Here is a 141,387-nt window from a genome sequence, read left to right on the forward strand (position 1 = left end):
ATGAAGATTTTTGTTGAGGGTCTTCTCTGCCCGGATGCCTTGTTTATTCCTTGGATGATTTGTCCAATTGGCTAGAGTTATTTGACTTGCCGAGTACTTTGTCTTGCTTTCGTCTTAGCCTTGTAAACAACTCTGCGCGCTATTTTGACAAACTTTCTTGATTTGTCGAGTACTTTTCTATCTCATATAAACAATTTGTTATACATATAGATCTTTGTGCTGACAACCTTTCCTGATCTGTCGAGTGCTTGTCTGGGCTTCTTTTGTGCCATGTAAACAACTCGTCATACGTAAGTCTTTGCGTTCTTGGGTATCTCCAGTGTTTTCCTGATCTGTCGAGTGCTTGTCTGGCCTTCTTTTGTGCCATGTAAACAACTTGTTATACGTAAGTCTTTGCGTTCTTGGGTATCTCCAGTGTAGCCCCCGAGCCTCGTGCTATTTGGAACAAGTAGCTGGAGGGTCTTGTCTTAAAATTTCTCTGGTCTAAGCCCATGCTTAGTTCCAGTCGTATTGCTTTTATTTCGGGTTTTAGCTTGTTAGCTACCCTCATTGGCAGGCTCAAGCGTCTTTTCAGCTATTTTGCTCTTGGCCAGGATGCTCAGGCGTATTTTCAACCATTTTGCATTTTATTTTGGGTGTTAGCTTGTTGGCTACCCTCATCGACAGGCTCAAGCGTCTTTTCAGCTATTTTGCTCTCGGCCAGGATGCTCAGGCGTATTTTCAGCCATTTTGTGTTTTATTTCAGGTGTTAGCTTGTTGGCTACCCTCATCGGCGGGCTCAAGCGTCTTTTCAGCTATTTTGCTCTCGGCCGGGATGCTCAGGCGTATTTTTAGCCATTTTGCGTTTTATTTCGGGTGTTAGCTTGTTAGCTACCCTCATCGGCGGGCTCAAGTGTCTTTTCAACTATTTTGCTCTCGGCCGGGATGCTCAGTCATCTTTTCAGCCATTTTGCATTTTATTTCGGGTGTTAGCTTGTTAGCTACCCTCATCGGCGGGCTCAAGCGTCTTTTCAGCTATTTTGCTCTCGGCCGGGATGCTCAGGCGTCTTTTCAGCCATTTTGCTTTTTATTTCGGGTTTTAGCTTATTAGCTACCCTCATCGGCGGGCTCAAGTGTTTTTTCAGCTATTTTGCTCTCGGCCGGGATGCTTAGGCGTCTTTTCAGCCATTTTGCTTTTTATTTCGGGTTTTAGCTTATTAGCTACCCTCATCGGCGGGCTCAAGCGTCTTTTTAGCTATTTTGCTCTCGGCCGGGATGCTCAGGCGTATTTTCAGCCATTTTGCATTTAAGAAATAACTCAGAGAGAGCCATGAGACATATGTTTGTCGAGAGATAATCATCTTTATTGATCATGATTATTGATGTGTTACAATGATACATAGCGGTATCTTTGTTGATCATGAATGTTGATCTCTTGTGTCTTGTATACATATTTTCCCTTGAGTTGTTTTTATGCGTAGAATCTTCGTAGCTGACTGATGTGCCATGTATTGTTGACTTCTTTTCCATCTTCAGTTATGAGTTTGTATGTGCCTGGTCCGATGACTTGTGTGATGATAAAAGGACCTTCCCATGGACTGAGTAGTTTGTGGCGTCCGTCGGTTTTTTGTATTCTTCTTAGTGCTAAGTCTCCGACTTGTAACGATCGAGACTGGGTATTCTTGTTGTAGTGGCGCCTTAGTCCTTGGAGGTATTTTGCTGATTACAGGGTAGCTATTACTCTGACTTCTTCTGTGCTGTCGAGTTCTAATCTTTGGGTGTGTTCTGCTTCTCCTTTGTCGTATTGCTCTATCCTTAGTGACGTCCACATCAGGTCTACGGGTAGTACGACTTCTGATTCGTATACCAGGAAGAAAGGTGAGTATCTGGTGGCTCTGCTTATTTGAGTCCGTAGCCCCCATACAACCTTGGGTAATTCTTCGATCCATTTTGATCCATAGTTTACTAGTTCTTCATACAGTCTTGGTTTTAATCCGGCTAGTATGAGTCCATTAGCCCTTTCTACCTGTCCGTTGGCTTCTGGATGTGCGACTGATGCGTAATCTATACTGAAGCCACAATCCTGTGCCCAACTTTTGAATTCTGTAGCTGTGAAGGGAGAACCCAAATCTGTGATGATTCGATTGGGCATGCCGAAGCGGTGCATAATGTCTTGGATGAACTCGACTGCTTTGGCTGCGCTGTATTTTGCGAGTGGTTTGTATTCGATCCACTTGGTGAACTTGTCGATTGCTACAAAGATATACTCGAAACCTGTAACACCCCTGGTGTTAGTCTTGCCTGATTGCATTTGCATTTCATGATCATGAGCATCATTCATCCATTCATGAGCATATATCACTTGAAACATGTGAAACATGATTATGAAACAAGAGTATCATTTCAAGTGTTTTTCATCATTTCAGTACCTTTAGTGCTTGATTATTGTATGACCAATGGGTGGTATAGCTAAATATATTGTTAAACATCTTAGCTATGCTTAGAAAGTCATTAGGAACAATGTTCATGTTGATCATTTTGCCCAATTAAGATTTCAAATCATGGTTTGACTTGTTTTGACCCTAGGACTTTTTGGTTTGACTGTTCAAAAAGTACCACTTAGAATGTTTGCATGTCTGAGCAACCTAAAACAAAGTTGTAGAAAATTATATGAGGAACAAAAAGTATTTTGTGATCAAGTCATGAAAATGTGCACAACATGCTCAAAATGGTCCCACAAGTCAGAATTTGGGTTGATTTCAACACTTAGAAATTTCTAAGTATAAACTTCAGTTTTCAGTTTCTTGAACACGACTTTGGCATGATTTTTCTCTCTATCCTTTGCGAATTAGACAGTGATCTCTACATGAGTTTTGTAGCTGGGATGTAGGTGTACAACTTTCGTTTTGATTTCTTTCGCTATCGATCAACGGATTAGGAAATAGAGCATCATCATTTGGCGCTGTCAGTCAGCCCTTTCGTTCTCTGAATCGCTGCTACAGTGCCCGACCGGTTCAGAGGAACACCGTCGCGTGGATGCCGCGCATCGCCGGTCTTCTGCTCGCGCAGGCCACGTGCCGCGGCCGTTCTGGCACCGCTGGCCTCGCCTTAAGCCCTCGCGCGCCTGCCCGACCAGTTCACCCGCTCATTTTTCATTTCCTTCACCGCAGCGCTCTCTCGCAGCAGCGCGCCGGCTCCTCCATCGACGCCGAGCAAGCGCCGTCGCCCAGCGCGCTCACCGCCGCGAAATTGCCACCTCAAGTTAGCGCTCAGCTCCGTCTTCACCTCCCCTAGCTATTCCATCTCACCGTCGAGCCGGAGAACCCAAGGTAGTGGCCCAATTGAGTTTTCGCCGCCACCACAACTCGCCGGAGTTGGAGCTCACCGTGGCTAGCACGGCACAGCTCCTCTCTTCCTTCCCTAGCTCCCGCCTTGTCTTCTCCGTTGCGCACTGTTACTCGGGTGATGATGTCACCGTCCCCGCCGGCCCCGTCTGGCCGGAACGCGGCCGCGCACCGCCGTGCGCCATGGCCGAGCCGCCGAGCTCCGTGGCTGGGGTGCTTAGGGGTCAGTAGGGAGCGAGGTTAGAGTACCAATAGATGCGGTTCATCACGTAGGGCACGCCGGTGCCGTCGGTTTCATCGGGGAGATCACCGTCGGCGAGCTCGACCATCGCCGCGCCGACGTGTGCCGTCTCCCCTGTTCTGTGGCAATGACACGGGGGTCCCGCGCGTCAGTCGCCGAGCCGAAGAGGGAGCCAGGCTTGGGCTGTGCTGTGTCGTGGGCCGTCGGATCCCTTCGGGCCGGCCCAGTAACGTTTAAGTGATTTGATTTCATTTATTCTTTATTATTTGAAATCTGAAATGGTTTGAAAAATGTTTGGATGATCAAACTTGCTCCAAATTTGTTGAAACAAATTTTTCTAGGTTCCTTATCATCAGATCTACTTGGGAAAATTATTGCATGTCATTTTTGGGATACTTTTCTATAGGCTTTTATTTAATCATGTATATTGCTGATAAATTGAAAAATGTGTAGAAAAATCTATAGGCTTTAGAAAAATATGATCTCCAAGTTTGTTAATCTTCTTATGTCATGTACTTCCTAGGAAAAATATGTTTCATGCATGTGCTGTGGAAAACTTAGGAGGTGTAGTTCAAGTGCCTTTAATGGCTGATTTTTGTTATTTTTGCTAAAGAGCAAACTTTGTATAAAACATGCATGTGATAATTTTTGGACAGTCATTATATGCTATGAAGAACCTAGGAAAAATATTAATTCTGTTGTTTGACACTTTTCATAGTACAAAGTAATTTCATGCTCATTTTTATGCTATAGCTTGTCATTTTCGTGTAGGATAGTTTACTTATCCAAATGCCATGAAATTTTTATGGTAGTCTGTTTAGGGTAGTATTATGCTACTGTAATTTTCTCAGATTTTTAGGAGTATCAGAAATATATGTTGCTATTCAAACCTATTATTAATTAGGGTTTAAGCAAGTGTTGCTTTAAGTGTGATTAAGAAATTAGTAAAGCTTTGGTGTATCTTTGAAGCATTTCATAAGATATGTTAACTTAACATATTAGTAGTAGAAGAGAATGCAGTAGATGACATGTGCTTGTAGTATAGTTTCTTGGATGATGTTGACTACCTTGCATTTAAACATATCCATTGCATTCATCTCCTTAGATGCACCGTTTGCATAATCACTTACGCGCATTGCATCATACAGGATCGCAAACCGAGAACCCAGTCGTCATACCCGAGGAGCCCGAGGAGCAGCTCGAGGTGCAGCAGCAGGAAGTGCCAGAAGCCGACGGGGGGGACGTTGAGGAACTTCCGGAGTGCCCCGATCACCGCCCGAGCTCCTTCGAGAGAGGCAAGCCCCGGAGCATTTTTCTCCCGGTTTGCAATGATTTAATTAAATACTTTACTTTAAATTGATGCATTACATTCAGGAGTTGTTTGCAACCGTTGCTGCATTATACCTTGTTTACCTTTGTTATACTATATCCTCGTTACCCTGGTATCCGCAGTCGAGTCAATGCTTAGCTGGCTTAGACCGGTAGAAGTCGGGTGATTTCCTGTCACCTGCGAGCTATAGGTGGTTACCTGGATCTGCTTGGATGACTATGAAGTCATGGTATAACTAAGTGTTAAATGAAGTTGAGACTGGACGGAGACTTGTAGAGTTTTGAACTGTAGTGTTTTCCGTCTGTGTCGATTAAGGACCGACCGTTGTTGGGCCTCGAGTCATGTTGAACGCATGCCTTACATTTAGCTGGTCGGATAAAGTACCTTCCGACCGCGAAGTTGGGAGATTTTTCGGGCCGAGTAGATTGCCCGCAACGCACTGTGCCGGAGCAGGTGTGGTAGGACACGGGGGCGGGATGATAAGGCCAAAGTGCAGTCGGTCGGCCCCCGGGTACATGTGGTTCCTGGCAAACTCGAGATTCCTGGAAAGTTGACTCGGTGATCAATATCTCACTTTAGCAGGTGAGTGAGGTTTGTGTAAGGAACAAATCACCAGCTGGTTAGGAATCGATTCGAATCGCCATCGCTCCTGGATAGTGAGCACTTGACTTGAGTTACTTCATCGTAGTAAATGTTATGGAACACTTGGACAGTTACAATGAATATGACAGTATGGAATTTGTTTAATGATCATTGGTTATCATTATCTGCTTAATCACATGTATACTCTAGTATAGGTGCAAATCTAGTCGACAGGTTAATAATAATTAACTTGGCAATAATGCTTCTCGAAAAGTTCTTGAAAGGCTAAAAATGCTTCTTTTTGCAAATGAGTCAGCTACCCTACTATAAAGCCCTTCATAATCCTTGGTGTCATTTATTTTCGGTTATGTCGGGTAAGTCTGGCTGAGTACCTTCTCGTACTCAGGGTTTTATTCCCACTTGTTGCAGATGGGCAGATGTATTACGGCTACTGTATCAACTGCCTGTATCCTACGATGGGTGATGCTTAGGACCATGGGCATGGTCATTCCTTACGTCTCATCTGATGCTTTTGTTGGAGATGATCATTCGCTGGCACTATATTTAAACTCCGCGTGAGTGTGTGTGTGGTTTGAACAAATGACTTCCGCTACTTTTATTCAAACTGGTTTGTAATAACTATGTTGAAACTCTGATGTATCTGAGATTGCGAACTTTTATGTAATATGTGATGGTGACCGCTAAACTTATTACGATCTTGGCTGGAATGGAAGTTGGTTTGAAATCCTTCGTGATTTCACGGACTACCGGGTTATACGGGCTTAAGTTTGCTAAATCGTCTGCTCTGGCGGACGATTTTCTTACTTAATTTCGTATAATTGGTCGGTTCTGTTACAGCTGGCATCAGAGCATGGTTTAGCGTGTTACTGTTCACAAGTGTATTTAAAACAAAAAGGCATTTGGAAAATGTGATTTTAAAACTATAAAGTGTGCCAGTGATCATATCCTTTATGCCCAGTTAAGGACTTTAGGTGGCTTAATTAAGTACTGACTGGGGTTCTTGCATCATATTTCTCTTTCGTCGCTCATACGGCGTGCTATTGTATGAGTGCCACTTGTTTGAGTGGTAATGAATGGATCATTTGCCTCTACGCCTCGGTAAGTGTGAGTTGTGAGAGCATGATCGGATACACCGCCGATCTAGGGTGAATGCTTATATGATGCTGGAGTAATTACATGTTCTACGCATGTTTTACAAAGGTATCCCATGTATGGGTCTTCCGTCTATGGAGGCGATGCCGTCAATAGGACGATGGTTCGGGTAGTTACTACCGTTGTACACGTATCTGGGGATTCGTGTAGAGCGTGTAGATAAAACTTTACTGCTTTTATGCATTCATTGGGAATTGGGCTGAAATAAATCTTCTGCAGGTACATAACAACGCTATCGTGTAGAACGTATTAGCTACGTATTGAGAGATCGTTTGTATGCCACCGAATTCGTCGTTAGAAATTATTTATTTCCTAAGTTTGTGAGAACGTACGGCACGTACATACATCATGTTACTTGTGCATTTCATGCATGTCATGCATTCCTCCCCTTATAAATTGATTATCTCATTTTGATAAAAGATGTATCACCAAAAATATGTTTCCCCGAAGTAATAAAAGAACTTTTGCTACAGATGGCCCGCACGAAGCAGACCGCCCGTAAGTCCACCGGAGGAAGAGCACCTCGACGTCCGTTGGCCCTGAGGGAGCACCGCACCACGGACACCTTCTTGAGCGAGTTTGGCATGCCGACCTTGCTTTGGAGAGTGCTCCATGATGTGGGGTACCCAGAGGGTCAAGAGCCGGTGTACTCTTGGAATGAAAGCCAGTTAGCAGAGGATGGACTCGCAGTGGTGGAGATCACGGTTCCTGCTCTCGGTGATGCTCCAGATTGGGATGGTTGGCATTTGGAGTTTGAGGGCCGCACTCCAGCTGAGGGTGCAGAGGGAGCAGCCTTCCGTGTCATCAGGGACATTATGAGTAGATTTCCCAGTGAGCTTGTAGCAGCTCTAGCTGGTACTTTTCCTAGGGATGATCCTCGTGATGCCATTTGGGTTCAGCCTCAGGGAAGTGCATTGGTCAGAGGTCCAGCTGAGGGACAGGCTAGCGACAACTAGGCAATGAGTGCTATGTTCGCCGCCATCAGAGCGTATGAGGGTCTCGAGAGTACCTACTGGACTTTGACTGGCTTGCGTAGTGAGGATAAGCTCAAAGGGAAGAAGCAGAAGAAGAGACAGGCACGAGCTATAGCTAGCTTGCAGGAGCAGTTGGCTGATATGAACTTACAGCGAGATCAGGCGGTTGAGAGAGGTGATAGAGCTATGCAGCAAGTGCATACGTTGACTCAAGCCAACAACAATGCAGACCGCATGATTGGACAGTTGGTTCAGGAAAGGAATGAAGCCTGGAACGCAAGAAACCTTCTGTTGCAGAGAGTCGATGAGCTAGAGGAATACAACGGCAACCTGCACGAGGAGTTTCACGCGCTCTACAATGGGGTTGGCCCATATGCTCCACCGAACACCGCTGGCATGGACATCGACGACGACAACCAGAACGAGCCTGTAGTTTCACCTGGAGGCGATGGTGACGTCTCCGATCCCGACGATGGCCCCGAGGAGTAGGCTAGTTGCTTCGCGCTAGTATCTAGGTCTTGTCGCGATGACCTTTCTTTTGTTGGCATGTAATCTATCGTATGTTGCTTCGAACGTATGAGACTTGGCATGTGGTTGGAACTTAATTTTCAAATGCGATATCTGAACGCATAAAAAGTCCAGTGTATGCATGCTGGCAATGTGATTGTATGGACGCGATGTTTGCCGTTGGAGTAGTTTGGTTAAGTGCTGTTGTTTTAATTGGGATGCGATTGTTGTGCCTCTGTTTTATTGTATGAATTTATTCTCTCCAGTAAATTCAGTACGGCATAATTTTTCCTTCACTCGCAATTATTACAGCTTCACTCAATCGTTACTTGTTGCTGAAATATGCAGATGACAAACACTCGCCGAACCACGTATGAAGCCGCTGAGCCTGGTGCTAACGGTGCGGGGACTGGTGGTGGTGGTGGAAACCATGGCAACAACAATGAACCTCCCCATGAACCACATTTGCCACCTCCTCCCCCATTTACCCCCGAGATGTTTCTCGCACAGCTGTTTGGGAGTCAGCGCAACACGGAACAATCCCAGAAGAACATGGAAGATTTCCTTCGGACCATCGCCAACAACGTGCAACGTGGTAACAATCAATGTGGTGGAATGGGAGTGAACCAATATAGCAGCTTCAAAGATTTCATGGACACCAGGCCGCCAGTATTCAAGGAAGCAACAGAGCCACTCGATGCTGAGGAATGGATCAACATGATGGAAGATAAATTCCGTGTGTTGAGGATGACTGAGGTTCTGAAAACGGAGTATGCTGCACTTCAATTGCAAGGACCGGCGGGAATGTGGTGGAAGCACCATCGCACCACCTTCCCTCCAAATGCTCAGATTTCTTAGAGAGAGTTTGCTGAGGCCTTCCGTGGAGTCTATATTCCACCCGGGCTGACCGAGATGAAGTTGGGAGAGTTTCTGGCATTGAACCAGGGCACCAAGACCATGACGCAATACCTGCATGCCTTCAACAACTTGTGTCGCTATGCTCCCGACATGGTTGACACAGATGCTAAAAGGATAGCCAGTTTTAAGAGGGGTCTCAATCCAAAAATGATGAAGCATGTCGGTACCAACAACCGCGTCAGATTCAATGACTTCATCAGCGACTGTCTGAAGCAGGAGAAGAATAACAACGCTAGCACCGCAGCCAAGACACGCAAGAGAGCCTTTGAAGGTGGTCCATCTCAAGCTAGAGCACCTATAGGAGGTCGTCCTCCATATCACCCATCGGCACCTGGCGCTAGATTCAGGCCACCTCAGCCAAGAAGTTAGAATTTCCGTGGACCTCAGAAGCCATACAAGATGGCAGTACAGCCCAACAAAGCAGCCGCAACTGTGGTACAAGGCAGTTCCAAGGGAGCTATGGGATCTGCCGGGACAGTAAGAGGACCCTGCTATAACTGTGATCAACCCGGTCATTTCTCGAAGTTTTGTCCGTACCCGCCCAAGAAGAAGCAGCAGACTTATAATGCTAGAGTGCATAGTACAACAGTGGATGAAATTCCAGAGGGAGAGCCCGTCACTGCTGGTAAGTTTCCTGTCAACGAAAACCCTGCAGTTGTTCTATTTGATTCTGGATTATCGCATTCTTTTATGAGTCAAGCATTTGCACAGAAACATGAACAACTATGCACATAATTGGGTTATGGTTACCGTATAAGTTCAGCAGGGGCTGATGTTTTGACCAACCGGATGGTTCGAGGGGCAACCCTTGAATTAGGTATCCGGAAGTTCCGAGTGAACCTGATAGTTATGCCTGGGTTAGTCTTGGATGTCATTATAGGGATGAATTGGATGAAGGATTGGGGAGCAGTCATAGATACTAGAAGTCGAGTACTTACCCTTAAGGATCCACTAGGTGAGGGTACTTTCCAAGTACCATTGCCTCGGAGAACAGACCTTATAAGTGTTACATGTGCTATGGCAGTCATTCCTATTCATCAGATTCTGGTAGTGTGTGAATTTCCGGATGTATTCCTAGATGAGCTACCTGGTCTTTCGCCTGATAGGGAGATTGAGTTTGGAATTGAGTTAGTCCCCGAAACAGCTCCGATTTCAAGGAGACCCTATCGGATGCCTCCAGATGAGTTAGCTGAGCTAAAGAAGCAATTAGAAGATTTGTCAAAAAAGGGGTTTATTCGGCCAAGCAAGTCTGAATGGGGATGTCCCGCCTTATTTGTGAAAAAGAAGAAAGAGGGCACGTTGAGAATGTGCGTAGATTATAGGCCACTCAATGCTGTAACCATCAAGAATAAATATCCCTTGCCACATATTGATGTTCTGTTTGACCAATTATCCAAGGCCAAGGTGTTCTCAAAAATAGATTTGAGATCCGGTTATCATCAGATCAAGATTAGGCCACAGGATATACCAAAAACTGCATTTTCCACCAGATACGGGTTGTATGAGTATCTTGTCATGTCTTTTGGCTTGACAAATGCTCCTGCATATTTTATGTTCTTGATGAATATAGTTTTCATGCCAGAATTGGATAAGTTTGTGGTAGTGTTCATCGATGACATTCTGGTGTACTCCGAGAACGAGAAAGATCATGAAGAGCATCTGAGAACTGTCTTAACCAGACTTAGAGATCATCAATTGTATGCTAAGTTTAGCAAATGCGAATTCTGGTTGAAGGAAGTTCCTTTCCTGGGTCACATTCTGTCAGAGAATGGAGTTTCAGTCGATCCAAGTAAGGTGCAAGAAGTTATGAATTGGAAAGCACCGACCACAGTTCCTGAGATTAGAAGTTTCTTAGGACTAGCGGGTTATTACCGTCGCTTTATACCAGATTTCTTGAAGATCGCCAAACCGATGACGAGTCTCCTACAGAAGGATCACAAGTTTGTGTGGACAGAGGAGTGTGAAGCAGCTTTCCACACTTTGCGGAAACTGTTGACCACTGCTCCGGTTCTAGCACAACCAGATCTTGAGAAACCATTTGATGTATTTTGCGACGCATCAAAAACTGGGTTAGGCTGTGTACTTATGCAAGAAAGGAGAGTCATAGCTTATGCATCACGTCAATTGAGAAAGCACGAGGTCAACTATCCAACACATGATCTTGAACTTGCTGTAGTTGTGCACGCCCTAAAAATTTGGAGACATTATCTACTTGGTAATGTGTGCAATATTTTCACGGATCACAAGAGTCTTAAGTATATCTTTACCCAACCAGAGCTAAACATGAGACAGCGTAGATGGTTGGAATTGATCAAGGATTACAACTTGAATGTGCAATATCATCCTGGTAAAGCCAATATAGTGGCAGATGCTTTGAGCAGAAAGTCACATTACTTGAATGTGCAGCCATTACTTGAAGATGGGTTCGATCTAATGCATCCTGCTGTGTTACATAGTATTCAGATCAGTTGTTCTTTGGAGAGTAAGATAATAGAAGGCCAGAAAACCGACAAGGGGATATTCCACATCAAGGAGAAAATAAAGGAAAAGCCGTCTCAACACTTTAAAGTGGATGAACAGGGCGTATTGTGGTTTGACGACCGTCTTGTGGTTCCCAAGGATCGAGAGCTTAGGAATAAACTCATGGATGAAGCTCACCTTTCTAAGCTATCTATCCATCCCGGAAGTAGTAAGATGTATCAAGAATTAAGATCTCGATATTGGTGGACCAAAATGAAGAAAGAAATTACAGCATATGTTGCCAGATGTGACACATGTTGTCGAGTGAAAGCCATTCACATGAAACCTGCCGGTATGTTGCAACCCTTATCAGTCCCTAGTTGGAAGTGGGACGATATCAGTATGGATTTTATCACGGGTTTGCCCACTACTCAAAAAGGACATGATTCGATTTGGGTAATTGTGGACCGTCTTACCAAGACCGCTCATTTCTTGCCGGTCAAAACAGATTATCGACCACCTCAATATGCCGAGAAGTATATCACAGAAATTGTGAGGTTGCATGGTATACCAAAGACCATAGTATCTGATAGAGGCTCACAGTTCACGGCTCATTTTTGGGAACATTTACACAAAGGCTTAGGAACTAGTTTGATTCGCAGTACCGCTTATCATCCTCAGACAGATGGTCAGACTGAACGAGTGAATGCTGTTTTGGAGGATATGTTAAGAGCCTATGTATTGTCTTCTAAAGGATCATGGGAATCATGGTTACCGTTAGCTGAGTTTTCTTATAATAATAGTTATCAAGAAAGCATCAAGATGGCCCCATTCGAAGCTTTATATGGCAGAAAATGTAGAACACCATTGAATTGGGTCGAACCTGGAGATAGAAGGTATTATGGCATTGACTTTGTAGAAGAAGCCGAGAAGAAAGTTCATATTATTCAGCAGAATATGAAAGCGGCCCAATCACGTCAGAAAAGCTATGCAGACAAAAGGAGGAGACCCCTTGCGTTTGAAGTTGGTGACTATGTTTATCTGAAAGTCACGCCAATGAAGAAGAAAAGGTTTGGAATCCGAAGGAAGCTTGCCTCGAGATTCGTAGGACCATACAAGATCCTAGAACAAAGAGGTCCAGTAGCCTACAAGTTAGAGTTACCTGAAACAATGAGTACCGTTTTCCCAGTTTTCCATGTATCACATCTCAAGAAATGTTTGCGTGTTCCAGAGGAAAGAATAGAACCTCGAGGTATTCAACTCAAATCAGATTTGGTGTATCGTGAGCAACCAGTCCGAGTGTTAGACACTAAGGAACATGCTACTCGGAATAGTGTGGTGAAAACATACAAGATACAGTGGGATCATCATAATGAGGGAGATGCAACTTGGGAAACAGGAGAGTATCTACAAAAAGCTTATGAAGAATTTTATAACAAATGGTTCGTAACCCAAATCTCGGGACGAGATTTTTATAAGGGGGGAGGGCTATAACACCCCTGGTGTTAGTCTTGCCTGATTGCATTTGCATTTCATGATCATGAGCATCATTCATCCATTCATGAGCATATATCACTTGAAACATGTGAAACATGATTATGAAACAAGAGTATCATTTCAAGTGTTTTTCATCATTTCAGTACCTTTAGTGCTTGATTATTGTATGACCAATGGGTGGTATAGCTAAATATATTGTTAAACATCTTAGCTATGCTTAGAAAGTCATTAGGAACAATGTTCATGTTGATCATTTTGCCCAATTAAGATTTCAAATCATGGTTTGACTTGTTTTGACCCTAGGACTTTTTGGTTTGACTGTTCAAAAAGTACCACTTAGAATATTTGCATGTCTGAGCAACCTAAAACAAAGTTGTAGCAAATTATATGAGGAACAAAAAGTATTTTGTGATCAAGTCATGAAAATGTGCACAACATGCTCAAAATGGTCCCACAAGTCAGAATTTGGGTTGATTTCAACACTTAGAAATTTCTAAGTATAAACCTCAGTTTTCAATTTCTTGAACACGACTTTGGCATGATTTTTCTCTCTATCCTTTGCGAATTAGACAGTGATCTCTACATGAGTTTTGTAGCTGGGATGTAGGTGTACAACTTTCGTTTTGATTTCTTTCGCTATCGATCAACGGATTAGGAAATAGAGCATCATCATTTGGCACTATCAGTCAGCCCTTTCGTTCTCTGAATCGCTGCTACAGTGCCCGACCGGTTCAGAGGAACACCGCCGCATGGATGCCGCGCGTCGCCGGTCTTCTGCTCGCGCAGGCCACGCGCCGCGGCCGTTCTGGCACCGCTGGCCTCGCCTTAAGCCCTCGCGCGCCTGCCCGACCAGTTCACCTGCTCGTTTTTCATTTCCTTCGCCGCAGCGCTCTCTCGCAGCAACGCACCGGCTCCTCCATCGACGCCGAGCAAGCGCCGTCGCCCAGCGCGCTCACCGCCGCAAAATCGCCACCTCAAGTTAGCGCTCAGCTCCGTCTTCACCTCCCCTAGCTATTCCATCTCACCGTCGAGCCGGAGAACCCAAGGTAGTGGCCCAATTGAGTTTTCGCCGCCACCACAACTCACCGGAGTTGGAGCTCACCGTGGCTAGCACGGCACAACTCCTCTCTTCCTTCCCTAGCTCCCGCCTTGTCTTCTCCGTTGCGCACTGTTACTCGGGTGATGATGTCACCGTCCCCGCCGGCCCCGTCTGGCCAGAACGCGGCCACGCACCGCCGTGCGCCATGGCTGAGCCGCCGAGCTCCGTGGCTAGGGTGTTTAGGGGTCAGTAGGGAGCGAGGTTAGAGTACCAATAGACGCGGTTCATCACGTAGGGCACGCCGGTGCCGTCGGTTTCATCGGGGAGATCACCGTCGGCGAGCTCGACCATCGCCGCGCCGACGTGTGCCGTCTCCCCTGTTCTGTGGCAATGACACGGGGGTCCCGCGCATCAGTCACTGAGCCGAAGAGGGAGCCAGGCTTGGGCTGCGCTGTGTCGTGGGCCGTCGGATCCCTTCGGGCCGGCCCAGTAACGTTTAAGTGATTTGGTTTCATTTATTCTTTATTATTTGAAATCTGAAATGGTTTGAAAAATGTTTGGATGATCAAACTTGCTCCAAATTTGTTGAAACAAATTTTTCTAGGTTCCTTATCATCAGATCTACTTGGGAAAATTATTGCATGTCATTTTTGGGATACTTTTCTATAGGCTTTTATTTAATCATGTATATTGCTGATAAATTGAAAAATGTGTAGAAAAATCTATAGGCTTCAGAAAAATATGATCTCCAAGTTTGTTAATCTTCTTATGTCATGTACTTCCTAGGAAAAATATGTTTCATGCATGTGCTGTGGAAAACTTAGGAGGTGTAGTTCAAGTGCCTTTAATGGTTGATTTTTGTTATTTTTGCTAAAGAGCAAACTTTGTATAAAACATGCATGTGATAATTTTTGGACAGTCATTATATGCTATGAAGAACCTAGGAAAAATATTAATTCTGTTGTTTGACACTTTTCATAGTACAAAGTAATTTCATGCTCATTTTTATGCTATAGCTTGTCATTTTCGTGTAGGATAGTTTACTTATCCAAATGCCATGAAATTTTTATGGTAGTCTGTTTAGGGTAGTATTATGCTACTGTAATTTTCTCAGATTTTTAGGAGCACCAGAAATATATGTTGCTATTCAAACCTATTATTAATTAGGGTTTAAGCAAGTGTTGCTTTAAGTGTGATTAAGAAATTAGTAAAGCTTTGGTGTATCTTTGAAGCATTTCATAAGATATGTTAACTTAACATATTAGTAGTAGAAAAGAATGCAGTAGATGACATGTGCTTGTAGTATAGTTTCTTGGATGATGTTGACTACCTTGCATTTAAACATATCCATTGCATTCATCTCCTTAGATGCACCGTTTGCATAATCACTTACGCGCATTGCATCATATAGGATCGCAAACCGAGAACCCAGTCGTCATACCCGAGGAGCCCGAGGAGCAGCTCGAGGTGCAGCAGCAGGAAGTGCCAGAAGCCGACGAGGGGGACGTTGAGGAACTTCCGGAGTGCCCCGATCACCGCCCGAGCTCCTTCGAGAGAGGCAAGCCCCGGAGCATTTTTCTCCCGGTTTGCAATGATTTAATTAAATACTTTACTTTAAATTGATGCATTACGTTTAGGAGTTGTTTGCAACCGTTGCTGCATTATACCTTGTTTACCTTTGTTATACTATATCCTCGTTACCCTGGTATCCGCAGTCAAGTCAATGCTTAGCTGGCTTAGACCGGTAGAAGTCGGGTGATTTTCTGTCACCTGCGAGCTATAGGTGGTTACCTGGATCTGCTTGGATGACTATGAAGTCATGGTATTACTAAGTGTTAAATGAAGTTGAGATCGGACGGAGACTTGTAGAGTTTTGAACTGTAGTGTTTTCCGTCTGTGTCGATTAAGGACCGACCGTTGTTGGGCCTCGAGTCATGTTGAACGCATGCCTTACATTTAGCTGGCCGGATAAAGTACCTTCCGACCGCGAAGCTGGGAGATTTTTCGGGCCGAGTCGATTGCCCGCAACGCACTGTGCCAGAGCAGGTGTGGTAGGACACGGGGGCGGGATGATAAGGCCAAAGTGCAGTCGGTCGGCCCCCGGGTACATGTGGTTCCTGGCAAACTCGAGATTCCTGGAAAGTTGACTCGGTGATCAATATCTCACTTTAGCGGGTGAGTGAGGTTTGTATAAGGAACAAATCACCAGCTGGTTAGGAATCAATTCGAATCGCCATCGCTCCTGGATAGTGAGCACTTGACTTGAGTTACTTCATCATAGTAAATGTTATGGAACACTTGGACAGTTACAATGAATATGACAGTATGGAATTTGTTTAATGATCATTGGTTATCATTATCTGCTTAATCACATGTATACTCTAGTATAGGTGCAAATCTAGTCGGCAGGTTAATAATAATTAACTTGGCAATAATGCTTCTCGAAAAGTTCTTGAAAGGCTAAAAATGCTTCTTTTTGCAAATGAGTCAGCTACCCTACTATAAAGCCCTTCATAATCCTTGGTGTCATTTATTTTCGGTTATGTCGGGTAAGTCTGGCTGAGTACCTTCTTGTACTCAGGGTTTTATTCCCACTTGTTGCAGATGGGCAGATGTATTACGGCTACTGTATCAACTGCCTGTATCTTGCGATGGGTGATGCTTAGGACCATGGGCATGGTCATTCCTTACGTCTCATCTGATGCTTTTGTTGGAGATGATCATTCGCTGGCACTATATTTAAACTCCGCGTGAGTGTGTGTGCGGTTTGAACAAATGACTTCCGCTACTTTTATTCGAACTGGTTTGTAATAACTATGTTGAAACTCTGATGTATCTGAGATTACGAACTTTTATGTAATATGTGATGGTGACCGCTAAACTTATTACGATCTTGGCTGGAATGGAAGTTGGTTTGAAATCCTTCGGGATTTCACGGACTACCGGGTTATACGGGCTTAAGTTTGCTAAATCGTCTGCTCTGGCGGATGATTTTCTTACTTAATTTCGTATAATTGGTCGGTTCTGTTACAAAACCGCCCTTTGCTTTCTTGAGAGGTCCTACTTAATCTAGCCCCCAGCAGGAGAAAGGCCAAGCGGGTGGAATGCAGATGAGGTTGTGGGCTGGCACATGAGCTTGTCTTGCGAACATCTAACAACTTTTGCATCTTCTGACGAGTTCTTCTACGTCTTTCAAAGCGGTTGACCAGTAGAAACCAGTGTGGAATGCTTTGTCGACTAGTGTTCTTGAAGCGGCGTGATTTCCACAGTAGCCTGAGTGTATTTCGTCTAGGATTTGTTTGCCTTCTTCAAATGAGACCTATTTTAGGAGTACTCTTGATGATGCGGCTCTTCTATATAGCTTATCTCCTACTAGGACATAATTCTTGCGTCTGCGGACGACTTGTGTGGCTTGCTATTTTTCCACTGGCAACTTATTCTCTTTGATGTAATCAATAAAAACCTGTGTCCATGAAGTGTTGATCACCAGAATCTGGTTGCCTTTGGCTGTGAGTTCTGTGGTTGTCTCACCGGGTTGTTTGATAGAAGGAGCTGATAACTCCTCTATGAATACGCCGGGTGGGACCTTTGCTCTACCGAGTCCAAGCTTGGCAAGAACGTCTGCTGCAATGTTGGAATCCCACATGACATGTAGAATTTCTAGTCCTTGGAAGTGTTTTTTGAGTTTTCAGATTTTAGCACAGTAAGCACCCATGTTTTCTTTGGTGCAATCCCAATATTTGTCGACTTGGTTGATGACTACTGCTGAATCGCCGTATATGAATAGTCGCTTGATTCCAAGGGTAATAGCCACTCTTAGCCCGTGTATCAGAGCTTCATATTCTGCTTCATTGTTGGTGGCTTGCCATAATATCTGAAGGACATACTTTAGTTGTCTTTCGTCTGGAGAAATTAGGAGGACGCCTGCACCGGCTCCGCCTAGCTTGAGTGATCCATCAAAGTACATCTTCCAATGATCAAGGATGGCGCTTGATATGTGTTGTTGAATTTCTGTCCATTCGACAACAAAATCAATAAGGGCTTGAGATTTAATTGCTTTCTGCGGGGTGAAATCGATGTTGAGAGCACCGAGTTCAACCGCCCACTTGGATATGCGTCCTGTTGCGTCTTTGTTGTGTAAGATGTCTCCTAGTGGGAAATCTGTCCCCACGGTAATCTTATGGCTTTCAAAATAGTGACGAAGCTTGCGTGAAGTGATCAGTAGGGCGTAGAGTAGTTTTTGCATATGCGGGTACTAGATTTTTAATTCTGACAGTACTTCGCTGATGTAGTATACTGGGCGTTGTACTTTATACACGCGCCCTTCTTCTTCCCTTTCCACTACTATTGCCGTGCTGACTACAGTAGTAGTTGCTGCAATGTATAGCATCATGTCTTTGTCTTTCTTTGGAGGTGTGACGACTGGTGAGGTATGCCTTAAGTTTCTTGAAAGCTTCATTGGCTTCTTCCGTCCACTCGAACTTGTCTGTCTTCTTTAGTAGTTTAAAGAAAGGCAACCCTTTTTTGCCGAGTCTTGATATGAAACGGTTGAGTGCCGCCATGCAGCTGTTAGTTTTTGTACGTCTTTGATGTTTCGAGGAGGGCCCATCTCTGTTATTGCTCGAATTTGCTTGGCGCTTGCTTCGATTCCGCGATGACTGACTAAGAATCCGAGTAGTTGTCCTAAGGGAACTCCGAATACACACTTGTTTGGGTTCAATTTCCACCTCCACCTCTTCAGATTCTCGAAGGTTTGTTTTAAGTCTTCAATCAGTGTATCCGGGTTCTTTGTTTTTACAACCACGTCATCTACGTATGCTTCTACGTTTTCACCGATCTGATCACCAAGGCATGTTTGGATGGCTCTTTGGTAAGTGGCTCCAGCATTCTTAAGTCCAAATGACATGGTCCTGTAGCAGTAGGTGCCGAACGAAGTGATGAAAGATGTCTTGCTTTGGTCCTGTTCTTTTAATGCGATATGGTGATATCCGGAATAGCAATCAAGAAAAGATAATAGGGCAGATCCCGCTGTTGAATCAACAATCTGATCAATGCGTGGTAGCCCGAACGGATCTTTTGGGCAGCGTTTGTTGAGATCTGTGTAGTCAACACACATGTGCCACTCGTCCGTGTTCTTTTTCTGTACCAGAACTGGATTTGCTAGCCAATCTGGATGGAGAATTTCCCTGATGAATCCAGCTGCCATTAGTTTTGTAATTTCCTTTTTAATTGCTGCCTTCTTGTCGGGAGAGAATCGTCGTAGTCGTTGCTTCACAGGCTTGGAGCCTTCATTGATGTCAATTCCGTGCTTAGCCAACTCTCTTGGGACCCCTGGCATGTCGGCCGGCTTCCAAGCGAAGATGTCCTTGTTGTCCCAAAGAAAGTTGGTGAGCATGAGTTCCTATTTTACCGATAGGTGGGCACTGATGGTTGCTGTTTTTGTGGGATCACCGGTGCCTGGGTCGATTTGCTTGACGTTGGCTTCTTTTGGTGGTGCTAGGATGCTTGGTCTTTTAGCCGGTATCTCTAGTTCTTCTTGGCTTATTTCTGCGGCAATAGTGACTATTTCTTTTCTTCCATCGTTTGCCTGTGCCTTTGTTGCAATTTGGATTGCCTGTACATCACAGTCAAATGCGCGCTTTAAATCGCTCCGAAGAGAAAGAACACCATTAGGCCCTGGCATCTTAAGCAACAGGTACGGATAATGCGGTATTGCCATGAATTTTGCTAGTGCCGGGCGCCCAAGGATTGCATGATATGATGAATCGAAATCTGTGACTTTAAATTTGATGAACTCTGTGCGGTAGTTCGAGGGAGTCCCAAAGGTAACCGGTAGAGTGATTTGTCCAAGTGGCACTGCTGCCTTGCCGGGTACTATGCCATAAAAAGGCGTGCTTGTTGGTGTGATCATCCCGGCGAGTTGTAGTCCCATCTTCCTTAGAGTTTCTGAAAAAATGATGTTGAGTCCGGCTCCTCCGTCGATTAGCACTTTCGTAACAGTCATGCCAGCAATGGTTGGATCTAGAACCAATGGGTAATGGCCTGTGTTTCCTACGCTGGTCCACTGGTCTTCTCTTGAGAATTGGATTGGGTACTCTAACCAGTTAAGATATCTTGGTGTAGCAGGTTCTACGGCCATGATTGTTCGTAACGCTAGTTTTTCTTGATGTTTGCTTCTGGAGTCCGGAATCCTGGCAAAGATTACTGCTACTGTCCCTCTAGATTTTTGGAATCTCTTATCCTCACGGTTGTCTCCTTCTTTTTTCTGATTATCTTTATTGTTTCCCTTGCTATCTTTTCTATTGTATCTTTCATTGAAGGTGTAGCAATTTCCGATGGTGTGCTTTTCGTTGGGGTGCAAGGGGCAACGCATGTTCTCGATGTCGTCATATCTTCTGGGCTTGGTAAATTTCTTTGATTTGTCAGCCATCACTACTGTGTTGTCTGGACCTCGCTTTCTCTCCTGATGTCTGTTGTTTCGAGGATTTTGCCTGTCCGGGTTGTCTCTGTTGTTCCTATCCAGGAATCTTTCTCTTGTTTTTTCTTCTGCAGTAATCATCTTTTCTACTGTTCTTCTGAATTCTTCATTATTCCTTGGGTTTTCTTTGCAGAAGTCTTGAAATTGCCACCTTGCCACGATTCCGTGAGAGAAAGCTTCGATTACTTCTCGTTGTGTGATGTCATGTACTTGAGCTCGTAGTTCGCCAAACCATCGATAGTAATTTCTGAGACTTTCACCTCCTTTCTGTTTGAGTCCTTTTAATTCTGCGTGGGTGATTGAATGTGTAATAATTCCCACAAAATTTTCACAGAAAGCTCTTTGCAAATCTTCCTAATTTCTGATTGATCCAAGATTTAATTTGTCAAACCATTGAAGCGACATGGTCTCTAGGGCCATGGGAAAGAACAAGGTTTTGATGTCATCGTCTCCTCCGGCTAATTCAATCGATTGTGAGTAAATCCTGAGCCATTGCTTTGGTTCGGTCTTGCCGTTGTACTTGGAGTGGTTGGACGGTTTGAACTTGTGAGGTAGTCGAATCGAAGCAAGTCTGTTTGCAAAACAAGGAAATCTATCGTGTGTTCTGGCTTCTGTATATTCTGATTCTACGCCCTCTTCTTGCCAACTGTCGTCTTAGTGAGAGTAGTTTTGTGTGGCTGTCCGAGTAGGTGCTCTGCTTCTGGCCTTTCTTGGTTGCTCGACTCGGTTATTTTGACTGTGATTTCTTCGGCTCTCTCTGTTGTGACTTCCACTTGGTCCTAGTCTTTCGAAAGCAGACTTCCTTTGATTTTGATCTTCCTATTCATGAGATGTTGCCTTTCCGTCGTTTGTTCTAAAGACTGTTGATCGGAGGAAATCTCAGAGCTGTTCTTGTTTCTCATTGGGATGTGAGGTCACCCTGAGTTCTTCTAGTGCTTCTCGGATCTTATCATAGGGTGTATTCACTGCTCGTCCTTCGATCTCTCGTTCTGATTTTCTTCTATTATACTCGGCTAGTTCTGATTCATATTTGATCCAAGTGTCTTTTCACTGTTTCACACGGCGTTGTCGTCCTTGTTTCAATTTGTTCTTTCTTTCTCTCGCTTGCCTCTGACTCTTAGTCTCACCATCGTGCCCTTGGATAAATGGTGATATGTTGGACTCGGATTCATCTGAAGACCTTACGTCGGGTGCTTCTGGGGGGATCAATGGTGATCGAGGACGGTGAATCATGAGTACTTCTCTAGCGTGAGTTGTTCTGTCATCGTCGTTGATTTCCGTACTGCCAGAGCTGTTGATAACTTCAGTAGAGGTCTCAAAGTCATAGATGGAATCTCCTTCTTGGTAGGGTAGAATTGCTGTTGTCATATCGTCAACTAGTTGGGTGTCGTCATCCTCAGGAACGGTTCCTAGCCAGTGTATGATGCAGTCTTGAGATGTTATGGTTAAAACAAGACCTTCCTGAGCTCCCTTCAGCGGCATTCTAAGCTTGGGATGAGTGGATCCTTCGTGCCATGTCTGATAAGATGTTGTCATGTTGTGGAGTCCGAACGGAAAAGGACCCGACTTCTTTGAAGTATTCTAGGTATACTCCGAGTAGTATTCTTGTCAGGTTGACGTCACGTTCCGGAGTTTTATCAGAAAAGAACTCGGCTTCTCGAAAGAACTCGGATAAGACTTTGTTTCGGAAGCGGAACTTGAGTTTGAATCGGATGCGTGAATTTGTGAAAACTGAGTCGGATTGGACATTACGAGCTGTGCGAATCTTCCGGCAAGCTGATCTGTCGTTATCGTCGAAATAGGATGGTCTTGATGATGATCTGAATCTTCAAGGAGACGGCCTTGGAGCTTGCCATCGTTGCCTGCCTCGCAGATCCATGAACCGAAGATGAAGGTCGATCCCTTCGAGAAGATCATGTTGTTGAGGTCCATCAAGCTCTCGGATGCAAAGTCGCCGAAAGCCCCTACCTGGCGCGCCAGCTGTCGATGTTTGACCACCGATAGCCTGCCATGGGGTACCCGGAGCAGTATGTTCAGGCTTCAGCGTATGCAGAACTCGATGGTTAACGCAAGAGACAGTCGATTTATCCTGGTTCAGGCCCTCGATCGTAGACCGAGTAATAGCCCTACGTCCAGTCGGCATTAGCTTTTGCGTTGGATTGATTATGAAGTGTTGTGTTATACAATTGTTCTGTTGAACTCTCGATCTAAGGAGCCCTGCCCTCCTTTATATAGTCAGGAGGTCAGAGTCCTAGTCGGTTTTACAATGAGAATTCCTAGTAGGATTACAGAGTAACACTGCTACTAAGATTACAGGGGAAGAATCCTAATTAGACTAGGTCTTCTCCCTTCCTTGCGGGGTATCCCGTGGGTCCCGCACCGACAGCTGGGCTTATACGATCGTAGATTATAAGTTGGAATATTATTTTTCTCTCACACCAAACCAGCCAAACCACCCAGCAGTAAATAATCCACGATCGTTTACGACAAAATAAACAAGCTGCATGTCTAGGTGTGTATAAAACATTGTATATCTAGAAAAGTTAGAACAACTTACAATTTTAAATGAAAGGAGTAACTGAGGTACCTAGAAAAAATTATGCACCTAAAAATATTAGAATAACTTAGTAATTTAAACCAAAGGAAGTAACTAACAAGGACATTTATAATCATTTTATACTTATCTTAATCTATTTTAAAAAGTGTTAATAAAATGTCATTTTTATAGACAAAGGTTACTATAGTACCACTCCTTCCATCCATAATTATAAGAGACTTTGGCTTTTTTAGATATAAGTGTATAACAAAAACTATATATCTAGAAAATATAAAACGGTTTATAGTTTAGAATAGAGGGAGTATATGTATGCATGGATAGTTAGCACTGTAGTGTATTGACAGCTTAATTAACGATGACAGCCAATTGGCAGTTTCGATTGCCAGCTGTGGAATCAACAAGAATTAGACGAGCGATGAACCTGAGGGGGATTAAAATAGTCGAAAAAAGAAAAAGAAATGCGCCACACAAATACTTTAAAACGCACGTGGGGCCCACAAAAAGGATGCTATAAATTCTTGCGTGCGCCGCCGAGCACAGACCGTTGTACTGTGAAGTGAAGGGAAGCGAAGCGGCGCAGAGCGGAGGGCCGCCGAGACGACAGGCGGCGGCCGTTCCAATCCTTCCCCGTCATCCCCCGCTACGTTTCGCAGCGATCCTTCCCCGTCTTCCCCGCTGCGTTTCGCAGCGTACGTTCTCGTGGCGAAGAGCACGAGGTACTACAGCCAAAGAGCGAGCAGAGCAAGGTATCATTTGCTTCGTTTATTTCCACCCGCTGTCAGGATAAGTTGTTCTTCTACCACTTGTTTAAAAAAAAAAACTCGGCCTACGGTGAGCAGACAGCCCCCGCAACTTTGTGCTTAAGGAAGAAGACCTTCTCACGCAGGCCGAGAAAACCCCCGAACACCGTGTCCCGCCCTTACACAGGGGCCCGTTACCCTGTGAGTGGGCCGGTCCGTTTCCTGTGCTTTGGGAAACTCGAGACAGGCGAGAGGATTTTTTTAATAGGTACCGGAAATTCTGCCCTCATCAGGCCTTGAACTCCGGTCGGCAGGTTGAGGCCTCAAGCCTCACCGCCTGACCAGTCGAGCCGAAGCTCGTCTCCCACTTGTTTATGCTACTGCAAACTCACTTCCGGTTTCTCCTTCTTTTGTTTGTTTGCTTTTTTAAATAAATTATCATTGGTTTCATCCCCGGCAAGCTGGCTACTAAATTATAAGTTGCTTTAATTTTTTTTTTATTTATCTATTTTATTATGTATAAAAAAAATTAAAGCAACTTATAATTTAGGGGAGGAGTAGCAGTAGCAAACAACGCTTAGCTTCTCGCAAGCTAATCAGCTTGTTCGGTTGACTGGTTCGTATCGTTGCTGGTTCGTAAAGAAGTACTGCTGGCTGGTTTTTATGAGAGAAAAAAACTATTCCGGCTAAAAATTTACGATCGTTTAAGACGAGTCATAGCCAAGCGAACCGGTTGAATAGCTGTTGCACCCAGAATTTTTTTAAGATTTGTTTCGGATACTTCAGGGGACCTCGGATTGGAATCTCAGCGTTGTCTGTTGCGGTTGCATGCAGATAACTACCGGCGCTGGGGCGGCGGCATTCTCTCTCTTTCCCCACAAAACCGGGCAATGTCGGCGGCGCAGTCCCTGGCTCTCAAGCTCCGCGCGGCTCCAGCGCCGGGCCCGGGCAGACCCCGTGGCTGCCGGACGACGGTGAGGGCAGCTGCAGCGGCGCATGTAGGGGCGCTGCAGCACCGCCGCTGCGTGTCGCTGGCGCAGGGCGGTTCGTTCCTCCGCGGCGCGCCGCTCCCCGCCGCCCAGCAGCGCCCGCGGCCATTGCCGTGGGCTGAGCGCGCCGCGCGGCGGCACGACGGCGGCGGGGTGGTGGCGTCGGCGTCGGCCGCGGCGGGGGTCAGGTCGATGTCCAGGATACCGCAGGGCAACACTGGGCTCTACGACCCGTCCATGGACCGCGACTCCTGCGGCGTCGGCTTCATCGCCGAGCTCTCCGCCGAGCCCAGCCGCAAAACCGTGAGTGCTTTCGCGACTATTGCGCGCGCTGCTTGGAGTTCATTCTTCGTTGCTGAAGCTTTCAGTAGCTCAGTCCTTTGTGCCTGTGTCCGTGTCTGAGTTTGTTTAGCCTGGTCTGTGTCTGAACTGTAGATTGTTGACGCCATCGAGATGCTCGAGCGAATGTCCCACCGTGGCGCCTGTGGCTGCGAGAAGAACACCGGCGATGGTGCAGGCATCCTTGTTGCGCTGCCGGATGCCTTTTTCAGAGAGGCAAGCTTAGTTGAAGTTGTTAACGAGAGAGAGAAGACCTTTCTGTGGCCGAGGTAGTCACTTTGTGTTTGGTTTTGTGTTGTGGCAGGTCACCAAGGACGCCGGCTTTGAGCTTCCACCGCCAGGTGAGTACAGCATAGGGATGTGCTTCATGCCCCACGATGATGAGCGGCGTGAGAAGAGCAAACTTGTGTTCCATGAGGTTAGTCTAGTGAAAGAGCAGAAAGTGGAAAAACAAAGGCAAAATCTGGTCGTGACAATAGCCCATGTTCATTTTTGTCTCGTATATTTGGACTGCAGGTAGCCAAGTCATTGGGACATGTAGTGCTTGGGTGGCGTCGGGTTCCAACAGACAACTCGGACTTGGGCAAAGCAGCGCTTGAAACTGAACCAGTGATCGAACAAGTGTTTGTGTCTAAAAGCATGCACTCCAAGGCTGACTTTGAGCAGCAGGTCATTTTGATGAGCTATAAAATTTGAAATTCTGTAGATTTCAAATGCATTAGACATTGTCTGTTGATGTCCTTCTGCAAATTGCATCTGCAGTTGTACATCCTACGTGGGCTCTCAATCAAGTCCATCCACGAAGCTTTAGGTCTTGAGCACGGAGGACCAAATGATTTCTATATGTGCTCTCTATCTTCAAGGTTCCACTTTATTACCCTATTCATTTTTTTTAAAGAAAATATAATGTGTGAAATCTGAAACAATCAAGGAACAGAAGGGTAGCATATGGATACTGATTTCTTTGTGATTTGAGCTCCTCTCAAGTCACTTTATTTCACGTCTTCCACTTTTTCGAAGAAACTATTTGTGAAATCCATTTTTCTTCTTCTTCAGGACTGTTGTTTATAAGGGTCAGCTGAAGCCAACTCAACTTAAAGGGTACTTCTTTGCAGACTTAGGTGATCAAAGGTTCACAAGTTACATGGCTCTGGTAAATATATAGCCTGATTAACCTTATTCAATATAAGGAAATTCATAAACACAGTCAGGAGATGGGAACTGCTGGTAGCAATGTGGGTTAAGGGCAAGAAATGCTTCCAAACATGCACAAAAATGCAATTTCCCTTTCGCTATCTTTTGCACATGCTGTTTCAATACTGGTCCATCGAGCCATTCAGATCAGAATCTGTGTATGTGTCCTTTAACTTAGGTAGTGTAAGGAAATTCTGTTATGTCAGTATGTGTGGGGTAGTGTAGGGAAATTGTGTTATGTAGCTTATGGCTTCTCGAACTGTTTAGGAACTAACATTGCTTTCTATGGTGTTGATGACCCATTTGAGATCATACTCCATATTACATATTATATAGATGAACAAAGATGAGGAGGGTATGATTTATGAGTCATGCATGCAAACAGGTTCACTCAAGATTCTCCACGAACACCTTCCCCAGCTGGGATCGTGCACAGCCAATGCGTGTTTTGGGACATAATGGCGAAATAAATACCCTTAGGGGGAACAAGAACTGGTACCCCCCCCCCACCCCCCCAACACACACACACAATTTGCAAAGTTTTGTAAGCAATAATCTCCATATGACTGGCAGTCGGGAATGAATTTCATTGCAATGTGCCATATTTCTATGTTTAATAGGATGACAGCACGCGAAGGTCTTCTCGAGTGCAAGGGACTCGGCCTATCAAGGGATGACATGTCAAAACTTCTGCCTATAGTGGATCCTACCTCTTCAGATTCAGGTTCCATTTTCTATGTACACATGCAAGAAAAAGGAAGTAGTAAAAAATGCTAGTATACTAGATCCGTGTTCCTGGAACAAACTGTGTATGCTTCGTACTGTATATGCCCTTTTACATGGCAAGTTAAATTATATTTGTCTTTTCAAAGGCACTGATTTAATGAGGAATGGTCCTTATTCAGGTGCATTTGATAACGTTCTTGAGCTCCTCATCCGGTCTGGAAGGAGCTTGCCAGAGGCTGTGATGATGATGATCCCTGAGGCGTGGCACAATGATGTTAACATGGACCCCGAGAGAAAAGCTTTGTATGAGTACTTTTCGGCCCTTATGGAGCCTTGGGATGGACCGGCTCTAGTATCATGTAAAAAAATATGAAACCATTTGACTCCTTAATATTTTCTGTATAAGTTCTGATGGATTAACTTCATTTGTTGACTCGATTCTCACAGTTAGTGATGGCCGTTATCTTGGGGCTACTCTGGATCGTAATGGCTTGAGGCCTGGCCGTTTTTATGTGACATACAGTGGCCGCGTGATCATGGCTAGCGAAGTTGGTGTGGTTGATGTCCCTAATGATGATGTGATGAGAAAGGGCAGGGTAAAACCTGGTATGATTCTTTTAGTTGATTTTGAGAAGCACTGTATCGTGGATGATGATGAATTGAAGAAACAATACTCCAGAGCTCACCCATATGGGGAGTGGCTTGAGAGACAAAAGATACAACTTGCAGATATTATAGAATCTGTACCTGAAACCGAGAGAATTGCTCCTAGGATTGACATGCTTCCAGTAAGTCCATATGGCTTTTGCTTGTTTTGTAGGGCTAGAAGTTGTTGCTGAAAAACTTAGATGAACTAATTTATGGTTCGTTCTACACTTTGGTGCAGCAAAAGAATGAGAACAAGGAAGCCTTTTGTATTCATGGAATTTTGGCTCCGCTGAAAGCCTTTGGGTAAGCAACGTCTCAACCTTAGTATTTTATATACTTCTTTTCTTTTACATATAACCCAGTTGATGGACTTCAGGTACACGGTAGAAACACTCGAAATGCTGCTTCTACCAATGGCCAAAAATGGTGTAGAAGCTCTAGGATCCATGGGAAACGATACCCCCCTTGCTGTTATGTCAAACAGAGAGAAGCTGCCTTTTGATTATTTCAAGCAGATGTTTGCTCAGGTTACAAACCCACCAATCGACCCAATTAGAGAAAAAATCGTCACATCCATGGAGTGTATGATTGGTCCAGAAGGCGACTTATCTGAAACAACAGAACATCAGTGCCATCGCCTGAAACTTCAAGGTCCTTTACTGCATATAGATGAAATGGAGGCTATTAAAAAGATGAACTTTCGCGGTTGGCGCAGCAAGGTGCTTGACATAACTTATCCTAAAGAGTATGGAAGGGAAGGTTTAGAACAAACTTTGGATAAACTCTGTGCTCAAGCTCGTGAAGCTATTCATGAGGGATACACTATTCTAGTTCTCTCTGATAGAGGTTAGTGCAGTTCATAATTCAGAAGTACTGTCCAGGCCACTCAACAGGCATGAATTAAATTGTCCATCAAAGCTAGATTTATCTTTATGGGCAATGGGCATCAATATTACTATGATTGGCATATTGTCCATGCATGGCAAAAGAAACTGCTGAGAGATCTATTTATTTTGTATTACTGCAGCATAGAGCACCATGGGTAATTAAATTTCCTTTTGGAGAAAAGGTTAAGAATGAATTAACTTTCTCTGTTATTTTTCATCATAGCATGTGAAGAGATAACATTTTGAATTACTCCCTTATTCTAAGTTCATCTAAATCCTACTTGCTCATTTTTTGGATTAAGGGCCAGCAGTCCAGCACTGCCCCATTCCAGTGGAAAACTAGTTTTGCCTATTATCATTCTGCTTTCATCTTTTCCCAGCGCTTGATACTCACAACACACTTGATTCATATGATTTTGTGCTATGCATTTCAATGCTTGATTCTGTAAAATTACTTGTCCTATACTCTCTAGCATTTGGAGGTTTAAAATGTCAGGTTTGAACTGTTTTTTTTTCATACAGGTTTCTCTCCGGATCGTGTTCCTGTCAGTTCTCTATTGGCAGTTGGAGCTGTTCATCAGCATCTTGTCTTGAATCTTGAGAGGACATGCATAGGGTTGCTTGTTGATTCAGCTGAACCTCGTGAAGTGCACCATTTCTGCACCCTTCTTGGATTCGGTGCAGATGCTATATGCCCTTATTTGGCTATTGAAGCCATTTGGCGGTTACAAATTGATGAGAAAATACCTCCTAAAGATGATGGACAGCTGTATCCAAAGGAACTTATTGACAAGTATTTCTATGCTTCTAACAATGGAATAATGAAGGTTCTTGCAAAGATGGGGATATCCACCCTGGCATCGTACAAAGGTGCTCAGATATTTGAGGCCCTCGGTCTTGCTTCAGAAGTGGTCAGTAAGTGTTTTGAAGGTACTCCTAGTAGAGTTGAGGGTTCAACATTTGGAATGCTTGCACAAGATGCACTTGATCTCCATGAGTTGGCATTCCCGTCAAGAACTTTACCTCCTGGAAGTGCAGAAGCAAACTCTCTTCCCAACCCGGGAGATCATCACTGGAGGAAAAATGGAGAAGTACACCTTAATGATCCTTTTTCTATTGCAAAATTACAAGAAGCAGCTAGACTCGACAGCAGGGAAGCATACAAAGAATATTCTAGACACACTCAGGAGCTGAATAAGTCCTGTACTCTGCGTGGTATGCTGAAGTTTAGAGAAATTCCTGTCAAGATTTCCTTGGATGAGGTTGAACCTGCAAGTGAGATAGTCAAGCGATTTTGTACTGGAGCAATGAGTTATGGGTCCATTTCCTTGGAAGCTCATACAACGATGGCTAGGGCTCAGAATATAATGGGAACAAAATCTAATACAGGTATTTTCCACCATAGATGATATGACCACCCTAACCATTCTTATGAATGCCATATATTTTTAGGGAAGGTTGATGTTCTTAAATGCCAAGTGAACTAAAAAACTTAGGGATAAGGCAGCCCCTGGGCATTTTGCTAAGATATATACATTCTCATGCAAGTCCAGAAAATCCCCGAACCCCTGCCCCACCCATACACAGTGGCACCATGGCCCATGTGAGAACGACAATGTCATTGGACCAGACCTTGTGTTGGAATATAAGTGAATTGCCCACCTCTCCCTATTAGCTTAAGCTTTTGGGTTCAGTTGGTTGGTGCATGCAACTTAATATGGTATCAGAGCCAGAGGTCTCGAGTTCGAATCCTGGTTAGCGCAATTAAAATAAAATAATTGCTGCTCGCTCCTATTCCATGTCTGAGGCTTGAGGGAGCCTCCACGTGAGGGGGAGTGTTGGAATATAAGTGAATTGTCCACCTCTCCCCATTAGCTTAAGCTTTTGGGTTGAGTTGGTTGGTGCATGCAACTTAATACCTTGGACCTATGCTTTGGCGTGGGACAGACACCCCAGAAATGCCAAGTGAACTATATGTTGCTTACTTTAGTTTTGGCCTTTTCCATGTCTCATGCCCTTTTGAGGCACAACAAACAGGTCGAGTTGTTTCTTAACCCTTGTTCACTGCATTTTATATGTTATGATTATGATATTTAACCCTTCTTGCAGCTATGCGCCTTATTTTATCTGTGATTTCCTCATCATAGTTATTTGCTTCAAGTATAATTGCTACTACAATTTTTCCCTTGAAAGGGCGGCGAGAGCATTGCCACATAATTTATTAGAAGAAAAAGAATTGACAAAGTTTTTTATGAAAAACTAGGGCCCAAAAACCGAACAACCGAAAATTGACCCAGTTTTTAAGAAAAAGAATTGACTCAGCATTGCCGCATGATTGCTAAGTACAGTTGGTAACTAGTTCCATTTCATATGCTAACTGGGATGCATATATATATTTATGAAGGTGAGGGAGGGGAACAACCGTCTCGTATGGACCCTCTTCCTGATGGTTCCATGAATCCATTGATAAGTGCGATCAAGCAGGTTGCAAGTGGAAGATTTGGAGTTTCTATCTATTATCTGACAAATGCTATTGAGCTGCAGATAAAAATGGCTCAGGTATATTTAACTATACTAGACTATTACACCTTACTTCTGCACAAAGTACCTAAGCACCATGGGGAACCTCTTCCCTGAATTGCTCAAAAGAACAATTTACTTCTGCATAACTGTGTGCTATGCTTGATTCATTGTACCTAATCCTACAACATATGCTGGCTATTCATCATGTTGGAGAAATTTATATCTTTTACAGGGTGCTAAACCAGGCGAAGGGGGCGAGCTCCCAGGTCATAAGGTCATCGGCGACATTGCAGTTACAAGACATTCTACAGCTGGTGTAGGACTCATCAGCCCACCTCCTCACCACGATATATACTCAATTGAGGATCTTGCACAACTTATCTATGACCTTAAGGTATGCTCTCATGACGATTTTCCCTTTTCCAAGAGTCCTGCTATATATGCTTATGACTACCTTTTTAAAGATCATGTTGTTAATGCCACTTAGTACAAGCATCATATTTATAGTTGAAGTTGCACTTTCTAGCATAGTTCTTCCTTAAAAATGTTGCTTGCTTATGTTATGGTTCTCCATTTTTCTGTAGAATTCAAATCCAGGGGCCAGAATCAGTGTCAAACTAGTCTCTGAGGCTGGTGTAGGAGTTGTCGCAAGTGGTGTTGTTAAAGGACATGCTGACAATATTCTCATCTCTGGGCATGATGGAGGCACAGGGGCTTCTAGATGGACAGGAATTAAAAATGCTGGACTTCCTTGGGAGCTTGGATTGGCTGAGACACATCAGACTCTAGTGGCAAATGGGCTCCGTGCCCGAGTTGTCCTTCAGACTGATGGCCAATTGAAAATTGGTAGAGATGTTGTCATTGCTTGTTTACTTGGGGCGGAGGAATTTGGATTTAGCACAGCTCCACTAATCGTACTTGGTTGCATTATGATGAGGAAATGTCATACTAATACCTGTCCTGTTGGTATTGCTACACAAGATCCAGTGCTCAGAGAAAAATTTGCTGGAAAGCCAGAGCATCTCATAAACTTCTTCTTCATGCTTGCCGAGGAGGTACGAGAAATAATGTCTCAGCTTGGCTTCCGCACCGTCAATGAAATGGTTGGGCGATCAGATATGCTTGAGGTTGATCCAGATGTACTGAAAGGCAACGAGAAACTTCAGAACATTGATCTATCACTGATCTTGAAATCAGCTGCTGAGATTAACCCCGAGGCTGTTCAATATTGTGTTGAGAAACAAGACCATGGCCTCGATATGGCATTAGATAACAAACTCATAGCATCCTCAAGAGCTGCCCTTGAAAAAAGATTTCGTGTTTTCATTGAGACAACAGTCAAGAACACTGATAGAGCTGTTGGCACTATGCTCAGCCATGAAGTGACAAAGCTATTTCGTATGCCTGGACTTCCTCCAGACACCATCCATGTTAAACTCAATGGAAGTGCTGGTCAAAGTTTTGGTGCTTTTCTCTGTCCTGGAGTCACTCTTGAGCTTGAAGGAGACAGCAATGATTATGTTGGTAAAGGATTATCTGGTGGCAAGATTGTTGTGTACCCACCCAGAAACAGCCAATTTACCCCGCAGGACAATATTGTTATTGGTAATGTGGCTCTATATGGTTCTATCAAGGGAGAAGCATATTTTAATGGCATGGCAGCAGAAAGGTTTTGTGTCCGCAATTCAGGTGCGCAAGCAGTTGTCGAAGGAATCGGCGATCATGGATGTGAGTACATGACAGGAGGCACTGTCGTTATTCTGGGAAAAACTGGTAGAAACTTTGCCGCTGGCATGAGTGGCGGCATTGCTTATGTTTATGATGTGGATGGGATGTTCAGTACCCATTGCAATCATGAGTTAGTCGACCTGTATAGTGTAGATGAAGAGGATGACATTACAACATTGAGGGTGATGATAGAACAGCATCGACTCAACACACAAAGCGTTTTGGCCAAAGATATACTTTCTAATTTTGAGGATCTTCTTCCAAAATTTGTAAAAGTATTTCCAAGAGATTACAAGCGGGTTTTGGAGAATATGAAGGCGGAAAAGGCCAAAGAAGCAGAGCAAAAAAAGAGAAAAAAGTGGTGGGATAAGAAGGCAGCTGAAATGATTAAAGCTCCAAATGGTGTTTCAGTAATTACAAAGGTAAACCTGGTTTAAATGGAAATTATTTTTCATTATATTTATTGTAATACCTAAATTTGCTGTTGCAAGTTAATTTTATCCTTCTGAAAAATATTGATTGACTTTATTGCAAATGGTTTCTGGGTATGACTTGTGATCATTTTGGTATGCAGAAAGTACAGAACAAAAAGTCATCTAGCCGATCAACACAAGTTTTCAATGCTGAAAAGCCTCGAGGTTTTGTAGAATATGAGCGAGAGGGGATTTCTTACAGAGATGAAAATGAGCGTGTTAAGGATTGGGATGAAGTTACAAATGAATTGGTTCCTGGGCCACTGCTAAACACACAATCTGCTCGGTGCATGAGTTGTGGCACTCCTTTCTGTCATCAGGTGATACTTAAAATTTCAAAATTCTGCTCTTTTTATTGAAATCTATTATATTTTATGCCTTTTGTCTAAGTCTGTTAAATTGTATGCTCTTTTTCATTGACTTTATTGATCTAAAAGAGTCCACATACAGGCACAGTATACATGGTTAGCTCAGTATTCCGAGTAGAATTTAAGAAATTTACTACTCTGAAAATATGATCTAATGCAAAAATGAAGATATTACTAAAACCAACAGCCCAAGTGTGCTGTCTAAGGTAGAAGTCATCGTTTATCACAGGCATATTTTTCAGTTATTATTAGGCCAGATAATTATCTATTGTTGCTTTAAAGCTTGCTTTTCATTAGGTATCTTTAATTATTTATACATATGCTCTTTGCTGTCAAATTTTGAGTATTTTAAAGCTGCTATCTATGCTGCATAAAAAGAACCAGTAATCATGTTTTGGTAGATTTACACAAGTTTGTGTACACATTGGCATCGAACAGTCAAGATTCATTAAGGGGGTGTTTGGTTTGTGTAATAAAGTGCTCCATCATCATCTCTTAAGTTTTTTGTTTGGTTTGTGGAATAGAATGAGTCGATCCATCACCACCTCATTCCTCACAAGCTAATAATTAGTACTAGTATGAGGAATGGGGTCGTTCCATTAAATTTGAGGAATGGACTCACCTAGGATGGGTTGATTCCTCAAACCAAACATTCCATAAGTGTCTTGGCCTTGCTAGCAATTATTACATAACTATACACTAATTCCTAATGTACAAATTACTTTGCCTAATCAAACCATTTCCTTGCATTGTTCTTCAGTAAATAATAGTGATATTGATTCATATACTTTTCAAATTTGTTACAATGTGAATTTCTGATGCATGCTGGCTGGTATAAAAATATTAAGTTTTTGTGGTATGATTTTTTGTAATTTTCTTGGATCAAAATTCTGCAGGAAAATTTTGGTGCTGGCTGTCCTCTTGGAAATAAGATACCTGAATTCAATGAGTTAGTTTATCAGAACAGATGGCGTGAAGCGTTAGATCGCCTACTTGAGACCAACAATTTTCCTGAGTTCACTGGACGAGTTTGCCCGGCTCCTTGTGAGGGTTCATGCGTGCTTGGCATTATAGAGAATCCAGTATCTATAAAAAGCATAGAGTGTGCCATCATAGACAAAGGCTTCAAAGAGGGGTGGATGGTACCACGCCCTCCCCTTCACAGAACTGGGTATGCTTTTGTTGCCATCTTTGGCTTGCCTTGCTACTGCATGAGTGAAAGCATGCCATAATAGTTGGATTTAAACGATTTAATATGCAGGATGACAGTTGCTATTGTTGGAAGTGGACCGGCTGGTTTAGCTGCTGCAGATCAACTGAACAAGATGGGCCATTATGTAATTGTGTTTGAACGTGCTGATCGTATTGGAGGGCTGATGATGTATGGGGTTCCAAACATGAAGGCAGACAAAGTTAGAATCGTTCAGCGCCGTGTTGATTTAATGGCTAAGGAGGGGATTAAATTCATTGTGAATGCCCATGTTGGAATTGATCCTCGGTACTCTATTGAGCGGCTCCGATCCAAGAATGATGCAGTTATTTTGGCTTGTGGTGCTACTAGACCGAGGTGATTCAATAACACCTAAAAATGCTGGAGTTCAATAACATCATCCTTAACAGCAATATAAAGTCTAAACTATATGGTTATGTTGCTAAACAATACATTTTTAAATTGTATGAATCTGAGAATTTGCTAACACCTAGTGCATTATCCTTGAGCAGAGATCTCCCTATTCCTGGACGTGAACTATCAGACATCTATTTTGCTATGGATTTTCTTCATGCCAATACCAAAAGTTTACTTGACACCAACTTAGAGGATGGTAACTACATATCTGCTAGAGGGAAAAAGGTAGTTGTAATTGGTGGTGGTGACACAGGTACAGACTGTATTGGGACAGCAATGAGGCATGGTTGCAGAAACCTTGTGAATCTTGAACTTCTACCAGAACCGCCTAGAGAGAGGGCCCCTGACAACCCGTGGCCTCAGGTCAGGACACTCATCATGAAAAATGATAGCATCTTTATTTCCTTCCTTATCTAGATTAATTAATAATTGTATGAATTCGTTGTGCTTATACTTATGCTATTGCCTTCAAATTCCATTGCCATTATTATGCTGTGATTCATTCTCATTGTGGTGCTTCTATAATTGCATTTAGTGGCCGAGGATATTCCGAAGAGACTATGGGCACCAAGAAGCAGTTAGCCAATTTGGAAAAGACCCAAGAACTTACCAAATCCTCACAAAACGTTTTATCGGAGATGAAAATGGAAAAGTGAAGGCCCTTGAGGTAGTACGTGTTGAATGGAGCAAAGTGGATGGAAGATTTCAATTCAAGGAGATAGAAGGTTCACAAGAAATTATTGAGGCAGATCTTGTCCTCTTAGCTATGGGATTCCTAGGTCCTGAGGCGGTTAGTTTTCCAACCTCTTTCCCCTAAAAGATTTTAGTGCGATACTAGCGTTAGTTTGGATATTTGTTTTTTGGATTAACTGACATAATAGTAAGCACTGACTGCAGGATATTGCCGAGAAGCTGGGTTTAGAGCAAGACAACCGATCAAACTTCAAAGCTGAGTTTGGAAACTTCGCGACTAACGTGGAAGGTGTGTTTGCTGCCGGGGACTGCAGGCGTGGGCAATCACTGGTTGTTTGGGCAATTGCAGAGGGGAGGGAAGCAGCAGCAGCTGTTGACAAGTACCTTTCGAGAAAAAAAACGAATGTTGATAAGGACGTTGTTGCCCCAGGTCCATGTCTGGTTCAACCCGTTGCGGCATAAGCAAAGAAAGCATTTCTGTAAAACTGACTCTTTTGTAGGTAGATATGTGTTTCCCTTTTCACGCTGAAGAAAAAAGAAAATGAGATTCTTTTTAGCTCTAAAAGGATTAAAGAATGGGCTCATTTAGCAGAAACCGAGAGCCCGTGTGTTATATATATTAGGTTGAAAGCAGTAGGAAAATTTTTTTGGGTGTACATTTGTTGTTCTCTTCCTGTGAAGAAATACCGGATTTGTAGGTTTAGGAAAATGTATAGATGATATAGATGGGAAACTTATTAACAATTGTTTATAAAACTGTACGGAGTACTCTCTTTTGTCTCTTTCCTCAGTGCATGCGTAAACCTGCTCGGGTGTGGATCTGTTGTGCTCCGTATATTATAGGGCTTCCCCAGTGCTCCAGTTTGGCCATTAGTCCCATCCTTCACGTTGTACCTGATCTCCATATCATACAGGTTAGTAGCTCTGCAGACCATCAGCATGTGATGACACTCAAATTTCAAAAAATAGAAAACCCTTCAATACGATGTCGGATGAAGATAATTTTTATATGTAAATTGTAGACCTCGATGAGATCTACAACTTTGTAGTTTTAAGTTTTTTCATTTGAGGACGTTAAGATGCTCGAAAAAATAATATAAAATTTTGGCACCTTCCGAAAATATTAAAAGTTACTGTTTACCCGCAAAACCGCCCAGAAGGTTGGAAGTTGAACTTTTTCAATAGTTGGAAGGCCAAAGTTATCCGGTTTTGAAGTTCGAGGTTGAAATCCGGACTTTGGTGAAAGTTGAAAGGTGTAAATTGGACTTTACCCTAAAAATAATTTTAATATGTGTGACATTTTTTTTCTTCGCGATCGGCCATTCACCCGACATTCAACCACATGGGGCTTAGTTTAGTACTTCGGTCATGTTCAGTTAAGTTTGAAAAACCAGCTGTTACAAAAAAACTAGCAGGTACCAGTTATTCTAAACTACCTCTCATTTCAACTCGAGCTCGAGGCCATTTTGACAGGCCTTTTACATTACTCCATCTCTATGCTGCTATTCATATATGGATCTACTCCCTATATAATGGAAAGAAGTTCTAGTTTCATCACAAGAAAGAAGACGAATCAATCAAAATTAGTACAATCAGTGGCAGACACACCGCCCAAACACAACCAACGCTTACCAAAAGGGTTCCACATTAAAAAACAATTCTAAAAATAAGCGGCCATCTACGGGAGGAGAAAAACCGCATGTCGCCGATTCCAATGCGCTACATCCCTGGATGAACAACTTCTGACCGCGAAGCCAATGTGTCCCTCGAACATGACTAGCAAAATTTGTTTTTGGTTTCCACTTGTCAAAAACAAACTAATTTCTTGTCAACCAAAACGCCTAGCAAAATATGTTACCGCCTTGTCAAAGTGTTTATAATTTCTACGACCCGGCCCCTTCATTAGACAATTGGCTGAATATACCATTTACATTAGCTGGAGGTGAAATTCCAAACATAACCTGACAACCTGCATAACAAGTCAAAGAAATAATTTAGCAAATGAACACTCAAGAAACTACATGTGAAACATCCAGATAAACACACTTGCAACATGCGTCTAAAAAACAGATGAAACATTACGAACATGCGCTTGCAACATACGTGTACAAACCAATGTAACATATCGATCTACTTTTGCAACATCTATGAAACACTTACAACATATCTCTAAAATATCTGAAACGCTTTAAATATACGCTTGCAACATGCGCTTCCAGCAAACCCTGGAAGGTGGGGAGCACTGCAAAGCGAGATCCGACATTAGGTCGTGGTGAAGGAGGATGGCACTGGGCGGGCGGCTGCGCAGGCCTCGGTGAGCGGCGGCACCCTTGGAGAGCGGCACCCGCAATAGAGGCGGCAACAGCGGTTGGGCAGGTGCGGGCTCACGCGGCAAGGTGCTCCCGCGCTGGAGAAGGTCGTGACGGGTGGGTGTTGTACCTGCGGCGAGGTGCCCCTATGTTGGAGAAGGCGAGTGGGAGGGCGAGCGGTGGGGAACGCCACGACGGTTGCGTGATTTAGGAAATGTCGCTGTTTTGTTTTTGGAGAAACCATGAAGGAAGGTAGATGGAAGCAGGCTTGTTGGGCCGGTAACGTGCAGGCCTAGAAAGCGCAGCGTCCGACGCCCGCACCATAACATTTTCGATTTCTACTAGCGAGGCTGTCTTTGGTAAGGATAACCCCTTCCTCGAAGAACCACACGAATGAAGAGTATGCTCCAAAGATAAATTCATGAAACTCTTTTTTTTTAGTGCACTGAAATCCGCCAGCCAGCCTACTCAAACTGAAACCCAATAAAGCTGCTGTGGTCTTTTGCTTCCGTGCTTGACGGTCGAGCAAAGCCAATATATACAATATTAGTATATTACTAGGTCAGTAGGCGCGCTTCGCCGCCCCCGGATTCTTTAATGCATATGAGAGCAATTCTGGTTGCTTTGAACAGGGAACCGTCTCACTTTAGACATAATTTAGACCAGTTGCTAGGAGCAGTGGCGGATGCACGATGCGGGATAAGGGGAGGCTAAAACAATGGAGATGTTGATTTGCATGAAGATTTAATGGTGAAATCAAGCTTTTGCTACCGTGATTAGGCTTGAAATCAAGACATTAGGGGGGGGCTGGAGCCCCCCCCAGCCCCCCCTTTGGATCCGCCACTGGCTAGGAGATTATATTGCGAAAAGAACGAATAATGACTTCGATAGTGAATGAGGTATATAGCACTATCAGAGTTGCTATGCTAAACAATAAATAGACACAAATGCCGGAGGAAACAATTAGCAGCAACTAACCATACAAATGAAGAAGTAAACAATTAGCAGCAGTTGAACTGCTATTTTGACAAAGAATTTGAAGTAGAATCTCATAATTGTTGTTTACATGAATGTGCTCAACATGATAATACATTATTTAAGAAAAATATATAGTCCTTCGCTTTTGGTAGAATGAGAGGACACGTAAGATTCATCCATGCAATGGATGCATGTACAACCAAGCTGCATGGCTCCACCCTGCAATACTAAGATCAAAGTTGCTAGTGTAATATTTGAGTAAGATTCATGGCCGGTTCTAGAACTTTTGAGGATGTGTCATCCCGTTTCCTAAACTTAAAAAGTATGTCATTCCGATCCTTAAATTCTGTTCGGATCTCATATTCATCAAAACGGGTCTAGGTCTCACGGATCATGGATCGCGATCCGCGGATCGTGCCCGTGCATCACGTTCGGGCGGATCGTCGTGATGGTGGACCACGGCGCGACGTAGTGCGGGACGAGCGGGGCGCTGTACGCGCTCATCGCTCGGCATCATCATTCACCTGGGACAGCCATCACCTGCGATGCCGCGGCGGCACCTGCGCCCCGGCACAGCAGCACCATCGCGGCCGCCGCGCACTCCGTGCCGCGCCGCATCTCGGCCACCAGCCGCCACCAGCCGCGCCACGGTGCCGTCCAACCTGACGATCGCCTCCGCGCCGCCTCGTTTCGCCAGCACTGCCGCGGCGGCCTCCGCTTCGCCGATCGCAGACAGTGCCGTCTCTGCAGCGCCGGCATCAACGATCCTCGGCGTTTGGGATGGCACTCGCTGATGTCGAGCGTGGCGTGCATGTCGGGGATCATGGCCTCGGCCGTTTGTAATTCTGTTGCTTTATATATTCAGTAAAGAGAAAACGCTGCGGTTGGTTAGCAACACCAAAAAAACGAGATCGTGTTCCACTGTGTTTACATCGTGTCGTGTTCGCGTGAGTTTGTGTGTGTGGTTGCAGCTGAGCTTTCGCCGGCGACGAGTTCATCGTCGACACTCCGGCAACGCTGACATACAGCTTCACCTTGCTCACCTGCATCGATCGGAGCAGGTACGACACCCTCGACGGGGAGGCGAGGTCGTGCATGATGCGCTTCTTGTTGGCCTCTAGGATGGAGAGATTGAGCAGCGCCGTGACGGCGTTGAGCTGGAACTCAGCGGACAGAAACCAGGAGCCCGGCGGCGCAGGCCTCCCCGATGAACGCGCGGTTGTTGGACCCGGACTTGGCCAGCTGCCAGATCTCTTGCACCACGCGCTTGGTCGCGTCAGGGGAGAAAGAGGCGGACAGCTTCTTTACGAGGAACGACGCGGTCATGCGCGCCGCCTTCATGCGCGCCAACGCCAAGGCCGCGCTGCACTCGGGCGACACGCAAGCACCGCCACCGCTGCCGCCGACGCGCAGGCGAGCCGCCGCTGCCGCAGCCACAGCGGCCGAACAGCGGTGGGCCGACGTGGGACGAGCTGACCATTGCCACGAGGAAGGTGAGAGATGAGAGATAGAGCTGACATGTGGGCCTAGATCCGTTTCAATGAATACGAGACCCGAACAGAGTTTAAGGATCGGAACGACACACTTTATGAGTTCGGGAACCGGGATAACACACCTCTATAAGTTCGAGGACCCACCATGAACTTTACTCGTAATATTTCTTTTACAGATGACGTGTAGCTTTGACAACACAAAAGCGTTTGTCATGCTCATCAGCAAAACTACAACTATTTAAACCTATGTTCTAATAATTTAAACCTATGGAAAAGCTATATCAATTTTTTAGATGTCGAGGCCTAGTTAGTGAGTAGAGATACTGATCACTTTGGTGTTATTAGTAGGTTTTGCACTGGAGGAACCTTCACCATGGACCTGTGGATCAGCTGAAGGCTGAATGTCAAAGATCTGTTTGTGAACATACTTAAGTATAGAAGATGCATATGTAAGCACAAAGAACTAAGAAGCCGAATAAAACACTGACCAACCTAAAAAGATAGACTCCATCTTTTGGAGTGCTTCAAGAGAAGCAGTGAGGTGTGGCTCACATTGCGTGTTGTATAGCCTTGTTATCTCTGAAGGCAGAAAACCACACATGCCTATAACTGAAGCGATCAATGTGTCAACCTTTTTGCAATTATTTCTCCAGAATGGAACCATTTTTTGTTCCCGCAGCAGGTTCCAGTTGGAACATCAACCTCTCTCCAATACAGATTAGGTGAAGAAGAATAAGAGCATTGCCATCTGAAGTTAACCTCCCTCACAAGAACAATGAACAAACGGCAATAAAACTTATTTAATTCGAAGCCTCATAATGCAACATTTTAATCCGATCTAACCAAAAATATTGAAAATTTTGTTCTACTATCTAACCAATAAATACTAAAATACTAAAAAGTAAAAAGTACGTAGGAAAATATATCACATAGAAGAACAAACTAAAAGGAAAAGGTTCTAGAAAAATCTCTACTGTGGCAACTAAATGAACATTAATATTGTCAAATAGGAGAGAAGCTGAGTATCCCTGCCCCCGCGTCGCTCCCACGTGAGCGCCTCGGGCGGCTCCCCCCCCCCCCCCCCCCAAACCCTAGCAGCCCCTCCCCTCCCCTCCGCGCCGCCGCCGGAGCTGGCCGCCGGCATGGCCACCCGGCAGGCAGGGATGGCGGCGGCGGGGCCCTTCTCCCTTCTATTGGCGGGGCGTGCGACAGCAGGCCGACGGCCCCTCCCCTCGCGTGAGCTCCGTGGAGCTCAGCGAGGAGGGCCGTCGCGGCTATGGCGGCGCCGACTGGTGCCCAAGCTGGCGCAGGGGACGGCGGCGGGCTCTCTTTCTCCTCCGTGCGTTCCCCTCCTCCACTCTTGAAGGCGACGGCGGCGACAGCTGGGGCCGCCGGTCCGGGCCACATGAGGTCAGATCCGGTGCCCGGGAGGCCGGATCTAGACTCCAGGTGACCATTTCGGCTTCGGGGCCGGCGGCGGGTGCAGTGGCGGCCGGTGGCGGTTGCGGCGGCGGCCGGGGCTTGTGATGGCGCTAGGGGTAGCGCTCTCTCCTCTGCCTGCCTCTCCCCTCACGGCCCTAGCTGTTGCGGTGGCGACCGGGCCTCTTCAGGGACTGGCTTTGGCCAATGAGGCAACCTGCTGGCTTGCCTGCTCGTGGTGGCCGGTTTGCCGGCCTCGGCGGCGGGCAGGGCGACGGGCCGGGAAAAGGCGGTGCCTGCAGTTGTGGTCAAGACGGAGGCGGAGGCGGCGGCATGGGGCGCCGGGTTCGGGGCCTGGTGTCCGGATCCGGCGGTCCAGGGCTGGGGGCGACGCCCGAGATGGTGGGGCACACGCCCTGTAGCAGCTGATGGCGAGGTCGACTGCGACATCGACGGGTGCTAGGGCCGACGAAGATGGTTAGTGGCGGCCTCGTCGTGCGGCATTGGGACGCGAGCGGTGGAGTCAGGTCCGGCTCTGCGTGGCCCGGAAGAAGGGGGTGTCGGCCGACGCAGCTGTGCGGCTGCTGCGTGCAGCCGGCGCGTCGATGCCCCTCTGAAGGGGCTTCCGTGGGGCGGCGGGACAGCGACGATGGCGGTGAAGGATGGCAGGGGGTCCGGCTTTGTGACCCGACGTTCGTGCTAGAGGGTTCTTGGGCGAAAGCCTTGGCGACGGCGATGCCATTGGGTGCTGCTTCCCTGCTGGGGGCGTCGTGTTTCCCCTCTAGCATGTCATCCAAGGGTGAAAACCCGATCCACTTTGGACGTGCGACGGTGGCGCCATCGGCGTCGCTCCCTTCCTGAAGGCGTCGCATCTGGATTATCGCCGCGGCCTCGAAGCGAGGCAAGGGTTCGCGACTGGAAGTCGGAGCTGCTCTTCGATGGTTGAGCTTGGCAACGATGACCGGTGGCGGTACTTCCTTTGGACCCATCAGGAGGTGATCAATGGGTGGCCTGCCATGGGAAGTCCAAGCTGCTGGCAGCTTTGCTTCCATGCTCGGCAACGATGATCCATGGCAGTGTGTCGTGTTTGTGCTCAATCGCGTCGCGTGGGGTGGTTAGCCTCTCGGGTGCCATTTTGGCTACTCGGTTGGCTAACCTTCTTGTACATTATTATATTCTTTCGTCTTAATTGAGCGGCAGAGATCCTGCCTTTGTTTCAAAAAAAAATATTGTCAAATAGCATGAGTAAAAGGATGGATAAACTTGCAGATGCTTAAAGAGCTAACTGAACTAATTATATAGTTAAGCCAATCTAAACGCAATATTAGAAATCACAAAACGGCCATGACCAAGTACTCAAGCAGCTTAGCATTTTAAACACGCCATGATAGCAGTATATGAACAACATGAGTCTCTAGAGGTTTTATTTGCAAAACTGGAAATGCATGTGGCATCTAGCAGAGTAAACCCAACAGGACTGTACTTATCATAGTGAATTGCTCATAATCTGTAATAAGTTTCAGTGTTAGGGGTGGAAATCAAGAAGGCAAGATGAAGGAGGAATGACACCTGAGAGGAGATATAGGGCTTGTTAGGGGCTTCAATATGGCATCGAAAAATCTACACAGTTTGTGCTAGCAAGCATGTACTGATGATTGAAGGCAACAGAGTCATACAGCTTTTGTATATGAACAAAAAATATAGAAGAAACAAAATCAAATTATCATTTTTATTTCCTTAGCATATATAGATGCTGAAGTCCTGATTAGAAAACCAGGAGACTAATTAGGGAATAAGTAACAATAGTCATCCAACCGCGAAATTAGCAATGTCCATATTATTACCTCATTGTACCCAGCCTTGAAATTGAAATAGGAATGTTCTGCTTTTTCGGCAAGCACGATATGATTATGCACCCGATAAATGATGTTTTTCTGAACATGAGCTATCTGTGGTTCATAAAGTGGCATAGTTTGTGGATCGACCAGTAGGCAAAAGCTAACAGTTAGTGTGTCTAAAACTCAGATGAGATTAGTCACACATCAAACAGACTGATATTTGGTTAGGTGCACACTCACCATGTGTTAGAACATTGAAGCAGAACCATGGATGGATTGATAAGATTCATATTGCAGCAAAAGAAATCCGGTACCTAATTGAACAATACATTCGGATTTCATCCCACAACCAAGCAGCTCTGTCTTAGGTAATCAATGCAAGGAAACAGAAGAAACTTTGAAAGTTTCTGAGCTCACCTTCATGGAAGAGAGGTCTGGTTATAGGCTTATAGCCACAACCACAGGCCGAGATTCTGCCCGTGGACAACTTGGTGGGTAGCGGCAGCATGCAGCAGCACCAAAGGCACAATGGCTCTTGGGTGCTGTAGCTTGTGCAGGAGACAGTACGGCACCAGCTGTCGGAACTCGGAAGCTCTCAATTTGAGCCCCGAGAAATCATTTATATCACAAGGTAACATAACAGGGAAGCTGGTTCAAATAAAAAATGCAAAAGATTCTATATCACAAGGTAGCATAACACATGGTATGCCCAATAGCAAAAAAGAATACTACTCTTTGGAGATTGGTGAGCCTTACCCCCTGTTGCTCGAAATGCCTGTATGAGATCGTCAGTCAATGCCCTAGGGAACTAATGTGGTGGTTGCTAAGCTGGAATGAATCAATCCCAATAGTGCTCTCGAATTGCACGGCAAAAAATTCTCCTCCCAAAAGCTAGCTCACTTGATTTCATGTGAAGTCTGTAAACAGTAGGCACTAAATCAACTAAAGCAAGTCCCGATAGTTTTGACATACTAAAAACAGTTACATTAGTGGTAATGGACTAATGTGCAAAAAAATGCGGTGGCCTACATGTGCTTATGGCCCCGGTCGCTTCGCTAAAAAAACAAACAAAAACACTGTTCCGGTTGATTGGTTGCGAGAGAAAAACACCATTCCGGCTGAAAAACGAGCTGAAAAATACAGATTATAAGAGAAGCGAACAGGGCCCTGTTCGCTTCTCTTATGTGGAAATCTGAATTCAATCTATAATATTCATCAATGGAAGAAACATCGATAGGTGTTGAAACCTGATTGTTGACCAATTATAATTTCTGGCATCCTAAAATGCAGAACCGAAACAGCCATGTCAGGTTTTCAAAATTCTTCAGTAGGACTGTAGCCGTAACAGAATCTGAATACTACACATTCCTGATGGCACTAACATAGCCCCTGCCGAAATTTATGAGATCCTAAAAAAAAATAGGGATAGCAATGAGAGATTTCGGAAAGGCATTTTAACAAACAGTTGGTGTGCATCATGAGCAAGTCACTTACTTCTTTAACTGGAGACCACCAGCACTACTGCAGAACTTGTCGCCGGGAATTCGAAGGCCAGCTACTTGTGAAGATAAGGAGGCGTGGTGTAGGTCTGGTGGCACGGTCCAACCTGAGAGCAGGTGTGCGTGACGCCGCGACCTCTCCAGCGCGTGGTACGGGCGCCGCAGCCGAGCGCGCCATCCGCGCGCGCCACCCCGTTGTGGACCTCGGCCTCGAGGTCCGTGATGCATGCGTGGCCGCCTCCTCGTTGTTCGAGCCGCTTCGCCGCCGCGGGCCTCTAGAGCCAGACCGCCGCCAGGTCTTGAGTAGAAGCGGGTGGATATGGGCACGGTGGTGGCGGGCGTCGCAGTCCGAGAGCGGAGAAGGCGAGGCGACGGAGGAGGCGAGGATGATGGATGGAGAGAGGCAGCCAACCGCGTCGCCTGCATGCGACCGGGCAGAACGGCTCAGAAAAGGCCAAAAGGAGGGATAGACACGCACGAACTATCTGAGCTGAGCTTACGGTAAACTGGCCCACGGCCGTTCAAGCCGGTCACACACGACCGGAAGACCGGCGATCGGGAGCACGGCAAGGCAACGTGGCAAACGCGGATTGGAAAGCCGTACCTAAACAGTATGCAGGATGGCTGTGAGCGCGCGGATTCGAGGAGTTTCATCTCTGCAACTAAAAACACCTAAATATCATCGTTTTTGCCCCGCTAATGACCCCTGTCCGTGCTAAACGCCGCTAATCACCTCTCGCCCCGCGCTAATTGCTGCTCCCCGCGCACGACGGCCACGATCCCCTGCGCCTCGCTCTAGCGCAAAGGAAAGAAGAATCCTCTCTTCGGCTCCAAATCCTGCAGTCTCGCCCTAGCGCCCGCTCTCGCCAGCCGACCTCCTCCTCGCCGCCACCCTCGCGCACCGGCTGACCTCCGCCGTCGCGCGCCGCCATCACAGTCGCCCGTGGTCATCGCCATCGCGGCCGAGTCCGCCCCGTCCTCTGCCGTCTCCACGAGGAGCTCATCGAGTGGGCCAAGATCCCCACGCCCACAAACGAGTTGGTGGTGCCGTACGACATCCTGGAAGTGGAAGTCCTAGCCGAAGGTGCCCACTGTATAGTAAGCCTGAATCCTTGCTGCTCTTTTGCGTATTCCTGAATCTGATGCATGGGAATGTGAATGCCTAGACTGATTTGTCTAAGTAATAAATGCAGACATTAAGGCAACCAAGAAGCTGCTTGACAAGCTCGCCGTGCTCAAGCTCAGCGGTGGCCTGGGGACGACCATGGGATGCACCAGTCCCAAATAAGCCGTGTCCAGATTAGTCACTTCAGGAGTACAGTTTGTACAAACAAATTTGCTTTTGTTTTGGTTTCAATAACTGAATTAAGCTCTAGCATTCACTTCCAATCGTATCTGAATATCAGTATCATGTTCATACTTCATAGAGCTCTCAACATGCTGTCTGGAACTAACATTATTTGCAGATCGGTCATCAAAATGTGTACCATGACTAATGCAGCGTTCCTGCAAACTTCACCACTCCATCTTGTTTCTATCTTTTATGGTGACTCTTAGTGGCACCATTTTTCTCTTAGTGACTCTTAGAAGTATGGCAGCAATATGGTGCTGCTTCTGATGAACTCCTTCAACACCCATGAAGACACTTAAAAGTAAATTTTCCGTTCACAAGTTGACCGAAAGCTAACAGTTATGCTTGTCATACAGATTGATGAGAAATATGCAAGTTCAAGCATTGGATCCACACATTCAACCAGGTATGCTAGACAAAAAAATTGTAGATGCTAGACACTTGCTTTCTTAATCTTAGTTTACCAAATTCACTCCAAAAATATGTTAAGCTGGCAATAAAACAATCATCATCATTACAGAGCCAGTGCCCTCAAGGTAGTAGCTGACGAGTTCTTGCCATGGCTGTCCAAGGGAAACACTGACAAGGATGGCTAGCCATCGCTATATGCAGTGGAAACAACTATATGAGCTGAATTAATAAATCATAGAGACCAAGCCCTCCCTTCTCTTGCTGCACAATTTACTTATCCTAATATATGTGGAACTGTGCTGGTTATCATTGATCCAAATGACCTTCCTAGGCTGAACCACAAACAAAAAGGAGTGATTAAATAGGCTTCGGGAGGGGATTGGATGAGGAGAACAAGGGCTAGCAACATTCAGAGTAAAGTAGATCAAAGCACACAGACCACAGCCATGTATCCAGTAAAGGACATTGGGTGTGCACATGTATGCCTGACACACACTATCAGGTTCTCTGTATAAAAAGCAACCCATGCCACACTATCACATTATTAATTTTGAGACAACAAATATCCCAACGATCTGTTTAAACTAAGCATATTTATTTCAGTTGCATAGAAACGTATGTCCTCTGCAATATCTGCCCTTTTATCACTGTCTGATATGCTTATGAAGTCTGTCATTCAGTCCGGGTTCATCACTCATGAGACAACTTTGCGACATGTTCAGAACCACCAGACATACATTTGTTGTTATGCTGATTATATGTTGCATAATTTCTTTATTTGCAACAGCAATGCACACTTTACCTTTATCTAAACCTACCGCATTGTTGTTTGATATGCGGCTCTTGACTAAAATTGGATGAGATTACTTAGGCTAGCTTCTTTCCTTGCATAGCAGTGGCAGGCTGGAGTCGGCACCAGTGCTCATGGTGAGACCACTGAGACCCCGCCGCCATGGAGGCCAGCGTCCAAGCGCAGGACTTATGGTACCCAGGTCCACAACATGTCGGACACTAGGGCGTGACGACCTCAAGCGGCAGTTGTACATAGTTGTATCCCACCTTGCACATAGTTGTAAACGTTAACTATGCAATTTTATTGGCAATGTGACCTTACTTTTTTTTGGTTAAAACTGTATAATAATTTATGGTTGACTATTGTCACTATTATGAGACAATCATAATACTATTTTTTTTATTGGTCAAGGCCAAGATGACTAAGGTATTTGCTGCTACTTCACGATAGGTCGCACTGTTGTAGTATGCTTTATCTCAACTGAATCCACTCCTATCTCATCATTCTTGTGCAAGTTGCAGCAAAATATGATCACTCTGTTGCTGGTTGCAACAATCTGATCATTCTTGAACGACTTACAAGGATGGCCCATACTATGGATAAGGAAGAAAAATTATGCTGACTTTGAATTTTGATAGGTCACCATGGATACAACAACAACAAAGTCTTTAAGTCCCTAATAAGTTGGGGTAGGCTAGAGTTAAAACCCAGCAGAAGCAATCAAGGTTCAGGCACGTGAATAGTTGTCTTCCAAGCACTCATATCTAAGGCTAAGTCTTTGGATATATTCCATCCTTTCAAGTCTCATTTTATTGCCTCTACCCAAATCAACTTCGGTCTTCCTCTGCCTCTCTTCACGTTACTATCCTAGCTTAGGATTCCACTACGCACCGGTGCCTCTGGAGGTCTCCGTTGGACATGTCCAAACCATCTCAACCGGTGTTGGACAAGCTTTTCTTCAATTGGTGCTACCCCTAATCTATCACGTATATCATCGTTCCGAACTCGATCCCTTCTTGTATGACCGCAAATCCAACGCAACATACGCATTTTCGCGACACTTATCTGTTGAACATGTCGTCTTTTCGTAAGCCAACATTCTGCACCATACAACATAGCAGGTCTAATCGCCGTCCTATAAAACTTGCCTTTTAGCTTCTATGGTACCCTTTTGTCACATAGGACACCAGATGTTTGCTGTCACTTTATCCACCCTGTTTTGATTCTATGGCTAACATCTTCATCAATATCCCCGTCAATCTGTAGCATTGATCATAAATATCAAAGGTATCCTTCCTGGACACTACTTGACCTTCCAAACTAATATCTTCCTCCTCCCGAATAGTAGTTCCGAAGTCACATCTCATATACTCCCTCCGGTTCTCTAAAACAAGTCGTTTTGAGGTTGTCTTAAGTCAAACATTTTAAATTTTGACTACAAATAACTTTTTTTAGGTTGAGTTTGAAAATATAAAAGTGATGTAAGTAGATTCATCTCGAAATGTAGTTTCATAAAAGTATATATTGGCTATATTTTATAAATATTTTATAGAAAAAGTTATAGTTAAAGTCGTTTCTTAAAGACCGTGTCGATGTCCAAAATGACTTGTTTTAGAGAACCGGAGGGAGTACTCAGTTTTAGTTCTACTGAGTCTAAAACCTTTGGACTCCAAAGTCTCCCGTCATAACTCCAGTTTCTGATTCACTCCTGTTCGGCTTTCATCAACTAGCACTACATCGTCCGCGAAAAGCATACACCAAGGGATGTCCTATGAATTATTTTTAGGTTAACTATAATGGTATATTTGAACATATTTTCTTTCATATTTGGCTACATAAATAAGATGCTCATGGATTAGTCAAACAAGCTAGACAATTTGCTCCTCAATCATGTGCTTTTGTATTATGAAAGAAAAGTAGTCATTCTGGTATGTGTATCATGAATTCATGATTGGAGCAGTAAAAAAAATTAAGTTAATTTTATGCCTTGGCTTAATGTTGTGCTCCCATTACAACGCACGGGCATACATGTACATATCACCGGCATATGGCCAATGAGCGTGTGCGTGTCGTATCCTATAAGAGCTGACTCAAACTGAGACGGTAACGCCTCTAGCTAGTCAGTCTACACCCCACCATGCACGCTCTCTCTTGCTATATAATCCTTGGTAAATGAAATACTAGCCTTCAAAACACACACATCAATCTCCTCGCTACACACGTCTTGACGAGACGACATGGGCAACAGCCTGCCGCTGCCATGCGTGTGCCGTTGCTGCTGCCACGACGAGGTCAACGAGGTTGAAGGCACCGCTGTGGCTGGCGCCAAGAAGAGGAGGAAGCAGCAGCAGAGGCCTGACCGCAGCAGGAACGTCTAGGCGGCGCGGCCGAGGCACGTGGTGGTGCCGGTCGTGGACGCGCCGGAGGACGGCGACGGCAGCCAGGAGCAGGAGGCCTGGCCCGAGTGCCACGTGGAGCCGGCCGACCACGGCGAGGACGGCGCGGTGCGGGTGAGGATGATCATGATGAAGAGGAAGGACATCGCGCAGCTGGTGGCGAGGCTGGAGCAGCACGGCGCCGAGGAGAGGAACGCCGCTGCCGGGATGGATGAGGTCGTCAGCACTGAACTCACCGGCTGCAACGGCATCAATGCCGACGGCGGCGGCGGCGTCACGATGATGAGCCCATGTCGGGACGCCTGGAGGCCGTGGCTCTCCATCATACCGGAGAACTAGTAGAGAGTTCTGCATGCTGCTCTCTCTCCTGCTGTGCCACCGCCTCCGTTCCGTCTGCGTGGTTTGTTTTGCGCTAGTTTTACTTATTAGCTAACTAGCTGTACATTTTGGACCGCCGCCTCCATCAGCTTCGTGACCGTCGCGTCAGCCTCCTCGTCATCATCAGGCAGGACATACCCATCACTGTTGGCCAGGAGGTCGACGCCGACATAGTGAGAAGAGATGACGGCCAGCGCGCGCTTGACACCCGTGTGCAGCGCCCCTCAGAGTCGCTCACGCATCTAGTTGCTCAGCACGATCAAACGGCTCCCCAGGGAGCTGCCTGACTGAACCCCTTCAACCTCCAAGGCCTCGCAGGCAGAAAGGGCAGCACGTTTCAGCGCCTCGTGCTCCCCGATCTCGGTCTCGAGCACCGTCTGCACCGCGCTGGAAGCCTCGGCGGCCCGAGTGATCTCCGCCTCTGACTCTGCACCACGGAAAATGGAATGGGGTCGAGCGAGGGAAAAAACAACCTAAGTTAGGGGTGGAAGCCCATGGAACTCACCCTTGGCCTTCTGCTCCCAGCGTCGGGTCTCGACCTAACAGGCCTCGGTCTTCTCCTTCCAGCGCAGGGCCTCAGCCCGGGAAGCCTCGGCCTCCTCCTTCAAGCGCTGGGCCTTGACCCGAGAAGCCTCGGCCGCCCTAGAAGCTTCGCTCCCCAGCTCTGCGTCACACAAGGGAGTTAGGGAGCGAACACAAGGAAAAGAAAACAAAATGAGGGGACTAGAACTCACCCTCGACCATCCCCCTCCAAATTACAGCCTTGGTCCGCGAGGCCTCAGCTGCAGCAAGGGCCTCGTCCAAGGCACCTTTCGTCAGCTGGTGCGCCCTCTGTTCCGCCCCCAGCTGCCCCACGTGAGCCGCGGCCGAGGCCGTAGCTTCAACGGCTCGGCCCCTGAAGGCGTCCCGGTTGCTGACCGCACGGGTGAGCTCCTCCTCCAACTCCTTAACCCGCGCCGCCAGAGGGGCGAGTTGCGTCTGGACCGTGGCCGCCTCGACCTTCGCGTCGGCACAACGAAGGCGGAGGTCCTCTACCTCCACGCTCCGCGCCGACAGGAGCTCGTTGGCGCCGGCAAGAAGACCCTTCTGCCGCTGAAGCTAGTCCCAGATGCCCCTCTCCTGCCGGAGAAAGACCGACTTTCCAAGGGACCGAGTCTCGAGCTCCTGAGGAAGCAGAACAGGGGTCATTGATTGCAACAAAACCAGAAAAGGACAATGTCGCGCGGGAAAGGAAAACGCGAACCTAGGCGACTCCGGGCAGTTCGTCGGCCACCACGGACAGGGCCGTCCGTAGCGACCGCTCCGCTAGCTGGCGGTATTGCTCGAAGGTGCCCCAGCGCCCGCCCTCGGCTGCATCCTCGAGGGCGAACAGAGGCTCCCCCTCAGGGTCGTCCCGGCTCCGCCATAGTACCCGCGGGTGATCCCACCCACGAGGCTCGGATCGTGCCCGCACGAGGGCCGAGTTCCCCTCGTCCAAGACCGGCACCGGCTGTTCCACGACACCGGCATCCTCAGCGTCGACCACTTCCCGCGCCCGGGAAGTATCGTCAGAGGAGATCGGATAGACCTCCGCCTCCCGGGCGCTCTCTCGCAACAATGGCGACCCCTAAACCAAGGGCGCCTCTGAGGCCTCCGTCGCCTTCATCTCCGCCTCCTGGACAGACGGCCTCGCCGCCATTACGACGGCCTTGGTGGCCTCGAGGGCTCCAACCTCCGCCATCGTGGCCTCGGAGGACGTAGAAACAACGACCGCGGCCACTGCGGTCTCGGCAGTCTTACGAGCCCTGTCCTCCGTCGCCTCAGCCTCGGAGACCCCAGGGGCCTCGGCAACCAAGGGCACGCCGACCCCATCCGACTCGTGAGCCTCGCCCTCGCGGGGCGGAGGCGCTCCCTCCCCCGTCCGTGTAGGGGTCGCCTCGGCGTCGGTAGCCCCTCCTTAGGCGGCCGGCTCCTTCGGGTCGACCCTCGCCGACGCCGCGCCGCGTTGGATAGCGGCTTGGGCCTCCGCCACCCAGTGGGCGGAGGAGCCAGGGCTTGCCTTGAGCGCCTTAAGGGGTGCCAAGGGGAGCTCATCCGCAGGCCGCTTCTGACTAAAGAAAAATAACCTACAGGGTCAGCACGAGACCAAAAAAGCAAACGGAAGGCACTATGACCCTACCAAAAATACACTTACCTTGAACGGGGCGGCAACCGCTTCGCCACGGCAAACCTCGTCCACAACAGCGGAGGCGGCAGCAGAGGCGTCGCCTCCGTATCCATCGGCGCCAGACGGTCCTCGATGGACCCCGGCGCCCCTTCGGTCCTCTACAGGGACGGTGGCGTCGCCTCCACCACCGCCACCGAGCCTAGTGGGCTGACGACAGTTTGCCCAACACCCGCGCCTCGGGCGTGTCGGCCTCGGCCCCGGAGCCGGCAACCGCCGACCCCCGGTCCGCTTCTCCTCCTCCTCCCGGGAGTGCCGGGCTGCTTGCCAACACCCCGGGCACCACCTCCACTACGTCAGGAAGGTGGTCTAGGGGACCTCGCCCCACCTCACCCCCGTCATCCCCGTCCGAGGCCTCCGTCGACAGCGACGTCGACGGGGATTCCTCCAGCGGGAGACCCTCCTTCCTTTGTTGATGGCGGCGCTTATCCAGCTCCTCGCGCGCGAGGAGTTGCTTCGTGCGCTTCGCCGCCTTGGTGTCTTTCCATTTTTTCTGCGCGTCGACGTGCGTGCGGTTGATCGCCCGCCACCTCGCGTCCTCGGGAACGGGCGGAGGAGAGGAGCACACGTCCCTCATCCCCTACAGGAACGATGGACGCGCATAAGGAAATAAGGGGTAAGGGGAGATTGAGGAGGCTCGAAGGCTACAGTGGCATGCGACTTACCAGCGAGAGGAACCCCCGCGACGACCGCATCGCAATAGGGGTCAAGTTGCCGCCCCTCAGCTTCGCCTCTACCGTCTCCCCCACTCGACGAAGAATTTCCTCGTCGGAAAGGGCAGAGGAGGACATCCGGGTGCCCTCAATGGGCTCACCCGGCTTCATCTCGAACAGCCGCCGGTGCCGAGCCATCAGCGGCAGCACCCTCCGGTGGTGGAAGGCGGCCACAACCATAGCCACGGTAAGACCGTGGCCCCGCAGCCTCGCCAACCCGTCCAGAAGCGGCTGCAGCTTGGGCTGGTCGTCCTTCGGGATGCCGTACTTCCATCTCTCCGGGCAACTCTCCACAATCCGCCTAGTGTAAGGGGGAAGTCCTCCGTCATCGTTGTGGAGGTAGAACCAACTCGTGTACCACCGGCGATTGGAGGACGCGAGTTGGGCTGGGATATAGAGGTGCAGGCGGTCCTGACACACTTGGAGAGTGCAGTCGCCGGCCCTCGTCGCCTTCCTCTTACCCGACGTGCCCGTCGGCTTGGTAGTATGCCCCGCTCGGAATAGGTGGAGCCACAACTCCCAATGGGGAGCAATCCCCAAATACCCCTCGCAGACGGCAACGAAGATAGCCGCCTGAGCAATGGAATTAGGATTGAAGTTGTGGAGCTCCACGCCGTAGTAGTGCAGGAGCGCCCGCATGAACCGTTCCGCCGGAACGCCGAGGCCGCGCTCGTGAAAGGAGACAAAGCTCACGACGTAGCCGTTGTGAGGCCTCGGCTCTGGCTCGCCGTACGAAGCAATCCACTCTGGCCTAGTGGGGTCTGTCACCGGGCGAAGGAGTCCACCATCGACAAGCGACTGAAGCATCTCCTCGGTGATGTCCGACGGGTCCCAAGGGTCCGCCTCGACAACAACGATGTTGCCGGCCATGGGTGCGATGGAGGAATCGGGTGCGGCGGTGAGTTTTTTCTCTCTCTCTCCCATGCTCTCGCTTTTTTCTCGCTTTCTCCCTAGGCTCGCTCTTCTCTCCTCTTCTTCCCGGCACCCGCTGCTCTAGTGACAGCTCGACGGAGGCGATGCTAATGCAGGTAAGGTAAGATGAGGAGGGGCGAGACTCTTCGGGTATTTATGCAGGGAGGAGGCGAAACGAACGGGCGACGAAATCGGGGAGATTTTCCCCCCGATCCGGCGCAGTTAACCACGAGCCGATTTCACCGGCCCACGCGCCCACGTCTCCCGCATTAAATGCGAGGACAGTTGCGTCCCATCCACCACGTCACGCTCGGCCACTACGGCAGCAGGCGTCGTTTCGTCTCCCCATGAAACCGCCTCAAAAGGCGCGCCACCCGTTGCCGAGCCAATGGGGAAGATATTCCCCGTGGCCTATTCCTTTCGTATGAAGGAACCAGGCTCTGAGCCTATTACGATCCAGGGGTTCGAAGGCTGGGCCCCAAAGGGTTTCGACAGCCGCCCCAGGATAACAGAGTCAGGGACGACCACGGGTGAGCCTATACGGGGCCGAGGCCCAAGCAAGCGAAACGCTTGGGACGCCCAAAGTCGTGTCTGAGACAGGAGGAAAGTCTCCGAATGGGATCCCACCGTAGGGAGGCACCGAGCCACCGAGGCCCAGCGAACGGCCTCGACATCCACTAGAGAAATCCTCTGGTACTCTTGGAGTGTGTCTCTGGACCGCTAGCCGTCCCCTAGCAAACGAGGTACGGGCCTCCACTCGGACTACCCAATAACAGCTCACTGGAAGTGCCACCGCTCGTGCCCATCGAGGGTAGCGAGGCACATTCCACCCATCCTTCCGAGCGAAAAGGAAGCATGAGGGTCATACAAAAAGTTAGGGGAACCCCCGACGGCCTTCTCGCTCTACGCAGAGGCTAAGGGGCTCTTCCTACAACCTTCCCGAGACCTAGCGACCCCGGCTCGCACTCAAAGGGGCTCGGCAAAACAAACCCTCCTTCCGAGCAAAAAGGAAGCATGAGGGTCGTACAAAAAGATAGGGGAGCTCCTGACGGTCCTCTCACCCTGTGCAGAGGCTAGGGGGCTCTTCCTGCAAATACGCCGAGACCCCACAACTCGGGCTCACGCCCAAAAGGGGCCTCGACAAACAAACCCTCATGCGCGAGGGGCGTATAAAAAGTCAGGGGAACTCTTGACAGCCCTCTCGTTCCACGTAGAGGCTAGGGGCCCTTCCTGCAACCTTGCCGAGACTAGAATGGGCTCGGCAAACAAACCCTCCGTCCGAACGAAAAGGATATGTGAGGGTCGGATGAAAAAGTCAGGGGACCCCCGACCGCCCTCTTGCTCCAGGCGGAGGCTCGGGAGCTCCTTTTGTACCCAAGACCAAGACAAACGGTCCAAGCCCACGCTAGAGGTTTCATTACAAAACACGACAAAGGACACCGAGCCCGTTACGGTCCAAGGGTTCAAAGGCTGGGCCTCCAAGAGGTTTCGACAGCCGCCTCAGGGCAACAGAGTCAGGGATGACTTCGGGGTGAGCCTACGAATGGCCGAGGCCCGAGCGAGCAATCGCTCGGGACGTCCTAAGTCGTGTCCGAGACCGGTAGGGAAGTCTTCGAATGGGATCCCACCGTAGGGAGGCACCGAGCCACCGAGGCCCAGCGAACGGCCTCGGCACCCACTAGAGAAACCCTCTGGTACTCTTGGAGTGCGTCTCTGGACCACTAGCCATCCCCTAGCGAACGGGGTATGGGCCTCCACTCGGACTCACCCGATAACAGCTCACCGGAAGTGCCCACGCTCATGTCCATCGAGGGTAGCCTGGCACATTCCACCCCTCCTTCCGAGCGAAAGGAAGCGTGAGGGTCGTACCCAAAGTCAGGGGGACCCCTGACGAACCTCTCGCTCTCTGTGGAGGCTAGAGGGCTCTTTCTGCAGCCTCGCCGAGACCCCCGCAACCCGAACTTGCGATTATGGGCTCGGCAAATGCAATAAAAACCACTCGCTCAAACGCGAAAATGAAAAAGCCCCTGGAGGAGTAACTTCACTCCTCCAGGGCCTCGGGGGCTACACCCGGCGGGTGTGCTCGCGCGCACCCACCGGAACCTCAAGAAACAAAACCCAATTCCTACGGTGCGGGAACAAACCAAGCCTCGACAAACCCTCCGGGAGAGTGCACGCACTCCCCCGGAGGCTCGGGGGCTACTGTCGGGTACTGTAGAACGGGGTACCCCGAGCGAACATCAAAGAGGACACTTAAGTCCCATCAAGAAACAAAGCAAGAAGGTAAGCCGTGGGCCCCTCACCCACCACGTCCGAGCCCACCAGGCCCTCCGCTTCGCCTCGAGCCTCGCGCAGGAGGTCTCGGCGTCCTAACGCGATCTCTGCCTCACGCGAGGCTCTCCACAGGAGGCCTCAGCAGGGAACACGATCTCCGCCTCGCGCGAGGCTCCCCATGGAAGGCCTCGGCAGGGGGTGCATTCTCCGTGTCGCATGAGGCCTCTCGCGGAAGGCCTCGGCAAGGAGTCCAATCTCCGTCTCGCGCGAGGCCTCATTCTCCGTATCGCTCGAGGCCGGTTCGTCCACGGCCCGTCGCCCCCCCGCCTCGGCCGACCTTCCCGACAGCACGTCGTGTCTCATTAATATTTCAACCACTCACGCAATCTCCGCCGGACGAGGGCTCGATGCCACAGAATGGCCGACGGGACCTGAGGTCGCATCAGCGCCATACCGGCTAGGACAGGGCACGACGGGGATTACCGGCCACTGTGTTCTGACGCTGTGCCCACGATCAGCACCCACACTACACTGTGTCCCGTGATCCCCGCCTCGAAAACAACATCGCACGTACAACCTGTCCCGGGTCATCACCACCTCCAAGCCGACGCACTAGAATAGCCGCCAACTCGGGGCCTCGGCACTGTGTACCAAGGTCTCGGCTATCTTGGGGTTCGTGCCCGCCGAGACCCCCCATTGCGGCGCAGCCTCGGCACCGACCAAGCCTCGGCCTCATACACAGTCCGTCCACAGCGGTTTGCACGTCCACCACCGTACCCACTCCGAGGCAGTCCCACGGCTCTCACGACGCACAGGATCGGATGGGACTAGCACGCCGCCCCAGTGTTCCAAGGACGGACCACTCCGACGACCACGCCGCCACAGAAACAGGCCACAGGGCTCGGACATGCCGCCCCTGTTGGCACGACGCCACATAGTTAACACATGTACTGTTCTTGTCCTCCCTTCAACTATAAAAGGTGAGGGCTTGGGCCACTTAGGAAAAAAAAGAGAGAAGAAGAACACCTTGTAACACACACACACGCACGCACGCACACATTCCAGCCGCCTAAGAGCAACGTCTCAGACGGCCCACACGACACCTTACCGAGACCTGGGACTAACTCCCTCTCTCCCCTAGCTTGTAACCCACTACTACGAGCACTTCGGTGCAAGGAATACAAGATCGATCTCTCAGACTGGACGTAGGGCATCGATTGCCTGAACCAGTATAAACTTTGTGTCTCTTTGCATCACCATCCGGGATTAGGGGCACGCAGTTCAAATTCACTGGTTGGTTGAGGAGCCCCCGGTCCGAAACACCGACAAGAGGTATCTCTAGCCTAATACCATGCTTGGTAGTATTTATGTGGAATTTTGAGTCAAAAATTTATAATGCTAGGTTAATTTTTTCGTTTTTATAATGTAACCATCTGAGTTGGTAGTATCTGTTTCAAAATGATATACTGACAAATTTGAGCTAAGGCTTTCTATGTAAATTTGATGGTACATAATTGTTTCATCCTAATGTTCTATTTATGTTTGTTAGCTTGCTAAATTGATATTCTGGCCATAATACGAATGGTAGGATTATCCCCACGATAATCAGTTAGATTACTAAATATTTGTTTTTATGTCTCTTCAGCTCATGATATTTGATTTGAGAGAAAGTGACGAGCAGCATGTCTGGCTATATGACAGAGATACTCGAAGGTCTTCAAGTGGGTTATGGTGCTATTCAAAAGTGATATACATTAATACCGGCTCTTGTTTAGCTGGAACTGAGAGGTGAATTTTTTATTATTTAATTATGTTTTTCACATTATTTGATACTTTAGTGATCTGAGTTTCCAGCGATCTAAGTTTCTTATGAGTTTGTCAAATCTTGCTAAATGCTGATGTTGTTAAAGAGTCATTGATCTGAGACTTATGTGATTATGTGCGTAGCAAAATACTGTCTTTGGGCTCTATCTGTCAGCGTGCCAGGGATGAACCATGATGGATTCATTTACTGGAGATCACACTGCCCATGGGCTATCCTGAAAGTCCTCCTTCAATCTCTGCAGTTAGTCTCTATCCTGATATTTTCATAAAGTAGGCATGTTTTTACTATATTTTGCAATTGCATGAAATTTCAGAACCATAGCCATATAATTGAACTTGTCTCATTAACAGGACATACCATATCTCCTAAAAATACAGTGGTAAAAAACCTCAAGACCGAAAGCTGTTTTTTTGCCAATTCCAAGGGGTAGGTGAGCTTCTTTTTTATTGCTTCAACGATATGGTTGTCCAATTCATGGCGACGAGCAGGCGGTGACGATCGAGAAATATGCCTTACAACTGCAACTATGGAAAGCAATTAAGTAAAATTTTAGGATGCATTTTCTTTTCTGTGGTGGTGGTTTCAACATTCTAATAACTTCATCCGTTCGGTTGCAACATTCTAATAACTTCATCCGTTCGGTTGCAACATTCTAATAACTTCATCCGTTCGGTTGCAGGATTAAGTCCCCATCCTGATTTGGAGCATTGGAGTGGATGAAGTCTTTTGTATCAAACCATCTTCCTTCTACTAATTAATAAATAAGTATGCTTCTGGTTGCACTGGGTTACACTGGTGTTCTGAATGGATGCTACCCTGAGTTGCATGTATTATGTGGAAGCACCATATCATACACATGTGGTCATCTATATTTCAGCGTTCATTGACTTGTAACTGAACTTTTGCCATTTGGATGTCTTCAATTATTTGTAGTGACTGACCAAAATAATGTGATGTATATGTCTGCCTTTCATTCATGGATGGACTTTGTTGCCAACAACAACCCAATTAACCAAACAAAACATGTAAGGCCATTCAAAAATTGGCTTTGAAAGCAGGGAACAAAACATGTATCGCCATTCAAAAATTTGTTTGGTCGATTTTATGTGCATCTCTTAAATGCCGTCATGACGTTAGCATGGGCTATACTAGTTAAAGCAGTTGAACAAAGATCGAATTGTCCCTACTGATGCACAAATTGCCCCTGGCTGCGACAATTATTGAGGGGCAGCCCCTGGGAAAACAAGTTCCATTTGGGCCTGGAAACGCAGCCCAGGAGAATTAGTAGGCCCATACGGAAAGTATTAGTGGCGTGAACCCTAGGCCAGGCCCACTTGACGGACACGGCCCCTCTCCACTCGATGCAATCGCAGCCGTCCAATCAATCAGCAGAAACTTTTAAAACCCCCCACTCCCCCACGGACTAGGGTTCATTCGCTACGCCGTCACTTCCCTCGCCTATCGCCAACCTCGTTGTGCGGCACTCCGGCGGCGGCGAGTATGGTGAAGGGACGGCAGGGCCAGCGAGTCAGGTACGCGGCCGCCACACCAGCCTGCTACGTTCCCTCGCATCCCGTCGCCGGGGTAAGCAAGCATCTGATCTGACCCGTCGTCTCCGTTCGTTTTGTTTCCGGCGCAGGACGTACGTGCGGGGCACGATCCTGGGCTTCAAGCGCTCCAAGTCGAACCAGTACGAGCACACGTCGCTGCTGCAGATCGAGGGCTTCAGCACCAAGGAGCACGTGGCGTGGTACGGCGGCAAGCGGATCGCCCACGTGTACAAGGCCAAGACCAAGAGCGACGGCACCGCCGTCCGCTGCATCTGGGGCAAGGTCACGCGCCCGCACGGCAACTCCGGCGTCGTCCGCGCCAAGTTCCAGTCCAACCTCCCGCCCAGCTCCATGGTGAGCCTCTCCACTGCTGGTGTGTTTTTTTTTTGAGTACTCGGTATTTTTTTTGTCTGCCTTTTTGATGGGTGTTTATAATGGTGTTGCAGGGTAAGAAGGTCCGCGTGTTCATGTACCCCAGCAGTGTTTGACTCTAACCGAGGTAGAATGCCTTCTCACCCCTTAGTCGTTTGAATGTGTGGTGTGTTGCTTGCTGGATATCAGTTTACATATCAGCTTTAATGCTACTCTATGCAAACACTTTAGCTGTCAGATTTAATACAACTCTTATCAGTGTTCCATGATGCATATGCTTAGATGTCAAGTTGAACACTTCTCTATCAGTGTTAATGCAAGCTATTGATTGTGTCTTGTATGTTGGCGATGTAAACCTTCAAAGGCTGTCTAATCAGAATGTGAAGCTGCGGTCTTAGGTTGCCCTGTATTTGATCCTTCTGTTGTTTGTGTCTAATTAAGGGTCCCATGCCACTTGGGGGAAGCTCTCCTTTTAGCTTCGAAATACCCGCAGGTTCTCTGCGGGGTGCTCGGATGTTGGGGCCCTAGAGCAAATGCAGTGGTCTCATAGTACGAGGCTGTACTTTGGTTGATGGGTCTCTCATCAATCGCCACCTCATAGCCTTGCCTCCAATGACCACAACATTCATTATCCATGTCTTTACATTTGTGCTCTCTCACGTGGCAACATGTTTGGAGTTTGAGATAGTTCTGTTTGATTATTGTGTAATCGTATTGTAGCTCGGCTCTGCATTATATGCCTTTCTATTTAGGTGATTATGTATCTATCTTTCACTAGGCTGTTGAACAGTTTTAGACTATGTTGCAGACTTAAAAAAACTGTTGACGCATTGGTCTAAGCTAGAAAACTGTATTCTATATCCTGCTTGGTTTGTCTTTCTTGTCGTAAATTGTGCCTTACTAGGTAGTCAATACACTCATGCTATTGCCTTTAATGGTTATCCAGTCCTACCCTGTCGTTGCTGCCACAGCAGTTAAGGAATTGTTGCCTTGGCACGTCACCGCCTCTGTCCGGCGGAGCCAGCCAAGTCTGTCATTTCTTCTGCTTGTGTTTTTATTGCTTGATTTGGATCTGTTTTCTCTTCTGTGTCCTGTATTTTGATTGCCGTTGTGTGTTCATTGCTTGATTTTCGATCTGTTATCTCTTTTTTTGTTCCTCTTTCTTCCTCATATGCAGAGGAAAGCTAGGATGTAAGGGCAATGATGATGCAAAGTCATGCACCACTCTGAATGAGGGGATTTTCTCTCTTTGGGCTGACAAACAAACTTTCTACCCATTTTTCGTCTGAGCCTTCTACTTACAAGTGTGCTTTCTTCTATCTCCATTTGTTCGTGCTGCTTAATGTGATACTTATTTGGTTCCGTTTCGTGGAGTTCTTGAGTGATACCTGAGAACTAGATGTGGGTCGACAGATCCAACCATGATGCGGACTGAATCTTATTTGAGGTCAAATCTAATTGCCGCTGATGGTTCTCGAGTTTACCTCCCCTCTGTCTGTGCTTGTCCTTATTTTGTTTTGGATTTGTTGCTTTGAATCATTTTCCATGAATATAATGGTTTAAAAGAGATGAAGCCAATTTGCAGAGCAAAGGGGCCAGATAAGTGGCGATCTTTGCATTGAAGGTTGGCGACAACAAAATCGCAGTTCTCCGTGCCGCTCAGATTTCCATCTGTTCTGTGATGGCCTCGAACAAGCTGCTACATCATCTCTTATCTGTGATCTAAGCTACTCCCTCTGTCCCTGAATAAATCATTTCCTAGAGCTGTCCTAAGTTTGGTTGATCTCCCCTGTGAGTTAAATGGTAACTAATCTAAGCAAATGCAGTGGTCTGATAGTACGAGGCTGTTGTTTGGTTGATGGGTCTCGCATTGATCACTTCCTCACAGCCTTGCCTCCAATGACCATTGGTCACAACATTCATTATTCTTGTCTTCACATTTATGCTCTCTCGCGAGGCAACGTGTTTGGAGTTTGAGATAGTTCTGTTTGATTATTGTGTGTAATCATATTGTAGCCCGTCCCTGCATTATATGTCTTTCTGTTTAGGTGGTTATGTGTCTTATCTTTCACTAGGTGGTTGAACAGTTTTAGACTATGACGCAGACTTAAAAAGTGTTGAGGTATTGGTCTGAGCTAGAAAACTTAGCAAATCATTTGAATTTCTCTTTAGTTTACTAGACGTGGGACTCTAAATACAAAATCTTTAGCATGGGCTGGAATTTTGATATATTGAATCTGTTTTAAAATATATGACGTTTATGCCAAGCTAATCACTAATTGCATTTTTTTTAAAAAGGAGGGGTACTGTTTTTAGAGCGCAATGTTGATCTTTGTATTTTGGGGTTTTTCTACTGCTCAATGCTATACTAGTGTGGGGTGTTACTTAAATCTTTATTCGCGTCCTTTATAGTTGTAAATCAGTGTATAGTTGTAAACTCACAAATTCCTCCATTTTGAATGTAGCAGGTATCTCACTATGATGTCAAGCTTTTACCTTGAAGGAGGTTGATCCGGAAAGCTTCTGACGACGATTTTGAGTAGTTTAGCATAGGAGTTTCCTCTTTTTCTTTCACTGAACAGGTTTGGCTGTGATTTTCAACTGACAGCTTAAATCAAGTGTAACTCTGTTTTGTTGTTGAAATGAAGCAAAGCTGGGATGTTTCAACCTGCGAGTTAATGAGTTAATAAAGGGTATTAGGGAAATCAACCAAATGTATAAAGAAGCAATAAAAGGTATGCTGGAATTAATCCTTTGTTGCAACCAAGCAATAAACTTGATTCTGTTGACGTGGGTGTTTGCCCAGTTGCAGAAGATTCATGGTCTGTCCTCAAACTTACGTGGTGTGTCATCTAGGTTGCTATCAAAATGTTATTTTTGAGTCTCTAAATTTGATTTTGGGTTTTATCTGGGTTCAAACGGATCTTAGCCCACTCCACTTGCCAGGTCTCTCTCTCTCTGTTTCTTCTCCGCTCTGCGCAGCCTCCTCTCCTTGTGGGTGAGCAGAGAGAACACGATGAACTGGAGGCACTCCACGACAAGCACCACGCCCACGCCGTCCTTGCTCTGGCGCCCGTGGTTGGAAACCAGGGCCAGAGCCTGCCGCCGCGCCGGTGCGAACAGCGGGACCCGTGAGTCGTGACGGGCCGAGGATGCCGGAGGTGAGGTTCCGCAGCAGCGAGCGCCAGAGCGGGCCGTGTGGTGCGGAGTTGACGGTGCTCTCGGGAATGAAATCCATGCCAGTGTGGTCAAGATGAGCTTGCATGGACCAGTCGACCGGTTGTGGAGAACGGGGTTCTTGACATGTACTCAAGGTGTGGAAGCATAGAGTATGCATTGAGAGTGTTCAGGGTGATGCCTGTCAGGAACATAGTTGCTTGGAACTCAATGATGGCAGCTCTTCTTGGGAGTAGGCAGGCTGAGGATGCACTGAGGTTGTTTGTTTCCATGGTTTCTTGTGGCGTTGGCGTGGATGGCTTCTTATTCTCCATAGATGTGGATGCGTGTGGGGAGCTGGCGTTATTGAAGCAGGGGATGCAGGTGCACTCACAGGTTGTTGGTAGTGGATTTGAAGCAGATGTCGTTGTCAGGAACTCCTTAATCGATATGTATGCAAAGTGTGGTTGTGTCGATTCGGCCGAGCTTGTCTTCAAAGCAGTATCATCAAATGATGCTGTTCTTTGGACCACAATGATCTCAGCTTATGGCAAGTTTGGCCGTGTACAGGATGCGGTCAGCATGTTTGACAGGATGGCATACTTGGGAGTAAAACAAGATGGCATAGCATATCTTGCGGTTTTGTCAGCTTGTAGCCATGGTGGACTTGTTAGAGAAGGTTGGTACTACTTCAATTTGATGTCTGATGGTTCAAGCTCAGTTAAGATGCAACCTGAGCACTACGGATGCATGGCAGATCTCCTATGCAGGAGAGGTTACCTAGAAGAAGCTCTTGAATTCATTGAGAATATGCCATTTGACTCGAGCGTTGCTGCTTGGAGTGCGTTACTTAACTCATCTCGAATACATGGGAACGCCAAGTTAAGTCAATTGGCAGCATCCTGTTTGCTCAAGCTTGACCCTGAGAACCACAGCAACTGGGTTGCTCTATCAAGCGTGCATGCATCAGGGAATGATTGGCATGAGACCTGGGCAATCAGGGAGAGCATGAGCAGAGAGTGTGTGAAGAAAGAACCTGGGTGTAGCTGGGTTGAATTGTGTGATGGCGTTCATGTTTTTATAATGGCCGACCAGTCTCATCCTGAATTATTTCAAATATTGCAGTCTTGATTCTTTGAAGGAGGATATATTGGTGATGCCTTGGCAAGTTTCATAGAAAAGCTGTATTTTATATCACAGCTTTGTTGTAGGTGGTTTAAATCTCACTGCACAGTAGGTGATAGTTCTAATCAAAACAATCAGCTATGTAAGGATGCTGCTCCAGATACTGAATATGATGAGTTGATGACAAATTGTTTTGACCTGCTGTTGATTATTGAAATCAGGGGCTGATATTATTGAATTCTTCTGGTGAAGCATAATCTTCCTTCCACATGTTGCGTGTGTTAGGCTGTCCACATCTCGCAATGCAAAGGCTGGAGTTTCTCCAATTCCTGAGATATTGACAAGCTTATCGATTATATTGTTGTTGGGGGCGACGGGAATGAGGCGAGGCCGCAACTGATCGTGGTAGTCAAGTTTTTTAGTTTGTAAAATCAGGTTGCATCCCTGCTGTTTTTTAGTTTGTGGAAGTCCGGTGCTGCAGCTATCATGCTACTATCATGCTGTTGGGCAAAATAAGCATGGCTATCTGTACAGTTTTCCACTAGTGTGGGGTTTTCCTTCCCCTGACAATCTTTATTTCATTTCGCATCACATTTCATAGTTGTAAACTCAGAAATCATTTCATTTCTGACTTAGCAGGTATCCTTGCCTGTGCTGTCAAGTTTGTCTCTTGGAGGAGATTGAGCCGGAAGGCTGCTTCCAATGGCGGATCTGAATAGTTTAGCATACCCTCTCTTTTTAGTTTGTTTCACTGGATAGACAGTACAGGCTTGTTATTGGCAACTTGGATGACTTGTGTCAACTGTAACACATTGGCTTTTAAGTGAAGCCAATCATTGATGGTTCTTGCTGGAATGTTATGCATACCGGTATTGTCGGGCCAAGGCCGCTGGGCTCTGATGACGGGCCAGAGCTGTGGCTGATGGTCGATGACGGGCCCCGGGTGCCTGGGAGGCCACCGAGTTGGAGATGATGGGAGCACCTCGTGAGGACCCGGTTGGATCGCCTGCACCGGCCACACCGCAGCCGTCCGTGAATGAGGCCACCGTCGTCCAGCCCTCGGCAGGGGCTCAGCCTTCACCGCCGCTCCCTCTACAGGAGAGGCTAGAGGAACGGCTGTGCATCACGATGGAGACGCCTATTGTCCAGGGTCCGCCTAGGCTGCGCAAGCCGAGGACGCCGGTCTCTATCCTGTCACTGCGCCGCAGCGACCGCCTGGCCGCCAAGCTGCGCGAGGCTAACTCCACCAGGCAGGCGCAGTGCGTGCTCATGCAGAAGCTGGGTGTAGTTGTGGCTTCGCCGAGTGTCGACACGGAAACGGTGAGCAAATACAAGGCGGCCTTTCAGACTCCACTCTCCGCATCCAAGCAGGAAGCCCTCCAGCTGCTATTCGGTGGCGACTTCGACCCGGTGGCCATGAGCTTGGACATGATCGGGGTGGATGGGGATGTGGCCTAGTGCGCCCCCCCCCCCCCCCCGGTGCCTGTCTGTCCATGTCGCCATTTAGCTACCAATGACATCAACAAACAGTTGTTTTGTGTGGAACGTACGTGGGTTGAATGGACGCGTGCGGCGCGACGTCGTGCGAGAGTTCCTGGTCCAGCACCGGGCCTCGGTCGTTTGTTTGCAGGAGACTAAGCTCTCTGCAGTCTGTAACACTTTAGCTAATGAAACTCTAGGCAGCTTGTTTGACTACGTCTTTGTCCCGGCTGTAAATGTCTCCGGCGGTATTCTACTTGGGTGGCACAGGGAACTCTGGAGCGCCTCCCAGGTCATCCAGGGGCGCTTCTCCTTGACGGCCAAGCTCGCCGGGCAACGATCCCAGGACGCCTGGTGGATCACCGTCGTCTATGGCCCGCAGCACGACCAAGAAAAGGTGGAGTTCCTCGCGGAGCTATTGTAGTTCAGGGAGGCCAATGCTGGGGCTTGGCTGGTGTGCGGCGACTTTAACATGATCTACCAGGCTGCGGACAAGAACAACGATCGCCTAGACCGCCGTGCCATGCGAAGATTCCGTTCGTTCATCAGTCGTGCGCACCTCCACGAGATTGATCTGATTGGACGGCGATTCACGTGGTCCAGTGAACGGGACAGGCCGACTCTTGAACGCCTGGACCGCGTGTTTGCTTCGGTGGAATGGTTCGACCTTCATCCAAACCACTGTCTCAAACCGCTGTCATCTGACTGTTCCGACCACTGCCCACTCCTTCTCATGGACGTGGCTCCGAGGGCGAAACGAAGATTCAAGTTTGAGTCGTTCTGGGCGAAAATGCCAGGCTTCTTGGACGTGGTCGCCCAGGCGTGGTCGCTACCACCCGGCGATGTTGACCCTTTCAGAGTGCTGGACTGCAAACTTCGTAGCGTCGCCAAGGCACTTCAGAGCTGGAGTAGCTCCAAGATTGGCAGTGTCAGGTTCCAGCTTGCACTCGCACGCGAGGTCGTGCTGCGGTTTGACGAGGCCCGGGAGAGCAGGGAATTGACTGCACAGGAAGCAGAGCTGCGTTCGTCGCTGAAACTGAGAATCCTGGGTCTGGCCTCCTTGGCCAGAACCATTGCCACGCAGCGCTCACGGCTGCTTTTCCTTGCAGAAGGGGACGCTAATACAAAGTTCTTTCACTGCAGGCGTGTCACAGAGGTTGGAAGAACATGATTCAGTCGCTTTGGGTCCAGGGAAGCGAGCTGGTCACTGATGATAACATGGCGCAGGCGCTCTATGACCACTACAACTCCATCCTCGGCTCCTCTTTTGAACGCACTAGACGAATACACCTCAACGCCATCGGCCTGCCGTCGCTCGATCTTAGTGACCTCGAGGTGCTTTTCAGAGAGGAAGAGGTCCGCGCGGTTGTCATGGACTTGCCAAACGATAAGGCGCCAGGACCTGACGGGTTCACAGGCTTGTTCTACAAGAAGGCCTGGGACATCATCAAGGCTGACATCATGAACGCTTTCTATGCGTTCTGGTCGCAAGACGGGAGAAGCTTCTCTCACCTGAACAACGCCTACATGATCCTGCTCAGGAAGAAGGCACAGCCTACTGAAATCCGTGATTACCGCCCGATCAGCCTGATTCATAGTATTGGCAAGTTGATCACCAAGTGCTTGGCAAACCGCCTGGCAACAAAGCTTCTTGACGCACTGGTTAGCCGCAACCAGAGCGCGTTCATCAAGGGACGGTGCATCCAGGATAACTTTCGAGCCGTGCGTCTATCGTGCAAGGCACTGCACGCCGTTCGCAGGCCGTGCGTCCTGCTCAAAATTGACATCGCCAAAGCCTTCGACACCGTGTCTTGGACGTTCCTGCTTGAGGTGCTACAGCATATGGGCTTTGGACGTCGTTGGAGGAATTGGCTCTCCATCATTCTTAGCTGAGCGAGCACAAAGATCATGCTCAATGGCCGTGCAGGGAGGAGAATCTGCCATGACAGAGGATTAAGGCAAGGCGACCCGCTGTCCCCGATGCTCTTCGTCCTTGTAATGGAGGTGATCAACCACACCATCCGATGGATTGACAGCAAGGGCCTCCTTTCCCAGCTCGGGACAGCAGCGATCACCCAGAGAACCAGCATCTACGCCGATGACGTGATCGTGTTTGTGGTGCCCATGGAGACCGATCTCGTCGTAGTGAAGACAGTGCTCCAAATCTTTGGCCGTTGAAAAGCTCTAATTTGGTTTTGATGAATTAAAAAAACTATAAGTGCTAACCTAGTTTATCAAAGTGATTATGAGATAGGTGGCGCTACTCCAAGTGATGAAGCAATTGTGAAGATCATGATGATGGTGATGCCATGGTGATGATCAAGCGCTTGGCCTTGAAAAGAAGAAAGAGAAAAATAAAGGCTCAAGGCAAATGAATAAATGGTAAGAGCTATTTTATTTTGGTGATCAAGACACTTAGAGAGTGTGATCATATTTAGGTTCGATAGTCGTATTATTAAGAGGTGAAACTCGTATCGAAATACGGTTGTCAAAGTGACACTAGATGCTCTAACTCATTGCATAAGCATTTAGGATCTAGTGGAGTGCTAACACCCTTGAAAATATTTGTGAAAATATTCTAACACATGTGCACAAGGTGATACACTTGGTGGTTGGCACATTTGAGCAAGGGTTAGGAACTTCACCGACGTCCTATACAGAAAAGACAGAAGTCACTGTAAGTGACCGGACGCTGGTCTCGAAAGGACCGGCGCGTCCGGTCAGTAGAAGCAGCGAAGACGCTGGTGTCGGTCTCTGACCGGACGCTGGAGGGCTGCGTCCGGTCCCGCTGACGTGGTAGTGCACAGAGGAGACGCCGAGTGATCGGACGCTGGGTGAGTCCGGTCGAGCATGACCGGATGCGTCCGGTCGTGAAAAATCGTTTCTGAATGCTTACTGGAAACGACCGGACGCTGGGGTTTAGCGTCCGATCACTTTGAGCTGCTGCGTCCGGTCATCACTTAACCGTTGAGGTCCAGCGTCCGGTCACCCCGTGTTGTGCCCAGTGAAGGGGTACAACGGCTCTATTTCGTTGGGGCTTCTATTTAAGTCCCATGGCCTGCTCAAGCTCACTCTCTTGGCCATTTACATTGACATAGCAACCTTGTGAGCTTAGCCAAAGCCCTTCGACTCATCTCCATCATTGATTCATTATCTTTGTGAGATTGGGAGAGAATCCAAGTACATTGCTTGAGTGTTTGCATCTAGAGGCACTTGGTGTTCGTGTTTCGCTGCGGGATTCACTTGTTACTCTTGGTGGTTGCCGCCACCTAGACGGCTTAGAGCAGCGAGGATCATTGAGCGGAGGTTGGTGATTGTCTCCGGCTCCGATCGTGGTGATTGTGAGGGGTTCTTGACCTTTCTTCGACGGAGAGCCAAAAGGTACTCTAGTGGATTGCTCGTGGCTTGTGTGATTCTCATCTTGTGTTGGTTGTGCGGCACCCTATTGAGGGTTTGACGTGTGATGCCAATTAGCGCGTGAACCTCCAAGTGAGTGAATCGCCACAACGAGAAGTAGCTTGCCGGTAAGCAAGTGAACCTCGGTAAAAAATCATTGTGTTCATCATTTGATTCTGAGGTGATTGGTCTTCATTGGTAGTCATTCTTGTGATTGATTGGCTCCTTCCTCGACACGGCGGTATAAACAAATTGCTCACTCTCTTTACTTTACCGTAAACTAGTTGTCAAGCTCTTTAGTGTAGCTAGTTGTGAGAGCTTCTTAGTTTGGTTAGTGTGGCTCTTTAGTTAGCCTTTAAGAGCATATTAACTTAGTGTAGTGTCATAGCTATTGTGTGGATAGAAACTATATAAACTAGAATTGTGGTAGGTGGCTTGCATTTTTAGTAGGCTAGCACAATACTTACTTCGCCTCATAATTGTCTAACCGGATTGTTAAATGTTGTTGTAGAATTTTTAATAGGTTATTCACCCCCCTCTAGCCATTAGAACCTTTCAGCCGTACGTCGGGCCTCTTTGCCAACCTCAACAAGAGTGTAGCGACACCGTTGCACTACACACCGGCTGACATTCAATGGGTATAGGACATCCTGTCATGTAGGATTGAGGGATTCCTAAGCCGTTACCTAGGCATTCCTTTGTCCATCTTCCGGATGAAGAAGGGAGATGAGCAGCCGATCATCGATTCAATTGCCGCCCGCATTCCAAGGTGGAAGGGGAACATGCTTAACGTCACCGGCAGGACGACGCTCATCAAGGTTACACTCTCGGGCATCCCAGTGCACACGACCATTGCACTTTGCCTCTCGTCCTAGGCAATCTAATGCATCGACAAGTTGCGGAGAGCGTTCATTTGGGCGGGCACAGACTCAGCTTCTGGGGGACGTTGCAAGGTCGCCTGGACGACGGTTTCCAGGCCGCGCGACCTAGGTGGCCTCGGCGTAGCGGACCTTCGCCGCGCCGGAGTGGCACTCTGGGTTCGGTGTCCATGGCTCCGCCGAGTTGTTCCGGAGCGTTCTTGGGGGTCCCTACCAGAACGCGAAGAACGTATGGTCGCAACAGTCTTCCAAGCGACCACGGTCTCTGGCTTGGGGAACAACTGGCTCTAGGGCTCCTGCGTGCGACGCATCGCCCCGTCGGTGTTCGCAGCGGTGCCAAAGAGAAGATGGCGATGCTCTGTTGCCGAGGCGCTTGAAGGAAGGGCCTGGGTGCACCATATCGCCGGGGCAAGGACCATGAGGTTCATCACTGAATTCATCAGCCTATGGAACATGGTCTAGGGGGTGCATCTGTCGCCCCGCGTGCCCGACACGTTCAGCTGGCGGCTCACGGCGGACAGGCAGTACTCCGCGTCGTCAGCCTATGGCGCGATGTTCGTCAGTTCTTCTACACCGCTTGGGGCGAAGTTGATCTGGAAGACGTCGGGGCCCCCACGCGTCAAGTTTTTCTTCTGGCTAGTCATGCATGGGCGTTGCTGGACGGCGCATAGGTGACACCGCCATGGTTTGCAGGATAGCGACACCTGCATCATCTGTGACTAAGCTGCCGAGACGATGGATCATCTAATCCTCGGCTGTGTCTTCAGCCTCGAGGTTTGGGATTCATGGGTACGACGTTTCCTCCTGCATGATCTGGTCGTCGTTCACCAGGACGACATCATGCGGTGGTGGTCGACCTCCAAGAAGCAGCTGCCCAAGGTGTTGCGCCGTGGGTTTGACTCACTCCTGCTCCTCGTCGGATGGCTCCTGTGGAAGGAAAGAAATGCCAGATCGTTCAACCGTATCGCTTCGTCACGGGTGCAGTTGCTTGAGGCCATTGAGCAGGAGGTTACGCTTTGGTGCGCGGCTGGGTTAGGCAGCTAGGAGCGTTTGACGAGCGGCACCGTTCCACGTGAATACGTATCTCCTAGAGTCGTAGAATTAGTACACTGTAATCACAATCACATGCGAGATTACAAAGGATAGGACAAGGGCTTTGATAATCTTAAGCTTACCATATCCCATACTTTTGTAAGAAAACTTTTTAATCATGCTTGACGGGAAAAAAAATCTAGGCATCCGCCATCGTTTATCGCTTGCGAAGAAGCCTAACGATGGCCTGGCTGTTCTGGCCTGTCGATGTCGGTGTCTGTTTCCCCGCATAGCGAACGGGATACCCTAGATGCGAGCAAACGGGAAACGGCCAACTGGACAAGGCTCCTGTTTCACCGATCAACAACAGGAGCCTCATCCTAAAAAAAATGGACCCAAGAAAACAACAGGTGCCGCGCTGCCACGCCACGCCATTGCCATGCCACCGGTGAACAGCATAGTGGCGGCTCAGCATAGAGACGAGCCCAGCGCTCAATAGAAAGGAAGTGGGCGACTCCGAGAGAGAGAGAGAGAGAGAGAGGGAGAGAGAGGCAAGTCCCGGGACCAAGCCGTTCGGCCTCGCGCGATGCAGCAGCAGCCGCCGCCGGCGTCCATCCGCGCCGTCACCATCCGATTCGCCGACCTCAGGGTAACTAACCTTCCGCCACCGCCGACGCGACATTGCCAGCTCAGCGGCGTTTCATCTCTCCTTTGGAGGCGGCTTAATTGGCTTGGAGCTGCTGGCTGTGACTGACGGCGGGTACGGTGCGCGCAGGATCGGAGCAAGGACCTGGGCGGCTTCATCGAGGAAGGCTTCGGGCCTCGGGGGCTCGGTATCGTCTCCATCGCCGACGTGAGTGATGCTACTGTGCTATAGCGTTTGAGGCTGAGATGCAGCATGAGCAGATTTCGATTTCTATTTCTCTCGACCTTGAGCTTACGTGTGGGAGTGCGTTTGCTTTGTGCACGCAGGTACCCGGTTATCCTGAGCTCAGGAAAAGGCTGCTGCGCTTGGCGCCAAGGCATGTTGTCTTGCATTCTCATCTATGTTCAGGGGCTTCAGGCCCAATCAGGGCGATATGCCATGATTTTGTGCCTTTTTTCTTTCGCTAGCTGAACTCTTTGCTGAAAGACTTCTTACGATTTTGTGCCTTTTTCCTTTCGCTAGCTGAACTCTTTGCTGAAAGACTTCTTACGCTCCCTACTGTTTTGTTGCACTGTTTGTTAGGATCGTCAACCTTCCTGATGATGTGAAGAAACAACTGGAGGACCCAGATAGCAGGTCATAGTTTACAGAATGCTCTTCACCAGGGAGCTTTTGGTTGGCATGATTGCTTATAGTGTCTACTTAAAGTCTTAAATGCTCCTCCTCTCCTCCCTCTTCTTTTCGTTCTTCTTACTTCATTTTCTTTCGGAAAAATATGAGCTCCAGAGCTAGGATTTATATATAACTTGCACTTCAGTTCGTACAAAACCTTATGTATTTCGTATGCATTATTATTGGCCTTGCTTGACAGATATCACTTTGGTTGGAGTCGTGTGGAAGAAAAAATCGAGCCTGGAAGATTGGGTAAACAACATCTTTTCACTCTGTGTAATCATGCATCACATTGTATATAGAGCATCCTCTAAGCCTATCAGTTTGAGGATCAACTTTACAATAATGAAAATGACTTAGTAGGGGGAAATGCAATTGGAAAAAAAAAGTTAGTTGCAACAGTAGTGTATTCAGGTCAAAATGGTCTTTCAATTTTGCACTCAATGTCTTGGAATGCTTTTAGGCCCATAAGGCAAATTTCATCTGTTTTATGCAGACACAGCCAAAGGCTCCTATTTCGCCAACCCAGTTTTTGATGTCCCAACAACTGATGATGAGCTTCTAACTAGGTATAATGTTCCTAATCCTAAGTTACCTTTCTGTGTACAGTCTACTTTAAGTATACCTGACAACTAGAAACTTGATTATGTTATTATTGTTTTTGAAACAATAATGTTATTATTGTTCCAACCCTGTTTTATGTACTGAAGCATCTTTTAGTGAATGGTAACTTCACTGTCTCACTGCAGCTCAAGCTTGCTGGCTGTATCATTTTAAATCTGTAATGTTTGCTACTTATCTGAACAGTTTGTAGCATTTATGCAAACGAAATTATTACTCCAATTTTTAGGTGTGGCATATTACATATGTTGAAAACCTATTAGATTTCATTTTTAGATGTTCATATTGATATTTGTTCCTGTTTTCTTTCTGATGATATAACATTTAGATACCCATCGTACTGCCGACCAAACATATGGCCAACTGATCATCTTCCTGAGCTTGAAATAGGTATGTGTTTTACAGGCCATATAAGGTATTCATGTACATTCAAGAAATCTTATTGCAAATCACAAGTTGATAGTAGTTACCTTGAGCAGAAAATTACTGTTAAACTCTAACGTTGTTACGAATTAAAGTAGTGAGACTTGACACTCTGCTTCTCAGGTTTACATACGTTACGTAATGCATATACACAGTGGCGGAGCCTGAATCAAATTGTAGGAGGGGCCAGTTTATGAATTAAACCCAAATGTACACCGGTGGTGGAGAGATTAGTCTTAATTCTTATAAATATAGGTCAAATCAAATAGCAAAGCACCTGAAATTCTCTAAAAAAGCAACAGAAGATCTAAATTGACAACAAAATAGTATTCAATCAGCCACTTAGCCTGCGGATTATACAGATCAAAGGGTTTAGAAGCAAAGAAAAATAGAAAACAACAAGAACTTAAAAGCATATGTACCAGTACCTACGCTGAGGCAAAAGCAAAGCAAGAAACTGAGGAGTGGCAGCACGCTGGGAGCGGGCCTGACTGCTGGCCGGGGGCTGCAGTCCTTCCCCGGAGTGTGGAGTCAGCCACTCAGTCACAAACGCGGAGTCGCAGAGGGAAGGGAGTGAGACATTGAGAGCGCCTGGTGGCGAGACACAACAGAGATGTGGGCCCAATAGTACACGGTCTTCAGAAAAAATGCAAAGGCAAGGGGGGGCCATGGCCCACTATGGCCCTCACGTAGCTCCGCCGGTGCATATACATGCATTGCACATGACAAAAGTTCATTAGCTAATTCTGTGACAGCGCATATTTCAAGAAATTGCTTTCCAGTTTAAATCAAATGTTTATATTGATAATATGAGTACATGTTTTATGTCAAGGGCGTCGAACCCCCGACTGGCCGGACCGCGGCTACGCAGTTCGTAGCCGTCGGCCGTCTTCTCCGGTGAGGTTATTCCCCTCCACCGCAGGCTTAACAGAGAGAGAGGGAGATTAGGGATATAATTCTTCTTATTCTTCATTGTCAAGCGATTACAATTATATATGGCCAATGGCCCAACCGAATGGAGAAAGCTCTCCTTGATTCTAGGAATTTCCAAAACAACTTACTAATCTAAGTTTCTATCTTTAGCCCTTAGAGGGCAACCCATGCAGCGCCTGCCCAGCGCGCTCAGCCGCGCGGCGCACGTCGCGGGCGCGCCTGCGCCTGGCATATGTGCGCCCGCACATGACATCTCTCCCCGCCTCGACGGCTAGCTCGTCCTCGAGCTGAAAGGAAGGGAACCGAGCACGGAGGTCGTCCAGATCCTCCCATGAAGCCGAGACAGGTGGTTCTCCCTGCCATTCAACGAGCACCTAGCGCACTCCCCGGGCCAGCCGAGCTCGAGTCACCCGGGCGGGAGCAGGCACCACAGCACCGTGCAGGAGCAGAGGCAGCAGCGGTGGAACGGCCGGCGGGGTACCGACAAACTTCTTGAGGACGCCGATGTGGAACACATCATGAAGACGAGCGCCGGGAGGAAGCTGTAGCCGCACAGCCACCTCGTTGATGAGCTCCGCCACCTGGTACGGCCCGACGTATCGCGGCTTGAGCTTCCCTGTTGCCGAGCGTGGGAGGGACGCTGTTGCCCGCTGCCGAAGGCGAAGAAGAGCCCAATCGCCGACCTGGAAGGACACCGGCCTGTGGTGCTGGTCGTAGACGCGCTTTTGGACCGCCTGAGCCTGTTCAAGGCGATAGCGGATGTCGTCGAGGAAGGCAGCGCGCTCCTCCATCTCCTGGGCGACCGCTGCGACGCGGGTCTCGCCGGGCTCATAGGAGCGGATGGTCGGGGGGTCCCGGCCATAGACTACACGAAACGGAGTTTCGCGGAGCGATGACTGATAGGCGGTGTTGTAGGTGTACTCCGCCCATGGCAGCCAACGGAGCCACTGCCGGGGACGGTCGCCGGTGAAGCAGCGCAAGTACATGACGATGACCCGGTTGGCGCCCTCGGTCTGGCCGTCCGTCTGCGGGTGAAAGGCGGAGGACATGTAGAGCTTCGTCCCAGTGAGCCGCATGAGCTCCTGCCAGAACGCCGAGGTGAACACTGGATCGCGGTCCGAGACGATGGACTGCGGAACGCCATGGAGGCAAACGATGTCGGCGAAGAAGGCGTGAGCGACGGACTCGGCGGTGTAGGGGTGCGCCAGGGGAATGAAATGGCAGTACTTGCTGAAGCGATCCACGACGGAGAGGATGACCGTCTTGCCTTGCACCTTGGGCAGCGCCACGATGAAGTCGATGCCGATGTCCGCCCACACAGCCGACGGAACCGGCAGTGGCTGCAGCAGACCGGCCAGCCTGAGGTGGTCGGGCTTGTACTGCTGACAGGTGACGCAGGCCTTCACGAAATCCTGCACCAAACGACGCATGTTGGGAAAATGAAAATCCCGCCGGAGCCTGTGGAGGGTGCGGTGGATGCCCTCATGGCCGTCGTTGTGGACCGCGGCCAAGATCTCCTGTAGCAGCGGCGACGCCGGGGGAATGTACAGGCGGCCGTCGAAGGCGACCATGCCGTCCACCAGCGCCCAAGGGGCGGTGCGGGTGCCAGCCCGGACCTCATCATGGATGGCGACCAGGGCCGGATCAGTGGCCTGGGCGTGGCGGAGGCGCTCGATGAAGTCAAAGCGGGGCGCCGAAATAGCCATCACCTCCCCTTCGTCATTGTCGCGACGGGAGAGGGCGTCGGCGACGATGTTCGTGGCGCCCGACCGGTACTCCACCGAGAAATCGAAGCCCAGGAGCTTGCCGACCCAGTGATGCTGAGGGATCGTGGCGAGGCGCTGATCGAGGAGATACTTCAGGCTGTAGTGGTCGGTCTTGACGATGAAGCGCCGCCCCCAGAGATACGGGCGCCAGTGCCGTATCGCCTGGACGAGGCCGATGAGCTCGCGCTCGTAGGCGGCTAGCGAGCGGTGGCGAGGCGCCACAGGCCTGCTGAAGAAGGCGACCGGATGGCCCTCCTGGACCAGGACCGCGCCGAAGCCGAACGTCGACGCATCACACTCGACGGTGAACAGCTTGGCGAAGTCGGGCATGGCGAGGACGGGGGCGGACGTGACGGTGGTCTTGAGCGCTGTGAATGCCGCGGCCGCCGCGTCGTCCCAGGAGAAACCCTCCTTCTTGAGTAGGGTCGTCAGTGGTGCAGCGATCGCCCCGAAGTTGTGGACGAACTTGCGGTAATACCCGGCGAGGCCGAGGAAACCATGCACAGCCCGGGGCGAACGTGGAGCCGGCCAATCGTGGATCGCCTGCACCTTGGCCAGGTCCATGGCCACACCCGCCGCAGATATGACATGGCCGAGGTAGGCGACGGAGGAAGCACCAAAAGAACACTTGGTGCGCTTGACGAAGAGTTGGTGGCGGCGTAGTTCGTCGAGGACGGCCCGGAGGTGGCGAAGATGATCAGCCCACGACTTGCTGTAAATCAGAATATCGTCAAAAAATACCAGGACGAAGCGGCGCAGGAACGGGCGGAGCACGTCGTTCATCAAGGCCTGGAATGTCGCCGGGGCGTTGCACAGCCCGAACGCCATCACCAGGAACTCGTACAGGCCGTCGTGGGTGCGGAACGCCGTCTTGTGCACATCCTCCGGCCGCATGCGCACCTGGTGGTACCCGGACCGGAGGTCCAGCTTGGTGAAGAACTTGGCGCCATGGAGCTCGTCGAGTAGCTCGTCGACCATCGGGATCGGGAAAGCATCCTTGACGGTGAGCGCGTTCAGCGCCCGGTAGTCGACGCAGAAGCGCCACGAACCATCGGGCTTCTTGACAAGGAGGACGGACGACGAGAACGGCGAGTCGCTGCGGCGGACGATCCCTTGATCAATCATGGCGGCACACTGCCGCTCCAACTCGTCCTTGTGCGCCGCGGGGTACCGGTAAGGGCGGACGGCGACCGGTTGGGCGTCGGGCTTGAGAATAATGCGGTGGTCGTGCGCATGCTTGGGGGGCAGACCGACGGGGTCCGCGAAGAGCCCCCCAAACGAGAGCAACAGCGCCTCCAGGAGGGAACCGGCCTCTGTTGTGGCGCCCAGGGCCGGCACAGAGGGGCTGGCCACGCCGGTCCAGGAGACGGGGCGCCCCTGGCGCTGGAAGGACATGCGCCAGCGGCCGAGGTCCCAAACAATGGGCCCCAACTCGCCGAGCCACCAGGTGCCGAGGACGACGTCGTACCCGGCCAGTGGCATGACGTAGAGGTCGGCCGGGAACGACTCGCCGTCGATGAGCAGAGGCGCGTCGCGGATGACGCCGGCGCAGGTGACCCGCTCGCCATTCGCAACCAAGGCTGTGAGGCGGGGGCGTTGGCGGATGGGTAGACCGGAGCGCCGCGCCGCCTCCTCCGAGATGAAGTTGTGCGTGCTGCCGGAGTCGAGGAGGGCGACGAGGGACGCGGCGCCGAGTGCCACGGCGATCTGCATGGTGCCTGCCATGGGAACCCCAGCCACGGCCTGCAGGGAAAAACAGGGTGCCTCGGCGTCGTGCTCCGCGTCTCCAGCGGCGTCCGCGGCGTCCTCGATCTCCACGCCTTCAAGGAAGAAGATGCGCCGGCAAAATCTGTTATGGCCACGGGTATATTTTTCATTGCAATTAAAGCAGAGACCCAGACGGCGCCGTTCCGCCATCTCGTCCGGGGTGAGGCGCCTCTGGTTGCCCTCGCCGCGACCCTGTTGGGCGGCCACCGGAGGGGCAGGGAGCGCCAGCGGCTGGTGGGGCGCCTGGAGCGCTGGCCGGGGCGCGGGAGCGGGAAGGAGGCCGCGCGGGGGCGCCCTAGGGGGAGGCTGCACCGGGCGGTCGATCTCCATCAACTCCACTTGGCGCGCCAGGCTCATGGCGGCCGCGAGCGTCGCCGGGTTGTGGATGCGGACGGCGTGGCTGAGCGGCGGCAGGAGTCCGCCGGTGAAGAGCTGGACGCGCTGAGCCTCATCAAGACGACCCGCGCGAGGCAGGAGGCCCTGGAAGCGATTGGAGTACTCCTCCACGGTCCCTGTACGCCGGCACTCGGCGAGCTCGAACAGCGGTGCCGAGCGGAGGGGAGGCCCAAACCGCAAGTTCAGGAGCTCCTTGAATCGCCCCCACGGCGGCGTGCCCTCGTCCTCCTGGAGTTGGATGTACCAGAGTTGCGCGACGTCCTCCAAATTGTACGAGGCCATCCACACACGCTCCTCCGCCATGGTGCGCTGTTGGTGAAAATAGGATTCGCACTTGTTGATGAAGAGCATCGGATCGGTCTTGCCGTCGTAGCGGGGAAAATCCAATTTTTGGAATTTTGGGGGGCGATCAAGATCGCGCGGCCCTTCCGGGCGGCCGCCGGCGCCGCTGTCCGACGACGAGGCCGACTTCTCCTTCATAGCCGCCATGTCGGCCTTCATGGTTGTCATCTCCGTGGTGATGGATTTCAACATCGCCATCACATCGGCGATGGTGGGATCGCTCATGGCTGCTGGCTGCGGTGCGGAAGCGGTGGAGGACTGCGGCGATGGAGGAGGGCTAGGGTAGTGGGCGGCGGCTGTGGAAGAATGGGTGGAGCGGGTGGGAGAGGACCGACGTGACCGTGATACTAGGTTGTCAAGGGCGTCGAACCCCCGACTGGCCGGACCGCGGCTACGTAGTTCGTAGCCGTCGGCCGTCTTCTCCGGTGAGGTTATTCCCCTCCACCGCAGGCTTAACAGAGAGAGAGGGAGATTAGGGATATAATTCTTCTTATTCTTCATTGTCAAGCGATTACAATTATATATGGCCAATGGCCCAACCGAATGGAGAAAGCTCTCCTTGATTCTAGGAATTTCCAAAACAACTTACTAATCTAAGTTTCTATCTTTAGCCCTTAGAGGGCAACCCATGCAACGCCTGCCCAGCGCGCTCAGCCGCACGGCGCACGTCGCGGGCGCGCCTGCGCCTGGCATATGTGCGCCCGCACATGACATTTTACATTTTCTTTAATGGGTGAGTGACCTTTTCCCTCGTACCCTCTAAGAGAGGAGGTGACTACCTGTGCCATCTTAGGCTCGAAAGCGGGTGGGCGTACTGGTACTGGCAACAAGCCAGTTTTGCTAACCGAGCTAGGCTCGGTTCTCTGAACAGATGTTGTGCATACTTTACATTATTGGTGTCTCTTGGATCTCAAGAAGGTAAATGCAAAAGGCATTAAAGAGTTACAGTGATGCATCACATTGCCCATTTATTTTCGTCCATCAGAGGATTGTGACCTAATATTAACAGACCTCTCATTCTGTCAATGACTTGCTGTCTTTTTCTTAAGTTCTGAAGTCTCTATGCGCTATAGAAATGTCTATTTAAGTGTATGTGAGTTCTTTTTGTAAAAGATGATTTTGTCAACTAGAATCAAGCCCATATGTATAACATTTATTTCAATTGTAGCATTCAAAGATCTTGGAAAATTGATGTTGGAAGTTGGCTTGATGTTGGCTCATCATTGTGATCGCTATGGTATGTACTACTGAACCATGGCTATGTTTAGTAAGGTTTATCTGTAAGACATCAACTCCACTTGGTTCAAAAATTAATGAGTGAGCCATGGAATCTTTTATCCTCTTTTAATGAAATATGTGCACTGCACTTTTTTTGGAGATTTTTTTTTAACTCATAGGACATAGTAATATCATAATAGTAGTATATGCATTTGTGTAAATGTAAAAGTTAATGATCTTTTGAGCATCTTATTATTCATTATGTATTATGAGTTCAGAGAACAGTTGCATACTTTGTTATTATTGATATATGGTGAAATCCAATGCAACACCCAATAGTAGTGTATCTTGTACAAAGTGCACCCCTTTTTCAGATATACGTGCTGCAGGCATGTCCTGGACAGCCAGCTTTCAGGGTCTTTTCTCGACCCTGCAATTTGAGGAAATTTCTTCCTTCTGTGATATACCTCGGGACATGGGGGAGGTCAATCCCCCAGGGGTCGAGTTTTTTTTTTGTCAGATATCCATTTATTTAGCTTAGTAGCCAAATTGTTACTAAGGAGCTGTTTTAAGTTTTTGATAGGGAAGCAATTCAGGTGGTAGGAAACCGTTGAATTTTTCTGGTAACCACAAATTTTATGATATATGTAAAATATGACATACATGCTAACTGAATCTTTCTCCGAACTTTAATATTTTATTTTAGTTACCATTTAATCAAATAGCCTACCCCCAACTTGTTTGGGACTTAAAGGCTTTGTTGTTGTTGTTGTTGTACCATTTAATCAAATGAATCATCGTCTCTGTGATTTTCAGTAATGCAGAAAGGAGTGGGACAGTACATTGGTGAAAGCCTTGAGAAGACACTTGCTAACTCAAGGTGTCCCAAGGGTCGTCTGCTGTACTACTTTCCCAAATCATTTAGGTACACTCAGCAAGCATATGTATAGTCATAAACTCATGAAAATTAAATGGCTCTAATTAGCACATAACCTTTAGGCAAACTTAGAGTTACACAGGTTCAGTATATTTTACAGGAGGACAACATTAATACACTGCATGTTTTCACATAGTACATCCTTTGCCCATGTGGATCAAAACTTTGCCCTTATTTTGGTATCCAAGATTTTTAATCAGATCTAAGATTTCCAATGTCTTCTCTAAAAGTTTATGGTTGTTTGTTATTGCAGCAAACAGGATGGAGTTCAATCTGTTTCGTCATGGTGTGGATGGCATACTGACTATGGATTTTTGACAGGTGACCCATGGTACCCCTATGGGTTGGGTCTGTGTGATAACATGTGATCAAACAAGTGATACACATATTTATTACCAAATTTATACTCACAACCTAACGTATTAATGGAATTCTTGGTCTCAATGCTCTTATTGTCTTCACATTCATTGTTCTCAGATAGTTTTATGCATACATGCAGGACTTACGTGTGGCTTGTTCACGAGAAAATCAGAGGAGGTTCCCTGTCCTGATATTGGAACTGGGCTATATGGTCGGACTCGTGATAATCAAGTTGTTAAGGTTACTTTCTTTCAATGTAGGATTCGCCTTGAGATAGATGACATGCAAATGTAACTTACTGAGGTCGTCACTTCACTAAGCATCAAGTAAAAATGATATGCACGTTTGCAGCACTGGGAAATATAGTGTTATAGACAACCTTCGACCGATCATTGCTCATTGTTGTTTAACCAATTGCATGGAGCCATGGACCATGTTTACATTGTATTCAGTTCAGAGAGCTAGGTGTTATGTGCTTATTTGTTTTTGAATGGACACTTTAGGTCACATTTGAGGACGATGAATTGGTTTACCAAATTGGGGAAAGTGCTGAAATACTATCAAGAGGTCATCTCTGTGCAACTGTGAAGGTATTTTCTAATCAACATTCACCTTTCTAATTGGCCTAAATGTGTCATTTGGTTGCCTGCATGAACGCATGGGCAGTTATGCCTGATCCAAATGGCATAAAAGCAACTTCTGAGCCTGGCTCCAAGGAAACAAAGTCTGGCTTTTCTTGCTGGTCTATCTTGTACTGGCATGTTTGTGTCTCAGCCAGTGGCTCTATCACCCCATATGCAACCAACCAAAGCATGACTTAAATCTTAAGGACAATCGATCTTAATGGATACAACTAACTAAGCCTGCTTCTTTTTGTTTAGATGAAACCAAAACATGTCCACTTTGTAATTGATGGTCCCATGGTTGTAAGTTCTTATGGTTGCCAATGTTTTTAGGCTCCCAGCAGCGAAAATGCTTCTGATGTTGATCGGTCAACTTTTGTTCTGTTTATTCAGCCAGATTGGTAAGTGCAGTTTTGTCTTCCCATTTGGCATCTGGTAGAAATGATAGCTCACTTGTACTTTTGCTCTTTCTGTACCAAAGATTGTGCCACCTATATTGCCAAGATTTCTTTGGTTATGTTGTTAGGGTTTCTTCCTCCATCTCAATTGTGAAATGTAATGCACAAACACCAGGATATACAGTTGCATACTTCCCAGTTTACTCTTTAAACTTAACCCATTTATGTTAGTCTAGTTCAGCCTGATTGTGCCAAAAACAAAACAAAAACTGATGGCAAAGCAAGGGCCAGGTCTAATAGGCTATTTGTGAGTTCTCAATGTTATCCGCACGCATGTTTCCAAAGTGAAATCATCATTTGAAAATTTTGGCAGGGATGAGCTGCTGAAGCTTCCAAGTGAAATACGCTATTACAAGGAGGTTTGTCTAAACAGAGTCTTCACTTTTTTGCTTCATCACGGTTTGGTTCTGCTCCCGCCAAATGAGAAATGACCACTCTGTTTTTGACTCGACAGTTGATTCCACCAAACGGGACACTTACATACGGCGAGTACTCTGAAAGGGTCTTGGCGAGTGTTATCGGCAAGAGCGTGGAGCACACCTTGACGCCACAATAAGAAACTCTAGATACATATGTTGCATGTATATTGATATAGCCAATCGGCGAAACTCACACAAAGTGACAGAAGCATGCTGGTGTGGGATGAATCACAGCTCAGAATAATGCACCAACAAAAGTATGCCATGTTATGTTATTTTACCCAGTGAGATCTGATGTGATTATCATTCTTTATTGGGGATGAAGAAAGTGTTGGTCGATGGTCTCGTGCACAAATGTCATTCGCAGGTTCTTTTGATGCTGTATTGCTTTGAGAACACCTATTGTGGTCTGAGACTCTGAGGTGACCAAAACTACTATGTAATGTAATTTAAGGTCTGGATAACTAGTACTTGTGGGATTTAAGACTCTTAGTTTGTTTACAAGCAATGTGTTCTTCTGCTTTGCATGCTGGTGAAATGAACAATATATCAAGACATGCTATTTGTGGTCTAGATGAACATTCATTCATTCATTTGCCTACACATACATAGACCTCTACTTCATGATAATTGCATACAGAGCAAGGAAGATGCAAACACAGACCAGTTTCTCAATCAATCTAAGATGCTGGATTGCCTCTACTCTATTCTCTACACCTGCAACAGCCTGGTAAGCTTCCTGGATGATGGCCAGAGGCGGTGTTGTAGGAACAATAGCAGATGCTGCCACTGCCTGAAGAACAGGCGCCATTGATGCAGCAGGTGCTGGCACTGTCTGTACAGCAGGCGCCATCGATGCAGCAGGTGCTGGCACTGTCTGTACAGCAGGTGCCATTGATGTACCTCCTTCCACAGCTGGAAGACCCATCAAATCCTGACAACCTCCAACCTGAGAACCAAAACAATCACAGATTAACAACCCAACAACAGCGAGTAAAAAAAAAGGAGCTAAGGAGCAACACAAAGTGCAAAATATGGGCACTTGTGGAAGACACAGCGATAGTTTTCTTCATCATCCATGTGAACTGGTTGGCAAGCACACCACAGTTCGGGCAATAGACCCGCCTTCCCCTCCTTCCATATCTGCTTGAAGCTTGAGACACATGGCACAAGAGAGGTTGAAGGAGGGAGAGCAATGGAGAGGGAACCTACCTATTATATAGGAGCTGGCAGGGAGGTGTATTGGCGCCAACGCCAAAGAGTTTGGCGCCAAAACACTGAGCTAGGGAGTGGCACAGGAGGAAAACGCAACTTCAACTAGCTTCTCTAGCCTGAGGGCATTTCTGTCTTTTCGTAGCTCCATTTGACACTGTTAGCAGGGAATGTGGACGGAACAGCGTGGAGGACAAAAAAAGTTCGGACCACTGGCACCTGTTATCGCTCAACTTTTTTAATGGTAGGTATGGAATTGCAAACTTTTTTAATGTCACACGGAGAAAAGACTCGAACTTTTTGTGCTCAAGGGCTTGGCAAACTAGTCTCATTATACTCTTCATCGGTGGGAATTTTGATCAACTATGGAAGCTAATAAAATTGAGTGTTTGTGAGAAGTTCATTGAGGGGAACATAAGAGTTAACAGATTTGAACTAGCAGCAAAATTACCTTTGAAACATCTACCTCTGACTGATGCTTTATATGGTTCATTACATTGTCTTGTATTAACGATTCCACGTGCTCCTGTCATCAGATTCATCAAATCAATGCTAGCAAGGAGTTCCATGTGAAAACCATAAAAAGTTACCAGGCAGCACAATTTTCTTTTAAGTTTCTACCTCAATCTTTGGCTCCTCAATGTTGTCCAGAGTGCTTCCTTCTACACAATTCTCCTTTGAACACTATTCAATGGGTTAGTAAGGATACCCACAAAAGAAACAGAGATGTCATTGGTTTATCATAGTTAATTGCATATTTGTAAGGGAGTTCCACAGCAAAACATAGCTAGCAGCCCAAATTTCTGTGAATTATCAACCTTCTGTTGATTTGTCTTTTCTGTTTCCTGCATGTTGTTGTTTTGTGCTAGTTCATTCTCAGAACAATTCTTATCATTAGATTCACCAAATACCAAATTGCTCACATTGCTGCCCCTAATTTAGAGCAAAACAATACATCATTATGCTTTGCACCAAAGAAAACAGACACTGTATAGAACGTCATACATGCAATGATAATCAACAATATTTGTGCAATAAGAACAATATGTTATTGTGCAGATCATACATTGCAGACTCTTCTGCAGCAGAACATTCATTGGATATTCTCGTCATTGTTTCCAAGGAAAAATCCCGATGAGTCACGATCTCGAAAAAATTTTCATCATAGTTATCATCCTTGTATTGACCCTGATTCCTTAGTAAGTCAATGATGAAGTTGGTGCCTTTTGTTGCGGCCTATAGAAATTAGTTTGCAAGCAACACAAAAAAAAAGCTAATAAATATCGAAGAGTTAGCACTACAGATTAAGTAGGTTACAGTTTGATTTGGCGAGGCAAAAATGTACAATCATGGTGGCAGAAGCAGCAATATGTGCAGGCGCTTTGTATGTCATAAAGCTTAAAGCATACTGCCGGAATCTACCACAGATACTCCAAGTGGAGCCATAAATGGAGCTGTGACAGCCACTTATCAAAGACTGGCACATCAGATCAGCCTCCTCCGTAATACACTTGAAACTGTGTTTTACAATTGGCACAAGAGAAAAACAGAAAAAACTTCAATAAAAAATGGATCCAAATTAAGGTCTAGCTTGACTTATTAGAAGCAGGGATGGACACACCTTCAAGGCGATAGCAGCAGCAGGAAACTCGCAACATTTCATTTTGCTTATTTCATTTGCACATTTGGTGACCTTATGGCTCTGGCTGATCTCATCACTGATTTTTTTAGGACAACACTTCATCATAGTCACAAGTTCATGCTCCATCTTGATGCACTTGAAACATTTCACAAATAGACTAATCAGATCTACAGACACAAGAAGCTAAGTAAGCTGGACAAACAAGATATAAGCACATGGTTTATTGAGGGAGAAGAAGAAACCGATACTGCTAGTTTTGCAATTCCATTCCCATCCTCTCCATCACTGGTTCCATTGCACATATTGTGTTCGTAGTACACCTCGAGATATTTCTTATATTCGCCCCAACGATTTGGAGACAAGCATGGCACTAACCAGTCCCATCCCCATGCTCTCTCCAAAAGATCTGAAGTACAGCAACCAAGAGCTCATGTGTTGACAAATTAATTACCAAGGAGATACAAAAGCTAACATATTAGCAATAGTAAATAACGAAATCCAACGGCGACCTAGTGGTGAAGTGCGAAGCCCACCTAGCCGACCTACCTACCTGGGAACTTGAAGATCTCAAACGGCGGCATGTCTGGGCGATGGCCATACTTCCTCTTGGCTTCCCCACGTTCAGCGAAGACAGTCATCCTCTCCCTGGCGGTTCTTCGCTGCTCATCAAAATAGTCCTGGAAACGGACCTCCCTCTCATTTTCCTCGTCGGACATTGCGGCGGCGGCGGCCACGTAGGTGGGGTCTGCTCTGGGGTTTTCGAAGCGGAGGTAGCGCGGTGTGGCCCCTTCATACATACTCATTTACGCTAGTCCACTCCAACCTGATTTTGCTGCCAAAAAAGAAAGGAAACATACAGAAAGGGCTAGGTCTAAATGTTATGGGAAGGCCATCTATGAATTCTCACGAGGAAAAAATCTACTTAACTCTCTCAACTATCTAGGATAGACTATTTCATCTCTTAAACTATAAAATCAAATTTTTTATCCCCTAAACTTTTCATATAATCCCCTAGACGGTTTTGGACTGCGATTTTACTACCGTGATGATGATTTTATTTTTTTATTTTTTATTTATTTTCGTTGAATCTTTGAAAAATCATACTAAATCACAGAAAGATCATAAAATAAAAAATCTAATTTTGTTGGACTCCACATGAGTAGATCTACACGGTGAATATATAATATAGCATTCTTTAATATAAAGTTTTTGTTGTAATTTTAGATCTATGCTTTTCTGTAATTAATTGGAATAATTCATAACTGCAGCTTATATAATCCAATTGTGGTGAAATTTTTATGGTGAACTAACTATTGTATGCTTGAACTATAATAAAAATTTTATACTAATTGAATCATGTATAACTCAGTTATATACTAAATAAATTTATAACTAAGTTATACATGATCCAATGAGTAAGAAATTTTTACTATAACTCAAGCATATAATAATTAGTCCACCATAAAAATTTCACCACAATTGTACCATAAAAGCTGCAGCTATGAATTATTCTAATTAATTACAGAAAAGCTTAGATCTAAAGCTACAATAAAAATTTTGTACTAAATCATACTATATTATATGTTCACTGTGTAGATCTACTCATGTGGAGTCCAGTAAAATTGGATTTTCTATTTTTTAATTTTTCTATAATTTACTATGATTTTTCACAGATTCAGCGGAAATAGATAAAAAAGAAAAAGACAAAACCACCGTCACTATAGCAGAACTACTGTCCAAAATCGTCTGGGTGGTTATTTGACTGGTTTTAGAAAATTCAAAGATAGAAATTCATGTTTTATAGTTTGAGGGTGAAGTAGTCCATCATGAATAGTTGAGAGGGCTAGGTAGACTTTTTTCATTCTCAAAAGCTATCTGCATGCAATGCATGTTTGTAAAGCTAATCATTCTTTGAAACATTCGGCAGGGACGAGAAGTTGAAACTTCCAAGTGAAACAAGCTATCACCTGTAGGTTTGTCGTGAAGCACACCTTGATTCCATGATCGGTAACGCTGCTTATTGGTCGTGCATCTGTCCGGATGGACCCTTATAAGTCGTTTGCGTCTGGCCCGTGCCGCCCAGGCGTGCATCGTCTTCTCGCTTAGCGCGGGGTGCCTATGCTCGGGGACGGACCCCGCCCACGCTCCCGCCACCCACCCGCGCCTCGTGCTCCCGCTCGGACTAGCGCCTCCTGTCGTAGCCGCGCTCCATCCACCTACCCCAGAGCCGGTCCTGTTAATTTAGGGGCCTAGAGCAAAGCTAGAAAGATAGGTCCCTTAATACAACTTAATATAAGTGTAATGCAAACAGTCAATCATTCTTATCAAACAAATTATATATCTTATCTTAAAAAAAATCTAACATTTACCGATGCGGAGTTCACTGTAAATTTAGAAATTAATAAGTAATGTACGAGAATTATTTTTTAAAACAAAGGTAGGAGCTCTGCCACTAAATTAAAACGAAAGAAATTTATGTACAAGTTGTACGAAAATTATTTCATACTAGATTCAATTCAACACTATAATAAAAAGAAGTGCTAGTAAATTACGAACCTGAGAACTAGAGAAAATGATTATTTGTTGCCCTAGTTACACCTAAATCCCTGTATTTCGAAGAAAAAGATTGGGGACAAAAGCAAATTAAATCTTGATACGAGACTTGGATGTCTGCGACTGCCCTAGTGTCGTGTCTCCCGAAAGGCCTGAACGGACTGACGAAGAGTAGTCTGGTTGCTGCCACGACGCGCATGCTCTTGCTCGCAAGTCGCAACGGGAAAGAAACAGCGGTCGCGCGGCGGGAGGGCGAAACGCGCCACGCCGACGCGAAAGCCAAATCGACGGAAGCTTTCACGTACGCGTGCCTCTCCGAGTCTCTGTGGCTCCTATACCTGCAGCTTACATATATGGGGCTGGCCCCTTGACGTTGAAGGCCCAGTATGGTGGCACAGCTCGAAACCCCCCTAGGGCTGCCCGGGCTGCCCCCTGCCCTGCCGAGGTCCGTACCGCCGACTAGCTAAACACCGACGACCTCCGCGACATCGAGCTCCACATCGACGAGCCTCCACTCGTCCAAGTAGCAAGCAGATGCTACGCTAAAAGCGCATGTTGAAATAGTATGTTTTAAGTGTTTCAGATGTTTTAGACTAATGTTGCAAGTGTTTTATCTAGATGTTGCATATACATTCATGTTGCAAGCATATGTTTCAAGTGTTTTCAGGTGTTTCATACGTATGTTTGCGAGCGTTTATCTGGATGTTGCATATGTTTGCAATGGTTTTCAAATATTTTTCAAACGTTTTCGCAAGTGTTTCAGACGCTTGTTTTAAGTGTTTCATTTTGTCTTCTTTTCTATGTTGCAACTGAATGTTTCAAAAATAGATCGGGTGTTGCACTTGTGATGCGCGTGGAAAGAGGGCGGGCGGCGCGGACGATGTTCGGGGCGGCGTGGGCGATATCTAGGCCAGCGCGGGCCCACTACTATTGCGCTCCCTCGCAAGTCCGATGCGCTATACGCTCGTTTGCTCCCTGTGCGTGGCAGCGTCCGAGCGCTAGCAAGTCCGTTCCACAATAACAAGCTACAAATACATATGCATATATATCATACCAGAAAGTGTGAAAAGTGTTTGATGGTGTTATGATATATTTTTGGTGGAACCGTTTGGAAGGAATGGAATAGAGAATGGCTTTTCAGAATACGGCGCTGCAACCAAGGCAAGTTGCACTTCTGTGCAAAGAGGATATAGAACAAAGTCAGTTGGCGACAAGACCAAATGCATCGATCGTTTAGGGCTATCGGAGTTAGCTCTTGATTCCTTTTCTGTTTGTCTCGGGTTGTGCCCTATTTTTGGTTGGTTTCTAGAGTCGAGGTTGAGGGGGAAGCGAGTCTTTCCTTTTTTTTCAGTTTTGTTGCTTTCAGTAGGGTGGCCAGCGGTGCTTTTAGTTTGCTAGTAGTCGTTTGTAAATGTCTTGTTTCTCTTTTCTTTTTTGCAAAACTCTTGCCGTCCCAAAAAGTGTGATGTAGCATTGTGCAGATATATAGCCAATCGACTGATACCGAAACTCACGTAAAAGCTATGCTGGGCTAAATCACACACATGTCAGGGGTCGTTTGGGAGCGTTCCATGAAGCAAATTCTCGAAGAGAATCACTTCCCGACTGCCAAATGCCAAAAAACGACCCAGCTTCTTCAAGAAATCCAAGTGAATCACTCCTCTATTTTGTATACAAGCGAGGAGGAAGCTGAAAAAACATGCTTCCCCGGATTCTTCCTAGCTCCGTGTTATATTTTGGTGGAGATCAGTAGATCTGCTGATCCTCACCCTGTTTTCTCCTAGGAATCTAGTGGAATTACTCAATCGGAGAATAAGAAGCAGAGCTGAAGAATCAGGGAGCGAAGCTCTCCCAAACAGGCACTCAATGCCACATAATGCACCGATAAATGTGTATGTCAGTTGTGAGATCTGATTTGATGTGATCAGCATTCAGAGGGATCAAGAAGTGCTGGTAGATGGTCTCGTGCACAAATCGGATGTTGTTTGCCCCTGTAGCTGAATTCATCGTTGGTTCAACATATCATGTTGCGGCGCGTGCATCCATCCATCCAGCGGCGGGGGGGCTGGGGGGCTCCAGCCCCCCCTAATTTCTTGATTTCAAGCCTAATCACTGTAGCAAAAAGATTGATTTCACCATTAAATCTTAATGCAAATCAACATCTCCATTGTTTTAGCCCCCCTTGTCCCGCATCGTGCATCCGCCACTGCATCCATCCAAAATCAGTTTGCTCCGGCATTCTATAGGAGTATCCGGATCGCAGGGATCTCGCCCCCTATGCCGGGTCGAGCGACCGTGGAGAGTCTTGCCGTAGCCGTCACGTGCACGTCGGCTTCATTGCCAGCGGCCGGCCACGCGACGCCACCCTCCTGGTCCCCAGTTCCCGTCAACCATGCATGGAACCAGGAAGGTTGCGCCGAGCCACTGCACCTTGCTGGTTATCTGTAAGCTTCTTGGTTTATTTGAGAAAGGATATACTATTTTAGGGTTTGTTTGGCAGGGCTCCTCTCCGGTTTTAGCTCTTCAGAGGAGCACTGCCAAACGTTTTCCAAACAGAGGAGCTGGAGTCATTTTGAAGAGCCACAAACTAAGTTTCTCCAGAACAGCTCTGACTCCTCCGGATTCTTCAGCTCTGCTTCTTTATTCTCCGATTGAGTAGTTCCACTAGATTCTCTGGAGGAGCCGTGGCAAACACCTTGGAACATTCTTGTTCAGCTAGAAATGAGTGTACGATGTTGAGTTCCTCCACTTGAATAATTAATTGTGCCTCAATTCTTCATGATAACTCATGGCATTTGGATCTCGACACACAGTTTTTTAAATTATTTTTTTCCAGTTTTTAATCGATTCTATATGCTAGGCAAGAAATAGGGTAGCACTTTTATTTTGACTGCCAGTACAGTTCATGGTTTTTTAGCTGCATATTGATGCTAAAACTAAACTTGTAAAATGTTTATTAGATGCAGCAAAGCAAATGTAGGGATCACAAAGAGAGCTCGATGGAATTGTTTCTTATTGGTCCTGTTTGCTTATGCTTAAATTTGATTTGTAGTGATGTTTATGCTGAAATATTGGGAGAGGATTGTCTGTCGCTGAATCACCGAACGGCCGAACCAAATCACAACGGCGGCCAGGCCAGCGCCACCCAGCGCCGTGCCCGTGCTGGCTGGGGCTCTCTCCCTCATTCCACGCCACTACGCTACACCAGCGCCAAGTCTGCCACTGCGTGCGGGCTCCCCCGCTCCCGTCACCACACCACTTCACCAGGGTCAGGACTCAGGAGACGCGCCGCGCCGCGCCACGCCACCGGGGCAGCGTGCACGTGACGGCCCAACCTATCGGGATTATTAACTTTTTACCATTATAATCAAATAGCACTTTAACAGTTGTCACTATAGTTTTACCAGTAAATAGAAAAAACTAATATAAATTTACCACATTTATTCGCGTGGCACACCAGCCACGCACCAGGGTGGATCCGAGTCTACAGACAGCGTTCGCCTAAACGGATTAAACGGCCGTTTAAACGGCCAGTAAACGGTAAACGGTGGTAAACTGTTTTGTTTAGAGGGTAAACGGAAATTAAACGGTTAACCGTTTAAACGGTTAAAAAATGGGAAAAACGGCCTAAACGGAACGGAGATAAACAGCATTAAACGGACTAAACAACTGTTTAAACGGCCGTTTAGGCGAACACGAGGTAAATCTAGTTCAATTTTGTATGGATAAATTTGTATACTTAAGTTTATTATATTTATAAATGTGTACTTGATATGTTACATGCATAAATATCTATATTTGGTTCTTTTCACATGCATAAATATATATACATACCAAAATAATTGATTTTTACTCGGATAAATATGTATAAATGCTAGAATACTTGATTTTTTACATGCACATATATAATTATATGTATTTTTTTTTAAAAGTACAAAACCATTTAGACCGTTTAACTTCGTTTAAACACCGTGTAAATAGCCTAAACGCTAAACAAAGGGCGACCGTGTAAAGACCGTTTACCGTTTAGGAAAACGTTGTCTACCGGTCACGCAAAATGTCCCTCTTGCCCCCTGCCTTCTTCCTGCACACATCGCTGACTGGCAGGCTGTTTGTTAGACAGCATAATTGACCCTGGTTGACTGCGATCTAAGTCATCCATCAAGCATTCAATGGCCATGGATGACTTCTTCTTCCTCTGTTGTCCAGAAAGCTCCCCACGCAAGCCGTCATGGCCTCTATCTTGAACCGGGACGGGCCATCCAGGCGTGGACCACGAGCGCAGCTTCCGCAATGGCCTCATTGCGCTCCCGGCCGGCGACGGCCCGGATGTGGTTTCGTGGACGGGCATGGTGACCGGGCACGTAAGGGCCTCGCACGCGACGTCGTGGCGCTGTTCTTCGCGATGCTGGAGTTGGACAGCCACGGTGGCTCCGTCGACGCGATGGTCGCCGCCGCGGGTTCGCCTCCTACGCTTTTAGCTACTGCCTCGCTAGCCACGGCGGATCCGGCGCCGCCAACGCGCGGGTCGCTGGTGCTCGGGCGGAGCGAGGCGGTGCGGGGGGGGGGGGGGGGGGGGGGGGGGGGGGGCGTGTGGCTGCCGCTTGTTCCAGCTGACCGAGGACAGCGGCGGTGGCATGGTGATGGACACGGGCATGGCCGTGACGCGGCTGCCGCAGGAGGCGTACGCGGCGCTGCGTGACGTGTTCGTGGACGTCGTAGAGGCGTACGCGGCGCAGAGGAGGACGCAGATCGAAACGAACGGGGAGCTCTGACCATCTCCTTCTCGTGCTTTTTCACCAAGCCGCCTCGTCGTCCCGGCCGCCGCAGCGGTTTCTGCCTAGGTGCGCGACGCCACGCCGCGGAGCCGAGCGAAGCGCCGCGGCATCATCACCAAGCCCGCGAACCCGGTGGACATCACGAACGGACGCCGCGCCGCGACCCTTCGTGAACTTGTTCCGGCTCGCTCGGCACCGAGCCAGCGCCACGTTACGCGCCCTGTCTTCGACCGCCGTCAGTGAGCCTTCCTCAGCCCAAGACGGCGAGGCACAGAGCACCGGCACACCTCCACACCGACCGGCGCAGCCCGAGTCCGTGCTCCCTCTCGACGTCCGCCGTCGTGACGACGCTCCTGCACGCGAGTGCGCACACGCACAGCACGGTCGTGGCCTTGCCCTTTACCTGCGCCGCCCAAACACCGCCGCACCCCCACCGCTCGCCAACATAGCAGCAGCACACGTGAGGGTGCCGCACCGGTCGGAACACCATCCCTTCGTGCCTCGCCGTGAACCGGCGTCCACCGAATGCCAGGCACGTGCAGCGCGTTTTGGTCACCGACGAGTTCACATGCACCGACCCTAGGCCTACCTTGCCATCGCGGCCTCCTCCCACCGTAGTCTTAACCGGGCTCCACACTCGGCGCGCCTAGGCAGGCTCTTTGTCGAGCACCTCAGTGACCCTGCTCCCTCCCTTTCCCTTTTCCTTGCAGCCGAGAGACAAACCGAGTAGGACGAGAGCAGGAGAGACATTTTACGTGACTCATAGACTCAGATCCATGCTGGTTTGCATGGCTGGCGTGTCACACGAGCAACTATAGTAAATTTATATAAGTTTTCTCTATCTATCGATGAAAATGCAGTGGCAATCGTTAAAGTGCTATCTGCCGATGAGTATAACGGTAAAAAGTTAATAATCCCCAACCTCTCCCTCTCCGTCTCCATCTATCTCCGCCGGGTGCCGCCAAAACCAAGGTCGCCCCAACCCAACCGAGTCCAACGGGACACGGCAGTGACCGACGTCCTGGTGGAGGTGGGCACCGCCGTGGGAACACGAACCACCTCCACTTTGCCTGCAGGTCCAGCCGCGCGGCGCAGATCACGGGACCAGGTCGTCTCCTTCACCCTCGCCCTCGCCCTCGCCCTCGCCCCCGAGTCGTCCCGCCGGGTCCGTGTCCGTTGCCGCGCGATGCAGCAGCAGGAGCGGCCACCGACCGTCCGCGCGGTCACCATCCCCTTCGCCGACCTCAGGGTAATCTTCCCCAGTGTTGAGTGCTGTCATCTCGGGAGTGCGTGTGTGTGTGACTTCTCGTGATTCTGACCACGTGCCGTTCGGCGGCGGGTGGGCGTGCGCAGGAGACGGACAAGGACCTCGGCGGCAAGATCGAGGAAGGCCTGGGTCCCCATGGGCTCGGCATCATCACCATTGCCGATGTGAGTAGCAAGCGTTGTGGACTGACTGCATGCGTGAATCGTGATTTCGAGTCATGGGTTGAGTCCGTTCCTGAACCGAGTGTCATAGTACCTCAGTTATGGATTTCGAGTTATATGACTGTCTTGATCTTGGTCCACGCAGGTACCTGAGTTTCCAGAGCTAAGAAAAAGGCTACTGCGGTTGGCACCAAGGCATGTCGTTTATGCTGATGACATGTTATATATACCCCTCGTTCTTCCTGTACCGGGTGGTTTATTCTGCCCTGCAAGAAAGGAGTCAGAGTTGTTTGTTTACTGATGATGAAAGGTTTTTTTGTTCTTTGTTCTTGCTTTCTTGTTTGTCAGGATTGCAAACCTTCCTGAACAGGTGAAGAAACAGCTTGAAGATCCAGATAGCAGGTCGTGCTGTTTGTCAAGAATTTCATTATGATGCACCCTCCGGAAAACTCCTGCTACTAGTTAGTGATGTTACTTGTGGGTAGCAACCACTGGCTTATATGCACTTGTCAATTGCAGATATAACTTCGGGTGGAGTCATGGGAAGGAGAAACTCGAGTCCGGGAAACTTGGTAAACAGTTGTCCATTCTGGGAGTTATCATGTAGTATCCTGTTGTGTGTGGGGTAGGCGTAATGTGCATCCTTGAAAAGATGTCGCAAAGAAAACAGGTTTTTTGGGACACGAATCTCATTCCTACCATGAGGCTGTCTGTTGACCTGTGCTCCGCTCCATTAATCTTATACTGCTAGGCTCCCATGAAGGTTGTGCATGAACTTCCTCTGAAGATAAACTTCGATTATTGCATGCAGACACATTTAAAGGTTCCTTTTATGCGAACCCTGTTTTGGATGTCCCTACTACTGATGATGTGCTTGTAAGTAGGTAAAATGTTTCTAGCATGGAACTGTCGTCTTGATTTCCGTCATGGTCCAATACTGTGATCCAACATTTTAAACCTCTGATGATGTTTAACCTGCAGGTATCCATCATACTGCCGACCAAATATATGGCCAAATGAGAATCTTCCTGAACTTGAGATAGGTATGACTGAATGCATTCGATAAGCTGTCAATGTGACTTCAATCTGTTTCTTTTTCCTTTACATTTTCACATTCATACTTGGAAACTAGACTGTGTTTACAGAATTTCTTCTTTCCTTTTTTTTTTGTAGCATTTAAAGCTCTTGGGAAGCTGATGATGGAAGTTGGTTTGATGTTGGCTCATCATTGTGATCGCTATGGTATGTGTTGCAGAACCATAAGGTCCATTACTGTAACTCGGTGTGATTTCCGCTGAAAACATCAACTTCGCCAGAAAGGAAAATTAACTCATTTGGCTTGGGCAAAGCATGACCTCTATGCTTGATTCTTCAGTCAGAATAGTCTCTCTTTTTTCTTCCATCGTGATATGTTTATCAATTAGTAAAATGGATCAACCTTTGCCGCTTTTCAGTAATGGGGCAAGGATTGGGATCATATGATGGTGACAGTCTTGAGCAGACAATTGCCCGTTCAAGGTGTCACAAGGGTCGTCTGTTGTACTATTTCCCACGACAGTTTAGGTAAACTTTATAATCATATATGCAGACCTGAATGAATAATCATGCATAAAGAGTTACATTTATGAAGGTGGTAAAACATCATTCAAGTGTGTTGTAGTTAGAGTGTACAAAAATAAATTCAGCATAGTTCTTTTTGTTGAACACACAGGAGAGACGTGTATCATTATATTAAGACGAAGAGGGAAAAGAGCCTCTCTTGCAATGCAACTTCAACTTTTTTTGATGCATCATAATGTTAATGATATATTTTAGATGCAGGATTTTCAGTTAGTTTGAGAATTGATGTATTTGTCTCTTATGCCAGCAAGCAGACAGACGTGGAGTCTGTTTCATCATGGTGTGGATGGCACACTGATCATGGATCTCTAACAGGTGACTCATTTTACCATTATGGTTGAATTAAATATTTAATTAGTTTTGTGGCATAATATGTAAAAAAAATGATTGTGAGTTATCATCAAACAAGTGACATTTCTTATAGTTAATGTGTGGTAATCTGATTAATGCAGGGCTCACATGTGGCTTGTTTACGAAGAATTCTGTGGAGGTACCATGTCCAGATAGTGCAGCTGGACTATACATTCGGACTCGTGGTAACCAAGTTGTTAAGGTAACTTCCTGCCGAGTGTAAATTTCTCATCAATTTCTTTAGATGAGAGTTCTCTATCAGTTATAGATGATAAATCATGTGGGAGATCGTCGCTATTGTAGCACATGATTCATGCTGCACTGAAACTATTGATGCCCTTGACACAATAATTGCTCATTGTCATTAAAAATCGCGTGTAAATTATACTGTTTTGTGCTGATTTTGTTTGTCTGGATGGCATAGGTTGTGTTTGACGAGGATCAGCTGGCTTACCAAATTGGGGAAACTACTGAAATACTGTCAAGAGGTTATCTATGTGCAACCCCACACTGTGTGCAGGTATTGTTGAAACCAAAATTCATCTCGATAACTAAGCATGTGTTTTTCACATACATTTTACTGTACTTTTGTGGCAACTAATGTCCTAAGGTTTTTTTTTTTGGTTTAATTTTGTTGTTTCTAGGCACCCAGCAGTGAAAATGCTTCAAATGTTGACCGCTCTACCTTTGCCTTGTTCATGCAACCGGATTGGTACATCCAAAGCTTTCTTCTTATATCGTATATATAAGTTGCATTAGTCCACTTTTGCTTTCGTTTTGTGTACCAAATAATTTGCTGGCTTTATTGTATTGAGTATGTTATTTCCAACTGGGAACCAATGAGGCTAGCTGGTCCGTTGTTCTGCAAATATTGCTGATAATGGGCTTTCAAATTCATTTTTTTTTGTTCTCTTCAACCGTTTGGCAGGAATGAGAAGCTGAAGTTTCCAAGCGAAATCCCCTATCACCAAGAGGTTTGTGTGAACTCTACGCATACTCTTGCATTTGGAACTCGTAATTCCCTCCTCCCAAATGATTCAGTTTGTGTTTTGACCTTGACCAGTTGATTCCACCAAACGGAACGCTGACTTTCGGCGAGTACTCGGAAAAGCTAGTAAACAAGTATTACCAGACAACGACGTAGAGCATACCTCAAGAAAAGCTACCGTTGTACATACATTCGTGTCATCAAGTGTGCTTGTGTATTCATATTAGCTTTGATCCAAACTTTCTGTACAAATATAGTCGATCAGCGAATACCAGAACAAACTGCAGAATCGATCAACTGTATCACACCCACAGCTTACAATAATGTACCACCTGCTTAAACTCGCTCCGTGATATCTTATGTTACTTGGATTTATCTTCTTTCTTTAACGATGAATTTTCGCCTATTAGGACTGAAGTATTTCTTTAACGATGATTTTGCATCTATTAGGACGACTACGAAGTGAATGGTTAGATGTTAATCTAATATACATCCTGCACAAAAGTCGTTTGCTGGAGACCGGAGTTGACAGAGGTTCCTAGCTTCCTGCGCAATCCAAACAATCAGGCGGGCAGCACGATTGGCTGCATCGTGGCTATGCAGTAGCTGCGGTAATGTTGGTCAGATTCCGCAGCATCACCCAACACTTACAATTCACCAGGCCAGAAGGCCGTTGAACACTTTGCAGATACATATATACCCAGCTGTTAGTGTTTTAATGGGCGTAACTTTTAGCAAGATTTTGAACAGCGTGACAGGGAAACATGCTTTCATGTAGCTGCACATAGATGGAACAAAAGAATGCATGGTAACAAAAGCACACTTATATGAAGTCGTTCGTGATACAAGAGTACAGCAGCCAGGTGTCCCCTGGATCCTCAAGCACAAGGAACAAAAGCACAACCAAACGACACCGTACAGCTGCGGTGATCTATAAAATGACCTGACCTACAACAGGAAAAATCAGCTATATATGCCCCAGAATAGGAGAGAGAATCGCCAGACAAGGGGTAAAGAACATGTGTAAGAACAGATATCCTGGCTATCAGGACTATTTGGACCATGCAACTGCATCAATTTCCGATTGGGCACTCCGGTACAGCTCCAGCCTCTTTGCAAGGTTAGTTCTGCGTTCCATGACTGCTGGATCTTCGTCGAGAAGTTTGGAAAGTTGCTTCATCTGCATACCAAATGGTAGAATTATAAGATACGACAGTTGCATTATACCTCATAAGGCATTCCTTCAACAAGGGATTGATGGCTTCCAGTGCTTGCAGCATTGAAATATTTATTAACACATTGGATGTGGTAAAGAGCACACAAGTAAGGACCAACAAGCTACAATATGTTGAATGAACAAATAAACAAGGTGAAAATTGCAATATAATGAAATTATGAAATCTATGGTAATACAAAAACATAACCAAGAATTCCTTTCAAATGATGACAAATCTCACCTCTCTTGCTCCCAGTTCAGTGAAGAAGTGATCGAGCAGCGAGCGCTTGGCCTCTCGCACTTGGCCATAAACAATAGATTTTGGGATGGAGTTCCTCAAGGTCGAACACACCATATTAACATATGACAGAACAGTTTGTCCTGTTTATTGTTTAGTACAGTGAGAAGTTAAGCAGTAAATAAAAAAAAAGGGCAGACCCAGTGCCAGAGGCTCCCACATGAGTGGGGTCTGGGGAAGGGAAAAACCGAGGCAAGCCTTCCCCCCACAAAATCTGCGGAGAGGCTGCTTCGAACCCACGACCTGGTGACTCAGTGAGACAGCTCTCACCACTGCACCAGGCCTGCCCTTCTGAGTTAAGCAGTAAATAACTACATAATAAACTATCGAGCAAAAGTGAAGAGATCATTTAGGTCTTACCAATTCGTCTAAGATAAGAGTCATTATATCTATCAAAAATAGAGTGGCTTGGATTTCCACCCTTCTCAACATCCTGAGGAAGCTTCCTGAAGAAATCTACTGTCAAGTAGCTGCATTCCATGTCAACTAGCTTTAATGTATTTTTCTTGCTTTCATCCCTCATTCTATCCAATGACTCAAAAGCTGCATTGCCTACTTCCACACGAAGGGTGGGAAACTGCTTCAGCTCCTGCAGAAAGGTAACTGAACAGATTAGGTGAGTTGACAGTTTGTAGGGTGGGGTGTGGGGGGAGGGATTTGCATGGTATAATATAATATAATAGTAGAAAAGAGGAAAACTTACATGTGTTTCATTGATAGCCTTCCGGACAAGGTCCTTCAGAATTGCATGGACCTGCCAATGTGACATGCCAATACATAATAAGCAACTACATGGATAGTGCAGACAAATGCCACGTAATTAATAATAATGATGAAGGAACCATGCAATATACATTTTGCTCAATGACTACAAATCAAGGGTCTCATGCCAATAATTTGGTCCAATGTTTGATCCATGAATGGACATGACTTTTTAAAAGAGGCTAGCTGAGGTCATAGTGCATATTTGTGCAAAGAATGATCTCCACAAAATCCTCATTTGGTGTAACATGTCATATATGACTAGTCAGTGCTCATCTATGAGTGAAATAGCACCTAATTAATCAATGCGTAGTTCAGCAAATTGTTTGATATGTTGTGTGGGTAAATTCAGCCTAATAACACAACAGCCCTTCTTTATTCTCAAATGTATTGGCACCTCAGTTTAAATAAATATAAATGCACACAGCAACACCCCCAGAACCCAACAAAATCATACAGGATAAACAGAACGCGCTGTCTTAATAAACTGTTTGAAATAATGGGCAAAACTATCAAGTATAGGCCCAGCTGATTCAGCAGCACAGCAACATCAAAAGTTTTGGCACAGTTCCAAGTGACAAAAAATTAAGGCCTCGGAGCTCATGATGAATTTCGAAGGGGCATGTTCATAGGTATAATTGGCATACCGCATCAACAGCTGCCTCAGCAGGACCTCTGATGCTAATAAGACAAGATTCTATAAGGCGTCGATATCCTTGTTCTGGAGCTATCAAGTGAGGCTGGTATCCATCAGCTTCTGTTATAAGCTTCTTCACATTTTCCATAGAGAGTTGTTTATCAAACTGCAATCGTTTAATAGCAACAGGAAATTGATTGTCGAAGACGTGGTAAACTTTCTCTCCACCAGGACGCCTGGACAGCAGAAAACACTGGGTTAAAATTTCATAAAACAAGCCGCATGCATACCTCTGCTACAAGTTGAACCAATCGGAAATCGCACAGAATAGCAGAAAAATGGTTTTGTTATTCATTAACACTCTTTATAAGGTTCTTCTGGACAAGACATCAGTACTTTCAATATTACAATGTGACTAAAAATAAAGAGGGTCAACACAAATGATTCAATGACAAGCAACAAAAATGTTTTTTACACCAGAAGATTAGACTCAGGGGTCGTGTCTCCCCCTGCATGAGTTTTAAAAAAAAATCTAGAGGATTTGTTTCTGTTATCGAGATTCCTAGCCTTGTCAGCCCTTTCATGGTACAAGTTATACTGTGACAAAACTGACTAAACAAAAGCTTAAGCAGCATGTCCACATGCATTACAATATATAACTTCACATAAAATATCATAAAAAGAGGATTTTTACAGGAACCTAAAAAGATCATCGAATCATGATTCACAAAGGTGTAGGCATGGCAAATAAAACTCTGAAAAGGTGATTATGAAAAATATTGTTTGGAACATACACTCCGTCCAGATGCTCTTTGTAGATACTGTCAAACATACGGCATATTTCCATGATCGTGTACAGCTTCCCCTGCATTTACCAATAAAATGTGGTCAACTAATTGAAGGTTAGTAGTAACACTACACTACATGTGGAATTTATTCAGGGAAAGGCAGGTGACACATGGCAAACCCTGATACTATGACAGAATATAATTATACATGCTAGTACCCAAAAAAAAAACAAGTATCAACCACACATGGCTAGTGCGAGAAAGGGGAAGCATCACAAGTCAAATGTTATTACTGTGCCTGCAGCAGGAAAAAAACACCTAGGAGAATATATAACATGATAACATGTAACAGAATCAAGTCATTGAGCAGGTTGATCAATAGAAATGCGCAGGAATTGAAGGGCATAACTAGTTATGCTAGCAGATAACACCGCCAAATAAACGCTGATGAGGACCGTATGAAAAACAATACGCACACAGCATTGAACTGCTAGTAGGAAAATGTGGGCTGTCTTACACCAGCATCATTAGCAATGGGTTTTCCAAGTCGATTAAGTTCAGTTTCCAGCTCTGAAATTGTCTTTGTTATAAGAGATTGGAGCCCTGGGATCCTTGATTTGATCACTTGTTCCAGATGCTGCATAAACACCAAAGGATTTAAGTCAAAGAAGTCAAACTAGCATTACCTGCATCTACATTCAAGAGAAAAGGCATACCTTTGAAAGCATCTTTCCTAAATATTCAGATCCCATCCTAGAAGCCATGTGCTTATATTCTGGTGTAGTTGCAAAATACTCTCGCTCTCTACGCCTAGCAGCAATCATGTCCACATTCTTGTTGATATCTTGTTGGGATCGATTAACAACACCAACCCACGGTGTTTGGAGACGGTAAGATCTTCCTTCCAGTATCTGCAGGGAAAAAAATTAATACAAAATCAAATTCAAGCAATTATTCAGATAACCTTTGTTGATACAATTGATGCCCCATATATTTGATCCTTGTGTTCTCTTTACATTTAGGACTATGAGCGCAACCTAGAGATTTGATGTTGCTAAGGCAAAATACAGTATAGAATAGAAGTCAACAGACATCGACAACAGTTAGTTGCTTGGTTGGTCCAAAGATTACCAATAAAGTTAAGGAACATCTAAGCAAAGACTATTCTAATAAGATAATGCTACAGCAAGCTATTAAGTATCTAGTAAATGCTTTAAAAACATACAGACTTACATCAACAGCATCGGTACCCTTGTCCATCAGATCAATTTTTGTAAGCACACCAAAGGTCCTTTCACCTGAATCAACAACCATGCACTTCTATAAAACAGGCACATGACTTAAGATAAACAATGTACCAAAATTACACGAATGCAGTAAAAGTACATCTTTCATCAACGAAATTAACTTGAGAACAATGGCAGCAATTGTCTGAGTACTGTAAATTAACTTTCAACAGAGATGGACAAATCGACATTAAAAAAGGGCAGGGCAGACCCAGTGCCGGAGGCTCCCACATGAGTGGGGTCTGGGGAAGGGAAAAACCGAGGCAAGCCTTCCCCCCGCAAAATCTACGGAGAGGCTGCTTCGAACCCACGACCTTGGTGTATGAAAATCACAAGACTGTCAGCCCATACCAATATTCATCATATCAAACTAACTCAAGATAATATATCATTATGAAGGTTCCTGGCATGCCAAAAGTTAAAGCATATGTAACAATAGTCATTAAAGACATGTATAGTCTTATATTGTATATGCAGAGCATGATTTAGGAAGATATGGAGGATCAAAGCCAACTTGAAATCCCATGGATGAAATGTGGTTTTGATTGTCATCCTAAAACAAAACCTTATACTCAATAGGCATTAGGAACAATTTGACAGTGCTTGCGGCACTGCTTCCATTTTATGAATGCTTCCTGGTTTTAAAACTAATTTTCCTATTTTGATAAATTAACCTAAGTGTGTTGTGTGCGCGCATTGACTAGTATAAGAAAATATGTGCTACTAACCACATTGTATATCATCTTTCTTTGAACTGACAAAAGAGGCATACCTTTGGGATCAACTTCCCGCGAAATCTTGATTGCATCAGAAGTAGCAAGGTCCTGATTGGCTGGGGAAACAGCCAGAATGATACAATTTGGCTGAGAAAAGCAAAAAAAAATGCTAGTTATATTAGTTTTTGATACATAAAACACAAGTCAATAGCTCAAAGATGCTATAATATGACTAGGAAGAAAAGCATGCAAATCTAGTTAAAGGGTGAAGAAGTGATTGCCAGTGTGGAATGATAAGCACAAATGGTCATCTTATCCAGTTAAATTAAGCATGATCAGCAATGAAATGTCAACATATAAAATGAAGGCAGTTGCAGTTAACCATACCTTTTCAATAAATGAGCGAACCATGTTTTCAATGTCCTGAACAATACTCTCCGGTTGGCCCTCTGCCAAGAGTAAAGACAATAGCAAATTAAGACAAGAATATCTAAATAAAGAACAACAAAAAAATAATTGATAATCACTTACCAACTGCTACTTTAGTAAGCCCAGGAAGATCAATAAGAGTAAGATTCACAACTGCAAAGAATCAAACAAAACAAAAAAATAAGGGGCATGGAACTATATCAGATAAACCACATAACACGATTCAAACACGTTATGGCTGTCCAACTTATGACAGAGTCAACAAGCTAAAGGAAAACCATAAATCCTTTGCAACAAACAACAATCTCTAGGAAGCGAACAGTTGAGATGTGATAATGTAACAGCAACAATATACCCTGCTAGTGTTTGCATCTTACCATGTGGAGAAAATATGCTTAAATGGATAGGGACAGACGATATTTGCTTTGAACGGCCTGTTTCTCTGTCAGTTTCATCAGCTATCTCCTTCCTCACAGCAGCTGCAAGAATACAACTATAATTATGTACCAAGTACCATTTGGATAAACTGAATTTACAGTTTAAAAATAAGTCTGGTTTAGCATTGAAGACCATTTCCCACAAGACAAGTGCGAGTGTTTGTTCATGTTTAAGGAAAAAATACAGCAAACCAGAAGCTAGTACGATAGCATAATTAATATAATATCAAAAAAGGATGTTCCAATGAGCATCACGAAATTCAACTATAGAGCAGTCCTCAACCATAAGTGACAATATAATTTGATATAATCATATCCCATCAGTCATGGATCATGCAGCACGAAAGGAAAAAGGAGCAGATGAATTACCAAAATCTGTAAATCTCTTTCTCGGAAGGTGCATAAACTCAGCATATTCCCTGTCACCATCAATTCTGTGGAGCTGCAGCACCAGCGGCCGCCGGGTTACAATGCCTGCAGATACCATTCCAACCACAACACTAACATATCAGAACACCTAAACTAGAAGATAGCACTGGACTTCACAGCAAATACTTCTTACTACAACAGTACCTGAACCCCTCGGTAGGAAATCCTTCCCAACCACGCTCTCCAACACAGAGGATTTACCAGAGCTCTGTCAACAAAATTCAAACGTCAAACTGCGGCATTATTTGAATTATGCATGTAGAAATCCAAACGTCATGAAAGCACAAATCAGTTTGAGGAATAGCATCGAACTATGACTGTCATCACGGAAACATCACATGAACATACTCGCATCCCTACTTGATCTCATTAGTGACTAGCTTCCTAACCCTTTGGGAGTCGAAAACTCAGCAATTAAGCAATCCCGCGGGCAGTTGGGCGCATCAAAACTGCTCCAGATTCAAACATGTAAGCGACCCAAATCTAGCTTCCTGCACTCCGAGTGATTGCGGATCCAAGCAAAGCCAAGCCGCATCCACAACTAACCCTCGCGGTTCCACCAGCAACCCGCGAGATCCACCCCCACGAAGCTGGGTGACAGCACCAGATCCGACCAGAACCAACACAAAAGAGCGTGCCAGGGAAGGGAAGAAGGGCACCTGTCCTCCGACGACGGCGATGGCCGGCAGCGAGTCCCAGAGCGTCGGGAGGGCGCTCTCCTCTCCGTGGTCTCCGAGAGCCGTGCAGGCCCTCTGCAGCTTGTTGACGAGGGTGATCAAGTTATCCATGGCCGCGGCGCAGGGTGGGCGAGATCTGGCCGGGTCGCGCGACGCGGCGGGGAGGCGAGATTGGAGCAGGAAGAAGGGAGGCGCGGAGGGGGGGAGATGAGGTGAGGCCGACCGCCCAGCCGCGTCTAGGCGTCGGTCGTTGGGCTCGAGCTGTGGCCTGGAGATGCTGTGCAGGCAAGCGACGGTGGTCTGGTGTTTGGACTTTGGAGGCGTCTGCGGGAGTTGATTTGGGTTTTGAAAGGTTTCGTGGAGAAGAAATGAGCGTGGCGTCCGGCGTGCCGGCGTAATGACCTGCCATCTGATCTATCTCTTATGTTGGTATATAGGGATTGCCCTCTTTGGTTAGTTTGGTAAAGTTTCTGAATTTAATTTCCTGAATTTAGGGCTTGTTTGGTTCACCTTTTCTAAACTTTAGTTAGTTTTAGTCACTAAAATACCAAACACCCCACTAAAATTTAGTGGGTTTTAATCACCTAGAGGTAGTTAAAAGTGACTATAATGTACACGGGACAGCTGTGTTTAGTGGTCTTTAGTGAGGCCAAACAGGGAGTCGCTAAAAGGCCACTGAACTTTAGGGGTGAAACCAAACAGGCCCTTAGTTTGAAGATGTGATTAATTCCGTCTGCTTATAACGACCTAAAAGTCGTCATCACGTGGAGCACCGAATTAGCTGTCAAGTTGGGGCAAACTTCGTGCTAAAATTTATACAATTGAAGTAAACAATAAGAATAAGTTGCTATAAGAATTTAACCATCAAGCTCTAAGGTGGCAAAATCAATAAATGTTGTGAAAGTACAGGACTATGACAATTTTGAATGTCTTCACTCAAATACCCCAGAGATTTTTTTTGAAAGGATACCCAAGAGATTTGCGCGTATTGAAAAAATGAGTGCAAATTACATATCACAACGTGTATGACCGTAGTCTTCATCCTGCTTTAGAGAAAATAAGTATGCCCACTTTGTTTTAAATTGTAAATAGTTTTGATTTTGTCCTAAGTCAAAACTTTGACCGTGTTTATAGAAGATTATACTAACATCTACAATATCAGATATATTTCATGGTGTGTCTAATAAATCTTGTTAGATGTTCTAATGTTTGTGCAATTTTGTATAAACTTAATCAATGCTATTTTTCTACATAAAGTGCTCAAAGCTCGATAAAATTAACTTAGAACAAATTTAAAAAGATTACAACTTGATCAATGGTACTACAAGAAATTGGATTGTTAGTTTACTGATCTTGTCTCAAGATATCCTTAAGAGTTCTAAATTGCCTTTTCACCATGCTAAAATGTAGGTAAAAACTATTGTTTGCAAAAACAGCATATACTTACTTTGCATATAATAAGGTGACATCTGAATATCCATAGTATCTGGTATTATCTAGCGTGAGGTGGATTATAAGATTTTAAGACTTTGGGCTGTACGATTTTGAGAATACGCCGCTTTATCTCCCTTTGCTTGGATGTGGTGAAGATTTTTCTATTAGAATCTCGTACTCTTGAACCCATCCAAACATTTGAACCCAAATCTTGTCGCTGAAAATGTCATGATTGCATTTATCTGTTTTTTGAAAATTGTCACGGCTGCATATCGTACTGGGAAAAGTGGAAAACACGAGTAGAATGGTGCGTCGAGACGACCATCCGGTAGACCAGCTGCGTAGCGCGTGCAAAGCACAACGCAGTGGTCTGTCAGGGCCCAGGGACTCACGGCGGCGGCAGTGCCCAGAAATGCACTCCGAACGAGCCAGACGTGAAGGATCGCACCGCACGTCCCCGTGCACGGGACCCACAGTTCGACCCGGACCGTCTGCTCGCTGCGTTCGCCTTGCTGGTTGGGGACGCTGGGGGTGGTCAGTGGTCACCGTCGAGGAGAACAAGGACGGAGCCCGCGGCGGGCGACCGGCCGTGGGGTCGCTCGCTCCCTGGACCCTGGTCCCCAGCCAACCGCTGCTCCACCTCCGCTCCGCGTTCAAAATTTGAAAACTGGCTTTGCTTCTTCCTAGCCGTTTGATGGGGTGATCAATCCGTGGCAGTGGCCCATGGTAGCTTCCCAGCGTACGAGTAGCTTTAGGCGCTGTTTGTTTCAGCTTATAAGCGGCTTATCGGTGGAAATAAGCGAGAATCCCGTCAAACGCTTTGCTTATTTCCACCGATTCTCGCTTATGTGGTAAGCCGCTTCAGAGATTTGAACTACGAGAAACGAAAAGTGAGAAGCGAGAAAATCTTCGCTTAGATTATAATCCAAGCGTGTCTGGGAGAAGCGGAAACAAACAGGGCCTTAACCTTTTGTTCCCTTGGGGCGTAGTTACGCTCTGGCTCGTTCCACGTGCCGAGTCAGAGTCAGACTGTTTCGGGCAGCCCGTAGCCCCGTACCCCCGTAGCACGGGGCCTCACTGTGTTCTGTTGTGTACTACTCGTACTCCTATACGCGCAGACTGCAGAGAGAGAATGAGAGGAGCACACTGTTGTGCAGCCTTGATTTTGGACTGCATTGCATCTGGCCCGGTTAGGTATGCCGGGCCTATTTCGCACGTAGTATAGTATAGTACACTTTTGGAAATGTTGGGGCCAGTATCCGAAAGCAAGACAGCTGGGCCTGAGATCGAGCCCAGACTTCCTGGCCGGGGACAAATGTCTTCATTCTTCAACTAGGCCCAGTTCATTTAGCATCCTCAACTAGGCCCAAGGGCATGCACGTTCAGAAGACATGTCCAAGTCGCCAACTTGCCATGTCTGCCATGCGAGTTTTGAACTGAGACGCAACTGTTGACAAGCCAATCCATTCTGAGACGGCACTCGACAATGCTCCAGAATTAATGCGGACCGGCGGCCGTCGTCCAGGGGCGGAGCTAGGCCCTTTTATGGGGGTCGGCAGACCCCCAATGAATTTTGCCAAATGCAATAGAATGTCACTGTTCTACACTGCAAGTAAACATTAATGACCCCAGCTTATAATATTGAAGACCCCGGCGATTCATTCGGCTAGCTTCGCCACTGCCGTCGTCGTTTCCAGCTTTGAAGGAGGAAACGGCAAGAATAGCCTCGCATTGCATTTTCCATCTTCATGCCTTACTCGAAAGTTTCAAGTCACGGCTACTGGCCACTGCCACAACTTCGACGCCAGCCCACACCATCAAGTAGCCAACGATTAATTAATCATCCAGTGGTCAGGTCAGTCCGTCAGTGGCTAGCTGGCCCAACGGCCCTCTCCAACCGCGAGACGGCAACACCTAACCATGCCGACCTTACGTACGTGTCAGTCTCCGAACATAAATGTCTCGCCCAAAATAACAATAACTAAAAAAAAATCTCCAGACATAGATGATGGCTCGAAGCAAACAAACACATAGCATTTCCTTTTATAGGCTAAAAAGAATTGGCCATATGAAAATCAGAGAATGGAGACAAAGAGGATGTCATAATAACAATTGAGAAGAGTAATAGATCTATCTATTTTATACCATGTTCCATGTATATATTTATCTTGTTCTCCGCAGCTAAATTTTAGGCTATTTTAAATGGGAAACTTCTTGGATGAAATCTCTATTCCTTTATCCTCTCCTCCCTTTTGTCTTTTTTTTTTAACAGAACCGGCAGGAGAGCTGCCGCCCTTTTTTCTTCTATATGTTCGTCTGCACCATCGACGATCATTTCTGTGCTACTCTCCTTACTCCTCTCCTTGCTGCATCCACAAGGCTAATTGAATGTCCAACGTCAAACGGTGAGAGGCGTGTCGCTCGCCATCTCGTGTTTCGTTATCGCCACTACATTCACTCTAGAAAATCTAAACATTAAAGTTTGCAGGAGTTATAAAAAAGTAGTAGAGATGAAAATAGAAAATTCACACGTGGGGTGAGCTAAAATACTCATAGCTCAGCGTAAAAAGACTTATAGCTCTCTTTGAAAAGAAAACTAGTCAAAATTTTGAGAAGAAAATTATCCTCTCTCTGCAAAAAAAAAATGCAAATTTGTTTTTTTTTTCATGTCAATCAGTTATCTCTGACCAAATTGATAAAAAACACTGATATTTATGATATTGAATAAGTATATTAGATTATTAATTATGAAATATATTTTTAAAGGTAAAAAGTTTTTAGAAACATAAATTTCGACACTAACCTTCATAAGCTTAGTCAAACTTTCTTTTCACACAACCATCCGCAAAAAAAAAATGTCGGACATGTACAAGTAGAGAAGAGTGTTTTTTACATAGTTGAAACCTGTAATGGCATTTTGTGGACATTTGGAGACCCTTATTACCACCCGACGGGGAGTCGATGTGTCTAGTCAAACGAGCCAATCACGTTCCACTGTCAAGTGATCTTATTTTACAACTTTGCAACGAGCCACCAGCGATCATGGTGACGACTCACTACACGCAAACTGGTTTGTTTCCCACGCCAATAACGAAATTCTCTAGAGCCGGTCTCTCTGCAGTTTTTTTTTTTTTTTGATAAAGGTCTCTCTGCAGTTGGGATCACTGGTCGGTAACAGGTGGGCCTGCCAAACGGACGCCGACGGCGGATGAGCCCAACGCCGAATTTTTTGTTTTTTATTTTTCATTTTTTTTAAAGTTTGTCATCAAATATGTCCCTGGAGGTATGCTTTCAAAATCTATACCTCAGTTCGGCACCGTAGTAATTGACGCCGAGATTACAGTCTCGCGCCAGAGCATTTGGCGCCGAGCTTCCTCGGCCACGTCAGCGTCGACGCAGGCGTGGTGGTGACATGGCAGCCACCTCGGCGCCGGGTCTTTGCCGCCGAGGGTGGCGCTGGGATTATTAGCGCTGAGCTTGGCACCGAGATTATTAGCGCCAAGCTTGGTATCAAGATCTATGGTGCCGAGGTGGTGTTTTAACCCAGCGCCCAACCTTCTTGGTCGAGGCTTCTTCCTCTTCTTTCTCCTCCCTCTCGGGTTTTTGCTCTCCCCACTTCGCCCTACCTCACGAATCGGCATATTGGACCTTGAAAACTTTGATTTGATCCATAGATCTTCGAGAGCAAAGTATCATCGCTCTCCTCCTAGTTTTTTCGCATCAATTCGGTATATATTAGTCGGATTTTCCAACCTAAGAATCGTCATTACTTAGGGTTTTATATAATTTTTAATATTTATATTACACAACCGTAGGATGCCAAGGCGTGAAAAAGCTAGCAAACCAAGGTAACCTCAACGCATGTTGTTATATTATGGGTTAATTGTTGTGGATCCAATGAAAACCCTAGGTTTAGGGTTTAATGTTAATTGCTTTCGGTTTTTAGAACGAAGTTGGTTAAATTGTAGTTATGGTCGGATGACCGAAAATGCCTTCGACCTATTGCCTCTGCCTTGTGGTTTTCCAGTGCCCATATGCTTTTGCGGCGATCCTTGCAAAGTAGCCAAGTCCGATGAAGAGGACACGTATAGGCAGAGGTATTGGATGTATTCTAATTTTGCGTTTGAGCCTACACTTCGTCAGCGTCGCATTAACAATATGGTGAGGAATTGATATTGTGTAATAATTATTTTGTGCCATATGAAATCTTGCATGATTTTTTTGTTTTGTAACAATTGCATTTGTTGCAGACCCCTCCACCGCTCTGTGATTTTGAGCAGTGGATCGACACTGAGATCAAGCCTGAAGATAAGAAATGGATGCAGAAAACTGTTGCGGTGGGAGGTAGAGGACAATGAGATGATGGAGAAAAGACGCAGAGAAGGGGGTGCAGAAAAGGAGCACAAGAGGAGGAAAGAAGGCGTGTTACTACGTATAGAGAGGAGAGGGAGAAGAAGCTTAAGCGTGCACGCCGAGCGAAAGCAGCGATAAAGGAGAATCCCGATGCCCTGAGTAAGAGAAAGTAGCCTCGTTGCACTCAGTAGTCTTCATGACTTGCTAGTTCTATGGTTTATTCATGAACAATATTGTCTACTATTGGACTTTTCATTGTGTTGTCATGTAATGCACTTTAAGTATGGGCATACTTAGGTCATGTACTATGTTATTTAGTTTATCGGCATGCACTTCTAGTATTATTGTGTTGTTTAATGTGTCATAGTATTGAACTTTTTATTGTGTTGTTGTTTTTATTATCTGTGGTCATAATATTCAGTTTAATATTGTGAACGTAGTGAAATAAGATCACATATTGCAAATAAAACCTAACGAAGTAGGGCATTATATAATTCAACACGCACAATACATGAAATGACATATGAGAACATGTACCAAACTAGGCTATAGAGATCCTGAACTTAAAAGTGCATCTAGCCCTTTAGTGGGTTTTGGATGATTGAATGACAACGTGATTAAAGGTCTAACCCGTTTGCTAAGTGTGGACAGGTAATAGGTTATCTCACAGGTACTTAATGAAAGCCAAAATGATGTATTATTGGATAAGCAATCTAGTTCAAGCACAATACAACAATGCAAATAGAATTCATACAAATGCTTATTTATTGTGGGATTTTTAATGTACTATGTGAAAGCAAGCTCATAAGAATGAATTAATGAGACATGAGGGATTGCATATGGAATAGTCTCATATTTGAAGCTTGATAAATTGAAAGGAAAAAGATAACAATACAAATAAATGGATGATTCAACACAAGATATGACTTGATGACTTGAGATGGTGAAGATAGCAAGGAAAGGCTTCGAGGTACTAAGCAACGGTGAAGGGCAAGCGACGGCTTGATGGCCGAAGAACCTAGCTAGGGTGAAGAAGGAAGTACTTGCATTTAGTTGAGGTACTAATCAAGCTATGATGGTCATATCAATATGGAGGATCAAATCACTATTGGAGTGTTTGATAGAAGTGACTTGATATATTTGGGATTATTCAAATTTGATGAATGGAATCAAGTCACGTGCTCAAAATGGCTATGCTCAAGTGAAAAGATCAATATCAATATGTTGGCACCCTCACTTGATGAAGATTGGAATACACGGCTTCGGTTGAAAGAGATCAACTCAAAAGGTTTAAATTCGTTATACTCTTTAAAATTGAGTTAATATGAATGTCGTACTATTAAGAGGAATGCATCATGTTGATAGATAATATTTCATAAGTGCTCAAGCCAACCCATGTGAGTTTTGAGTGTTTGAGAGACAAAAGAGCTAACTTATTTTTGCTGGTCTAGCGTGTCCAGTATTGATACCAGACGTGTCCAGTATTTGTCCAGCAATGGTAATATTGTTGATCTCGGGTTGGTTTGTCTGGAGTTTCGATGTGAGTCGGGAGTTCCAACGGTCGGGAGTTTCGACAATGGTCGGGAGTTCCGACGTCTCATGCTTAACTGACTTGGAGAGTTCACTATGGTGATCATACCAGACGTGTCCGGTATGGACGGCTAGAGGCCAACAGCTAGTTTTCAAATGCCTTGAGGGTTGGAAGTTCCGACGGTCAGAAGTTTCGGCATTAGTCTAGAGTTCCGATACCTCACATACTTTAACTCAGTTACCGTGGTTTTCAAATGTGCTGAGGTTCGGGAGTTCCGACGTGAGTCCGGAATTTCGATGGTTGGAAGTTCTGGCATTCATTAGGAGTTCCGACGCCTCACAATGTCACTGTAACTCTATTACCGTTGGCGAAGTGTAAGTCATATTGGATGTGTCCGGTATGGCAACGGCTATAAAACGGCTAGTTTTTTCAAGGGGGCTATAAATACCCTCAAGCCTCCACCTTTGGAGGATGCTAATTCTGCTAGTTGCTATACACGTTTTTGAGCCTTGCCAACTCTCCCAAACCCTCTCTTAGTGAGTGTGTGATCCAAATTGCCAAATCAATTAGTGGGTTGAGAGAAATTAAAAAAGAGAGCAATCTAACCACTTGAGCACTTATGCATATTGTCAATCTCGTGTTTTGCATTTGTTACTCTTGGACTCTTCGGTCCTAGACGGCTAGGCATCGTTGGAGAGCACCTAAGAGATTATGGTGCCTCAGAAAGTTTATAATGGTCAATTCTGCTGCCTCGGAATTAACTAGTGGAAGGAGGAAAAGGAGTTGGAAAAGACTCCGGCTAGAGTGACCTTCATGGTACCCTCTAGGGCTGACCTTCACTGGGTCACCCGTAGCCCCCTCGATGGAGAGTAGGACTCGAACGAGTCCAAACTTTGGTAAAACAAATATCGTGTCTCAATTCGCATTTTATTTGATATTTGTATTGCTCCAACTCTTGTGCAGGTTCTCGGTGTATATTGTCATCTCTAGTAGGTACCTACAGTTTGGCTTGAAGATAGAAATTGAAAGGAGCAAGTTTAGGGCTGCTCTACAGAAATCGTGTATACCGGACATGTTCGGTATTCATATCGGACACGTCCGGTATTTCCTACCTGTGCTGAAAATATTTATTCTCTTTTCTAACTTTGTGTTGCAAGGTTGTACCTTCTAGATATATTCTTTATACCTTGTTTACTCTGTGGCTAACTTGTGAGGGGTGGTATTACTCTTAATTTAGAGTTTCCATTTTTAGAAATGCCTATTCACCACCCCTCTAGGCGTCATCCTAAGTCCTTTCAATTGGTATCAGAGCAAGGTTCTCACCTAAAGCTTCACCGCCATGAGAAAAGGATGTCGACGCCTATCGAGTTGGAGCCGGTGCTTCTCCAAAATGATGGTTCAAACTTTCTACCTTGGTCAATTCATGTACTCAATGCTTTTAGGGATATTAGTCCTCTTGTTGAGCATATTATAAATGTAAGCAGACCTCTTCCTATAGTTGATTGGAGCAACTACAAAAATTTGTCAAGAGAGGAAGAGATATGCGTGCAACTCAATGCTCAAGCTATTAATATCATGTTGAGTACATTGAGTGTAGAAGTTCAAGATGAGGCAATCTTCAATGGACAACCACCTCCGGAGAGTGCTCATCTCATTTGGACTAGACTTTTGATTTATATGGAAAATTCAAATGTGATGATGCACTTGAGATCGAGTCAATGGAAAGTATGTCCATTGTGTCTTCATACAGCGAAGAAGCCTCACAAGACCTCAAGAGCGCCGAGCCAAAGCAAGAAGTGCAAGCAACGCATGACCTGTTGTCTGCCTGCACAACCTACCAGACGTGTCTGGTATGGCCGAGGCAGCAGAGCAGCAAGCAGCTGTTTGCAACGATGCTCAAGCCCGGTGGCAACCAAGTGATGAGTCAACCTCAGTATCTCATGATACTCATCACTTGTGTCTCATGGCCAAGAAAAGCAAGAAGAAGAGTAACAAGAAAGATCAAGAAAAGGAGAAAGCACAAGTAGATGATCAAGATGAGAGTGATGTTGAAGTTGAAGACAATTACAACCTTGATCATCTCAACCGCAAAGACATGTTCATCATCATGAAGATAGTTGAAAAGAATGATGAGCTTGAAGAAGAGATTGAGAAGCAAGAGCAATAACTTCAAAAGCAAGAATTGTTTTTCATCTCCAAGATGGAAGAACTAAAGGCTCTAAGTGAAAGGTATAAAAATTGTCAATTGAGCATGCTTTAGTTACTAACTCCTCTTCCAGTGTTTCACAACTAGAGAAGGAAAACTTAGAGCTCAAGGCAAGGCTAGATGAACTATCAAGCAAGTATAATGTGCTACAAGCAAACTATGTTCATCTAAAGTGCTCTCATGAGGAAGTAGTAGAATCAAGCATCATGCTTGAGGTAGCTCATGAGGTTGTGACCCCATCGGTAAAATTTTCTCAACCTCTTACACATTCACTCACTAGTATACCATCTTAATTAAATATTTCTTGTACTAATGGGTGTGCTCCTCAAACAAGCCAATCTTCGATTGAGCTAAATCTCATAGAAAACATAGAGCTCAAAGAAGAGGTGAAAAGATTAAAGAAAGATGTGATTTGGTTGAAGGGTAAGGAGAAAGCACAACCTTCTCAAGATAATCGTGATAACATGGTGAAGAAACTTGAGAAGGGTTCAAACCTTGCTTCCTCCAAAACCCAACAAAAGAATCACATTTCAAGTAAGGCCAACACAACCAATAGCAAGAAACATGGGAAAAGGTTATGCTATGGTTGTGGATTATATGGACATGAGTGGGCCATGTGTCCACATAAGAGTTGGGCTGATAGGTGTGAAGTGGCCGAACAAAAGGTCTTAAACAAGTTGGCCAACCAAAAGAAAAGTGATGGACAAAGCGCTTGTCTCATGAGCAAGAAATTGGGGCATCCTACCAAGGAATGCCCAATGTACAAAGAGGCAAGAAAGGAAGCCCAAGTTACAACAAAAAGATGCTATGGATGCAATGAGATGGGCCACAAGGTTGATAGATGTCCATACAAGCAAAACAAGCATAGAGCAAACAAAGGCCGCATATGCTATGCTTGTAGAAGAAAGGGGCATCTAAGCTATGAATGCCCAAATGGTAACGCTCCTAAGCCGAACACGTTTGTTTATAATGATATGCTTAGGAAGACCACAAATGGAGTTAGCACTAGCAAGATGATGTGTTCACCATAAACTAGTGCTAAAGCCATTTGGGTGCCTAAGCACTTGTTGACTAACCCAAAAGGACCCAACAAGAGTTGGGTACCAAAGTGTGCTTAGGTTAATGATGTAGGTACTTGGTGAATTAAGCAAGTAAATTGAAAATATTCACTCAATCAATCAACTAATTCTTATCATAATCTCTTATATGGTTGACCCAAAGATAATTTAATGAATATATCATTTACTTCATCTTCACCATTGGTAACAAGTACCTAAACCTTATAGGATAGCCACTTTGTTCATTTTGTGTTCAATAGTTCACAAATAGACATATTTATGAAATATTGAAAGTGACTAATTAGATTCAATTGAAAAGTATTTTATTTTGCCATATGATGCTTTTAATCGCTCTCTAGTAGAGCAATTTATTTGTTGAGATGCAGGGCATACAATAAATACTATAGCTAAAATGAAGAATCACAAGCAGCGGGTTATTTATTTCTGTCCTGCACCTATCGGACGTGTCCAGTATGGCCAGGGACAGAGAGAAAATGTTTCTATTCTGCGTATTCCGGATGTGTCCGGCATACCTACCGGACGTGTCTAGTATTGCAGGAATCAGAACACTAATAGGATTGCAACTGAGTCTTTGATCCATATATTTTCATATATCCTCAATATACTCAGAAGCTTGTGGTTTACCAAATCTAAGTGGATTGTGAGCATCCCTTAAACTCAATTTTAAATATGGTAAATTATTTGGTTGTGGTTCAAAATAGAAAATTGACTCTTAAATTCTTAATAGAATAAAGTGCTAGTTAAAAGTCATTCAAATTACTTAAAGCACTTATTTAGGGGGAGCTCAGTTTCTATTTTGCTCCTTGTGGGCTAACAAATTTATCTAGTATTCTTTGTAGTCATTTGGATAAAAAATTGATTTCGTATCTAGCATGATTATTGGGCAATTAAGGTCAACTTAAAGATTATCATGCTATGTATCTTCTTAGTGGTATTCTTGGGGGGTTCAAGGCAACATACTTATATTGTAAGTGCATCTAAGGCCCCTTTATATGTTAGAATGTGCATTTGTGTGACATAGGAGAGATGTTTTTCAAAACCCATAACTAGCATGAGTAGGTGGTGTGAATTTAAAAAAACTATTTGAATCTTGGTCTTTGTGACCTAGCCTTGTCATGTGATAATTATAGCTCTCCTTGATTGTTTAATTGGCTAATTACACATGATATGACTTTCTTAATTCCACAATCTACTATGTCTCTGTCGACATAGAATTTTATCCCGTGCAGAGGACACACGCAGCAATCCAGAAGGGTCCACTCGATGGAGCAGATCCGCCTAGCTTTAGCGCAGGGGTGGTCGATTCTGCACAATCCTTCCGAGGCGTGCCAGTCAATTTGACCCTGCAATTGATAAGGAGAGAAAGTTCATCAGTAATTAAGGGCGGAACTTGCCGGTGCTGCCAGACAGTTCCGAAAGTACAGCTATGAGAGCCGATATGGAAGGAAATCGGCTAAATAGCCAATCCCAGTATATTCATGTGAATAAGTCAGTTAGAACTCATGGGGTCATGTGAAGAAGAATCGGTTATCATTTAGAATAAATATCATTTAAGCAAACATTAATCAATGGCAATAAGATATCGATGATGATTGGTTTATACTGAACCAATGATTACAAGTAACCGAACTCCTGTTTATGTAAAGAAACAATTCAACACCGCTCAACCATCTAATAAAGATAAATCTAATGAACATGTTAGATCTCATCTATCGCCATGACCAGTGGGGCATGAGGCAGAATTATGCAGGCCGTAGAAACAACAATAGACTCGACGACCCTAACTCATTACTAATATCAGTGGGGCATGAGGCAGAATCATGCATGCCATAATATAATAACAAGATTATGGGGCTAACACATCTTTCAACTTATCTCTACTTCAATGATCTCGTAATGTGAACTGTTCATGAAAGCATTCGATATCAGCTAAACAGCCAATTCAGGCATAGCGCACAGTTAAGGTCATGCCTTCTCAGGAACGGATCTACCAACTAACGAACCCCACTCCACGGTGCCAACAGTGGGGTGAGAGGCAGAATCCCACAGGCCATGATGATGGGCCATGGAACGGTTCTCGCTAACCAATAGATCTACTCAAGATCGAACATGCCTTAACCGCACGCTATGCACGATTAAGATTGATATAAAACAACCAATAAAAACATAACTCGTCGTTTAAGATGTAGATTAGATCAGTTTAAGATTAGCAAACGATGGGTTAAATAAGATATAAGGCTGATCCAGATCAATCTTAATCGGGCAGAGTGATATTGCTGTAATTAGATAAACAATGAAAGCAATAAGCAATATCGGTAACTTAATGAATCTACCAAAGACTGCCATTCAAAGTTAGAGCCAATAACTTGACCTTGATCTAATTCAAGCAGTGGGGTGTGAGGTAGAATCACACAGGCCATACTTGAATTAGGCAAGAGTCGATAACTAGCTTATACCAGAGCCACAGTGGGGGTCGACCGGATCGATGCAGCCATACGAACAGAGGTATAAACCATGACGGTACTTACAACAAGCAGTGGAGGTCAACCGGATCGATGCAGCCGTACTTGCTGAAGAACTCACCGAGATTTACTCTACTCCTACTCCTAAGGGGTGGCCAGAGCCAAAAAAAGTAATTGACTTATATTTGATTGATTGGTTCTTTCTTACAATAGCCGGGGTTTGGTATTTATACCCGGAGTCTAGACATGAATCCTACTCGAGCATGATTTGTTACAATTTTTGGTATGAAAGAAATATTCCTATCTTAAGATAACTTGGACTCTAATCTTTCCCCTTTTGTAGAGTCCATCATCGTCATTTGCTGACGCCATTTGGAAAGAATCAATTCAGTGTCATATTCGATCCAGCAGATATCAACCATCGACTCCTTGATTAGCATAATTCTGGAAGCCTGCGAGTTCCCGCGCTCTTCTCCCAAATTTTAGTGTAAACACATGCCCCTCAATGTTGGGATAAAATTATTTTATTCTGAAATTCCAGTTCACTGGTTTACCAGGCCGCAACTGCACTATCCGAGATATACGCGTGACTCCTGACTCCTTAGCCCGAGCTCTATATAATATCCCAACAGTATCTTTTGCAATCCACATGGCCTGTTTGCTTTCTCCTTCCTGAACCGACTCCAACAGCTGATGCCGTCATCACCAAGGCCTCAAACCCTAGCAAATCCACCGTTCCCTCGAGCCATCTTTCAAGCTACCTTTGTCAGATTAGAACCTGCTCCAATCGTAATGGCGACCAACGACCACGTTCCTGAGGTATGTTTCCAAATTTCCACTCTCCAAGTGCCGACAGTTACCCTATATTCCTTCTCCTCTTGAACTTACTTTATTCGATTTCTAGGAAATGAGGAATGAGATCTTGATTTCATCAGCTGTTGTCCCCAATGCTTATTTCCTCGGGCCTATGGGTGATCCTGATCCATCCGATTTTATCCGCCAAGAAATCAACCAGATCCTCTTTAAATAGTCGGCGGTAGATTCATCTTCCTGGAACAAAACTCCCTTCAGAAACTGGCCCAAAGTGCCTAAGGGGTGGAGAAATTGGTTTTGTAGGGTATCCGCGAAAAAGGGCAGAGACTAGGAACTTTATGATCTGAACAAGTGCTTAACACTTTCGTTGTCTGAGATGGAGAGGAATGATTTACTCTTGATCTCTGCTTCTTATTTCTGGTCTAATGCTCTAAATGCTTTCATTTTTGGCCATGGCCCAATGACTATTACTCTGGCCAATGTGTATATGTTGACCAGCCTTAGAATCACTGGATCAGTACAACCTTATGAGTACTTGGGTGCCGGCTCCAAAAGATTGGCCAAGATAGCAGACTGCACCAGATGGGCAAGTTATATTCTGAATCATGTTGAAGACGAATCATCTGTCAGCGATCGTGAATACGTGGCCTTTCTGAATATGTGGTTGGAGAAATTCGTCTTTTGTGGATTGTCTTGTGGTCTGACTTACAATCACAAACTTATGGTGGAGCACCTGACATTAGGCAAGGGTATCCCTCTTGGAAAATACCTGCTAGGAGCTATCTATCATCTGATGTGCCAGGTGGCTACCTAATTACTGAAGAATGAACCGATGCAGGCTATCAGCGGCCCTTGGTGGCTGATACAATTGTGGCTCAATTTGTACATGCACAAGATTGTAAGGCCTAATCTCAGAGACTTGAGCTTTCCTTTCTCTACTTTTGATGAAGAATATAGAGGCGAAGGAGGAAGAACTCAATAGTGTACGAGCTATGGTGAGGATGCATTGGCCATAACCATTGACTTTGATGTTGGCCACCTCTTCAAAAAGTTTTACAGAGGGTTTGATGCGGCCGTCCTGACTTGGCTACCTTATAATGAGGATGATGAAATGACTTTTCCATTCACATTCCGATTTAAATCCGGCTGTTCAGATGAGACGGTGGCTGCAATCTTCAATTCCTTCATCAAGCCCTGTGTTCTCCCAGCCGAATTTCATCATGGTCGTGGCAAGATGATTAAAGGTTCCTCCATCTTAGGCAATCCTCTAACTTATGAGTTTTACAACCCTTCTTTTGTGGCCCGCCAGTTTGGTCTTGGTCAACTTCCTCCTTGCCTGTTCTTTAAGAACATTCTAAAGCCGAGAGAAGATATCAGCAATGTGCTAGAAGCTTCCAGAGTCTTTCGATTGGGATTAGACCTTCCTTTCTTCTCCTTGCATGACTGGGTCAGGGTCAGCTTTTCTTCCAGTCTCTTTGATTCCTGGTGGCAAGATTGGCTTTCCCATCTCTTTTGTGGATCAATCCACCCTTTGTGCATATCTCTGGACGGGGAATTCGCTTCTGATAGTGAGGTAACCTACCATTCCCTTTTTAGAGAGATCATTTTAGTGAATTCTCTTGCCAATTGCTCTAAAATCACCCTTTCAGGACATCGAATTTGATCCTCCAAGCCTAGATAGGAGAGTGCGTTCTATAGATTACCAGCCACCATGTCTAGTTTCAAGGATGGGATCAACTGCACCTTCCCTGAAACAATTGATGAGAACCCCATGCTGCTCCCATGATCATGACATGTCAATCCCCAAAGCGCAAGGCGGTTCCAGGGGCAACCCAGAAAACTACCACTGGGAAAAGACTTCGTAGAACAAGACCGTCAGCTACTTAGGTAAACGGTTCATCTTCTTCTCAAAAATGAGATTCAATTACTGATTTCATTCTTTCTCAGCTATCGAGCATTGTGTCCCAACCTGCCCTGGGGGCGGAACTGCTGTCTCAGGCGTTTGACTTAGTACTAGCTGAACCTCCATCGACTGATCCACGAAAGGAGCCGATCTCGGTTGAAACAACCAATACTTCCATAACAGCAGAAAACATGAGTTTTATCCTTGATATTCAACTTCCCGGTTTACTCAGTTTTCCATTCTTTATTCGACTATTCATCATGCCAGATACTCTCTGAGGAAACACATGCACAAGAATAGGAACCTGGCAGTTCACCTACCAACAACGATCTTACTAACGCTGGGAACAACCCTGTTGTTGATACCCATACTGTCGATCCTTCGATTCGACATACACTTGATGGTGAGGAAACTATATGCTTTGTCCATTTTTCTGCAGCGAGCATAAATTAAAATCCTTCCGATGTTGCAGATACCGACATTGAGATTTCTAAGCCGATTCAACCAGATATTACTGGTGTATCGTCAGCTACTCCCCTTCTTCTGATAGAGGCTACTGTAGAGAAGGTACTGTACCTTTTCACCATTCATTCTGCTATACGTCGATTCAAATCTCTTAATCAAGACTTCCCCTATCTATAGACACTCGATCCTCCGGCCCAGAGTTGTTCTTTCAATCTCGAGGAGTATTTTGATGAAGATGAAATCAGATCATCAGCCACTTCCTCTGCTGAATCTTTATCAGAGGAGACTAGAAATCGGCTGAAAGATATACTGCCCATATTTGAGAAGAACATAGCCGATTTGGTCCAAGACACTGAATCAATACAGAAAGTCTTCTTGGCCATTAAGGGTGATCCATCTCTAGCTCTCTCCAAGGTCTTGTTGTATTTGCCAAGTTTCGAAGATCAGGCCTTGAAGGCGAAAATGATCCAAAGGAACCTGTCCAATCGTGAAGCCTTGCTGGCCAGAAGGGACTCCAATAGGCAAGAAGTCAAAGAGCTGACGCAGTCGATCGATGCTTTGAAGAATTCTTCCCTCGGGAACGATCCAGAGTTGTCCCAACTAGAAGTCAAGTGTGCAGAACTTGAGAGGGAGCTGAACAATGTAAAGGCTGCCATAGATCATCGCAAGTCCATTCTGGCCCAAATACCCGATGTCATCAGACAGAAGAAGCAGGAACTATTGGCCAAAGTAAAAGAGGGCAAAACCATCCGTGGCAGCCTTGAGAACATTTCTGGAACAGCCAAAGAATACAAGCACAAGGTTGCAGAAGCTAATGCTATTTGGCTTGCAATTTTAAAAGTCATTCAGGATATTCCGGGCTTGTAATTTGTAGGTTAACATACGTGCCTTGTGTACGATAACCATACTTGTCTCGTTGTATTTCCTCTTTTCGGCTGAAGAGCCGATTGAAAATAGCTGATTTCATATTTGTGACCCAATTGATCCCGAAAACATGGCTTAAGAGAGCCCCTTGATCTTCTGCCTTCAATCGCCCATCGCCGCATTTTCTTTGGTATTAGCGAAGTGACGATCCGCCTTCTATTAATGGTGATTACCCTTTGCACTTTCCTGAGGCGTCCACCTCTTCGCTTCGCGGCTTCAAATACTGGCCAAGGGCCCTAGCCTCGAACACATCTATACTGGCAACCGCTCCTGTTCCTCTGCATCTCTCCGCCTTCAAGTCCCTATAGCAATTTCCTCCCCTTCCTATAGATCCAATCGATTCCATGGCTGGCGAGGATAACCGCGGCAAGCGTGCAGCGGGGGAGACCCTGGATGAGAATATGCCTGTGAGCCAGCACCTCCGATGCATGAGGTGAGATTGACGTCTTCTGCTTATGGCGACAGTCCATAACTTTCTGTTCATAGGGATGAACTTTTGTTTCTAGGTTTGTTGTGAACGACAGACTTTGTCCTCTTCCCAGGGCTGGCAAACCCTTTGATGTTGCCTCTTCCATGCCAGCTTCATCATCGGATTCCTTCGATTCATATAATGGCGATGATGCCCGGCGCTTCCTCCGAGAGTGGAGGGCGGCCCAGAACCGCTACTCCGAGGTGACCCGAGAGAACGGCCAGCTCGAGATTCATCTCGAGGTTTCTCAGGCCGCTCTTCATGCAGCCGAGGAGGAGGCCAGCACTGTTTGAGCGCGGTTGGTTGAGTCTGACGCCGCGGTGTTAGGTAAGATGGGCTTTAGGGATATCTTTATTCTAATTTCAATAGTCTTTATCTTGATAGTTCCCCCGTTTCTATGATCATCAGCCTTAACGATGCAGTTGGAGTCTCTCCAACTCGCGGCAAACACGGCTGTGGATGCCATCAATGCCCGCGGCTCCCGCATCGATGCTCGCCTTCACGACGTTTCGGCTCGTGTTCAGGAGGTCGCCCTCCACGGCGTCCGTCATGGCACGGCGGTGGCGCTGATCGCGGTGCAAGTTCAGACCGAGCACGAGCTCCGTGCCATGGAAATTGGTTTCCCAATGGACGATGGCCCTGAAGAACATGAAGACTTGCTCGAAGAGTTCGTCATGGCAGCGGAGGCCATAGTGGACATCACATCCGCCCAAGATGTGGTGAACAATGTCTTTGATTAGTTTGTATTTAGGATAAACCAATGAATGAAGACTCTTGTTCTTTTATGATCGTGCCTCAATGTAATGCCTTCATGTATGACTACGGATCTTTGTGTTTTTTGCTCTGTAGGTGATACATATCATATCGGCTTTTATTGCCTTTTAAGATTTTCATTTTTGAACTAGAAGTGATACCCTTACCGTACTGGCTATTAGAGCCAAGAATGAATCGGCTATCGAATGTTGCTCAGACGCTAGGATAACGTCCAATAGAATTTTCAATATAAAAGGTCAGACGAGTAATCGACCCAGGTCAAGCATCTTATTAAGCGAAATAGAACTTCTCTTAAGAAATCCATTAACTCTGAATCGCGCTTACACTTTAACTCAGCCTTCACATACGTCGGCCTAAACCCATCTCCAAGACTTAATACTCATTTTCCTTTGATCCAATAGCCGACGTGAAGCTATGACTTTTCTACTAAAACAAACTCTCAGAGCCGATCGCTTGCATCGGCTGTTGGCTTTCATTGCTGATTTTAATGAAGCCTCCTTCCCAGGTCTTGCCAGAAAAACACTCGAAATCTCCTAGTTCCCAAAAGACTAGATCAGCTATCGCGATGCTTACGAACTCATCAGCATGAACCAGTTCGACATCATCTCCATGCCATTGAATCAAACACTGATGCATGGTCGACGGTATGCAGCAATTTGCATGAATCCAATCACGATAGAGGAGTAAACTGTATGATCCTTTCCCATCGATAACGAAGAATGTGGTGAGCAGAGTTTTACTCCCGATTGTCAGTTCGACGTTTATTGCCCCCTGGGTCTTAGACGTGTTACCTTCGAAGTCTCTGAGCATCATGTCAGTTTCCAATAGATCTTCTGGTCCTTTGCCAAGCTTACGAAAAGTAGTATAAGGCACAAGATTGACAGATGCACCTCCGTCCACCAACATCTTGTTCATCGGCTTTCCATCAACAAAACCTTCCATATACAATGCCTTCAAGTGCCGATGTTTGACTGGTCTATCAAATATCGCTTGCTGCACGACTGTCAACTTGGCAACCATCTCTTCATACTCCAATTCATCGAAATCCGAATAAACTTCTTGATTTGCCAGAGCTCTAAACTCTGATGGCAACAGAAAAGCCATTTGGATATTAGCCGATGGTTGCCTCTTATCAGCTATCTGCTTGGTATGCCATACTTGAGTTTTACCGGATAGTTGAGCCTGTTCCAACTCTTTATTCCTTAGGCGCTGGACCCTTCTCTTTTGGCTTCTCGTCAAATCTCCTAGGCACCACTGGCCTTCCTGCCATGTGTATATTCTTTCAGTGCCTTCCTCTTCATGATCAGCCTAGTCCTGTCCAATGACTCTTTTCCCCAACCGATCATGAACACTTTTGTTTTTAAGCACCGATCCATGTTGTTATAATGATATGCATCTTGAGCATGGATAGACCGGCGGTTGGTTCGAGATTGCCCATACTCCCGATATTGATTGCTACATTCTGGACAGTCATGTCTGGTAGGCAACTTCAAACCTTCATTCCAGCAATGTCTAAAGAAGGGACAATTCCAATGTAATTCAGCTTGTTCCCTTCCATACTTCTCTTCTTCTAATTGATGCTGGTATGCTTGATCTTTTAACCAACGCTGATAACCCCTTTCATTCTGTTGTTGCCATTTATTCAATAGAATCCGAGATGTGACCCGTGGCTTTGATGTCTCTACTTTCGACATCTTCCCCTGCTCGTATCGGCTCTTTTGTTTGGCACGACATCTTCTAATCTCTCTATACTCATCAGTCGATATTTGCATCTTGGGATCAACTGTTCTAGCTTCTTTTAATTTGGCCGATGTTAGAACCTTTGTTTTTTCTTTGAACAGCCCAGCATCAACCAAGTTCTGATCTCCTAGGAAAGGATTATCATCAACTTTTATCTTCCGAGGTGTACTAAATTTTAGCCTCCCTTGCTGAATAGCTCTCTGTATATGCTGCCTGAAGATTCTGCATTCATTAGTAGAATGAGAAGTAGCGTTATGGAATTTGCAAAACTTCTTGTTCTTCAACTGATCAGGGGGCAACATGACATGACCATTGGGCAACTTGATCTGCCCCTTCTCAAGCAAGAAATCGAAGAGCTTGTCCAATTTGGTAACATCAAAGTCATAACTCTCCTCAACTCCTCTTCCCCAAGGATTTGGCACCATCACTGTCTTCTTGCCCCAATTCCATTCAGCTACAACAACCTCTTCTTCATCTTCATAGCCGTCATTGACTGAATATGGATCATAAGCTTCGGCCACTGAGGTACTCTTCTGGAATCGGGTATCTCTGCATATGCTCTGAAATTGGCTATTAAGTGCTGCCACCCGTTGAGCCAATTGACCCAAGTTGTCAAATTCTTGTCCCAGTAGTTTCTCTTTCCATATCGGCAGCATTCCTTGGATGGCTAAAGCAGCTAACTGATCATCGGCCAAGCTCAACGAGAAACACAGATTCTTAGTCTCTCGAAATCTCTGAAGAAACTCAGTGCCCGATTCATTAGTCCTCTATCTCATGGTTGTCAAATCGGTTATTCTCTTCTCTCCAGTCCCAGTGTAGAAATATGTATGAAACTTCTTCTCCAGGTCAGCCCAATTGGCAATGGAGTTGACTGGTAGTGATGAGAACCAAGTGAAGGCTGGCCCTGATAGGGACAAGGAGAAGAAACAAACTCGATGGGCATCCTCAACTGACGCTTCGCCCAATTGTGTAAGATACCGACTGACATGTTCTATTGTGCTTGTATCGTCTTGATTAGTGAACTTGGTGAATTCTAGGAGCCTATAATTTGTAGGAAGAGCGACCAAACCATACCACTCTGGATATGGGCGTTTGTACAAAAAGGTCAGTCCTTTTGGCTTCAGACCGAACTGATTCTTCATCATCTCGGTGACCTTCAGCAGCAACTCGTCAGCTTGCGGATTTGGATTTCTCGGTACTTGCTGACCCATCTATGGATTGAAATCCCATGTGCCTTGATATCCTAGATTTGGTATCATGTGGAGGGTGTTATAATCCATGCCATAATGATAGCCTTGTGGAATCTCAATCTATTGGGTCCTTTGCTGGCTTGCTGCTTGAAGTCTCTGATTATAGACATAAGGATCTATATCTCTATGGATTTTCTAAATGGATGGTGCTATCTTCTGAGCCGACGATGGTATGTGGCCTGATGTGCCAAAATTGATCATCTGGTTCTAACTTTTCCCCATCGGCTGTTGCACATGCTGTATTGACGGTCCAGGATTGTACTGTATCTGATTCATAGTAGCACCTGGAGTTTGTTCAGATGAACATTGAAGTGCCTGGACTTCACCATTACCAGCTGGTGCTGCTTCTTGATGGCTGGTGCTGACTTGATTAGTCCCTTGGGTCAACGGATCTGGAATGTTGTAACAAGTCGATCCAACCTGACTAACTAGAATTCCATGAATCACCTCTTTCATGGCGTTGTGAAATGCGTCAATGAAAGCTTCATTGCGGCTTGATAGGGCATCATGAATAGATTTGTCTATGGCTTCCGTAAAGAAATGCCTTTCTTCAGCTTCGACTGTATCTGTCTGTCCGTGTAGTAGAACTCTTGGTAGTGGAAATTTTTGAATAATTGTGCTGTCATGCGTTTTGGTGTAGGACAGCAAACACTTCTTCTAAAATTCTTCCGTAGCTTTGTTGATGGTATCCCTATCTTCATCAGGTAGGTCTTCATAATGTACCATAAGGATGTTGTCGTTGTTGTGAACCACCATGACGATTGTGGTGTCCCACCGGACGTGCTAGAAATGTGTGTCGACACAGAATTTCGTCCCGTGCCGAGGACACACGTAGCAAGCCAGAAGGGTCCGCTCGATGGAGCAGATCCGCCTAGCTTCAGCGCAGGGGTGGTCAATCCTACGCAATCCTCCCAAGGTGTGCCAGTCAATTTGACCCTACAATTGATAAGGAGAGAAAGTTCATCAGTAATTAAGGGTGGAACTTGCTGGTGTTGCCAGACAGTTCTGAAAGTACGGCTATGAGAGCCGATATGGAAGGAAATCGGCTAAATAGCCGATCCCAGTATATTCATGAGAATAAGTCAGTTAGAGCTCATGGGGTCGTGTGAAGAAGAATCGGTTATCATTCAGAATAAATATCATTTAAGCAAACATTAATCAATGGCAATAAGATATCGATGATGATTGGTTTATACTGAGCCAATGATTATAAGTAACCAAACTCCTGTTTATGTAAAGAAACAATTCAACACCGCTCAACCATCTAATAAAGATAAATCTAATGAACATGTTAGATCTCATCTATCACCATGACTAGTGGGGCATGAGGCAGAATCATGCAGGCCGTAGAAACAACAATAGACTCGACGACCCTAACTCATTACTAATATCAGTGGGGCATGAGGCAGAATCATGCTAGGCCAGTAATACAATAACAAGATCATGGGGCTAACACATCTTTCAACTTATCTCTACTTCAATGATCTCATGATGTGAACTGTTCGTGAAAGCATTCGATATCGGCTAAACAGCCGATTCAGGCATAGCGCACAGTTAAGGTCATGCCTTCTCAGGAATGGATCTACCAACTAACAATCCCCACTCCACGGTAGCCAACAGTGGGGTGAGAGGCAGAATCCCACAGGCCGTGATGACAGGCCATGAACGGTTCTCGCTAACCAATAGATCTACTCAAGATCAAACATGCCTTAACCGCACGCTATGCACGATTAAGATTGATATAAAACAGCCAATAAAAACATAACTCATCGTTTAAGATGTAGATTAGATCAATTTAAGATTAGCAAACGATGGGTTAAATAAGATATAAGGCCGATCTAGATCAATCTCAATCGGGCAGAGTGATATTGCTGTAATTAGATAAACAATGAAAGCAATAAGCAATATCGGTAACTTAATGAATCTACCAAAGACTGCCATTCAAAAGTAGAGCCGATAACTTGACCTTGATCTAATTCAAGCAGTGGGGTGTGAGGCAGAATCACAGAGGCCATACTTGAATTAGGCAAGAGTCGATAACTAGCTTATACCAGAGCCGCAGTGGGGGTCGACCGGATCAATGCAGCCATACGAACAGAGGTATAAACCATGACGGTACTTACAACAAACAGTGGAGGTCGACCGAATCGATGTAGCCATACTTGCTGAAGAACTCACTGAGATCTACTCTACTCCTACTCCTAAGAGGTGGCCGGAGCCGAAAAAAGTAATTGACTTGTATTTGATTGATTGGTTCTTTCTTACAATAGCCGGGGTTTGGTATTTATACCCGGAGTCTAGACATGAATCCTACTCGAGCACGATTTGTTACAATTTTTGGTATGAAAGAAATATTCCTATCTTAAGATAACTTAGACTCTAATCTTTCCCCTTTTGTAGAGTCCGATATGTATCCTTTTGACGCCAGTCATATCCCATCATCGTCATCTGCTGACGCCATTTGGAAAGAATCGATCTAGTGTCACATTTGATCTAGCAGATATCAACCATCGACTCCTTGATTGGCATAATTCTGGAAGCCTACGAGTTCCCGCGCTGTTCTCCCAAATTTTGGTGTAAACAGTCTCACAATCTCTCTCTCAAGTAATCAAAATCTATATATGCCAAATATTTGAAAAAGAGAAGTGATACTCATGGCATTTGGATAAGAAAAGTAATTACACCTTATTTGGATCAAGGAAATGCATGTTTTTGAATCAAGAAATGATAGAGAAGGGGATTAAATTAAGTGAATGAAATTTGGAACAAGAACAGCCAACCCACAAATACCGGACGTGTCCGGTATGAGCGGGGTTATAAAACGACCGGTACCCCTTCGGCCCTGGTCCTCTATCTCTCTTTTCTCTCCTCCAAACCGACGCCGCCACCGCTGTTCCACCGCATTAGACGATCGAGTGATTCCTCTGAGAAAAAGAAGAGAGGGAGATTGGATCGGAGGAGATTTGCATCAAGATCGAAGGCTCTGGGACTTGGATTTCCAATCGTATCTTCATTCACTCTCTCAAGGTACCATAATCCCAGACCTCATCCGATCTAAGTAGTTAGGGCATGATTTTGAAATCCCTTCGGTAGAGATGCTACATTACCTGTCTAGAATCAATGCCTAGAGTTTGGATTGGATTGGTTGAAGATTGAGCGAAGGGCCCTGGTTAGGATTGCTATCCGCTCCGGTATGTGTCTGGTATGGGACAGCAGAGCAGGTTTTGCTCCCTTGTTTTAATCTTCTAAGTGGTTGATTCATAGGACTAAGTTTAATTGTCTATTGTGTTTTGTGAACCTTGTGTCCTAGTTTGGTTGAGGTGATTGCAAAGCATAGGATAATTATTCTTATTTCTATATTTCAACTAAAATAAGCTATCGTTTGGGCATGTATCTAAAATTTCTTGCATATCTTTGGATATAGGACAACAGATATGGGTGGAAGATAGGAGCCTAGGTCCAAGCATAGGCATGATCCAGCTTTGGAGAAATACAAGAATGCAAGATAGGATTTTCATCCCATATTATGTCAGCAGGAGCAGGGCAGCAGCAGGAGACCCTCTAGAGCCACTAGGGGCGCTCCACAGTACAGAGAGGGTGGTGATGGTGATAGCAGCCCCTCTTCTGGTGATAAAACTAAGGATTATAGACTTGAGCACAAGAAAAGGAAGAGCACTAACAGAGACTTAGATAGAGAGTCCGATGATGGTGACAGCTCTGAGGAGATAGAGGAGGAGCAGCAGGCATCTCTAGTGCACCACCCAAGTCAGTGCATGGACTATGGCCTTCTTGAAGTACATGCTCCCATTTTACCCAACTATGTTGTTAGAGTCAACTACAAAGGAAAGGGTATGACTATGAGAGCAAGAGATCAGAGGAGGATTGATCCTAGAGGTTTGCCTAGGATTCAGTATGATCATCACTTTCACACTATGTTCCATCTAGATTATTACACTAGTGTGATACTTGCTAGAAATCCTATGGTAGCCAAGTCTCAGTGGATAGATTGGAAACACATCAGAGAGCTACGAAAGTCCTCCATTGACTATGCTATTACCACTTGTCAGTGCACAGGTGTATACACGCTCATGGAGTTTGTGCATGATTGGAACTATGAAGTCATTGCACAGTTTTATGCCACTCTGTTTATGGAAGAGGAGCCGAGGCGAATGCATTGGATGTTTGAGGGCCAGTGGTACAGTGTTGACTACGACGCCTTTGTAGCTTTTCTTGGCTTCTCAGAGGATCTTTAGAGACACAGGATCTACACAGAGCAGGTGTTACCTCCTAAACAGCTCGCCTACATGTACCCACCAGGAGATGAGAGAGGAGTAGTGGGGAAGGTTCTAGGTCTTCACCCTACCTACAGATACTAGGACAGGATGTTCAGGAAGACCATTGACTACAAGGGAGGAGACAAGGGCAACATTGTAGATTATTCCAGAAACCTGCTCCATAGGATGGCACCTGATGCACAGCCATTCAGTGTTTTTGACTTTATTTGGTTAGAGATCAGGAGTGTGGGAGAGAGGCCCCTCAAGGGCTGTGGATTTGGACCTTACATCATGTTTATGATTGAGAAGGTCATAGAACACATATTTGAGTATGACAAGAAGCATAAAGTCCTAAAGATAGTAGATGACTTGACAAAGATTGGGGTACCTCCAGCAGGACTAGGAGGAGCAGTAGCAGCACCAGAGGCAGATGCACCTATAGGTGGTGCAGCAGCAGGACGAGCTTCCCCTCTACCACATGCTCCTTCACGTTCTTCTTCATATCACCGCAGTCCTCCTTCTCCTATTCGCAAGATGTTCAGTGATATCTTTGGGATGTGCAAGGACATACGAACCTATCAGCAGAAGGAGAGGGAGGCTAGGAGGAAGGATACTTGGACTTTGAAGCAGATTGTTGCTAGACTTAAGCTTGATCCTCCTAGGTCTCCACTATTAGATGAGGCAGCTAGTGAGCCTGATACTAAGGAGCAGTAGCAGGACAGGTACGACACAGAGTTTGCTGAGTTTCTTCAGCGACATCAGCAGCAGCAGGCACCAGAGCACCCTAATAGTTTACCACTACAGGCTCAGGTGAAAGGTCCTAATAGCTAGAGGGGGGTGAATAGCCTATTAAAAAATTCTACATCAACACTTAACAAAACGGTTAGACAATTATGAGGCAAAGCAAGTGTTGCGCTAGCCTACTAAAATAGCAAGCCACCTACCACAATTCTAGTTTATATAGTTTCTATCCACACAATAGCTATGACACTACACTAAGTTAGTGTGCTCTCAAAAGCTAACTAAAGAGCCACACTAACCAAACTAACAAGCTCTCACAACTAGCTACACTAAAGAGCTTGACAACTAGTTTGCGGTAATGTAAAGAGAGTGAGCAAGAAGGTTATACCGCCGTGTCAAGGAAGGAGCCAATCAATCACAAGAATGAATAACAATGAAGACCAATCACCTTGGAATCAAATGATGAACGCAAAGATTTTTTACCGAGGTTCACTTGCTTGCCGGCAAGCTACTCCTCGTTGTGGTGATTCACTCACTTGGAGGTTCACGCGCTAATTGGCATCACACGTCAAACCCTCAATAGGGTGTCGCACAACCAACACAAGATGAGGATCACACAAGCCACGAGCAATTCACAAGAGTACCTTTTGGCTCTCCACCGGGGAAAGGTCAAGAACCCCTCACAATCACCACGATCAGAGCCTGAGACAATCACCAACCTCCACTCGATGATCCTCGCTGCTCCAAGCCATCTAGGTGGCGGCAACCACCAAGAGTAACAAGCGAATCCCGCAGCGAAACACAAACACCAAGTGCCTCTAGATGCAAACACTCAAGCAATGCACTTGGATTCTCTCCCAATCTCATAAAGATGTTGAATCAATGATGGAGATAAGTGGGAGGGATTTGGCTAAGCTCACAAGGTTGCTATATCAATGTAAATGGCCAAGAGAGAGAGCTAGAGCTAGCCATGGGTCTTAAATAGAAGCCCCCACGAAATAGAGCCGTTGTACCCCTTCACTAGGCACAACACGGGGTGACCGAACGCTCTGGTCATATCGACCGGACGTAGGACCCTAGTGTCCGATCGTGCGATGCACGCCACATGTCCCCTTTCTTCAAATGCTGGGCGCTCGATCCCAACGGTCAAGTGATGACCGAACGCACTGATGTGAAGTGACCGGACGCTGGACCTCAACGTCCGGTCGTTTCTAGTAAGCATCCAGAAGCGAGAAATCACGACCGGACACGTCCGATCATGCTTGACCGGACTCTCCCAGCGTCCGGTCATTTGGCGTCTCCTTTGTGCACTGACACGTCAGCGGGACCAGATGCAGCCCTCCAGCATCTGGTCACTAAGTGACCCAACATCCGGTCAGAGACCGACGCCAGCGTCTTCGCTGCTTCTTCTGACCGGACACGCCGGTCCAATCGAGACCAGGTCCGGTCACTAACAGTGACCTCCGTCTTTTCTATATAGGGCACCGGTGAAGTTCCTAACCCTTGCTCAAATGTGCCAACCACCAAGTGTATCACCTTATGCACATGTGTGTTAGCATATTTTCACAAACATTTTCAAGGGTGTTAGCACTCCACTAGATCCTAAATGCATATGCAATGAGTTAGAGCATCTAGTGGCACTTTGATAACCGTATTTCGATACAAGTTTCACCCCTCTTAATAGTACATCTATCGAACCTAAATGTGATTACACTCTCTAAGTGTCTCGATCACCAAAACAAAATAGATCCTACCATTTATACCTTTGCCTTGAGTCTTTTGTTTTTCTCTTTCTTCTTTTCAAGTCCAAGCGCTTGATCATCGCCATGGCATCACCATCATCATGATCTTCACAATTTCTTCATCACTTGGAGTAGTGCTACCTATCTCATAATCACTTTGATAAACTAGGTTAGCATTTAGGGTTTCATCAATTCACCAAAACCAAACTAGAGTTTTCAATCTCCCCTTTTTGGTAATTGATGACAACTCTTTCACAAAGATATGAATTGAGATTCAATTGAATCCATGTTGCTTTCCCAAGCATATTTACTATGTGTAAAAGGATATGGACAAGTTTCATGAACCCCAAATAGTAATAATTTCTCCCCCTACATATGTGCTAAGAGTTTGGATTGTAGCTTGCACATATGCTTAGATAGGAAATATAGGAGGCAATGTCTACCAAATGATGCTAAGGTATAAAAAATGGACCTTTAAAGTGTGATACTAATCAGAGTGTACCATTATACCATCCTTAGCACCATGGTTAGCTTGATACCACTTGGAAACACTTGGAAATGAAATCACTAGATAAACTTATGCATGCTAGATTTTCATTTCATCATTCAAACCTACAACTAGCATACACCACACAAGCATGGATATTAAAATTTAAAACTTGTGCCATACAAGCAAACATATGAAATACACATTCAAATGCACCATACAAGTTTATGAGCTTGCTCCCCCTACTTATGTGCTTAAAATTTTAATTGATCCATTTTCTTTGTCATATCTCTCCCCCTATGTCAACTTCTCTATTTCTTTCCCCCTTTGTTGTCTTTTCACTATCTTTGTACACTACTTCTCCCCCTTTGTCATCAATAACCACAAAGGTTTAAATTATAGATAGGTTGAGATTATCAATGTCAATCAATGGGGTGAGGATTATTTTTCCAAATTTGGTCCAATCTAGATCATTTGCCAAAGATATTTAACTCGGTTTAATCCAAGGACAAGCTTTTTCACACCTCCAAATAAGGGTTATCTTGTACCATGTTGAGTTAAACACTTAGAGCTCAATTTCTAGATTAAACACTAGGTTTACAAGCCCACAAACATGTCATATGCTACCACTAGATCAAAATAAGCATAGAAGCAATAGTGGTACCATACAATCATCAAATTCATTTGATTTTCATGAATGGGCCTATTAAATGTGAAAGATGTCTAGATGCACTAAACATGTCCTTAGCAAGGATGTATGCCATGCCAATCAACTTTTACCTTGGATTGCTAGAAGGAAAGGCATGTCATATAAGTGGGGGGGTGCATGAACACATATTTGAGAAATCCAATATGTTCAACTCATTCCTTAGCTTGCAAAACCTTTTCTCATCCAATGGCTTGGTGAATATATCAGTAAGTTGATCTTCGATGCCTACACTCTCAATGCAAATGTCTCATTTTTGTTGGTGATCTCTTATGAAATGGTGGCGGACATCAATGTGCTTTGTTCTTGCATGTTGAACCGGATTGTTGGTTAACTTGATTGCACTCTCATTGTCACATAGCAATGACACTTTCTTGAACTTGATTCCAAAGTCACTCAAAGTGGCCTTCATCCAAAGTATCTATGCACAACAACTACCGGCGAATATGTATTCGGCTTCGGTGGTTGATAATGCAACACTATTTTGCTTCTTTGATGACCATGAAACAAGTGATCTTCCCAACAATTGACATGTGCCCGAGGTGCTCTTCCTTTCAACCTTGCATCCCGCATAATCCGAGTCGGAGTAACCAACTAGCTCAAACTTTGCTCCTTTGGGATACCACAAACCAACATTTGGTGTATGCTTCAAGTACCTCAATATTATCTTTGTAGCCTTCAAATGACTTTCTCTTGGTGAGGCTTAAAATCTTGCACACATCCATTCACTAAACATGACATCCGGCCTTGATGTGGTCATATAGAGTAGGCTTTCAATCATAGACTGATACAATTTTTGATCCACCATATTTCCACTTGCATCACTATCCAAGTTACCATTTGTTCCTATTGGTGTGCTAATGACTTTGCTATCACTCATGCCAAACTTCATGATCATGTCCTTGATATACTTGCCTTGACTCACAAAAGTACCATTCTCCAATTGCTTGATTTGAAGACCAAGAAAGTAACTTAACTCTCCAATCATGGACATCTCAAACTCATTAGCCATCATCATTCCAAATTCTTCACAAAAGTCTTGATTGGTTGATCCAAATATGATGTCATCAACATAGATTTACAACACAAATAAATCTTTTCCAATCTTCTTGATGAAAAAGGTGGTGTCAACCTTGCCCATTATGAACCCTTTAGAGAGTAGGAAGTCCCTCAATCTCTCATACCATGCTCTAGGTGCTTGCTTCAAGCCATACAATGCCTTCTTCAACTTGTACACCTGGTCGGGGTTCTTGTCATCTTCAAAACCGGGAGGTTGCTCAATATATACTTCTTCATTGATGTAACCATTGAGAAATACACTCTTGACATCCATTTGATAGAGTTTGATGTTGTGGGCACAAGCATAGGCTAGCAAGATTCTTATTGCTTCCAATCTAGCAACCGGGGCATATGTTTCTCCAAAGTCAAGACCTTCAACTTGTATATAGCTTTGTGGTACCAATCTTGCTTTGTTCCTTACTACTATTCCATCTTGATCTTGCTTGTTTCTAAAGATCCATTTGGTTTCAATCACATTGTGTCCCTTTGGTCTTTCTACCAATTCCTATACTTGATTTCTTATGAAGTTATTCAATTCTTCATGCATAGCATTCACCCAATCAACATCCTTCAAAGCTTCATCTATCTTCTTTGGTTCAATGGATGACACAAATAAGAAATGCTCACAAAATGAAGCCAATCTTGATCTAGTTTGCACACCTCTTGAAATATCACCAATGATAGTGTCCAATGGATGATCCCTTGCAACATTGGTTAGTTGGAGGATTGGAACTTGATTGCTTGCACTTGCTTGATCATTAGGTTAAGATGATGTACTAGCCACTTGATCTTGTTCATTGTCATGAGATCCACTTGTACTAGCTTGATTCGTATCATCTTGCACATTTGAGATAGAGAGCACTTACACTTGATCATATTCATCATCATTCACTTGCTTAGGCCTCAATTTATCAACATCCATGTTCTTCATGGCATTTGAAAGTTGAATGCCTCTAACATCTTCCAAGTTCTCATTCTCTTCTTGTGAACCCTTGGTTTTATCAAATTCAACATCATGAACTTCCTCAAGAGCACCACTATCCAAATTCCAAACTCTATATGCTTTGCTAGTGGTTGAGTATCCAAGTAGGAATCCTTCATTACATTTTTTGTCAAACTTGCCCAATCTAGTGCCTTTCTTCAATATATAGCATTTGTAACCAAAGACCCAAAAATATGCAATGTTGGGCTTTCTACCATTCAAGAGCTCATATGGTGTCTTCTCTTTCAATGGGCGACAATAGAGATGGTTGCTACAATAGCAAGCCATATTGATAGCTTTGGCCCAAAAGGATTGACTCACATTGTACTCACTAAGCATAGACCTTGCCATATCAATGAGTGTTCTATTCTTCCTCTCAACAAGGCCATTTGATTGTGAAGTGTACTTGGCTAAGAATTGATGTCTAATTCTAAATTCATCACACAACTCATCAATTCTAATGTTCTTGAACTCACTACCATTATCACTTCTAACTCTCTTGATGGTTGTTTCAAACTCATTGTGAATGCCCTTGACAAATGATTTGAATGTTGCAAACACATCACTTTTGTCCACTAGAAAGAATACCCATGTGTATCTAGTGTAATCATCTACTATCACAAAGCCATATTTGTTACCACCAATGCTAGTGTATTGAGTTGGCCCAAATAAATCCATATGCAATAACTCAAATGCTTTACTAGTGCTCATCATGCTTTTCTTGGGATGGGTGTTTCCAACTTGTTTTCCGGCTTGACAAGAGCTACAAAGCTTATCCTTTTCAAACACAACATCTTTCAAGCCTCTAACAAAGTCATGCTTAAACAATCTATTCAATTATTTCATTCCAACATGACCAAGCCTTCTATGCCATAACCAGCCCATGCTAGACTTAGTGAACAAACATGTAGATAATTTAGCTTCACTAGCATTGAAATCGACCAAGTATAGATTCTCATAGATAAAGCCTTTGAAGATCAAGTTAGAGCCATCTACACTTATGATCTCTACATCATCTACCCCAAATATGCATTTAAATCCAAGATCACACAATTAAGCCACGGATAGCAAGTTGAAGTTCAAGCTCTCTACTAGCAACACATTGGAAATGCTCATATCATTGGATATTGCAATCTTACCAAGCCCTTTAACCTTGCCTTTGCCATTATCACCAAATGTGATACTATCATAACCATCATTGCCATTGGTGTTGATTGAGTTGAACACTCTTGCATCATCGGTCATGTGTTAAGTATACCCACTATCAAGAACCCAATGCCTTCCTCCGGCTTTGTAATTGACCTACAAAAGAAGATCAATTCTTTTTAGGTACCCAAACTTATTTGGGTCCTTGAAGGTTAGTCACTAAGCTCTTTGATACCCAAATGACTTTCTTCTTTGAGCCCATCTATGGTTTACCAATGAATTTAGCCTTCACACCATTTGTACCCTTTGTAAGTACATAGAAAGAATCAAGCTTAATGGAGGATACATTAGCATTTTTGCTCTTGTTGTTGCATTCATGCTCTTTGTGGCCCACTTGCTTGCAACTAGTGCAAAACCGACTATTGTTCTTTACAAAACTAGTTTTGTGAGGAGCAAAGGCTGCCTTGCCTTTCTTGGGGATATAGCCCAATCCCTCTTTGTAGAGAGAAGCTCTTTGGCTATCCAAGCACATAAGCAAGCGGTCCTCACCACCATAGGCCTTAGCCAAGGTGTGAGTGAGCTTATTGACCTCCTTCTTGATGTTCTCATTCTGAACCATTAGTGAGGCATCACAAGTGAAACCATCACTACTAGATGAGGTGGAAATAGAAGTACTACAAGAAGGGTTAGTGGGAGTAACAGTGATAGACATAGATAATGATTCTTCAATTATATCACGAGTTAAGCCTATATTACAAGTTTCAACATGCTTCTTTTTATTTTACTCATCAAGCAAAGAGGAATAAGCCTTTTCATGTTTTTTGTGAGTCTTGCCAAGCTTCTCATGGGTTTCCTCTAGCCTCTCATGAGATGCATTGAGCTCATCAAAGGCTTGCTTAAGGGCTTTTAGTTCCTTACGCAAGCTTTTGCATTCCCTTCTCCTGATGTCAAAGTATTCTTTAGCATCTTCTAGCATGTTAAATAGTTCATCCTTAGTAGGTTCATCATCATCACTATCACTTTCATTTTTGTTTTCATTATCATGTTCCTCATCACTTCCATCATCACAAATTTGTACCTTAGTGGCCTTAGCCATGAAGCATGATGGAGTGTCGAAGAGAGAAGGCTTCTCATTGATTGCAATGCTTGCAAGTGCCTTCTTCTTGGTGGTCTTGTCATCATCACTATCATCATCATCACTTAAGGAAGCATCACTATCCCAAGTGACCACATATGAACCACCCTTCTTCTTCTTGAAGGTCATCTTGTCCTTCTTCTCTTTCTTTTCCTTCTTGTCCTTCTTGTTCTTCTTATTGTCATCATCATTGTCGCTATTGTATGGACATTGAGCAACAAGATGATCTATGCTTCCACATTTGAAGCACCTTCTTGACTCTTCCTTGTTCTTGGATGAAGATTTCTTTCTTCTAGCACGGTGCCCTTTCTTCATCATGAACTTGCTGTATCTAGCTTTGCCTTGCCCTTGGATGATGTGGCCTTGAATGCCACGCTCTTCTTCTTCTCATCCTTCTTCTCACCTTTCTTCTTCTTCTTTTCTTCCTTCTCATCATCATCTCTATATGTATCATCGGTCATTATATCTTCCAACACTTGGTTTAGTGTCATGGTGTCCAAACCACTACTCACTAGAATAGTGACCAATGTGCCAAATCTTGAAGGTAAGCATCTCAAGAACTTGTGGGAGAAGTCCTTGTGGGGGTATGGACCCCAATATCCACAAGACAAGACATGTGCCACACCATCAGAGGTGGCCCAGCCCATAAGATCAAGGCGTGCATGGCGCTGCTCAGCGTGCACCGCAAGATATTGTATAGTACCAAATAGGATACTTTACTTGTAACTCTACCCCTCCAGAGTATATAAGGAGAGGTTGGGGTCCCCTAGTGGATGGGCTACATCAAGATACATACATATGCAGTCATGCAATATCATACGATAGCTAATACAAACCAACAGACCACAGAATTAGGGTATTACATCATACTGATGGCCAGAACCTATCTAACTCATGTGTCTCTATTGCCTTCTTGTTCTTGATCTCACGCTCCCCTGTCGATCAATTACCTTCGTGGGATACCCCTCGGAGGACTGCCGATGATATTGTGTCGACAGTTGGCGCGCCAGGTAGGGGTGTGCGTGCTATTTCCTTGTTGAACAAGATGGCTTTTTTTGTAGGCTCTTCGTCCCTTCCGTAGCCCTGCCAGATCTTCACAGTCGGATCTATCTCGTGGGTCATCAACGCTGACGGAGTCGGAGAGCTCCTCAAGCCGGTGCAGATCGGTTTTGCGTTGACCACCCCCGCACCTGCAACTACAGATCCGATCTTGGAACCACTTCTGAGGTCGCCTTCATCAATGACCCGCCGCCCGCTTCCTCGCTACCAGAGGAGGCAAGTCGACAATGATGGTCTGATCGAATCCATCGATCGGGTCGGTCTGAAGCTCACCGATTGCCTCTCCATCGCCGAATTAGCCCTGGACACTTTGGTTTAGCACCGACCACCCTCCAATCAAAATCTATCGGAGGCTGCTCGAGAAACTCTAGGGGTTATGGCCCTACCCTTCAAGTTCACCAACGCCACTGCCGCTTACCAACATGCCCTGAGGGGCAGATTCGCTGACTAGGTTGAAGACGTCCATCCTCTCGCCGACCAGATAGCACCATACGACGTCGACCAGTCATTTTGTCTAAAGCTAAGTCACGCTTTAATATTTTCCTAAATATTCTCCAATCTCCGTATATCGCCATGATATTTCTCCGAGCTGTTTTCTCCATGTTCAATTTTCCGAACCCCCAAACAGTTGCGTTGATGCTCGGACGCCTCTAGAGATGGCCCTGTCTCTGGCTCCTCCCTACACGTGCTACGGGCTCCGCGCTCTGCGTTATGGGTGGTCGGCAGCGGCTCCTTGGTCACGCCTATTCCTCCTATATGTGCACGGGCTCCGCGCTCCACGTATGGTTAACAGGCTAGCTAGGGCTAGAGACTCAGCTACACACTAACTGTTCGGGTGGTTTATATTAAATGCATCTTCGCTCCAACTGATCGCCAAGCTACATACACTATTTTTTCTCCAGAGTTCATATATTTTTTCATCATGTACTACCCGTTCTACATGTTTGTATTGGAGGGTCATTGTCCAGGTGATTGGACCACCTAGTGCTCGGACTTCTCCACCGATCAACTGGTCGGACCGCTTGGCTCAT

At 45.9% G+C, this 141,387-nt stretch overlaps 7 protein-coding genes, 1 long non-coding RNA gene, 2 other non-coding genes and 2 pseudogenes across 14 annotated transcripts; 9 read left to right on the top strand and 3 right to left on the bottom strand.

Annotated features, from left to right (window-relative positions):
- Positions 1-23,701: 23,701 nt before the first annotated feature.
- On the top strand, positions 23,702-36,772 carry LOC136514271 (glutamate synthase 2 [NADH], chloroplastic-like). The gene is made up of 23 exons (XM_066508259.1): positions 23,702-23,825; positions 24,654-25,111; positions 25,244-25,363; positions 25,452-25,565; positions 25,664-25,816; positions 25,910-26,010; positions 26,204-26,300; positions 26,727-26,836; positions 26,962-27,065; positions 27,247-27,426; positions 27,515-27,855; positions 27,954-28,018; positions 28,092-28,561; positions 29,125-29,991; positions 31,007-31,161; positions 31,358-31,519; positions 31,710-33,275; positions 33,428-33,646; positions 34,591-34,865; positions 34,956-35,261; positions 35,417-35,684; positions 35,857-36,111; positions 36,219-36,772. The coding sequence occupies exons 2-23, from the start codon at positions 24,710-24,712 to the stop codon at positions 36,474-36,476; spliced, it is 6,588 nt and encodes a 2,195-aa protein (XP_066364356.1). The 5' UTR covers positions 23,702-23,825; positions 24,654-24,709; the 3' UTR covers positions 36,477-36,772.
- A 5,234-nt stretch (positions 36,773-42,006) lies between these two features.
- Positions 42,007-45,978, bottom strand: LOC136513843 (uncharacterized). The gene is made up of 6 exons (XR_010773454.1): positions 45,546-45,978; positions 45,081-45,460; positions 44,808-44,968; positions 44,469-44,699; positions 44,292-44,365; positions 42,007-44,162 (listed from the first exon to the last, which is right to left on the bottom strand). It is a non-coding gene; the product is annotated as an uncharacterized lncRNA (long non-coding RNA).
- A 192-nt stretch (positions 45,979-46,170) lies between these two features.
- LOC136511236 (UTP--glucose-1-phosphate uridylyltransferase-like) lies at positions 46,171-47,497 on the top strand (annotated as a pseudogene).
- Positions 47,498-60,244: 12,747 nt separating this feature from the next.
- On the top strand, positions 60,245-63,395 carry LOC136512858 (large ribosomal subunit protein eL33w-like). Of its 2 annotated transcripts, none has more exons than XM_066506871.1 (4): positions 60,245-60,338; positions 60,446-60,710; positions 60,803-60,855; positions 63,194-63,395. In XM_066506871.1, exons 1-3 carry the CDS (start codon positions 60,307-60,309, stop codon positions 60,842-60,844), a joined length of 339 nt encoding a protein of 112 aa, XP_066362968.1. In that variant the 5' UTR covers positions 60,245-60,306; the 3' UTR covers positions 60,845-60,855; positions 63,194-63,395. The 2 variants fall into 2 exon arrangements, with proteins under 2 accessions (XP_066362968.1, XP_066362967.1); XM_066506870.1 differs by having other exon boundaries at positions 63,197-63,395.
- LOC136514629 (small nucleolar RNA Z221/R21b) lies at positions 61,924-62,021 on the top strand. Its single transcript, XR_010773776.1, has one exon. It is a non-coding gene; the product is annotated as a small nucleolar RNA Z221/R21b (small nucleolar RNA).
- LOC136514631 (small nucleolar RNA snoR86) lies at positions 62,313-62,434 on the top strand. Its single transcript, XR_010773778.1, has one exon. It is a non-coding gene; the product is annotated as a small nucleolar RNA snoR86 (small nucleolar RNA).
- A 349-nt stretch (positions 63,396-63,744) lies between the features above and the next one.
- Positions 63,745-65,237, top strand: LOC136511238 (putative pentatricopeptide repeat-containing protein At1g68930; annotated as a pseudogene).
- Positions 65,238-66,960: 1,723 nt separating this feature from the next.
- On the top strand, positions 66,961-67,659 carry LOC136511239 (uncharacterized). The gene has a single exon (XM_066505386.1). The coding sequence runs from the start codon at positions 66,961-66,963 to the stop codon at positions 67,657-67,659; it is 699 nt and encodes a 232-aa protein (XP_066361483.1).
- Positions 67,660-72,221: 4,562 nt separating this feature from the next.
- LOC136512312 (uncharacterized) lies at positions 72,222-83,650 on the top strand. The gene is made up of 15 exons (XM_066506275.1): positions 72,222-72,443; positions 72,570-72,647; positions 72,767-72,816; positions 73,023-73,076; positions 73,312-73,364; positions 73,609-73,681; positions 74,062-74,123; positions 80,529-80,597; positions 81,395-81,503; positions 81,769-81,836; positions 82,015-82,115; positions 82,379-82,465; positions 82,832-82,899; positions 83,270-83,315; positions 83,411-83,650. The coding sequence occupies exons 1-15, from the start codon at positions 72,381-72,383 to the stop codon at positions 83,510-83,512; spliced, it is 1,083 nt and encodes a 360-aa protein (XP_066362372.1). The 5' UTR covers positions 72,222-72,380; the 3' UTR covers positions 83,513-83,650.
- A 138-nt stretch (positions 83,651-83,788) lies between these two features.
- On the bottom strand, positions 83,789-87,031 carry LOC136512313 (uncharacterized). Of its 4 annotated transcripts, none has more exons than XM_066506278.1 (7): positions 86,209-86,913; positions 86,010-86,104; positions 85,654-85,823; positions 85,406-85,514; positions 85,209-85,271; positions 85,039-85,113; positions 83,789-84,324 (listed from the first exon to the last, which is right to left on the bottom strand). In XM_066506278.1, the coding sequence occupies exons 2-7, from the start codon at positions 86,031-86,033 to the stop codon at positions 83,992-83,994; spliced, it is 774 nt and encodes a 257-aa protein (XP_066362375.1). In that variant the 5' UTR covers positions 86,034-86,104; positions 86,209-86,913; the 3' UTR covers positions 83,789-83,991. The 4 variants fall into 4 exon arrangements, with proteins under 4 accessions (XP_066362375.1, XP_066362374.1, XP_066362373.1 ...); XM_066506277.1 differs by having other exon boundaries at positions 85,406-85,520; XM_066506276.1 differs by lacking the exons at positions 85,406-85,514; positions 85,654-85,823; positions 86,010-86,104 and having other exon boundaries at positions 86,209-86,364; positions 86,478-86,635; positions 86,780-87,031.
- Positions 87,032-94,504: 7,473 nt separating this feature from the next.
- On the top strand, positions 94,505-98,308 carry LOC136512679 (uncharacterized). Its single transcript, XM_066506654.1, has 15 exons — positions 94,505-94,809; positions 94,914-94,991; positions 95,134-95,183; positions 95,337-95,390; positions 95,508-95,560; positions 95,800-95,872; positions 95,970-96,031; positions 96,162-96,230; positions 96,443-96,551; positions 96,856-96,923; positions 97,061-97,161; positions 97,384-97,479; positions 97,604-97,671; positions 97,888-97,933; positions 98,023-98,308. The coding sequence occupies exons 1-15, from the start codon at positions 94,747-94,749 to the stop codon at positions 98,101-98,103; spliced, it is 1,071 nt and encodes a 356-aa protein (XP_066362751.1). The 5' UTR covers positions 94,505-94,746; the 3' UTR covers positions 98,104-98,308.
- A 441-nt stretch (positions 98,309-98,749) lies between these two features.
- LOC136511538 (dynamin-related protein 5A-like) lies at positions 98,750-105,951 on the bottom strand. The gene is made up of 16 exons (XM_066505579.1): positions 105,605-105,951; positions 105,090-105,153; positions 104,886-104,990; positions 104,457-104,558; positions 104,182-104,232; positions 104,038-104,099; positions 103,707-103,797; positions 102,882-102,946; positions 102,365-102,559; positions 102,166-102,285; positions 101,655-101,725; positions 100,871-101,096; positions 100,165-100,215; positions 99,822-100,050; positions 99,405-99,544; positions 98,750-99,127 (listed from the first exon to the last, which is right to left on the bottom strand). Exons 1-16 carry the CDS (start codon positions 105,731-105,733, stop codon positions 98,999-99,001), a joined length of 1,830 nt encoding a protein of 609 aa, XP_066361676.1. The 5' UTR covers positions 105,734-105,951; the 3' UTR covers positions 98,750-98,998.
- Positions 105,952-141,387: the final 35,436 nt, after the last annotated feature.

This window comes from Miscanthus floridulus, chromosome 16 (assembly GCF_019320115.1).
Source record: "Miscanthus floridulus cultivar M001 chromosome 16, ASM1932011v1, whole genome shotgun sequence".
Taxonomy (NCBI): Eukaryota; Viridiplantae; Streptophyta; class Magnoliopsida; order Poales; family Poaceae; genus Miscanthus; species Miscanthus floridulus.

Excerpts from the sequence above, each read along its gene's own strand:
- LOC136512313 (XM_066506276.1), bottom strand. The coding sequence starts at position 87,026 with ATGTATGAAGGGGCCACACCGCGCTACCTCCGCTTCGAAAACCCCAGA. Across the intron at positions 86,365-86,477 it reads ATGGAATTGCAAAACTAGCA|TGCATCAAGATGGAGCATGA; the intron begins GTATCGGTTTCT and ends AAATGTTTCAAG. Across the intron at positions 85,272-86,208 it reads CTGCTGCTATCGCCTTGAAG|TGTTCAAAGGAGAATTGTGT; the intron begins GTGTGTCCATCC and ends CCCATTGAATAG.
- LOC136512858 (XM_066506871.1), top strand. The coding sequence starts at position 60,307 with ATGGTGAAGGGACGGCAGGGCCAGCGAGTCAG. Across the intron at positions 60,339-60,445 it reads CGGCAGGGCCAGCGAGTCAG|GACGTACGTGCGGGGCACGA; the intron begins GTACGCGGCCGC and ends TTTCCGGCGCAG. Across the intron at positions 60,711-60,802 it reads ACCTCCCGCCCAGCTCCATG|GGTAAGAAGGTCCGCGTGTT; the intron begins GTGAGCCTCTCC and ends ATGGTGTTGCAG.
- LOC136512679 (XM_066506654.1), top strand. The coding sequence starts at position 94,747 with ATGCAGCAGCAGGAGCGGCCACCGACCGTCCGCGCGGTCACCATCCCC. Across the intron at positions 96,924-97,060 it reads TGATCATGGATCTCTAACAG|GGCTCACATGTGGCTTGTTT; the intron begins GTGACTCATTTT and ends TGATTAATGCAG. Across the intron at positions 97,934-98,022 it reads AAATCCCCTATCACCAAGAG|TTGATTCCACCAAACGGAAC; the intron begins GTTTGTGTGAAC and ends GACCTTGACCAG.
- LOC136512312 (XM_066506275.1), top strand. The coding sequence starts at position 72,381 with ATGCAGCAGCAGCCGCCGCCGGCGTCCATCCGCGCCGTCACCATCCGA. Across the intron at positions 73,365-73,608 it reads AATCGAGCCTGGAAGATTGG|ACACAGCCAAAGGCTCCTAT; the intron begins GTAAACAACATC and ends TGTTTTATGCAG. Across the intron at positions 80,598-81,394 it reads TCATCATTGTGATCGCTATG|TAATGCAGAAAGGAGTGGGA; the intron begins GTATGTACTACT and ends TGTGATTTTCAG.
- LOC136511239 (XM_066505386.1), top strand. The coding sequence starts at position 66,961 with ATGATCTACCAGGCTGCGGACAAGAACAACGATCGCCTAGACCGCCGT.
- LOC136511538 (XM_066505579.1), bottom strand. The coding sequence starts at position 105,733 with ATGGATAACTTGATCACCCTCGTCAACAAGCTGCAGAGGGCCTGCACG. Across the intron at positions 101,097-101,654 it reads AAAGAGCATCTGGACGGAGT|GCGTCCTGGTGGAGAGAAAG; the intron begins GTATGTTCCAAA and ends TCTGCTGTCCAG. Across the intron at positions 100,051-100,164 it reads AGGCTATCAATGAAACACAT|GAGCTGAAGCAGTTTCCCAC; the intron begins GTAAGTTTTCCT and ends ACCTTTCTGCAG.
- LOC136514271 (XM_066508259.1), top strand. The coding sequence starts at position 24,710 with ATGTCGGCGGCGCAGTCCCTGGCTCTCAAGCTCCGCGCGGCTCCAGCG. Across the intron at positions 33,276-33,427 it reads GTGTTTCAGTAATTACAAAG|AAAGTACAGAACAAAAAGTC; the intron begins GTAAACCTGGTT and ends TTTGGTATGCAG. Across the intron at positions 35,685-35,856 it reads CTGACAACCCGTGGCCTCAG|TGGCCGAGGATATTCCGAAG; the intron begins GTCAGGACACTC and ends AATTGCATTTAG.